Source organism: Ursus arctos, unplaced genomic scaffold, assembly GCF_023065955.2.
Source record: "Ursus arctos isolate Adak ecotype North America unplaced genomic scaffold, UrsArc2.0 scaffold_18, whole genome shotgun sequence".
NCBI lineage: Eukaryota > Metazoa > Chordata > Mammalia > Carnivora > Ursidae > Ursus > Ursus arctos.
The window spans coordinates 48,767,855-48,899,530 of NW_026622852.1; the positions used below are offsets into that span (position 1 = coordinate 48,767,855).

At 40.0% G+C, this 131,676-nt stretch overlaps 9 protein-coding genes across 9 annotated transcripts; 5 read left to right on the forward strand and 4 right to left on the reverse strand.

Annotated features, from left to right (window-relative positions):
* Positions 1 to 4,029: 4,029 nt before the first annotated feature.
* LOC113266376 (olfactory receptor 1J1-like) lies at positions 4,030 to 4,971 on the reverse strand. The gene has a single exon (XM_026513913.2). It carries the CDS (start codon positions 4,969 to 4,971, stop codon positions 4,030 to 4,032), a length of 942 nt encoding a protein of 313 aa, XP_026369698.2.
* Positions 4,972 to 20,110: 15,139 nt separating this feature from the next.
* Positions 20,111 to 33,811, forward strand: LOC113266375 (olfactory receptor 1J4-like). The gene is made up of 2 exons (XM_026513912.4): positions 20,111 to 20,604; positions 32,866 to 33,811. The coding sequence occupies exons 1-2, from the start codon at positions 20,111 to 20,113 to the stop codon at positions 33,809 to 33,811; spliced, it is 1,440 nt and encodes a 479-aa protein (XP_026369697.3).
* A 9,458-nt stretch (positions 33,812 to 43,269) lies between these two features.
* LOC123001871 (olfactory receptor 1N1-like) lies at positions 43,270 to 44,216 on the reverse strand. The gene is given in 2 exon segments (XM_044389516.3): positions 43,270 to 43,521; positions 43,524 to 44,216. Coding segments are annotated over 2 exon segments (945 nt in total).
* Positions 44,217 to 58,827: 14,611 nt separating this feature from the next.
* LOC113266268 (olfactory receptor 1L8-like) lies at positions 58,828 to 59,784 on the forward strand. The gene has a single exon (XM_026513732.3). The coding sequence runs from the start codon at positions 58,828 to 58,830 to the stop codon at positions 59,782 to 59,784; it is 957 nt and encodes a 318-aa protein (XP_026369517.2).
* A 4,500-nt stretch (positions 59,785 to 64,284) lies between these two features.
* Positions 64,285 to 65,280, forward strand: LOC113266612 (olfactory receptor 1N2). The gene has a single exon (XM_026514345.3). The coding sequence runs from the start codon at positions 64,327 to 64,329 to the stop codon at positions 65,278 to 65,280; it is 954 nt and encodes a 317-aa protein (XP_026370130.3). The 5' UTR covers positions 64,285 to 64,326.
* Positions 65,281 to 79,999: 14,719 nt separating this feature from the next.
* Positions 80,000 to 80,935, forward strand: LOC113266269 (olfactory receptor 1G1-like). The gene has a single exon (XM_026513733.3). The coding sequence runs from the start codon at positions 80,000 to 80,002 to the stop codon at positions 80,933 to 80,935; it is 936 nt and encodes a 311-aa protein (XP_026369518.2).
* A 5,050-nt stretch (positions 80,936 to 85,985) lies between these two features.
* On the reverse strand, positions 85,986 to 86,933 carry LOC113266613 (olfactory receptor 1N2-like). The gene has a single exon (XM_026514346.4). The coding sequence runs from the start codon at positions 86,931 to 86,933 to the stop codon at positions 85,986 to 85,988; it is 948 nt and encodes a 315-aa protein (XP_026370131.1).
* An 11,651-nt stretch (positions 86,934 to 98,584) lies between these two features.
* LOC113266614 (olfactory receptor 1N2-like) lies at positions 98,585 to 99,580 on the reverse strand. Its single transcript, XM_026514348.4, is given in 1 exon segment — positions 98,585 to 99,580. A coding segment is annotated over 1 exon segment (996 nt).
* A 19,617-nt stretch (positions 99,581 to 119,197) lies between these two features.
* Positions 119,198 to 120,130, forward strand: LOC113266615 (olfactory receptor 1361-like). Its single transcript, XM_026514349.3, has one exon. The coding sequence runs from the start codon at positions 119,198 to 119,200 to the stop codon at positions 120,128 to 120,130; it is 933 nt and encodes a 310-aa protein (XP_026370134.2).
* The last annotated feature ends 11,546 nt before the right edge of the window (positions 120,131 to 131,676 follow it).

Consider the following 131,676-nt stretch of genomic DNA (forward strand, 5'->3'; position numbering starts at 1 on the left):
CTAATAACAGGGAAAACTGGGCAGGGGTGGGGATGAAGCATATAGTAACTTTCTGCTTACTTTTTCTGTAAACCTAAAACTGCTCTAAGAAATAAAACTAGGGATGTACTGTATGGTGACTAACATAATATAATAAAAAATATTATTATAAAAAAAGAAATAAAGCCTGTCAATTTTTTAAAGTTATACTAATTTAAATTTCCATTTCTTAAGTATGAGAGTTCTTATTACTTTACTTTTTCAACAACACTTGGTATTGCCAGATTTCTTAATTTTTGTGACTCTGGTGGATAGCAAATGGTATCTCATTGTGATTTTACTTTCAATTTCTCTGATTATTTATGAGGTAGAGCATCTTAACCTATACTTATTGGACATTTGTGACAGAGATGGCTGGCTATCCACCAAAAATTCATGACCTTCCTCTCAAGTGTGAAGTTGTCAGTGGGAGACTGCTGCCACATCTCCTGTTAATCTAAGTGTTGCTATGTGGCAAATCTCCCCAGTAGAAGAGAATGTCTATTCTTTCCTGGCCAGAATTTTAAAGAAACATCTGCATTTTCTCCTCTGTTGTCTGAAAGAAAATTAACTACTGCCCTGAGAGATAACTGAACCTGGTTCTGAAATTACTGCATAGTGAAATGCCATCAACCTGCTAGAAGACCCACACTGGACCATTAGAGCAGCCATCATTATCCTTATTGGGACAACATTTCTTTTGTGAAATACATGATTATGTATTTTCCCTGCTTTTCTACTGGACTGTTTCTCTCTCTTTTTTAAAAAATTTTATTATGACATGTTAGTCACCATACAATACCTCATTAGTTTTTGATGTAGTGCTCCATGATTCATTGTTCGCATATAACACCCAGTGTTCCATGCAATACGTGCCCTCCTTAATACCCATCACCAGGCTAACCCCTCCCCCACCCCTCCCCTCTAAAACCCTCAGTTTGTTTCCCAGAGTCCATAGTCTCTCGTGGTTCATTTCCCCTTTTGTTTAACCCCCCCTTCTTTACTCCCTTCCTTCTCCTACCGATCTTCCTATTTCTTATGTTCCATAAATGAGTGAAAGCATATGATAATTGTCTTTCTCTGCTTGACTTATTTCACTTAGCGTAATCTCCTCCGGTCCCATCCATGTTGATGCAAATGTTGGGTAATCATTCTTTCTGATGGCTGAGTATCTCTTCTATTTATTGCATTGTCAGACAGACTTCATATAATCAGTAAATTAATCCTTTATCAGTTGTATATGTTGCAAATGTCTTCCATTATTGGAAGCTTGTTAGCTTTTTAAATTATCTATGTCTTTAATGTGATTAAAATAATGCATTATTTTATGATTTGTGACCTTCACTTTAAGAGCTTCCTTGAGAAAGTCACCTTGAAAATGGTAACCACTCTGTTTTATAGACAATGAGGAAGGGATTTGGCATCTGGATAAGTGTAGAGGCTGTGGAACGGTGGATTCAGATTTCTTGTCAGACGGAACATCTTGAATTTATATAAATAGTAGGAATACCCCAGGGGAATCCCCTCTAGAACCATTTACTGCAGATAATTCAGTGTTAAAGGTCCACCATTACTCTTGTTCAATGGATAGATAGAGTTGTTTAGCAAAATAACCTACAACAAGACTGATAATGGTTCTGTAGTGTCAGTGTCAGAGTAAATGTCCTTCAAAGTGAAATATATTAACATCATTCAACACACACACACTCACACACACACACACACACATACACATACAATCCTTATGACTGACAGGTCACATGTAAGGCATTGTTCAAAGTACGGGGGAAGTTTGTGATGTTGGGAAAAAAAAAAAGAAGCCAACTGAGTTTCTAGAGGGAAACCCATACCCCTGACCTAATTAATACTGTGTAATAAGAAGCTGAGCTACATGTCATCAGAATAGAAAAATAGAATATCAACAGTATCTGCTTTGATAACAATTCAACAGGATCCAATTTTTATAGCATTTTGGAGATTTCCATCCCCCATTGGGGCTTTGTACTGGCAGTGGCTAGTAAATCATGTGATTTTCAAGGTGGTTTAAACCAAATATGTCTGGGTTTTTAAAAAGAAAAAAAAAGAACTTCCCTGTCTCAGAGACTCCCAGGCTACTTTACCATGCATCCTCTGTGATATAACTAAAGTATATTTCTTCCTGTGATTGCTTCCCCTCAGAGCCCCTGATTTTGTGGTAGTGCATTCCCTACAGATCTCTTACTCTCTCATTTCCTAGACATGCTCATGGTCTTATTGGGGAGAACTGAACATGGCTTCCCACCAGTTTTCTCTCTCACATAACCCACCTATAGTCCATAAGAACGTTTTAAGAAAAAAAACTGAAATACAGTTGATACATTATGTTACATTAGTTTCAGGTGTACAGCATAGTGATTCCACACAGGAAACATTTTTGCTTTTATTGCCCCACCATGAAAAGAAGTGAAGGAATAATTCTATTCCATAATTCCAATTCCCCCTCTCCCTACTCCTCCCCATTTCATATTTCCTATTGCTCTTGCTCTCATCAAAGTAAGAGATACATGTCAAATTCTCTAAATGGTTCTTTTGAAGCTTCTCCCACTAAGGTTGAAGTGAGGAGGAAAGCACCTCCTTGTCTGTTGAGAGGATCTGGGGTTCGCTGTGCAGCTTTCTCAAAAAAATTCTCCCACAACTACCTCTCATATCTAGCTCTTAGCACTTTTTAGATTCATGTCTAGGTTGAGAGGCTCATGAGTTATGAAACTGAGTATTGGGCATTTCCTATAAACATCTACATTTTGTGTCTTACAACTCACTTTGGCATCTTGTGTCTATCAAATGTGGGTAGCTCAGCTGAAACTTCCAGTTTAATATCCTGAACATGCTTCTCCCTCTTCCTGTGATCACCAGGACACGATAGAACTTCATGTGTCTGATTAATTCTGATTTGTTAAGTCTTAGGTAAAGCAACACCTCCTTGGGAAGTCTTTCATATCCTCTGCCACTAGGCTGAGCTAATTATTCCTCCCCAGGACACAATGTTCCATATAAATAATTACAGTCCTTGCCATGCTGAATCACTCTGGGGTCAGACATCCAAGATTCAAACCTTCCTTTACTAACTCTGATGTTAAGATGTTTTTTGAGCATGAGTTTTACCAAAATATTTCTTTGAGCATGAGTTTTCTCAAAATATCTCTTAGGGTTGTTGTCAGAATTAATGATTTTAATGCATCTTAGGCTCTTAGACTAGTACCTGAGACAACTGAGGTGCCATTTATTTTGTTGCTGAATATCTGTGTGTTTTTGGGAAGAAAGGACATGTGGGTTATATTCCTGAAGGACAAGAAAGCAGTGTGTTAATTATTATGTAGGAAAAGTAAAATTTCCTATGTTTTTCTTGGAAGTTCTAGAAGGGCTCAGAGTCCCTGAATACCTGGATGTCTGAGTGAAGAAGGAGACATATCATCACCAAAATGGAAAATTCCTTAGTTATATGCAACTAATGAATCATTGAATATTACAACAAAAACTTATGATGTACTATATGTTGGCTAACTGAACATAATGAAAAATAATAAATAAAGTATCTTATAGACCATTTCCTTTGATCAATATAATTTTTTAATTTAAATTCAATTTAATTAACATATAGTGTGTTATTAGTTTCAGAGGTAGAATTTAGGGATTAAAAAAAAAGAAATAGATGTATGAAAGACCAAATACATTTTATAATAATCCGAAAATTTGGGGGAAGGCCAGCCCCAATGGCTTCCATTTGATGATACCAGCCAAAGTGATACAGCATCTTCAAAGTATTTTCCGATCCCATTATTCAAGAAAAGAGCAAATTAAGTCCTATAAAGCACATCCCATTTTACTATTCTCTCTAACAGGTGCAAGAATAATGTCAGCAAAGTATTTCCGGGTGACATTGTGGAAGAAAGACAAGTGAGCTATATTTACAATAATTTGTATTTACATGTAATTGAGGAAATAAGATCATATGGACATATTAAAATAAAAGTATCAGTTGAAAGAATATGTTTTCTTACTCAAGAGTTTTCTTAAGGCCTCTCTCATGTCTTTATTTCTCAGGCTATAAATGAAGGGGTTTAACATGGGAGTGACCACTGTGTACATCAATGAAGCAATTATGTTCTTGCTGTTGGTTTTGTTGGATGAGGGAAGAAAATATAGGCCAATAATTGCCCTATAGTAGAGAGTCACCACTGAGAGATGTGATCCACAAGTGGACAAGGCTTTGCAGATGCCCTTGGTAGAAGGAACCGGGAGGATGGTGGTCCCAATACGGCCATAAGAAACCACAATGCATAAGAATGGAAGCATAATGGCTGTTAATCCTGCAGTAAAGATTACCAACTGGTTGAGGGAAGTATCGGAGCAGGACAATTCAAGCAGGGCAGCAAGGTCACAGAAGAAGTGGGGGATGGTGTGGTCAGCACAGAAGGACAGCTGAGCTAGGAGGAGAGTATGCAAAAGAGCGCAAGCACAAGCAGTGACCCAGGACCCAGCCACCAGCATGACACAAATGCTTTGACTCATGATGATGGTATAATGCAGAGGGTGACAGATGGCCACATACCTGTCATAGGCCATTGAAGTGATCAGGAAACTGTCTAAATCAGCAAAGAATATGAAAAAATATGTCTGTGACATGCACCCTGCATAAGGAATGGATTTGTACTTAGTCTGCATGTTCATTAGCATCTGCGGGACAGTGACAGATGAGAAAGAGACATCAGTGAAGGCCAAGTGGCTGAGGAGGAAGTACATGGGGGTGTGGAGGTGAGAGTCCAGCCTGATGAGCAGGATGATGAGGAGGTTTCCCAGCACCGTGGTCAGGTACATGCCCAGGAACAGGGCGAAGAACACGCCCTGCTGCTCTGGCCGGATGGGGAGCCCCAGGAGGAGGAACTCGGACATGCCGCTCTGGTTCTCCAGCCTCATGCTGGCATATCAACTGAAGGGGACCGGTGGGAAAGTTGAAAGGAAAAGGTAGAATGTTTCTGGATAAAAAAGTGATCACAGTGGCATAGTATAACAGAGAGGTTCTTCTGATTTAGGAAGGTCTTCATTCATATTTTCTTACATTTGAGGCATGTTTTGCTGGATAAATGTAGAAAACATGTACATTTAGGATATGTAATCACTTTCTTTCTTAATCTGCTGCTTGTCTCTGCAAATGAAAAAATTAACAGTTAATGTTTATTGAATGTGGTCCTTATGCACTGTTCAAATAGCTCATGTATAGTAACTGATTCAACAGTGTTAAGTGTATGAATGAGAGAGATACTGCTGTTATTTCCACTTTTCAGATGGGCAAGCTGAGGCAGACAGTCTCACAGTCACTGAGGTTAAGAAGAAGACCAGCTGGGATTTGGACTCCAGAGTTTGTTCTCTGGAAGCAAAACAAATTACTTGACATCAGAAATCTCATTGCCCAAGGGGCGCCTGGGTGGTTCGGTCAATTAAGTGTCTGACTCTTGATTTCTGCTCAGGTCATGATCTCAGGGTAGTGGGATTGAGCCTCATGTCAGATTCCATTCTCAGCATGGAGTCTGCTTGAGATTCTCTGTCTCCCTCTCCCTCTGCCCCTCCCCCCCCACTTGGGCTCTCTCTCTAAAATAAGTAAATAAAAAATACACACACACACACACACACACACACACACATATATATGTTTTTTTTTTTTTTTAAAGAAATCTTATTGGAGGGCACGTGTTGTAATGAGCACTGGGTGTTATACGCAAATAATGAATCATGGAACACTAAAAAAAAAAGAAATCTCATTGCCCTTCATAATTTTGTGTGTAGTGATCTGTTTAATTCTTCATCCTCTGCTTCTTAACACATTCCATGGTTATTGCTGATTTGTTCATTGGCTGTAGACCCAGAATCTATCATAGACAATTAATGAATACACAATATAAATTTGTTGCTCGGATGAAAGTTGTCACATTCAGTTAAATTCATCACAGCAGCCTCTTAAGAAACTTATATCAGGCCTGTTCAAGACCTAGGTTTCATCCTAATAATCCTGGGGTCCCATGTTACTTAGTTGCCACATGGCATCACATTCAAAGAAGTATGATCTAAAAGCCAGATGTAATTTTTAAAAGGAATTCTAATCTTTTCAGTGTCTCTAAAGTTGCCTATAAGAGTTTTATTTCCTAACCCAAATCAATATTAATAAAAATACCTTAGGAGAAGGTAGGGAAAACTGAATGGGAAGAAATCAGAGAGGGGGACAAACCATGAGAGACTCTGGACTCCGGGAAACAAACTGAGGGTTACAGAAGGAAGGAGGGGGGTGGGGTGATGGGGTAACTGGGTGATGGGTATTCAGGAGGGCACATGTTGTGATGAACTGGCTGTTATATGCAACTAATGAATCATTGAACACTACATAAAAAACTAATGATGTATTATATTTGGCTAACTGAACATAATAAAAAAAAGAAATAAAATATCTACATGTTTTTTAAAAGAGAAGGCAGGGATTCACTATAACATTCCAAACCTTATTGTAAAGGTATATTGATTACAACAGAAAATATAATTTTACAAAGATAAACGAATAAAATAGTAGAGGAAAATAGACAGCCTAGAAACAGACATGTTCATGACGCGGACTTGGCCTCACCATTGCTTTGTCAACTGGATTTAGAAGCGAACCTTGCACCACCAGTCCTAGTTCCCCCACCCCCAAATGAGTGAAAGGAATTGTGTAATCATGAACCATTTTAATCTAGTAGGTGAAAATTCATGTTGAATGGTAACTTTCAATGGCAATAGTAAAGGATGCCAACTCACTTTCTATAATATCTGGAACCAGATATCAAACAAGAAATTTCTGGGAGCAGAAATAGCTGAAAGGTAGTTTGCTACTTCGTCCTAGAGGCACAAACCTCTAGGCTTTCCACACAGATTCTAGCACTTTGTTGTTTTTTTTTAATTTTTAATTTTAATTTTTTTTTTGATGTAAAGTTTGATGATTCATTAGTTGCATATAACACCCAGTGCACCATGCAATACGTGCCCTCCTTACTACCCATCACCAGCCTAGCACTTTGGACCCAACCTTGACCCCAATGTTTTCATGGATTGTGGAAAATGAATGAAAGAACACTCTCTCTAATTTACTTGAGATTCTTCAAATTGCCCGGGTCAGTTTTTCTTGGGGGAACATGCAGAATGATACCTATGTAGTGTGATTTCCAGAACTACACTGAAACTTCCATATCCCCACCCCAAACACCACACTCAGTAGGCTGCTGGTACTTGAAATTCATTCAGCAAGAGAAAAAAGCCTTTAAGTTCCAACTGAAGTAAATATTCCTGGAAGAAAAATTCCTATGGCCAACCCTCCCACTGAGATGGAATGGCTGGGAGCCATTCATATTTGGCAACCAGTGTTGAATGGCAGAACAAGGGCACTGACCTCCTCAGACACACTGAGGAGGGGAGAGGATTGGGTATTATAGACAGCATGAAGGAAGAGATTGCTGATAGAACAAACTCACCATTTTTGCAAATGGGCTGCTAAAAGGCTAAAAATAGTCATATTGTTAATAGAATCTGATTTAGCATCTAATTTGTGCCAGGTACTTTTCAAATACTGTCTATTTCCTTCCCCAACCTTTCGACATAGACATCCAGATCCTCATTTTAGAGAGAAGACGACTGGAACTCAGTGATAAAACTTACCCAGTGTTAGATAGCACTAGTATCTGGTGAATCTGGGATTTGATCCCAGGTATATCTGTCTTAAAAGACTATTTTGCTCCCACTATATTACCTGCCTTTATTAATGATACCCTCAGGTAAGACATAAGTTGTTGCCTGAGAGCACTCAAGAATTTTAGGAAGTATACTATGTGTTGGTTAATTGAATTTAAATAAAAAATAAAATAAAATAATTTTAGGAAGTAAATCAGGGAGTTTGAAGATTAATGAAAATCTATGGCTTCAAGATGTGCCTAGATGGTAATATTAATAATCATGATAACAATAATATTATAACAATAATTCACTAATCATATATTTATTGTGTGAATAATATAGGCCAGCTGCTGTGACATGTACTTTATATCATCTCAGCCTAACAGGACCACGAAAAAAAGGTGTTTTTTTTTTTTTTTCATTTAAACGGTTGGAAACTAGGGCTTGAAAAGTATGAGTACTTTGCCTAAAATAATTCAGCATGGAAATTACGGACAGATCATTCAATCCCAGATCTATCTGAGTTCAAACCCATGTTCCTAACCACCATGCTATACTACCTCTAGTAGAGCATGGTTTGATGGAAAAGAGACATCTGGATATGTGCTCCTCATTAAGGAGAAGAAGATGGGATCTGTAATTTCCCCCAAGCATTTGGGTGGATGTATGGCCTCAGTCCTTAATCAGATGAGCAAAAGCAAATAGAGACTAGGGGTATTATACGCAACTAATGAATTATGGAACACTACATCAAAAACCAAAGATGTACTATATGTTGGCTAATTGAATTCAATTAAAACTGGGGGGGGGGAAAGAGACTAGGATACAAGCTATAAGATCTACAAAGATAGCTGCTCATAGAGTGAATTTCTCAGAGCTCCAGGACAAAAACAGGTCAGATATTGATCAAGATTTTTGATGGAATACCTAATTTCTATCAATAAGCAAAAAAAGTTAAGGTAACTATGCTATGCATCCATTGAAAGCAATACCACATAGCTAATAAAATGAGTTTATAAAGAGCTTATGATATAATTTTTGAAGGAACGTAACAGGAAATTGTAGGTAGGCATATTTACAACTATTTACAAAAACAATGCAGATTATATGTATATATATATTTTTTAACCTGGGAAGTTTTTCTCATAGTTTGAATGCATGCCATATATTCAGCAAAACTGTAAAAGGGATAACATTTTCCTAAAAGGAAAGTACCAGCCTTTAAGGAATTATAATCATTATGTTCACCCAAGTTAATTGGGATGATACAACAAAATTATACAAATCCTTGGCAAAATTTCTGAGAAATTTTGCAAGATTTCTGAGGCAGATCATTCACACACACACACACACACACACACACACACACACACACACTTATTGCTGAGTGAAGTCTATAAGCACTGCCCTTACCGAACTCAGTAATGACATAAATCAAGGACTGTCAGCTCCAGGATAGGAAATAATTTTCATTTGCTCTCCAAACTATTTAGATCTGGGACACGGAAAAAAGTCACAAGCTCAACCCGCAAATAAGGAGGAGGTACACTCTCTTTTTCACCAGATCCAAGGCAACGACAAAGGTATCCATTTTTATAAACTAGGTTGGGAACTAGGGGACCAAAGCCACAAATTTCTGGTGTTGGACAATTTGGAAATAATTACTGCACTTCCCTTAACCATTCCCAGTGGAGATGTGCCTTTGCCAGATAGGAAATATAGTCAAATCTTTTGGGAATACAAATGAGGACTTGTTTGCAGATTCATTTATTTGTAAAGAACTTTCACATCATTAAGCTCATTTAACCCTTCCAATAATTCTTGAGGTAGATAGCATTTTCCCCATTTTGTTGCATTTGAGAGTGTTCAAAAAAATGGCCAAATGAGGATTGAAACCCAAACCCAAACTTCAAACCTAAAGCCTAATTCCACTGCACCATGATGCGTCTCTCATAATAGCAGGCTCTGTATCATATTGACTTCTTCCTTCTCACATTTAATCTGAACTGGGAAGAGAGTTGCTACTAGTCCCTGGGAAATAAAAACATTTATCAAGGAATAGTTGGGCTTCTGTTTCTCAGAAATGCAGGGTTTTTTTTTTCTTCCTTTAGAAACACCTGAATGTGTGCAGGATTTTTAATTATTTATTTATTTATTTGGTCGGACATGACACATAATGATAGTTGGCACACACTCAGGGCTCAAAATATATTCTTTAACCATGAATGTGAGAAGCCTTCAGAAACCTACTCCATTCAAATTGGCAAAGTTAGAGAAGAGACACAGAATCAAGTAGAGGAGATAGCATTTTAATTCATTATTTTTTTCAATAATTCATTCATGTACTCATTCATTTACTCAAAATGTTGTGTAACTTCTATGTGGCAAGAATTTTATGAGGTATACTGAGTAAAGATTTGAAAACACAGTTGTTGTTGTTGTTGTTGTTGTTGCTGTTGTTGTTATTTCTCTGCGTGTCAAATGCTGTATTGAGGGTGGGTGCTGACTGCCATTGGAGCAACAGAGGAGGGGTATCAGACTCAAATTTAAGGGGTCCAGTAGGTAGGCTTTAGGAAGTTACAAGTCAGTTCCCAATACAATTCAAACAAGTAAAAGGTGGCACGCAGAGCATAGAGACAGAGCATTGGGTAGGGAAAAAAAAAATAAGAGGAATAGGAGAAGATCTGGAGAAAGGAAAGGATGACAAATTTGGGAATCTATTATGAGGAAAATTAGATTGGCTGAAATGTACGCTTCAACCGGGGAAGAGGTTCAGATGAGGCCAGAGAAATTAGCAGGAATGAATCACACAGAACCTTGGAAGACATGATGAACAATCTGCACTTTATCCAAAAGCAAAGGGAAAGCCATAGAAAGATTTGATCAGAGGACTGACAGTGTCATATTAAAAACTATCACAATAGATGAAGGATGGATAATGAGCATGTGTTAGCAGCAGCTGGAAGGGATGCTGGAAGGGCAGGGATGGAGTGATGGGATGCCAGGCCAGAAGCAAGGAGACTTGTTAGGAAGTGGCCACAGCTGGTTATGTGGGAGGTTATAAAATCTGTCTAAGAAAGACAATGGAGCTGTAAAGAATTACATGGATTTAAGTCTCCTTCAGAGTCAGAATCTAAAGGATGTGGTCATTTTGATGTGAATTGATTTTGATAGACTATAGAAAATGAGGAAAATGAAAACGTTTAAAACCTCTCTAAATGTGTGGCTCAGACAGCAGTTTGTGTGGCTGAACTATTTACTGAGATAAGGGACATAGAAATAAAAAGAGACTTGGGAAGGGTTTTTTTTTTTTTTAAAGATTTTATTTATTTATTTATTTGCGAAAGAGAGTGAGAGAGAGTGAGCACAAGCTGGGGGGGGGGCAGAGGGAAAGGGAGAAGCAGACTCCACACCAAGCAGGGAGCTTGTTAAAATGTTTATCCTGCCCAGAGCAATTTACGCTTTCAATGCCATCCCTATTAAAATACCACTGGAATTTTTCAAAGAGCTGGAACAAACAATCCTAAAATTTGTATGGAACCAGAAAAGACCCCGAATCACCAAGGGAATGATGAAAAAGAAAAACAAAGCTGGGGGCATCACGTTGCCTGACATCAAGCTATATTACAAAGCTGTGATCACCAAGACAGCATGGTATTGGCACAAAAACAGACACATAGATCAGTGGAACAGGATAGACAGCCCAGAAATGGGCCCTCAACTCTATGGTCAAATAATCTTTGACAATCAGGAAAAAATATCCAATGGAAAAAAGATAGTCTCTTCAATAAGTGGTGCTGGGAAAATGAGACAGCTACATATAGTAGAATGAAACTGGACCATTCCCTTACACTATACACAAAGATAAACTCAAAACGAATGAAAGACCTGAATGTGAGACAGAAATCCATCAAAATCCTAGAAGAGAACATAGGCAGCAATCTGTTCGACCTTGGACAAAGAACTTTTTACAAAACACATCTCTAAAGGCAAAGGAAACAAAAGCAAAAATGAACTATTGGGGGAATGAACCATGACAGACTATGGACTCTAGGAAACAAACTGAGGGCTTCAGAGGGGAGGGGGGTAGGGGAATGGGACAGGCTGGTGATGGGTTTTAAGGAGGGCACGTATTGCATGGTGCAGTGGGTGTTATACGCAACTAATGAATCATGGAACTTTACATCAAAAACTAGGGATGTCCTGTATGGTGACTAACATAATATAATAAAAAAAATTACTAAAATAAATAAATAAATAAATAAATAAATAAATAAATAAATAAATAAATAAAATGAACTACTGGGACTTCATCAAGTTAAAAAGCTTCTGCACAGCCAAGGAAACAGTCAAAAAGACTAAGAGGCAACCCACAGAATGGGAGAAGATATTTGCAAATGACATTACAGATAAAGGGCTGGTATCCAATATCTATAAAGAATTTCTCAAACTCAACACACAAAAAACAAATAACCCAGTTAAAAAATGGGCAGAAGACATGAACAGACTCTCTCCAAAGAAGACATAAAAATGGCTAACAGACACATGAAAAAATGCTCCACATCATTAGCCATCAGGGAAATACAAATCAAAACCACAATGAGATACCACCTTACACCAGTTAGAATGGCAAAAATTAACAAAACAGGAAACAACAAATGTTGGCAAGGATGTGGAGAAAGGGGAACCCTCTCACACTGTTAGTGGGAATGCAAGCTGGTATAGCCACTCTGGAAAATGGTATGGAGGTTCCTCAAGATGTTAAAAATAGAGCTACTCTACAACTCAGCAATTGCACTACGAGGTATTTACCCCAAAGATACAGATGTAGTGAAAAGAAGGGGCACCTGCACCCCAATGTTCATAGCAGCAATGTCCACAATATCCAAACTGTGGAAGGAGCCGAGATGCCCTTCAACGGATGAATGGATAAAGAAGATGTGGTTTATATATACAATGGAATATTATTCAGCCATCAGAAAGGATTTGTATCAACATGGATGTAACTGGAGAAGATTACGCTAAGTTAAGTAAGTCAAACAAAGAAAGACAATTATCATATGGTTTCACTCATATGTGGAACATAAGGAATAGCATGGAGGACCATATGGGAAGGAAGGGAAATCTGAAGGGGGAGAAATTAGAGAAGAAGACGAACCACGAGAGACTATGGACAACGGGAAACAAACCAAGGGTTTCAGAGGGGAGGGGGGTGGGGTGAGGGGGTAACAGGGTGATGGGTATTAAGGAGGGCACATGTTGCAATGAGCACTGGGTGTTACACATAACTAATGAATCACTGAATACTACATCAAAAGCTAATGATGTACTATACAGTGGCTAACTTAACATAATAAATAATAATAATAATATAAATCAAAAAGAGAGTTGACTCCAAAAGAACAGATTTTATTTATTTATTTATTTATTTATTTATTTATTTGAGAGAGAGAGAGAGTGAGTGAGAGTGAGCACAAGCTGGGGGAGGGGCAGAGGGAGAGGGAGAAGCAGACTCCCCACCAAGCAGGAGCCTGACATGGGACTTGATCCCAGGACCTTAGGATCATGACCTGAGCCAAAGGCAGACGCTTAACTAACTGAGCCACACAGGTGCCCCAAACTTGAGAAGTTTTTAACACACTTAGTGTTAACCCATAAGAAATTCAGGGGGTAGGTGGATATATTTTGGAAAGAGAGAGAAATTCATGGACCATCAATATATAAGAGGATGAGATTGCCTAAAAAGAAATGAGATGAACAAGAAAAGTTGAGAAAAAAGTTCAAGATTAGAGAGGAGAGAGGAGAAGGGAAAGATGGAAAGAAAAGTGAGGGAAGGGAAGAGAACAGGGCTGAATACAGACCATAAGGAACACTGACAGTCAAGGAAATGACAGAGAAAGAGTGTCCCCAAAAGACATCAAACGACAACCAGAGACATAGAAGGAAAAAATGTGGGACACTGAAGCTAAGGGAAGAAAAGTTTGAGTGTTGAAAACCATCTACTGAATTGAAGAATAAGAAGGATGTTGGTGATGTAATATGTCAGTGAGTACAGGGAACAGAATCTAGATTACAGTGAATTGAAGAATAAATGAAAATCCGAAGTCCAGAAGGTGGCTAGCTGGATTGATCCAACAATGAAGCTTTGCTAGATGTGTAGTTTGGAAGGCCACTGAGGTAAAGCCTTGGGCAAACTGGTAAGAGAGTGATAAAACATGAGATCAATCCTGGAGAGGTAACAGAATGAAAAAGAAATTTGGGAGAAAAAGGATAGGATCAGAGACTGGATAGATTTATAATGATTTTGCAGAATGGGTAGAGGGGAAGAGAGCAAAGAACTGAAAATTCAAATTTAATATTTTATGGGTAAAGTAATTCCAAATCTTCCTAATATGGCCATGGGAAGAGATGGCTAAAGTACGATACAGGTCAAGGTCATTGAAAATGAGATCAAAGAATACATAAACCACGTTGTTGAGTGGTTCATTCATGCAAATGCTGAAGGCACCCAGTTGATAGCTAATTTGTAGAGGTGAAGTAAACTGATTCAGGTGCCAAGATCTGGCACAAAACAGGACTCGTTGGAGTTTGGTAGTTGGTGGTGTAGGCTTTGACACATAACAGTTTCTACTCTTTGCCCAATACTTTTTCAAGTACTTTGAAAAAGTTTTCTTTAGAATAAGATTAGAAAGATATCTAATTACAGTATAATATAAAAAGATAAGTAATTATAGCCCAGTTTCTATAAGGAAAGGGTTAAGGCAACTATACATAGTACACACTCATTAGAAGTAATATTATATGGCCATTCCAATGATGTTTATGAAAAGCTTATGCTATAATTTTTGAAAGAACATAATAGAAAATTGTATATAAGCATGCTTATAACTCTACATCAAAATGCAGATTATCATATTTTTATTTTATTTTTTTGAGAAAGAGAAAGAAGCACATGCACGCAGAGGGGCAGAGGGAGAGGGAGAGGGAGGATCTTAAGCGGACTCCATGCCGAGCATGGAGCCATTTGTGGTGCTCAATTTCATGACCCTGAGATAATGACCTGAGCCAAAATCAAGAGTCAGATGCTTGACTGAGCCACCCACGTGCCCCCAGATTATCATATTTTTAAAACCTGGAAGGATGTGCTCTGAAATGTTAACAGAAGCTATATTTTATAGGGAATAGAGGCTTTATGTATTTTAAAACTATTTCTCTGCCATAATATTTATATAATCATACATTCATTTTATAAGCAATGAAAATATTAGAGTCTTGTGAACCGTTGCTGAATTTCATGGTCCAGGAAGAAAGGTATAAGGGTTGACAAACTTTGAGAAGAGGAAGGCAGTTGCCCCTAATAAGCATCATTACTGTGTCTGATTGCTCTTTTCCCCACCCCCATTCATTACACAGAACTCTGAAAATCAAGGCATAAAACCTTCAAAGGACAAGTTCCTGCAGCCTCAGGGAATAGTCCCTCTCCTAAAAATAATCTGCAGCCAACAAGCAAATGCTTATTGCCACTAGCAAATAGTTTATATCCCACTGCTTTATGGGGCCTCCGCCTTTCTAAATACATGTGCAAAGAGAGAAGAAAGCAGGATCTTTGTTGAATTTATCCCTAATTTTTAATTCCTTAGTACTGGGCACATAGAAATCCACTTTAAAAATGCTTACTGAATCATAGTAAAGATAATAATGCTGTTTTCTAACAGTCTATAATAGAAATACTATTACATTATAAAAGATTGTTTTGCTTGGATTCCTCTGGAAGCCAACTCTGAATCAAGAATTAAGGACAAATTGTTTATTGGGGGATCAAAGGAAACAGCAATAGGAGGATGAGAAAGTAAGACAGGGGAACTAGGCTATAAACCAAGGACATCTATCAATAAAATTATCACCTGGGCAAATGAAGCTAATTCCACTGCAAAAACACCAGACTCCAACACATCTCAGATTTTTCCACCCTACAGGAGAATGATCTGGGGTATTTGTGTACCAAGTCCTGTGTGTAGTTAACCGGGGGCTCTAGGGTGTCGTTGTGGAGGATAGAGAGGGTTGATTTTCTGGCACTTCCAGCCTGCTGCACTTGTAGACAGCCCAGGCTCCCGGGGCCAGAGAAAGCCCTCAAAGAAATAAAAATACTGGTAGTTGAAGTTCTAGCCAGAGTGCCCTGCGATGGAACCATAAATGGTTATAAGTGGGGACTTGATGGAGTCTGTGCATTCACCTCCTACACTGTTCAGATCCACTCCTGTCTTCCTACGGATGCTTCAAGATGGTGGCCACAGGTGCGAACTGAGGGAGAGACATCAATACAGCATAGATGATATAAGGATCCAGGCCACCTATTTCTGAAGTTTACTTTTGTTTTCTAATGCCAAATTTGCTGTTGTATCTACCTGACCTTATGACTTTTTGTGCCTGGAAGTACTCAGTTCCAGTCACATGATGGCCCATGGTTAGGCTCTCCATCTCTACTAAAGACTGGTAGCTTGCCAGCAGCTCCTGGCTCCAGAAACACCACATTGCAACTCTTCTAGTGGAGTCTGCCAGAGGCTCCATGTGGTGTCATTATCTAGCATGAATACCTCCAGCACCATGGGTTCTGCCAACACAGATGATCCAATTAGTAGGGTCCCTTGTACCATAGTCTGAATCAGCTGTAGAGCCCTCTATTGCTCTAGATCCCACTTGAAACTGGCAGCCTATCAAGTCATTTGAAAAATCAATTAGAGCAGTATTCCAGGTGTGGTATGCACTGTCTCCAAAATCTGAAGAGTCCTACAAGTGCTGTGAAATGTGCAATAACTTGTCCCTTGCTTTCCAGCTGGAATTTTGTCTTTCATCCACAGAGTATAAGCTCCTCTGTTGCCTTCTACCTACCATGCTACCTACCACAGGTCTTTTTTCTGTCTATAGCATATCAGACTTCAATCTAAGGGGTCTCCATTTTGATTCACTATATTTCAATCTGTCCAAACCCACCTCACATAGCTTTGTCTGTGCCTTGCAGTCTACTCTTGTCAGTACGATGCTTATATAAATTCCTGTACCAGTATCTGAGCTCCTTATATCTTGTATCCAAGTACTGCGGTCTGTTCCATCTACTGACTTGCCTCACCATAAATTTTCCCTCCCCAGTGCACCAACTGTCTGCTGTGTCCCTCCCAGTGAGTCCAATGCCTATCACCAAGTTAGCTTATGGCCCACTTTGAGTTTGCTAAGCTGCTACATGACAATATTCTGGTCAGTTTTTCCTCTGGATTTTGCCTAAAATGCTGTTGGTCTTTAACAATTCTGAGTTAACAGTCTCCTGAGTCCCTCTGTTCTGGGGTACATGAGGTTGTGGCAGTAATACAGGGTCATCAGAGCTAGAAAAAAGGTTGTCCAGCTATAAGCTTTGGTTATGTCTACCACCTCCTAAACCCAGCTATCAGAAAGGCCAAAATAAACCCTCAAAGATTATTAACTCACGGTATAAATACTTCTTTTTTTGTCATATATATATGTGTGTCATATATATATATATGTGTGTGTGTCATATATATATGTGTGTGTGTCATATATATGTGTGTGTCATATATATATATGTCATATATATATGTGTGTGTCATATATACATATCTATCTATCTATCTATCTATCATCTATCTATCTATCTATCTATCTATATCTATATATATATATATTTCATTCCAAAGAATGACTAATGCCACAATAAATGATCATTTTCTTCAAGGTCAGTTTCAAAGAACCTGAAACTTTTAAACTTTGAGTCAATTTTTCTGGACTGTGTATGTGTCAACATTTTTTCCTATGTGCCAGTTTGTTTTCTTTGTGGGTTATTTTTCCCTCCCTCCCTCTTTTCCTTCCTCCTTTCTTTTCTTTCTTCCTTGAAAACTATTTTTATTTGATGTAACCAAACCTAAGTTTGTCAAGAACATACCAAAATCTCCCCCCAAAAAGGTGGTTGTTCCTGTCTCTTCCCACTTTGTGTTTCATAATAATCACCAGAGAGAAGAAAGTCATTTTCTTGGGTTACCTGGTGGGTAGAGCCCAACAAGAACCCTTTGCGTAGGACATAGTTCTACCTAAATTCTCAGGGGCCATCCAGTCATTTGGCTTTCTGTTTTGGATCTGGTTGGATCCAGTAAGTTCTTTCTCTCTCTCTCTCTTTTTTTTTAACCTCTCTGGAGTTTACTTTATGTCAAAAGGTAATTACAGCAGCCTAGAACAGAAGGGAGACTGAAGATGCCTTGAGAGCCTTTCCCTGTGGGCTCATTCTCCAAGTTTCCCAGCACTAACATACCTACCACAGGATAACTTTCCTAGGGGAATCAAGGGGAAAATCAGGCCAGTAATCTAAGTCTGCTGGATGTTTTGAACTGGAAATAACATCTGCTTCCTACACCCTAGGGTTCTCTCCTTGGCTAGTTACACTCCTTAATTCATAGATTCAGGGCTGGTAAATAGAAGTGAGAGTCTGAATGTGTAACTTTTCTTGTTGATGCCCAAGAAATATCTAGGACCTTGGAAGCTGATATTTAGGTCCCCTAAAGAGAATCTCAGGACACATTTACTGACCAAACATTGGATAAATGCAGGCAAGGTCAGTATTGGGGATGGAATGGGTATGTTTTCTCAGCACATATGGTTTATATATGGGGATGGAAGAGGAAGAATGAGAAAGCTGATTCTGACATGGAGGAAAAGAGAGAATAAAAAAAGAAAGAAAATGAGAGAGGGCAGGGAGAAGGAGAAGAGACATAGAGTAACAGAAGAACAGAGAGACAGAGGCAGAGAAAATGAGAAGTGAGAGAGAAGGAAGGAGAAATGGCAAAGATAAAGTGAAGGGACAGACAGGAAGAGAAAATAAAAAGGACAAAAGTGAACCAAGGAATAAAGAGATACAGGGAAGCGGTCTTTGGAGGAATTACCACTTGCTTTAGATCTGATACAGTGTTGCTGCTGAATGTGGGACAGGGCATTTTATTTTTTTAATTTTTAAAAAAGTTCTTTATTTAAATTCAGTGTAATTAACACATATTGTATTATTAGTTTCAGGGGTAGAATTTAGTGATTCATTAGTTCCATATATAACACCCAGTGCTCACTACATCAAGTACCCTCCTTAATGCCCTTCACCCAGTTATCCCATCACCCTCCACCTCCCCTCCAGCAACCCTCAGTTTGTTTCTTAGAGTGGGAGAGGGTGTTTTATAGTCACCTTTGTGACTAGTGGCAAATGCCCCTAATGAGACAGTAACCTCATGTCCCTACATGTTAGGTAGGAATTTGAGAAGCAATTGCTTCATTTTGTTGAATACCACATGGAAGTTGGGAAGGACACGTGAGTTTTGTTGCATACTGGTACCTAGATACCCAGAGGATTTAGATATTCTTGAGATCTTTCCAATATTGGTGCATTAGTTTCCTGTTACTGCTCTGACAAATTACCACAAAGGTAGCTTCAAAAACCCACACATTTATTATCCTATAGTTCTGGAGGTCAGAAGTCTGAAATGTTGGCACTCCTTGGTAAGGGCTCTAAGGGAGAATTTGTTTCCTTGCTTTGCACAGTTTGTTTGTTTTTGTCCAGTTTTTAGAGACCACCTGCATTCTTTGGCTCATGGCCCTTTCCCCATTTCCTACACCAGCAGCATAACATTTTAAAATCTCTCCCTGACTGATTCTTCTGCTTCCCTCTTCTACATTTAAGGATACCTGTAATTACATTGGGCCCTCCCAGATAATCCAGGATAATCTCATTTTAAAGTCAGCTGATTATAGATTTTTAAGAAAAAAAAAATCTCTTCAGCTTCAGTAAGGAGAATGGATAACATAATTCAGAGTTTCCTAAGAACCCTCTATTGAATTGAAATAAACAAAATGTATGTATATTGATGAGTGTTCTTTAGCCAATACAATACTATTCATATCCTTTTATTTGAAAAATCCACCTGCCATCTGAAATTTAACAACTGAGTTCCAATTGTTGAAGTCAAATCTTCTAAAGGTTGCTGTGCTGTGGTTGATGACTTGGAGTACTCAGCACAGAGCATTCTTGGGGCAATAACATGGCTGAGACATCATATTCCATGGTCTGGTCTTCAGTGTCATAGATGCAAGAATTTTGGTTTGTCACTAACCCCAGAAAAGCTGGCTCTCATTAACAGTCCTTCATCAACAATTTTCCTAATTCCTTTATGTGCCAACATATAAAAAAATATGAGAAATAGGTTGTTTCCCACCTTCCAAAATAAAACATACATATTTTTCATATGACTGCTAAAAATGATTATTTCAGAGTCCTTAATATTTTTAACCATTCTTCATTCCCAGCAGAGGAAAGAGTACCATGAGGAAGGAGAACCAGAGCAGCATGTCCGAGTTCTTCCTCCTGGGGCTCCCCATCCGGCCAGAGCAGCAGGGCATGTTCTTCGCCCTGTTCCTGGGCATGTACCTGACCACGGTGCTGGGAAACCTCCTCATCATCCTGCTCATCAGGCTGGACTCTCGCCTCCACACCCCCATGTACTTCTTTCTCAGCCACTTGGCCTTCACTGATGTCTCTTTCTCATCTGTCACTGTCCCAAAAATGTTGGTGGACATGCATGCTAAGTACAAATCCATTCCCTATGCAGGGTGCATTTCACAAATGTATTTTTTTATATTTTTTACTGACCTGGACAGCTTCCTTATTACATCAATGGCATATGACCGCTACGTGGCTATATGTCACCCTCTTCATTATACCACCATCATGAGGGAAGAACTGTGTGCCTTACTAGTGGCTATATCCTGGATCCTGTCCTGTGCCAGCTCCCTTTCCCACACCCTTCTCCTCTCCCAGTTATCCTTCTGTGCTGCTAACACCATCTCCCATTTTTTCTGTGACCTTGGTGCTTTGCTCAAGCTGTCCTGCTCAGACATCTTCCTCAATGAGTTGGTCATGTTCACAGTAGGGGTGGTGGTCATTACCCTGCCATTCATATGTATTCTGGTATCTTATGGCTACATTGGGGCCACCATCTTGAAAGTTCCTTCCACCAAGGGGATATGCAAAGCATTGTCCACATGTGGCTCCCACCTGTCTGTAGTGTCTCTGTATTATGGGGCAATATTTGGGCAGTATCTTTTCCCCAAATTAAGCAATTTCATTGACAAGGACATCATTGTGGCTCTCATGTACACAGTGGTCACACCCATGTTGAACCCTTTTATCTACAGCCTTAGGAACAGGGACATGAAAGAGGCCCTGGGGAAACTCTTCAGTAGGGCAACATTTTTCTCACAGTGATATGACATTTATTTAAATCAGAACCTCACTTTGGTTGACCTCATGTATTTGATTTTCCATTTGAATATTTTTCAAAACTTTAATGTTTCCACCCTAAGACAAATGGTGGCATGTTGGATGTGCTTGGTAAATATTTGTTGTCCAGAATTTCAATCCCATGTTAACAATGCTCTCTTTTATAAATACCTTTTGATCAGCAAATGCTAAGTTAATTTTATTACTTATTTCTGCAACTTGGGGGCATGAATAATAACAATAATCTACAGTTTGGTTATCCCTTATTTGAGATTTTTGGAAACCCTTATATTTTGGGCCCATAATCTCAGGCTTTCATATGCCCCAGAATCTAAAGAATTAGCTGTATCATTTTACTACATTCTCTTATGTATCTTTTTTTTTTTGCAAATCCTCTAATTTTTAATAAAAGCTCCCAATTGGATTTTTATGTAAGCTTTCCAGTTTCAAAATACTATATGGATCAGAGAGGGGAGTTAAGATGGCGGAGGAGTAGGGGACCCCTTTTTCAGCCGGTCCCCTGAGTCAAGCTGGATAGGTACCAGACCAGCCTAAATAACCACGGAATCAGCCTGAGACACAGGATGATGCATCTGGATCTCTACAAATGAACATCTCCAGCGCTGAGTATTGAGGTACCAAGAGGGGAGCTGTAAACCGTGCACGGATATCGGAAGATAAACGGAAGGGGGAGGGAGCCGCCGTGTTTGGGCGCCGGGAAGCGGCAGCCACCTGCACGGGGGAGCGGGAAGACACACAGAGGGTACCCGCGAGAGAGCGGACTGAGACCGGTGAGCCGTGAACGCGCGCGCCACCAGGCATCTCCCGGAACACCGGAATCCCGGTGTGCTCACGGGATCCAGACTGAGACCGGGAACTCCCGGAGCGCGCGCGGGGCGGCTGGCGGGCCACCTGCACGGGGGAGCGGGCGGACTCGCGGTCGGCACCCGCGAAACAGCAGACTGAGACCCTGAACCGGGTGCGCGCGCCACCAGGCTTCTCACGAAACTCCGGTGTGCTCACCGGGCATAGACTGAGACCGGGAGACCCGGGAGCGCGCGGGGCGGCCGGTGGCTGGCGGCATTAGAAACACAAAGGACAGAGACGGGGCGGCCGGTGGCTGGCGGCATTAGAAACACAAAGGACAGAGACGCGCCGGCCCTGGAAGTGAGGGCAGGGTCGCCGAGTTGGTGCGCACATCCCGGGACGCCGCAGGGTTGAGCAGCACCAACAGTAACAGAGTTAAAGTGGCCAGAACATCAGTGGAGAACGGGCCGCAATCCCTCTGTTCTGCGACAATGCAGCCGCTGCTGCTCTGACCCTCAGAAGAGGCATAGCCGGCCGCCAGGGAAAGCCGCCAGAGAACAAAAGCCTGGAAATACCGGCTCAGAGAGTGCCCATCCCCATCCTCCCTCGCAGGGGCACGGAGACTCTACCCAAACAGGGTTGCCTGAGTATCGGCGCGGCAGGCCCCTCCCCCAGAACACAGAAGGCAGGCTGAAAAATCAAGAAGCCCACAACCCAGGCGCCTGGGTGGCGCAGTCATTGAGCGCCTGCCTTCAGCTTAGGGCGTGATCCCAGCGTTCCGGAAAGGAGTCCCTCATCGGGCTCCTCCGCTGGGAGCCTGCTTCTTCCTCTCTCACTCCCCTGCTTCTGTTTCGTTCTTGCTGTCTGTCTCCCTCTCTCAGATAAGTAAATAAATAAAATCTTTAAAGAAGAAGCCCACATCTCTAAGATCCCTATAAAACAAGGGGCACGGCCTGGGACCCAGTCAATAATTTTGGGCTCTGGAAACCCCGCAACCTCTCTTCATCAGAATGACAAGAAGGAGAAGCCCCCCCCAGCAAAGAAAGGACAGTGAGTCAGGGGCCTCTGCCACAGAAGTAACGGATATGGATGTAACCAAATTATCAGAAATGGAATTCAGAGTAACAATGGTCAAGATAATGAGTAGACTTGAAAAAAGTATTCAGGAAAATATTACTGAGAATATACAATCCCTAAGGGAGGAAATGAGAGCGAATTTGACAGAAATTAAAAATTCTATGAGCCAAATGCAGGCAAAACTAGAGGCTCTGACGGCCAGGGTCACGGAAGCGGAGGAAAGGGTTAGTGAATTGGAGGATGGGTTAATAGAGGAAAAATTAAAAATAGAAGATGGTCTTAAAAAAATCCACGCCCACGAATGTTGGCTACGGGAGATTACTGACTCAACGAAACGATCCAATGTTAGAATCATCGGCATCCCCGAGGGGGTGGAGAAAAACAGAGGTCTAGAAGAGATATTTGAACAAATTGTAGCTGAAAACTTCCCTAATCTAGCAAGGGAAACAAAAATTCATGTCCAAGAGGCAGAGAGGACCCCTCCCAAGCTCAACCATGACAGACCTACACCACGTCACGTCATAGTGCAACTCGCAAATATGAGATCCAAGGATACAGTATTGAAAGCGGCCAGGGCAAAGAAATTTCTCACGTACCAAGGCAAAGGCATCAGAATTACATCAGACCTGTCTACACAGACCTGGAATGAGAGAAAGGGTTGGGGGAGCATTTTTAAAGCTCTTTCAGAGAAAAACATGCAGCCAAGGATCCTTTATCCAGCAAGGCTGTCATTCAGAATTGATGGAGAAATAAAGACATTTCAGAATCGACAGTCACTAGCCAATTTCGTAACCACGAAACCAGCCCTACAGGAGGTATTACGGGGGGTTCTATAAAAGTAAAAAGGCCCCAAGAGTGATACAAAACAGAAAGTCACAGCCAATACAAACAAAGACTTTACTGACAACATGGCAGAATTAAAAGCATATCTCTCAGTACTCAGCCTGAACATTAATGGTTTAAATTCTGGTTTCAAACGCCACAGGGTTGCAGATTGGATAAAAAGAAATGACCCATCCATTTGCTGTCTACAAGAGACTCATTTCGAACCCAAAGATGCATTCAGACTGAGAGTAAGGGGATGGAGTACCATCTTTCACGCAAATGGACCTCAAAAGAAAGCTGGGGTAGCAATTCTCATATCAGATAAATTGGATTTTAAACTACAGACTATAGTTAGAGATGCAGAAGGGCACTATATTATTCTTAAAGGAAGTATTCAACAAGTGGATATGACAATTATAAATATATATGCCCCCAACAGGGGAGCAGCAAGATACACAAGGCAACTCTTAACCAGAATAAAGAGACATATAGATAAAAATACATTAATAGTAGGGGACCTCAACACTCCACTCTCAGAAATAGACAGAACACCCTGGCAAAAACTAAGCAAAGAATCAAAGGCTTTGAATGCCATACTCGACGAGTTGGACCTCTTAGATATATATAGAACACTACACCCCAGAACCAAAGAATACTCATTCTATTCTAATGCCCATGGAACATTTTCAAGAATAGACCATGTTCTGGGACACAAAACAGGTCTCAGCCGATACCAAAAGATTGAAATTATCCCCTGCATATTCTCAGACCACAACGCTCTGAAATTGGAACTCAACCACAAGGAAAAATTTGGAAGAAACTCAAACACTTGGAGACTAAGAACCATCCTGCTCAGGAATGACTCGATAAACCAGGAAATCAAAAAACAAATTAAACAATTTATGGAGACCAATGAGAATGAAAATACAACAGTCCAAAACCTATGGGATACTGCAAAGGCAGTCCTAAGGGGGAAATACATAGCCATCCAAGCCTCACTCAAAAGAATAGAAAAATCTAAAATGCAGTTTTTATATTCTCACCTCAAGAAGCTGGAACAGCAACAGAGGGACAGGCCTAATCCACGCACAAGGAAGCAGTTGACCAAAATTAAAGCTGAAATCAATCAAGCAGAAACCAGAAGTACAGTAGAGCAGATCAACAGGACTAGAAGCTGGTTCTTGGAGAGAATCAATAAAATTGACAGACCACTGGCAAGACTTATCCAAAAGAAAAGAGAAAGGACCCAGATTATTAAAATTATGAATGAAAAAGGAGAGGTCACGACGAACACCATTGAAATTGGAAGGATTATTAGAAATTTTTATCAACAGCTATATGCCAATAAACTAAGCAATCTGGAAGAGATGGAATCCTTCCTGGAAACCTATAAACTACCAAGATTGAAACCGGAAGAAATTGATTTCTTAAACAGGCCAATTAATTATGAAGAAATTGAGTCAGTGATAAACAACCTTCCAAATAACAAAACTCCAGGCCCGGACGGTTTTCCTGGGGAATTCTACCAAACATTCAAAGAAGAAATAATACCTATTCTCCTAAAGCTTTTTCAAAAAATAGAAACAGAAGGAAAGCTACCAAACTCATTCTATGAGGCCAATATTACATTGATCCCCAAACCAGGCAAAGACCCCCTCAAAAAGGAGAATTACAGACCGATTTCCCTAATGAATATGGACGCCAAAATCCTCAACAAGATACTTGCTAATAGAATCCAACAGTTCATTAAAAGGATTATCCACCACGATCAAGTGGGATTCATACCTGGGATGCAAGCGTGGTTCAATATTCGCAAATCAATCAGCGTGATACATCATATCAACAAGAAAAGACTCAAGAACCATATGATCCTCTCAATCGATGCCGAAAAAGCATTTGACAAAATACAGCATCCTTTCCTGATTAAAACCCTTCAGAGTGTAGGAATAGAAGGTACATTTCTCAATCTCATAAAAGCCATCTATGAAAAGCCTACTGCAAATATTATTCTCAATGGGGAAAAGCTGGAAGCCTTTCCCTTAAGATCAGGAACACGACAAGGATGCCCACTCTCGCCACTATTATTCAACATAGTACTAGAAGTCCTTGCAACAGCAATCAGACAACAAAAAGGGATCAAAGGTATTCAAATCGGCAAAGAAGAAGTCAAAATGTCTCTCTTCGCAGACGACATGATACTCTATATGGAAAACCCAAAAGAAGCCACTCCCAAACTATTAGAAGTTATAGAGCAATTCAGTAACGTGGCGGGATACAAAATCAATGCTCAGAAATCAGTTGCATTTCTGTACACGAATAACGAGAACGAAGAAAGAGAAATCAGGGAATCCATCCCATTTACAATAGCACCAAAAACCATACGTTACCTTGGAATTAACTTAACCAGAGATGTAAAGGACCTTTATTCTAGAAACTATAAATCACTCTTAAAAGACATTGAGGAAGACATAAAAAGATGGAAAGATATTCCATGCTCATGGATCGGAAGAATTAACATAGTTAAAATGTCCATGCTACCCAGAGCAATCTACACTTTCAATGCTATCCCGATCAAAATACCGAGAACGTTTTTCAAAGAACTGGAACAAATAGTCCTTAAATTTGTATGGAACCAGAAAAGACCCCGAATCTCCAAGGAACTGTTGAAAAGGAAAAACAAAGCTGGGGGCATCACAATGCCGGATTTCGAGCTGTACTACAAAGCTGTGATCACAAAGACAGCATGGTACTGGCACAAAAACAGACACATAGACCAATGGAACAGAATAGAGAGCCCAGAAATGGACCCTCAGCTCTTTGGGCAACTAATATTTGATAAAGCAGGAAAAAACATCCGGTGGGAAAAAGACAGTCTCTTCAATAAATGGTGCTGGGAAAATTGGACAGCTACGTGCAAAAGAATGAAACTTGACCACTATCTCACACCATACACAAAAATAAACTCCAAATGGATGAAAGACCTCGATGTGAGACAGGAATCCATCAAAATTCTAGAGGAGAACATAGGCAGCAACCTCTACGACATCAGCCTAAGCAACCTTTTTCATGACACATCCCCAAAGGCAAAAGAAACAAAAGATAAAATGAATTTATGGGACTTCATCAAGATTAAAAGTTTCTGCACATCCAAGGAAACAGTCAGAAAAACTAAGAGGCAGCCCACGGAATGGGAGAATATATTTGCAAATGACACTACAGATAAAGGACTGGTATCCAAGATCTACAAAGAACTTCTCAAACTCAATACACGAGAAACAAATAAACAAATCAAAAAATGGGCAGAAGATATGAACAGACACTTTTCCAATGAAGACATACAAATGGCTAACAGACACATGAAAAAATGTTCAAAATCATTAGCCATCAAGGAAATTCAAATCAAAACCACACTGAGATACCACCTTACGCCAGTTAGAATGGCAAAAATAGACAAGGCAAGAAACAACAATTGTTGGAGAGGATGTGGAGAAAGGGGATCCCTCCTACATTGTTGGTGGGAATGCAAGTTGGTACAGCCACTCTGGAAAACCGTGTGGAGGTCCCTTAAAAAGTTAAAAATTGAGCTACCCTATGATCCAGCCATTGCACTACTGGGTGTTTACCCCAAAGATACAGACGTAGTGAAGAGAAGGGCCATATGCACCCCAATGTTCATAGCAGCAATGTCCACAATAGCTAAATCGTGGAAGGAGCCGAGATGCCCTTCAACAGATGACTGGATTAAGAAGTTGTGGTCCATATATACAATGGAATATTACTCAGCAATCAGAAAGAATGAGTTCTCAACATTTGCTACAACATGGACGGCACTGGAGGAGATAATGCTTAGTGAAATAAGTCAAGCAGAGAAAGACAACTATCATATGATTTCTCTCATCTATGGAACATAAAAACTAGAATGATCAGTAGGGGAAGAAAGGGATAAAGAAAGGGGGGGTAATCAGAAGGGGGAATGAAACATGAGAGACTATGGACTATGAGAAACAAACTGAGGGCTACAGAGGGGAGGGGGGTGGGGGAATGGGATAGACCGGTGATGGGTAGTAAGGAGGGCACATATTGCATGGTGCACTGGGTGTTATACACAACTAATGAATCATCGAGCCTTACATCGAAAACCGGGGATGTACTGTATGGTGACTAACATAATATAATAAAAAATCATTATTAATAAAAAAAAAAAAAAAAAAAAAAACAAAATACTATATGGATCAAACAAAATGTGTACAGTCAGAGTAAGGTCTGCAAAGGTCACCAGGATTTAAACCCCATTGTAATGGGGTAACTCAGTGATGGGCATTAAGGAGGGCACATGACGCGATGAGCACTGGGTGCTATATGCAAACAAAGACCACTGAACATCACATCAAAAACCAATGATGTACTATACCCTAGGTAATTGATTTTATTTTATTATTTTTTTATAATAACATTTTTTATTATATTATGTTAGTCACCATACAGTACATCCCTGGTTTTTGATGTAAAGTTCCATGATTCATTAGTTGCGTATAACACCCAGTGCACCATGCAATACGTGCCCTCCTTACTACCCATCACCCACCTTTTAAATAAATAAATAAATACTAAAAAAATAAAAAATAAATAAATCAACCCCACTGTAACATGTCTTGATTTGTATGACCTGCCCAGGAAGACAGAAACTACCAAGGCCAGATGGCAGGAGGATAAGGCAGTGGGGGAAGCTGAGTGTCCTCACTGTACACGTAAGGGAATTAAGGCCCAGGAGAGGGGTGCCTGTCCAGGTAGCAATGGTCTCTGGGTGTCCCCTGCAGAGCACGGGTTCTTCCCACTGTTTCCTGTTTCCCTCAGAACCACACTAATGGTGATAATTGTTCTGTCTCCAAGACCCCAGGGACTTTCTGCTGAATACCTATATGCTTGCCAGAAAAGAAATGTGCAAGGTAAGGGTCAAAGAAACTTAAAAGCCTTATTTTGGTAAATCTTATGTATCTTAAACAGATTTTCTTTCCATCTTTATAGATCTTTTGCCATCAGGGAAATACAAATCAAAACCACAATGAGATACCACCTTTACCAGTTAGATCTTTTTAAATCAAGGTATCCATACTGTTTGTCACTTGAATAAGAGGAAGTGTATTACTCTCTGCCCATGATATAAAATGTTACAACAGCTCTAAACATGGAGGGCCCTGTAGGAAATCAAGACTCACCAACCCTCCTTTGCCAAAACTGTGTAGATGTTGCTGGTTAGCCCCCCTATAGAATCATAAATGAAAGCATGCTTCATGCTGGCCTCCTTTGTAAATTAACCAAATTATAGTTCATCTTCTGAAAGCATCATTGTTTTCCTACAAATGCCACTCCAGGTTTAACACTATCCATGGACATCTCACCTTCCCAAGTGAAGAATAAAAGCAAAGTTTCTCAAACTTTATTGTGCATTTCTGTCATAGGGATAAAAGCCACAGCAAAGGGAATATAGTCAATGTTATTATAAGAATGTTGTATGGTGACAGGTGGTAGCTACACTTGTAGTGAGCATGGCATAATGTGTAGGAAATTTGAACCACTGTTGTATACTTGGAACTAACGTAACATCATTTGTCAACTTAAATAACTCAAATTAAACAAAAAATTCCTGGAGAGGTGATTTAAACACAGGCTCCTGGAATCTACCACCACGAGTTCCAATTCAGTAGTTCTGGGGTGGGACCCCCAAATTTGCATTTCTAACAAGTTTCCACATAACATTGATGCTGCAGATCTGTGAACTACAATTTGAAGAGCACTGGTGTAAAGACTTAAATCATGGAAGTTGTGGGATCCCACGACACCCTAAGCTATGACCTAACTAGGGGAAACAGAAATCTGGCAGGCAAGGGCCAGTAAAGAGATCTTTCCACATCTCTTTTTGGGCTCACACTCTGATATTCTTCCTATGGACAGTGTTTTCTCAAAGTCTGCCCTTAGAACTATATGCCTCTGAGAAGTACCTGGCCCCAGATCACATGGATGAGCATCTCTGGAGGTGAAGCTAGGATCTGCATCTTTAACAAACTCCCAGGCGATTCTGCTGAGCATCAAAGTTTAGAGACATTGCCCTAGGGCATCTGTACTGGAGGGAGGGAGAAGAGAACTGAGCAATTAATACATACTTAATGAGCGTCTCTACCCAAGAGCTTGGTGTCCTGTCCCCTTGGGCTCTCTCCCTGGTGGTTTGAGTGGACTCTTCACATCTCCATTTCTGAAGCTGGTGAATTAAGAAGAGTAGCTCCAGGCTCATGACTTTTCCCTGTGTCAGTGAAAGGGTTAGGACCACAGAAGTTGTAGGCTGAATCTCTGGTCTCTGGATATCCTGCCAAGAAGCTGAGAAACCAAATCCATACTCCAGAAGCTAGGTGACTTGAGCATAAAGTTCAGAACAGAACTGGGTATCCTTCATCAGGAGCAGGTGTGTGTGTGTGTGTGTGTGTGTGTAATGTGTGTGTTCATCACTTCTCTTTGCTCTCCCTGAAGTCACTTCTTATTACTAGTTCCTAAACAGAAGGATACCAACTCACCACTGGCCACTGACTCTCAGACCTTTAACCCTGGGCCTTGGGGAGATGAGGAAGAGAGCCAGCTGGCTGCATAAAATTAGTGGGCATATCACCAGATCCAGGCTGGGGGCCCCATCTCATCATTCAAGTCCTAGATGTCAGAATCCTAGGTCTCAGTTGCTTAGTGTTAGTGTGGCTTAGTTCTTAGCTGCTCTTAGTGCATGCAGTGTCAACCAGCCCTTTCCAATGCTTCTCTCCAAAGTCCCTGACCACTCCCTCCCCTTTGAACAGCATTGCGCTTCCACCTAAAAGTATATTCGAAAGACAACTTTTACTTAGAGAGCTCTGGTTCCTTTTTTTTTTTTTTTTTTGCTTTATACAGCACCTATATTATAGCTTTCTTAGAATCTGATGATTTCCTGCCTGAAATTCCTAGTATAGTCTCATACCCTCATAGAAAGCATCAAACCTTGGGCCCAGGAAAGATCTTTCTTTCTTTCTTTATCTTGAAGGTATTTTTTTAAAATTACATTAGCTAACATTAGTTTCAGATGTAGTGTTCAGTAATCTATCAGTTGCCTATAACACCCGGTACTCATCACATCACATGCCCTCCTTAAGGACCATCACCCAATTACCCCATCCCCCCACATCCCCTCCAGCAACCCTCAATTTGTTTCCTATAGTTAAGAATCTCTCATGGTTTTTCTCCCTCTCTGATGACTTCCTATTCTGTTTTCCCTTCCTTCCCCTACAGTCCTTTGTCCTGTTTCTTATAGTCCACATATGAGTGAAATCATATGATAACTGTCTTTCTCTGATGATTGATTTACTTTGTTTGGCAAAATAGCCTCCAGTTCTGTCCACATTGATGTAAATGGTAAGTATTCATCCTTTCTGATGGCTGAGTAATATTCCATTCCACACACACACACACACACACACACACACACGCGCGCCACATCTTCTTTATCCATTCATCTGTCGATGGACATCTTGGATCTTTCCACGGTTTGGATATTGTGGACATTGCTGCTATAAACATTGGGGTGCAGGTGCCCCTTCCCATCATTACATTTATACCTTTGGGGTAAATACCTAGTAGTGCAATTGCTGTGTCATAGAGTAGCTCTATTTTTAACTTCTTGAGGAACTTCCATATCATTTGCCAGAGTGGCTATACCAGCTTGCATTCCCACCAATACTGTAAGAGGGTTCCCCTTTCTCTGCATCCATGCCAATATTTGTTGTTTCCTGTTTTGTTAATTTTAGCCATTCTGACTGGTGTGAGGTGATATCTCATTGTGGTTTTGATTTGTATTTCCCTGATGGCTAGTGATGTGGAGCATTTTTTCATATGTTGGCCTTTTGTATGTCTTCTTTAGACAAATGTCTGTTCATGTCTTCTGCCCATTTCTTGACCAGATTGTTTTTTGAGTGTTGACTTTCATAAGGTCTTTATGTATCTTGCATACTAGCCCCAATTATATTTTCTTGGGTTCCACTGAAGATAAGGCCCTGAGTTTTTTCACAGGAGTTCTTTGCATTTTGTATTTAATAGGAGCAATATAACCTCATGTAGGATGCCTCCTAGGAGTGAAGTGTTTGACATACATTGCCTTATTTCTTTTTGATTCAGAGACTAGTATCCCAGTTTTAGAGAGGAAAATCTGAGGCTCCAAGAGGTGCAATACCTTGCCCAAAGACATAGATCTGACAAATAATGGAAAGGTGATTTTAATACATTCTGTCTGATCTCAAAGCCCGTGCTTTGCCCTCTACAGCACACAGTCTCACTGTCAAATATTAGTTATCAGTAAGCCGTGGTTGAAGTATTATTGACCAGAAGGCTGGATGTGGTGGAGTGATAGTCCATATGTGATCTTTACAAGAGGTTTATGCAGAAAAAAAGAGGTATGATCAAGTTTTATCCAAGGGATTTTTATTAAAATTCCAAATCCCATAGACTAGATAAGTTTACTAGTTTAGGAAGGAGTAATCCTATTTATAAAGCATGAGGGAAACCAGACAGAATGGAGAGAAAGTGGGAGAAGTCCAGAACAGTGGGCTGTCGGAGGTGTCATTCTCTACCAGGCAGGATGTGGTTGGACTCCGCCTGTATTCCCAACTTCATCAATGCTCTCATCATTGCTGTATATGACCTTTGCCTACATCAGGTAATAATCCTATAATGAAGTGGCTTTATGGCACCTGAACCCTGCTCAAAATCTGCCTGTTGAGGGGAGTGAGCCGTCAAGAGGGAGAAATGAAACAGAGGGCAGGAAACTAACACTGATTTGTGCCAACTATCTGCAGTGGTGCTTCACTAATGTTATCTTATTAATAATCACAATTTTCTCATGACTGAGGCTTATAGTCATATCTCCAATTTGGAGATAAGAAAATTGAGACTCAAACTGAGTCACTTACCCAGAACACACAAACATGAAGTGGTATTGCCAGAATGTGAATCTATTTCTAATTGCATTGCTTTTCTAATACACCACACAGCACTCAGACATGAGGCTCTCTCCTTAACAAGAGGAGCATGAGGCTGGAGAACCAGAGCAGCGTGTCCGAATTCCTCCTCCTGGGGCTCCCCATCCGGCCAGAGCAGCACAGTGTGTTCTTCTCCCTGTTCCTGGGCATGTACCTGACCACAGTGCTGGGGAACCTACTCATCATCCTGCTCATCAGGCTGGACTCTCGCCTCCACACTCCCATGTACTTCTTCCTTAGCCACTTGGCCCTCACGGACGTCTCCTTTTCATCCGTCACAGTCCCCAAGATGCTGATAAACATGCACTTTCAAGATCAATCCATCCCCTATGCAGGGTGTGTAACACAGACGTATTTTTTCATATTTTTTACTGATCTGGACAATTTCCTTCTCACCTCAATGGCATATGATCGATATGTGGCTATCTGTCACCCTCTCCGCTACACCACCATCATGAGAGAGGGGGTGTGTATCTTGCTAGTAGCTGTATCCTGGATACTCTCCTGTGCCAGTGCCCTGTCTCACACCCTCCTCTTGGCCCAGCTGTCCTTTTGTGTTGACAACGCTGTCCCCCATTTCTTCTGTGACCTTGGTGTCCTTCTCAAGCTCTCCTGCTCAGACACATCACTTAATGAGCTGGTCATTTTCACAGCAGGAGTGGTAGTCATTACCCTCCCACTAACATGCATCTTGATTTCTTATGGCCACATTGGAGCCACCATTCTGAAGGTTCCATCTGCCAGGGGGATCTTCAAAGCCTTGTCCACATGTGGCTCCCACCTCTCTGTGGTATCTTTGTATTATGGGGCAATCATTGGGCTTTATTTTTTCCCTTTATCCAGCAGTTCCAGTGACAAGAACATAATTACCTCTGTGATGTACACAGTGGTCACTCCATTGCTTAACCCTTTCATTTACAGCCTAAGGAACAGAGACATGAAGGGGGCCCTGGAGAAACTCTTCAACAGGGCAATGGTCTTATGTCAGTGACATCTGCTCATCTTTATAACAGACATGTGTATTCATGTGTCTCCAGATGCTAGACCCCTAATCTTGAGCCTAGCATGGAGTAAGTGCTCAGTAAATATTTGATAACTTCAATTACATTCTGTTACAGTTATTGTCTCTTTTCCTACCAATTCTTTAGTATGAATTGTGAATTCTGAGTTCATAGTACTGATTATTGCTCTTGTTTATTAGATTGTAATATCACATAGCTAATAGAATGTATGTCTCTCCTATTTCCTGGGCATTTATTAGTTCTTTTCTTAAATAGCTTTATTGAGGTATAATTGACATATAAATGTTATATGTATTTAAAGTGTACAATTTAAATTTTGGGGGGGGTGGTTTCCTTTTTTAAATTTAAAACCAATTAATTAACATATAGTGTATTATTAGTTTCAGAGGTAGAGTCCACTGATTCATCAGTTGCATATAATACCCACTGCTCATTCCATCAAGTGCCCCCCTTAATGCCCATCACCCAGTTACCCCATCCCCACAGCTCCCTCCCCTCCAGCAACCCTCAGTTTGTTTCCTATGCTTAAGAGTCTCTTAGGGTCTATCTCCCTCTCGGACTTCGTCTTGTTTTATTTTTCCCGGGTTTGTTTCTTTTGCTAACCAGAATCATGCTATATGTATTGTTTTTTGTTTTTTGTTTTTGTTTTTATTTTTTATAATAATATTTTTTATATTGTTAGTCACCATACAGTACATCCCTAGTTTTTGATGTAAAGTTCCATGATACATTAGTTGCATATAACACCCAGTGCACCATGCAATACGTGCCATTTTTTGATGTGCTTGTTGGAGATGTTCTCAGCCTAGCACACTCCTTTTATCCATTATATATTTCACATGAATAGTGTCACTGTTTGTGTTGCTTCATTCTGCTGTTATAATTATGCCTACTTTTGTGCACAAACTTGAGCACAGGGGCTGGAATTTGAGGGGAAGAGTGCCAGTTTGAGCCCTTGTCAAACTGAGGTGAAGGCACGTTGATTTGGCATTGAGCAGGTGGCTGGCTCAGGCAGGAGGGCAGCTGGACTCTGGATTTGGGACCCACAGGCCGATGGCATTGTGTGTGACAGGGACGTGCTAGTTTTGCTTTTAACTTCTGTTTTTCTGGGAAATTCTCTCTCTCCTTCTATTCTAAATGAAAGCCTTGCTGGATAGAGTATTCTTGGCTATAGATTTTTTTCCTTTTAGCAGCTGGAATTTATCATGCCGCTCCCTTCTGGCCTGCAGAGTTTCTGCTGAAAAACCCACTGATAGCCATATGGGGTTTCCCTTGTATGTCACTGCTTTCCTTTCTCTGGCTGCTTTTAAAATTCTCTCTTTATCACTACTTTTGGCCATCTTATTTACTTTGTGTCTTGGTGCAAACCTCTTCAGGTTGGTTTTGTTAGGGGCTCTCTGTGCCTCCTGGATCTGGATTTCTCTTTCCTTCCCCAGTTTCAGGAAGTTTTCAGCTATTATTTCTTCAGACAAATCTTCTGCCCCCTTTTCTCACTCTTCTCCTTCTGGGATCCCTATCATGCAACTGTATGCTTGACAGTGTCGCTGAGTTCCCTGGGTCTATTCTCATTTTGTGTATTTCCGCCCCCCCTCATCTGCTCAGGTTGATTACTTTCCATTATTCTGTCCTCTGGGTGGCTGATCCATTCTTCTACTTCCTCTTGTTCACTATTTATTCCAGGTGGTCTATTTTTATTTCCATTTAGTGAGTCCAATAACTCTAATTGGTTCTTTTTTACATCTCCTATCTCTTGGTGGAGGGTCTCAAAGAGGTCCACTCTTTTCTCAAGTCTAGCAAGGATCTTTATGAGCATTACTTTATGTTCTCGATCAGACATATTATTTATCTCCATTTTGTTTAGGTCTCTTGCTCTGATTTTGTTCCGCTCTTTCATTTGGGACACATTTCTCTGTCTCTTCATTTTGTCTATTGTTGTGTCTATTTCTATGTGTATAGTGTACAACTTGATGTTTTGCTAGGTACATGTTGTGAAATGATCACCACAATCAAGCTAATATATCTATCTATCACCTCTACACAGTTATCATTTTATTTTATTCTTGTGTGTGTGGTGAAGAGATTTAATTTAAGACCCATTCTCCTAGCAAACATGAAGAATACAACACAGTATTGTTATCTATAGTCATCTTGCTGTACATGAGGTCTCAAAAACTTGTTCATCTTGCATAACTGAAACTTTGTACAATATGCCAGGTGAAATAAGTCAGACTCAGAAAGACAAATCCTGCATGATCTCACTTTTATGTGGAACATAAAATAGTCTAATTCATAGAGGCAGATAATATGATGGTGGAGGCCAGGAACTGGGGGGGGGGATTGGGTGATATTGGGAAATTATGAGTTTTTAAGAACCTTGGAAGATACTAACAGGGCTCCCTTGGCATAGAAAATTTGCAGAATTGGGAATGTGAAAGGTATCTCTTTTCCTTTCCTCACCTCTTATCCTGTGTTCTTCTCCTATTTGTTGGTGGTGGTGCTGCTGATGGTGGATCAGGAAAAGAAAGAGTATGCTGCCCTTTACAGCTCCAGGATACTATCCACTGTTATGAGTTCAGCGGCTCCACTTAGGAACTTGAGGCTTCTGGATTTTAGGAACATTGGTTACTCTTAACAAACTACGGTGAACTTCGGTCAGCAGTTCACTATCAGACCAGTTATCTATGAAGCTTTCTGACTGCATGTGTGATTTTCTGTTTTTTTATTATTTTTTATTTTATTTATTTTTTAATAACATTTTTTATTATGTTAGTCACCATACAGTACATCCCTAGTTTTTGATGTAAAGTTCCATGATTCATTACTTGCGTATAACACCCAGTGCACCATGCAATATGCATGTGTGATTTTCAATCAAGAGATAGCCTCAATCCGGATGGGAAATGAGATAGACAAAGAAGGCATCCATAGCCTAGAGTCTTCTGTTGCCCCCACTGAATTTTGTGACTTTCTCATTCAATCTCTTATCTATCTCCCTGAAAATCATTTCTACTCAGCTTAGTGACCCAGGTTTGTATTATGAGCCCAAGTAATCAATGTTCTTCAGCATTCAGTGAAGGACCACATAGTTCTCTTTCCTCAGGCTGTACTTAGTTAAGGATAAACAGGATCACAAATACTTGTGAGATTCAGGGGCACCTGGGTGGCTCAGTTGGTGAAGCGTCTGCCTTCAGCTCAGGTAGTGATCCCAGGGTCCTGGGATCAAGTCCCGCATTGGGCTCCCTGGTCGGCAGGAACCCTGCTTCTCCCTCTCCCACTCCCCCTGCTTGTGTTCCCTCTCTCACTGTCTCTCTCTCTGTCAAATAAATAAATAAAATCTTAAAAAACAAAAAAAACCCACAAATACTTGTGAGATTCAGCACCACGCAGTTAAAACAGAAGAGTATTTGGGAAAGACAGATCTCAATTGTATCTACCAAAGTGTGTGGCCTCAGGCAATTTACTTATTTCCTCTGAACCTCAATTTCTTCTTCTGTGTAAACAGAAGAATTATAAAATATCTAATGTTTTTTTATTTGAAATAAATAAAATACTAAATTTGGCTTAGCCTTAAAACCAACCAAAAATAATGAATATTAGTTTTCTCTCCTTGTGCATCAGAGATGAATTTTGGGGCAGAAGTTGCACAGATACTCCTGAATTATGGTGATTGTCGGAGCACAGCATATAGATTATATCCCTAGTTCAAAGGCAATCAGCTGTCCTAGGATGCAGCAGCACATCTTCTCTGGCTTGAGCTAGAACCAAATGACTAAGGAGTAATGGATGAGTGAATTTGTGGGTGGGTAGGTGAAGAAAGACAGATCAACAGACTATCTTACTCTCTACTTGTTCAATAATAACTTCAAGAGTGGCCCTTGACCTGGGAGCTGATGAAGCCTCTGTTTAACATCCTAGCTTTCCTTGTGGAAGGCCAGGGAACGCCCCCACCTTCACCCTGCCTGATTAAACTACAGTCATGGAGTCACTTTGTCTGCAGACTCAGCCTCAACCAGAGCCAAAACAAAACCTGAATAGGGCTGGAACTATTCTTGCTGGTCTAGAGAAAGCTTGACTTGGTTGGCCCAGACACACACTTGATTACTTGCCTCAGTTTTTCTGTTTGCACTGCAGTTCTTTGTTTGGATCCCTGACCATCTGCCTAGCCCTATCAGACCCATCCTGGGGGGTAGGTAATGCTGTCATTCATATTTTTAGCCATGGGCTGGTGACATTGCTCTAAATGGACTTTTCTCAAGAAACGTCAAGTCCACTTGCCTACTGGGAAGTGTTCTAGCAATACCTATCCTGCTAGATTGGTTTTCCTTGGTTGTAGACAGCCCAAAGCAAACTGGTATGTGCCACATTGATTTGGATATGTATATAGAACTTCTGGGAATCACTTTTGAAGTATGTGCTTTATTTGGTGCATTTCCCCTCAGCCATATCTGAGCTGTCTCATGATCTTCCCCAATAAAGTATCCCATTGGGTTTAGAACAAAGTTTGCTACATTTTTGAAAAATGTGAATGTGTGATGTAATCACAAGTTTACAAATACTTTCAGAAATTAGTAATTATTGACATTTCAACTGACCAATTTTTATACCTTCTCAAAAGTTAAAGTTACCATTAGTTCTTTTTTTCATTTTTTCCTTTCTTAATTGAAATCTAACTAATTAACATATAGTATATTCTTAGTTTCAGAGGTAGAGTATAGTGATTCATCAGTTGCATATAACACCCAGTGCTCATTATACCAAGTGCCCTCCTTAATGCCCATCACCCAATTACCCCATCCCTCCACCCACCTCCCCTCCAGCAACCCTGTTTGTTCCCTATAGTTAAGAGTCTCATGGTTTGCCCGCTCTCTGTTTTCACCTTATTTTATTTTTCCTTCCCTTCCCCAAGTTCATCAAACACACACACACACCACACATTATATTATAATATATATATTATATCAATACATATGATATATATTGATATATGATATGGATAGCATATATATCGATATCATATGTATGTCAAAATAAGATTTTTATCCTTAAAATTTACACGTCAGAGTTGAAGTTGTATATATATCTTATTTATATATATACATTATACATATATAATAAATATACATAATACATATACGATTTATATATATTTTGTTATAGATGGAAAGTGTATGAGAGGATCTACTAAAGAAAGAACTAGAATTGGGGTGCCTGAGTGGCTCAGTTGGTTAAGTGTCTGCCTTCAGCAGGGAGCCTGCTTCTCCCTCTCCCACTTCCCCTGCTTGTGCTCTCTTTCTCTGTCAAATAAATAAATTTTTAAAAGAATTAGAATCACTTAGCTTTTAAAGGAAAAAATCACAAGTGTTGCATTGATTATTGCCCTTGAATCCAAGAAAGTTTCTTTCAGAAAGAAGTTATAAATGAAATCAGGAGGGGACTCAAGTATATACAAATTTTAATTTATTTGTCATTAAGGATAATTAGAGTAAATACTAGAAAAATAGTGAGACTTTCCTTATCATATAGGTTCTGTCATTCATTAGCTATTTAGAAAGTTACCTTATCTATGTCAGTGTGTCTAGACCTGGTCATATAGAGGTGGATAAAGACACACCTCCATATGAAAGAAGGGAACATTTTAGTAGTGTAGAGATAGGTGAACTAAAAATATACAGGAGTATTAAAAAGTGCTTTAATATAATACTACTAATAATAATTGTGCTTATTGTATATGATTTCTGTTTTAGGCATGGTCTTAAAAGTTTTATCTCTTTTAATGCTCATAATAATCTTATGAAGCATGTGCATTATTATCTGCATTTTTCAGTTGAGGGAAATGGGCTTAGAGACAATGACCTAAATATAATAAATGGTAGTAACACAGGGAGGATATAGTTAACGCTGACTGGATATCACCGAAAGCTTTATAGGGGAGGCAGTTCTGTAGCTGGTTGTTGAAGGGTTATGATACATAATGAGAGAAATGGCAGTCTTTTTTTTTTTTTTTAGTGTGGGGAGGAGGGGCAAAGGGAGAGGGAGAATCTTAAGCAGGCTCCATGCCCAGCATGGAGCCCGACCCCACAACCCCAAGATCATGACCTGAGCTAAAATCAAGAGTCAGATGCTTAACCAACTGAGCCACCTAGGTGTCCCAAGAAATGGCAGTCTTGGCAGAGGGAACAGAGTGAATGAGGGCATTGAATAGCATAGTAAGTTCAGGGAAATGTAAAAACGTGGGTGTCGCTAAAGCATATGTGTGTATGAGTTGAGGGCGACTCAAGAAATGAATCTAGACAGGCAGACAAGGACTATATGCTGAAGGGGTTAGGATGCCCTGTTGGGGGCTCTAAACATTGCCTTGCAAGTGACTGGATGCCATTGGCTGGGGGTGGGATGCACTAGGGATTAAATCTGGAGTATGTTTGTATCTTAGAAAGATTAGTCATGGGGCGCCTGGGTGGCTCAGTCGTTAAGCGTCTGCCTTTGGCTCAGGGCGTGATCCCGGCATTCTGGGATAGAGCCCCACATCAGGCTCCTCTGCTGGGAGCCTGCTTCTTCCTCTCCCACTGCCCTGCTTGTGTTCCCTCTCTCACTGGCTGTCTCTCTCTCTGTCAAATAAATAAAATCTTAAAAAAAAAAAAGAAAGATTATTCAGGTAACCAACGTGCCAGATGGGTTAGCAATGAATTGGAAAGCCTAGAGACAGAGAGCTCGATTAGAAGGTCATTGTACATCCAGGTCACAGATGATGTGTGTCTGAATGAAGACAATGGCATGGGGAGAGACAAAAGAATATCATCAAAAGTACACCAGACTGGTCTTTGTAATTAATGGGAAGTAGGTGGTAGAATAGATTGTTCTGGATTTCTGGTCTTGTGAACTGGTATTTAAGAACATAATGGAAGGCTAGACCTTTGAATAATTTTGATCAGGTTTTAAAGTCTTTTATTATTTATTTATTTATTTATTTTAATGTTTTTTTTAATTACATTATGTTAGTCACCATACAGTACATCCCTGGTTTCTGATGCAAGGTTCGATGATTCATTAGAAGTGAGGAAACAAGTTTCTAACCACCTGCTTTTTAAAAAAAGTCTTCAAGCAAGAAGAAGGCAAATGCCATAAATGGGCAAATTAGAAAGCTCTTCATCACTACCCCCAATTCTATCCCAATTAAAAGCACATCCTACTCACATTACACTACCTAAACGCAAAGATTTATAAATAATTTGTACCCTATTGTGAATTATTTTATTGTCAACATCATATTAACTCTATTTAAATGGGTGACCTTAAAGGAATAGAAGTTTGAACATAGGGATTGGGGTGGGTGTACTAGGATGTATCAAGAGAAGAATAAATTTGGAACTCTGAATACAGTGGTAACTACTCTGGCTGGGTAGAATCTAAGAATGTTAGACTACTGAACAGTGATAGGTAACAGAATCTCCTGGTGGATCTTTGTACACTCTGTGCTGACCTAATTGCTGACTGCCACAAATGGTATTGGGGAAACCAAAATGGACATGCAGTCTCATCTCCTAGTTTGTTTGGGGCCTGTGGGAAAGCCCAAAACAGGGTCCAAACATATCTGCACTGTCAGTGGATTAAGATCCCTGAGGGTCAGAATAGAGAAAGAAACTAGAAGTCCATCTAGAAAAAGCACCATCTAGAGAAACCAGAAGGTGGGGCTAATTGGGCCAGTTTGTGTAGCAGGTTCAGGATACTGAGGGGACATATATGGCAGGATAGTGTGGGGCTGTATCCAGTAATCTCACACCTCAGCCTCCCTCATGTCCACAAGCTGTGTCATCAGGAGCTTAGAACTCTGCCAAGGAACCCTCTCCTGAAAGAACTGATCATGAGAAGTTAGAGGACATTTTCTTGCCAGTTCAAAGGACAGAAGAAAGCTAGGCCTTCAGTGGCCCATAGTCTATAGAACAATAAATGTCAATAGAAAGAAGAGAGTTGCAGACTAAGGAAACCAGAAGAGAAGGACTTCAGGGTGGCCACCAGCTTCAGCCCTGATTATGTGAGAATGCCCACCTGGCTCCACCAAGGATTCCTACAGAGAATATCTGAAAAGGAAATCTAGAGAGGAAAACAGAAGTCCCAGTTCAGGTCCTCAAACAAATGGAATCCTCAAGTACTAAGATATGGCATGCTGCTTGACAGGATTCACATCTGTGCTCACCAATCGTGGAAGGCTGAGACAGTTTGATTGTGTGAAAGATGCTCAAAAATTATTTGCTGAAAGAAAGAAAGGAATCATGAAACACTTTTAAGATAGGTTGAGTCTGAGAAACAAACTGCAATGGGGAGGGGTATTTAGGCAGCTGGTAGATACTTGGTTATACCAGGGAGATGTAAAGAATTTAAATGATATGGCCTTTATTTGTTAAGAATCATATCTTAAGGGGCGCCTGGGTGGCTCAGTCGTTAAGCATCTGCCTTTGGCTCAGGGCGTGATCCCAGAGTCCTGGGATCGAGCCCCGCATCGGGCTCCTCCGCTGGGAGCCTGCTTCTTCCTCTCCCACTCCCCCTGCTTGTGTTCCTCTCTCACTGTATCTCTCTCTGTCAAGTAAATAAATAAAATCTTTAAAAAATCATATCTTAAATATTTCTAAGATTCTTGGAGGCAGAAGAAAACTTATATGCCTATAAAAATAATTTTCTCCATCTCTGCAACTAATTTATGTGACAGGTGCCTCTTTTAGATCTAAAGGCAAACCTGAGCCAAATAAAGAAAGATGGTTACTGTGTTCACGCTTATTAGTCATAAAAACGATGCTGGCATCGGACATTTCTGACCAGTAAGGGAAAGAGGCAGCACAAGGAACTCACCCTTCCTGGTAAAATGTCTCACAGGAAGTGGGGTAACCAGCACAGAAATCTCAGGTTTGAACTTCAGTCTTCTGATGGGGAAACACTTTATCTATCCTGCCTCTCCCAGAATGTAACCACCATCCTTACTTATTTTGTCTTAACCTCCCCTTAGTGTTACAAACAAGACAGCCCCCACCATTATTTATGATTGGCAAATTAATAATCTAGAATGAAAGTGTTATGAAAGCAGGGACTGTGTCTCGTCCCATGCTGTACCCCTCACACTTCTAACAGCTCCCAGCACGTAGCAGGTGTCTGGTAGAGATGAAGAGTGAAATCAGTAATATTAAGCTTTCATATATTGAAAATCTACTATTATTAGTCACTATATGAAATGCACTTCATAGTTTATCTCAGTTCATCAAATCTTCCAGTCACCTTATTAAATAAAGATTACTATCTCCATTTTAGAGATGAGAAGACTAAGACTCAGAGAGGTTAGGTAACGGAACTGCAATCTGATGGCTAGTATGGGGCAGACCCAAAACTGAAGCCAAGTTTGTCTGACTCCAAACCTACGGCTTTTCATTAAAAGTTGCGATCATTATATATAAGAGGATAAAATTCTCCTGTGACTGAGGAGCCTCTTAAGGGCCCCCTTCATGTCCTTGTTCCTTAGGCTATAGATAAATGGGTTCAACATGGGGGTCACCACAGTGTACACTGCGGCTGTGGCAATGTCCTTCTCTTCAGAGGCAACAGAGGCAGGGTGCAGGTAAGCACTGAAGAGCGTCCCATAGAACACACAGACGACACAGAGATGGGAACTACAGGTGGAAAAGGCCTTGCTCCCCCCCCACCACCAGGAGTTCGGACCCTCAGGATGGCTAATACAACGTGGATGTAAGAGATGACAACGCAGATAAAAGGGACGATGAATACTGTGCCCCCTAAGGCAAAAACCATCAACTCGTTGATATGGGTGTCAGAACATGACAGCTTCAGGACAGGAGTTATGTCATAGAAAAAGCGAGCTATTTCCCCAGCAACACAAAAGGACAGCCGAGCCATGAGGAGGGTGTGAGTCAGGGCAACAATGTGGGTGAGGACCCAGCATAATGCAAGCAGCAGGGTACAGACTTGGGGGCTCATGACCATGGAGTATTGGAGAGGGTGGCAAATGGCCACATAACGGTCATATGCCAATACGGCCAAGAAGAAGCTGTCCAGATCACCAAACATCAGAAAGAAATACATTTGTGTGAGGCAACCAGCATAGGAGATGGTGTGATGCTGAGTCTGAACATTTGCCAGCATCTTGGTAACTGTGGAAGATGTTAAGCCTATGTCAACAAAAGATAGGTTGGCCAGAAAGAAGTACATGGGAGTGTGGAGGTGTGGGTCTGAGCTGATGGCCAGGATGATGAGCACATTCCCAGTCAAGGTGACAAGATACATACACAGGAAAATTCCAAACAGTAACTGCTCTTGCTCTGGTGACTCAGATATTCCTCGGAGGAAAAATTCAGAGATACTGGATTGGTTTTCCATGACTCTGCAGCATCTAAAAGCTAGGGAGGACAGTTAGATGCTAGATTTCTTCTAGAACTCTACATGTAAGTGTAGATTGCTTTGGGTAGCATGGGCATTTTAACTATGTTAATTCTCCCGATCCATGAGCATGGAATATTTTTCCATCTTTTTGTGTCTTCTTCAATGTCTTTCAAGAGTGATTTGTAGTTTCTAGAATAAAGATCCCTTACGTCTCTGGTTAAGTTAATTCCAAGATAACGTATGATTTTTGGTGCTATTGTAAATGGGATGGATTCCCTAATTTCTCTTTCTTCAGTCTCATTGTTCGTGTATAGAAATGCAACTGATTTCTGAGCATTGATTTTGTATCCCGCCACATTACTGAATTGCTCTATAACTTCTAGTAGTTTAGGAGTGGATTCTTTTGGGTTTTCCACATAGAGTATCATGTCATCTGCAAACAATTGTTGGAGAGAATGTGGAGAAAGGGGATCCCTCCTACATTGTTGGTGGGAATGCAAGTTGGTACAGCCACTCTGGAAAACAGTGTGGAGGTCTCTTAAAAAGTTAAAAATTGAGCTACCCTATGATTCAGCCATTGCACTACTGGGTATTTACCCTAAAGATACAGACATAGTGAAGAGAAGGGCCATATGCACCCCAATGTTCATAGCAGCATTGTCCGCAATAGCTAAATCGTGGAAGGAGCCGAGATGCCCTTCAACAGATGACTGGATTAAGAAGATGTGGTCCATATATACAATGGAATATTACTCAGCTATCAAAAAGAACGATTTCTCAACATTTGCTGCAACATGGACGGCACTGGAGGAGATAATGCTAAGTGAAATAAGTCAAGCAGAGAAAGACAATTATTATATGGTTTCTCTCATCTATAGAACATAAGAACTAGGAAGATCGGTAGGAGAAGAAAGGGATAAAGAAAGGGCAGAATGAAGCATGAGAGACTATGGACTCTGGGAAACAAACTGAGGGCTTCAGAGGGGAGGGGGTGGGGGAATGGGACAGGCTGGTGATGAGTAGTAAGGAGGGCATGTACTGCGTGGTGCACTGGGTGTTATACGCAGCTAATGAATCATCGAACTTTACATCGAGAACCAGGGATGTACTGTATGGTGACTAACATAAAATAAAAAAAATATTATAAGAGAAAAAAAAAGAACTCTACATGTAAGGACTCCCAAATCTTTGAACTTCCAAATCTCACTTTAACTTCATTATCTTCCCTAATCTGACTTCACCTCTAATTTGACCCTATTTCCTTCCTCTTCCTTAGGAATCTCATAGATTCTTCCTTTCTTTTCTCTTTTCCTCTGGTCAATCTTTTATACAGAAGGTACTCTTCCAAGGAGGCTCTAGGCATGTTCAGCTCTGGCATTACCAAGCCTTGGACCAAGTCTACCACCCCTATCAGTTTTATCATTGCATTGCACAGTACATGAGTAGACTGAGGTGAGCTGAATTTTACATTCTCTTGGTGGCCACAAAATTCATACAAAAAATTTTTAAACCCTCACAATACCTCATTTTAGAGTGAAGGGCATATAAAGAACTCATGTTCCTTTATTTCCTATCATTTCTTTCAAAATAGGAAATATGGAGTTCTGTATTTTCCCTCCTGTGTTTTGAGTTGTCATCAGCATCAGCATCATCCCATAGCTAACAGTTACCAGCCACTTATTACATTTATCAGCCCCTGTTCTAAGCACTTCATACAGATCATCTCCTTTAACCCTTAAACAACACCAGAAAGCAGAGATTATTATTCTTACAATTGTATAGAGAAGAAAACGGAATAACTTGCAGAGGGACCCACAAATATTTGAGACAGAATTCCAACTCATAGCATTGGATACCAGAGACTTCATCAATCAAAACAGACAGTGATTTTCTATCATCAAACACTAATCTCTCAAAATTTTATAGTTTCATAACTTTAGCCTCACTTGCCTTTCCTATCTTTGGTACTTGTCTTTTATAGAAGAACAATGAAGTTTAGGAACTAGAATGACCTACAGCATCATCTGGTCCAGAGGTTGCCAAACATTAGTCTGTGAGATGCTTGCTAAAAGTACAGAATCTTCAGACCTACTGAGTTAAATTCTCTATGATATAATCTGAGTGCCTGTATTTAAAAAACTAGAATGAAAACTAAATCCTTCTCAGGTATTTTGATGCTCAACAGGGATTAAGAAAACTTCCTTTAGTTCAACTAATTGTTCAAGTTTTAGAAAAATTAAGTGATTGAAAAAGTTAACACTGCTCCTTAGAGGGAAAACCAGAGTATCCAGGCTCTCAGACTACTGCTCTTTCTGTTCAGCTGGCTGCCTTCCCCATTTTCCATGACTTTTTGTCATCAATATCTTTGTCATCAATATCTTATGGATCTAAGTAGTTCCTATTCCCAATCTCTATTCAGAGTCCACACCTAAAGAAAAACTAACCTCCAGATCAATAAAGGATATATTGAAGCATTGTTTATATTTTGAAGTAATACTTCAAACTTTAGCAAGAGCAATAACTTAGAACCATCACATATTTATCTACCCCTGAACCCTACACTAATTGAGGAACACATCTCAGAGCTATGTAACTTACTCCGAGAGATGAGAAAGCCACAAGCTATTTTCTCCTCTACTCTCTCTCTCTCTCTCTCTCTCTCTCTCGATGGGGAATGTGATGCCTCATAAAGGTTAGGCTCTCTGATTGGGTACATTCTAATTCCCATGTCCTGGAGGCAGGAGACTCTCTTAAGATCCACCTGACTGTGTATCTTGTCAAGAGGAGGGTGATGCAGACCAGCAGACAGCCCCATACCTTCCTGACATTCAGATCCTGCCTTTAGTGGGTTAGTTCTTTCATTTCCATTGGGGATCTCAAAGACACTGTGATTTATTTTAGGGAAGAGCTGCACCTGTTTCATTATCTCTGTTGGTATACAATGCCTTGATCAGACTATTCCTATAGAGGTCCCTCAGTCTATACTACCAATAGGTTAATATCAGAAATCCTCTAAAAAGGGTCCAAAGCTCTACCCAAGGGCCTGTGCTAATATCTCTTGTTCTATCCTTTGGTTCTTCCTTTCCCTAAAAGGGTTTCTCATCCTTCATCCTGTCTAAAGCCTCAGAAAACTCTGTAGATTCTAGAGACAGCAATGCGATGCTTTCTGAACCTTTGGGCAACCCCTGTCATCCCAGAGTGCTAAGATTCCTTTACTTACCTCCACTCCTTCTTCATCTACTGTGTCTGTCAACAAGTAAGAGCTGGCCTGATCATGATGGAGAAAATATTCCAAAGGCAGGAACTGCTAGCCTGCAACTGTTTGTCTCAAGTTTCTCTTCTTACTGCTACCCTGGTTACTGAGAAGAAGGCACTGCAGATGTCCTTAATTTGGGAGGAGGACAGGAAGAGTTCAGATTCTTCTTGACAAACTTTGTGTTGGGATTAACTGAAATCAGAGTTAATGGTCAAGAATAATAAATACAGAAGCAAAGATGAGCTTGCTAAACTGAGGTTAAAAATCAGTTTAGGGAGTGAAAGGGGAAATGAGAGCAAGAGTGAGAGCAAGAGTGAGAGAGTGAGAGAGAAGGATTCCAGATCAGGAGCCTAAGAGATCAACAAAGGACTGCAAAGCCAAGCCAAGGAAAGATCTGAAGGGAATGCCAGAGATATCTTAGTTACATTCATCAGCTGGAACAAAGAAGACCAGAAAGAAGAGGATCCCTGTCCTGAATATTTAAGATGCTCTGGGACACTTGGTACTCTGATTCCATTCAATCCAGGTCTTCAGGAATTTTGAAGCATTTCATATTTGTATTTTGAAACCTGAACAAAGAAGTCCTTGCAACAGCAATCAGACAACAAAAAGGGATAAAAGGTATCCAAATAGGCGAAGAAGAAGTCAAACTGTCTCTCTTCACAGATGACATGATACTCTGTATGGAAAACCTAAAAGAATCCACCTCCAAACTACTAGAAGTTATAGAGCAATTCAGTAATGTGGCGGGATACAAAATCAATGCTCAGAAATCAATTGCATTTCTATACACGAACAAGGAGAATGAAGAAAGAGAAATTAGGGAATCCATCCCATTTACAATAGCACCAAAAACCATACGTTATCTTGGAATTAACTTAACCAGAGATGTAAAGGATCTATGTTCTAGAAACTACAAATCACTCTTGAAAGACATTGAAGAAGACACAAAAAGATGGAAAAATATTCCATGCTCATGGATCGGAAGAATTAGAATAGTTAAAATGTCCATGCTACCCAGAACAATCTACACTTGCAATGCTATCCCGATCAAAATACCAATGACATTTTTCAAAGAACTGGAACAAACAGCCCTTAAATTTGTGTGGAACCAGAAAGGGCCCCGAATCGCCAAGGAACTGTTGAAAAGGAAAAACAAAGCTAGGGGCATCATAATGCCAGATTTTAAGTTGTACTACAAAGCTGTGATCACAAAGACAGCATGGTACTGGCACAAAAACAGACACATAGACCAATGGAACAGAATAGAGAACCCAGAAATGGACCCTCAGCTCTTTGGGCAACTAATCTTTGATAAAGCAGGAAAAAACATCCAGTGGAAAAAAGACAGTCTCTTCAATAAATGGTGCTGGGAAAATTGGACAGCTACATGCAAAAGAATGAAACTTGACCACTCTCTCACGCCATACACAAAGATAAACTCCAAATGGATGAAAGACCTCAATGTGAGACAGGAATCCATCAAAATCCTGAAGGACAACATAGGCAACAACCTCTACGACATCGGCCACAGCAACCTTTTTCATGACACATCTCCAAAGGCAAGAGAAACAAAAGATAAAATAAACTTGTGGGACTTCATCAAGATAAAAAGCTTCTGCACAGCCAAGGAAACAGTCAAAAAAACTAAGAGGCAGCCCACGGAATGGGAGAATATATTTGCAAATGATGCTACAGATAAAAGACTGGTATCCAAGATCTACAAAGAACTTCTCAAACTCAATATGCGAGAAACAAATAAACAAATCATAAAATGGGCAGAAGATATGAACAGACACTTTTCCAATGAAGACATACAAATGGCTAACAGACACATGAAAAAATGTTCAAAATCATTAGCCATCAGGGAAATTCAAATCAAAACCACACTGAGATACCACCTTATGCCAGTTACAATGGCAAAAACTGACAAGGCAAGAAACAACAATTGTTGGAGAGGATGTGGAGAAAGGGGATCCCTCCTACATTGTTGGTGGGAATGCAAGTTGGTACAGCCACTCTGGAAAACAGTGTGGAGGTCCCTTAAAAAGTTAAAAATTGAGCTACCCTACGATCCAGCAATTGCACTACTGGGTATTTACCCCAAAGATACAGACATAGTGAAGAGAAGGGCCACATGCACCCCAATGTTCAAGGCATCACTGTCCACAATAGCTAAATCGTGGAAGGAGCCGAGATGCCCTTCAACAGATGACTGGATTAAGAAGATGTGGTCCATATATACAATGGAATATTACTCAGCCATCAGAAAGAACGATTACCCAACATTTGCATCCACATGGATGGGACTGGAGGAGATAATGCTAAGTGAAATAAGTCAAGCAGAGAAAGACAATTATCATATGATTTCTCTCATCTATGGAACATAAGAACTAGGAAGATCGGTAGGAGAAGAAAGGGATAAAGAAAGGGCGGAATGAAGCATGAGAGACTATGGACTCTGGGAAACAAACTGAGGGCTTCAGAGGGGAGGGGGTGGGGGAATGGGATAGGCTGGTGATGGGTAGTAAGGAGGACATGTATTGCATGGTGCACTGGGTGTTATATGTAACTAATGAATCATGGAACATTACATCAAAAACCAAGGATGTACTGTATGGTGACAAACATAATATAATAAAAATATTATTATAATAAAAAGAAAAAAAAGAAATGGCTTATGCAAAGGGGAAGAATTAAGATGGTGGAGGAGTAGAAGACCCTAAGTTCATCCAGTCCCTGGAATTCAGCTAGGTAGTTATCAAATCATTCTGAACACCTCCAAAATCAATCAGAGATCTGAGAAAAATAAGTGCTGCAATTCTACAAATAGAAAAGTGACCACTTTTTGGAAGGTAGAAGGTGTGGAGACTTGAATCTGGGATGCTACATATATACTACATATATATGTATATGTATATGTTATACATATATATTATATCTATAGAATACATATATACTTACCTTTCTTTCCTGTTTTGGGATCTAGTTTCTTTTAATAGTCAGACCAAAATATACCCAGCATCCAGTTTTCTGTTTTGTTTTGTTTCTTCTTTGATGTTTTCTTATTTGTGTTGTTTTTATTTTCTTCTGTGTGTGTGTGTGTGTGGTTTTTGTGTGTGTGTGTGTCATTGTTGTTATTGTCTTTTCTCTCTCATTGTTCTATTCTTTTCTGGATATAATGACAAGACGGAGAAATTCACCCTAAAAGAAAGAACACTGTTGGTGGGAATGCAAACTGGTATAGCCACTCTGGAAAACAGTATGGACATTCCTCAAAATTTTATTTTATTTTTTTATTTATTTTTTTTTTAAATTTATTTATTTGACAGAGATAGAGATAGCCAGCGAGAGAGGGAACACAAGCAGGGGGAGTGGGAGAGGAAGAAACAGGCTCCTAGCGGAGGAGCCTGATGTGGGGCTCGATCCCATAACGCCGGGATCACGCCCTGAGCCGAGGGCAGACGCTTAACCGCTGTGCCACCCAGGCACCCCCATTCCTCAAAATTTTAAAATTGCACTACTAGGTATTTATCCAAATGATATAAACATAGTGATTTGAAAGGGCACATGCACCCCAATGTTTAGAGCAGCAATGTCCACAATAGCCAAACGGAGATGTCCATCAACAGATGACTGGATAAAGAACATATTGTATATGTAGACAATGGAATATTACTCAGTCATCAAAAAGAATGAAATCTTGCCATTTGCAATGATGTGGATGGAACTAGAGGGTATTATGCTAAGTGAAATAAGTCAGTCCAAAAAAGACAAATATCAGATTATTTCAATCATGTAGAATTTAAGAAACAAAACAGATGGGGCACCTGGGTGGCTCAGTCAGTTAAGCGTCCACCTTTGGCTCAAGTCATGATCCCATGGTCCTGGGATAGAGCCCCGCATCAGGCTCCTTGCCTAGTGGGGAGCCAGCTTCTCCCTCTCTCTCTGCCTGCCTCTCCCCCGCTTATTCTCTCTCTCTCTCTCACTCTTACTCTCTCTCTCTGTCAAATAAATAAATCTTTTAAAAACAAACAAACAAACAAACAAACAAAACAGATGAACATAAGGGTATGGAAGGAAAAATAAAATAAGATGAAAATTGGGAGGGAGACAAACTGTAAGAGATGCTGAACTCTAGGAAACAAACTGAGTGTTGCTAGAGGGGAGGCAGGTGGGGGGAAGGGATAATTGGGTGAAGCACATTAAGGAGGGCACTTGATGTAATGAGCATTGGGTGTTATATGCAACTGATGAATCACTAAATTCTACCTTGGAAACTAATAAAAAGTAAGACAGATCTGTAGGCTGGAAACTCAGGCAGTCTAAAGGCAGAGTCTCTTCTCCAGGAAACCTCAGTTTTTGCCTATATTCCTAAGGTCTTCAACTGATTATATAAGAGTAATCTCCTTTACTTAACATTATTCCATTTTACTTATGTATTTTTCCTTTATAAAATATTTTACTTTATTTACTTAAATTATATTCCTTTATTAAACTCAACTGATTGTAGATGTCAGTCATATCTACAAAATACCTCCATAGCAACATCTAAATTTGAATTTGGTTAGATAACTGGGTACTGTAGCCCAGCCACCTTGAGACAGAAAATTAATCTTCACAAATGGTGAGGTCAGGGTGCCAGTCAAGGAATCCTCACAGGGAAGAATTATGGAGACGGAGTTTCTGGGGGAAAATAGATCAGCAACCAGTAAGAGGTATTGCTTCATTTCTATGAACAAAGGAAATCAAGGATTTATGAGGAGACTGAGTATACTCAATAAAACATTCTAGTCTCTGCTTGGTTTTTAGACCTGAGCCACTTATCAGTCCCAGAATCCACTGACTGATGGAGAGGCCATATCTCAAGAAGGAAGAGCCATGCAACACTACAGGGAGTATACCCATGATGATTCTCCCTGTCTTTCCCCAGTGGTACCTATAGCCATTTACTTGGGCAACTTTATTTATTTTTTTTAATGTTTTTTTATTATATTATGTTAGTCACCATACACTACATCCCTGGTTTTTGATGTAAAGTACGATGATTCATTAGTTGCGTATAACACCCAGTGCACCATGCAATACGTGCCCTCCTTACTATCCATCACCAGCTTATCCCATTCCCCCACCATCCTCCTCTCTGAAGCCCTCAGTTTGTTTCTCAGAGTCCATAGTCTCTCATACTTCATTCCCCCTTCTGATTACCCCCCCTTTCTTTATCCCTTTCTTCCCCTACCGATCTTCCTAGTTCTTATGTTTCATAGATGAGAGAAATCATATAATTGTCTTTCTCTGCTTGACTTATTTCACTTAGCATTATCTCCTCCAGTGCCGTCCATGTTGCAGCAAATGTTGAGAACTCGTTCTTTCTGATAGCTGAGTAATATTCCATTGTATATATGGACCACAGCTTCTTAATCCAGTCATCTGTTGAAGGGCATCTCGGCTCCTTCCACGATTTAGCTATTGTGGACAATGCTGCTATGAACATTGGGGTGCATATGGCCCTTCTCTTCACTACGTCTGTATCTTTGGGGTAAATACCCAGTACTGCAATGGCTGGGTCATAGGGTAGCTCAATTTTTAACTTTTTAAGAGACCTCCACACTGTTTTCCAGAGTGGCTGTACCAACTTGCATTCCCACCAACAATGTAGGAGGGATCCCCTTTCTCCACATCCTCTCCAACAATTGTTGTTTCTTGCCTTGTCAATTTTTGCCATTCTAAGTGGCGTAAAGTGGTATCTTAGTGTGGTTTTGATTTGAATTTCCCTGATGGCTAATGATTTTGAACATTTTTTTCATGTGTCTATTAGCCATTTATATGTCATCATTGGAAAAGTGTCTGTTCATATCTTCTGCCCACTTTATGATTTGTTTATTTGTTTCTCGCATATTGAGTTTGAGAAGTTCTTTATAGATCTTGGATACCAGTCTTTTATCTGTAGCATCATTTGCAAATATATTCTCCCATTCCGTGGGCTGCCTCTTAGTTTTTTTGACTGTTTCCTTCTTTCCTTTCCCCAAGCTTATCTTGATGAAGTCCCACAAGTTCATTTTATCTTTTGTTTCTCTTGCCTTTGGAGATGTGTCATGAAAAAGGTTGCTGTGGCCGATGTCGTAGAGGTTGTTGCCTATGCTCTCCTCTAGGATTTTGATGGATACCTGTCTCACATCGGGGTCTTTCATCCATTTGGAGTTTATCTTTGTGTATGGTGTGAGAGAGTGGTCAAGTTTCATTCTTTTGCATGTAGCTATCCAACTTTCCCAGCACCATTTATGGAAGAGACTGTCTTGGGCAACTTTAAATGGAGAAATGTCATCATGGTTTGATTGTTAGAGAGGATACATATGGGAACAAGGTATTAAATGGACTACTGGTCCAAATTTCTTACACGGTGGGTCCACTTAATCTGCAGACCCACTGTGTGATTTCACTAGTCTTCTAATATATAATTACAAAGATATACTTGGCAGTTGGCACATCCCCAACACTGGATCCCTGGCCTGTGGGAAGCTCCTGAAACTGCCCATCCCCAAGTCAGGGTAATAAATAAAAAATAATATGTCCCAGGGGGAATGGCAGAGAAAACATGCCAGGGTGAATGTCTATTATTTCTCTCCTTAATTCACCATTTCAGTCCCTATAAAAACCAGACAGACCCGGGAAGGTGACAGTGGACTACTGCAAACTCAACCAAGTAGTAACCTCAATCTCAGATATCCTACCAGATGAGGTATATTTGCTACCAAAGACTAGTATGTGGCCTTAGGTACATGATTTACCGCCACTGATCTGGTGGATGCATTATTTTCCACCCCTAACACATAAAAGTATCAAACAGTTTGCATGGACTTTGAATGGAAATGGTATATGTTTTTCCTCAGGGCTCTCTTAACTCTTCTGAATTCTGTCATTGTAGAGTCCAAAAACATGCAGACAATCTGGATATCCCATAGGACATCACACTACTCCACCGTATCAGTGACACCAGGGTAATTGGACCAGATAACAAAGAAGTTGCTAGCAAGTTGGAGCCTTAGCAAGACAGAGTCTTGAGGGTAGAAGATAAGCACTGTAAAATGCAGGGGACCCATGATATCAGTATCCTTTATAGGAATGCAGTGATCTAGGAGAGGGATTGGAAAGCTATGGCTGCATAATATATTCCCTATAACCAGGTGACAGAGGAGGGAAATGCCTGAGCGTGGTTCACAAGTGGGTCAGCTCTCTGTGTAAGTGCTGGTCAAAATGGATATTGAATGCACTATAGCTCATCAAGGGTAGCCTTGTAAGTTAGTCCTCAGCTTTAAGCTCTCTTTGGGGATGACCTCGGATGAAAGAAACTGCTACATGGGCTCTGAGAAACAAACTGAGGACTTCAGAGGGGAGAGGGGTGGGGGAATGGGATAGGCTGGTGATGGGTAGTGAGGAGGGCACATATCGCATGGTGCACTGGGTGTTCTACGCAACTAATGAATCATCGAACTTTACATCAAAAACCAGGGATGTACTGTATGGTGACTAACATAATATAATAAAAAAATATTATTATAAAAAAAAAGAAAGAAACTGCTACCCCTGAGCATCCTTCCTTCCAGGAGCAACCTACATCCATGATCAATGTGGGGAATAAAGAGCTGTCCTCCTTGACATCCTAGGCCCGGAGCTTCCAGTAGGGTCAGCTGAGACCTTCATGAAGACTGTATCACAACCCACCTTCTCCCTCTGCCCAGCTCTGCCCCCTTCCTCTCACTTCCACAGATGTGGATCCCTAGAGCACACTGTAATAAACCTCCTGCAGGCTAATCTCCATCTGAAAGTCTGCTTCCTGGAGCACCCAAACTGTAACACTCCCTACTCACCAAACACACACACACACACACACACACAGACACACAGACACACACACACACACACACACACACACACACACACACACACACACGTGCATATCCTATCACCTTTGATTACCCTAAGCTTGAGGACAGTAAAGCATGCCCTGGAGATGCTGTAGTAAGTTTAAAAGGCTCTGGAAATAGCCTCAATCTTTAGAAGGTGGCCTCAGGAGTTCATTGTCCCCCTGAGGGCAGCTCCACTCAATTCTGCAGCCATTGTGATTTCTGTATCAAGAGAGAGGTTACAGAGCAAACCCTCTTGAAGAGTTGGAATGAGCACACCAAAGCTCCCTCAGCCCAACAAGGACCTAAAGGAGTCCAGGAGAACAGAGGCAAACCCATGAGAAGCCCACAGGATTTCCCCGACCGGGAGAGTTCCTGCTACAGTGAGTCTGGGCACCTCTGCCTTCTACAGTGGGGAGCAGAGAAAAACTGAACGATGCTGAGAGACAGAGGATGAGAAATAGATCAGGGATGTGAGGCAGAATCAGGAAAATACTATTTCCCTCTGGAATCCAGAGCAATCTCTCTGCTTTTTCTTCCTTCTTCCCAACCCCTCTTGCTCATCGCAGGCTAGAAAGTCAAAAGGTCAGCTTTGACTGATAGGTAAATGTAACCAATTTAAAAGTGGTTCAGGAGAGAGAAAAGAATTTTTATTTTAACTGGAAAATGTGAGAAGATATCTGGATATAGAAAGCGAACACTAGCACACTGGCTGCCCACCGGATCATCCACCTCACCTGGGTACTTATTTCAGCCTCATTTTGTCTCCTTTGGCTCCAAAAATCATATGGACACAATATATCAGAGTTCAGCCTAACATTTAAGTCTGGCTTTGTATTTTATGACCACCCTCTTTGATCTCTGGGCCAGTGTATATCATTATCCCATGGTTTTGAGGAAACAGATTCTCAATAAGTGGATAAGGGGGGTTTAGTAGAAAAGATACACACACACACACACACACACACACACACAGAGTCCCCTCCCCTGACACATCCCAGACTTTTAGAATGATTCCCTTAGATTCTCACTTCCAAAACTTCCTTCCATTTTTGCCAGGTACTCAACCCAGATGATACACAGGGGTATCCAACCTGACTTGATCACTTTAAATCTCCATCTCATGCTCCCCAGGCATCCCCTTCACAAATAACTTATTTTTGCTGATGTATAGTTTACAAGCAGCACTTATATGTTATGTTTCATTAGCTCTTTAGAATACCTAAAATCACTCAGTGCACAGGAGATAGAGGTCAAGTACCCACTTCCACTTTGTGCTTCCAAGTCCAGTGCACTTTCTACCAGACCCTCGACTCAATACACACATAAGGCACCAGGCACCCAAGACCAAATTCCCCCTTTTTGTTGCCAATTAATCATGTATGTTAGAATTTTCAAGTTCTGCAATCTGTTCAACACACAAAAAAATAGATTTCCCATTGTAGTAGCAAAGGTCTGTTTTTAATGTGGGACAGAAAACATTTAAGGAAAAAATTGTGGGACATGTGTGTGTGTTAAAATAGGAAATGATTAAGTTGGAAAAAAATAAACCCTGTGCATGATTGTTTCAGATACATTTATAGTTTTACAAAAATATGAGAAGACACATAGTGGTTAAATCTTGGAATCAGAATAGTCCTAAGTTTGAAACCTATTTCTGCCATTTACTTGATGTGTGAGTTTAGAAAATTATTGTTACTGTTTATAACTGTTTCCTCAACAGAAAAAAAGTGGGGATAATAATAGTTTATTTCTCATAAGTTTACAGGGAGAAATAAACAAATTTCCACCTGTATGAGATAAGAGCTTAATTATTGATTCACTCTCATATTATTCAAAGCATGGACAAATGCACCTTCTAAAAAAAGCTTTGTAAATTCATATTAAGGTCAATTTGACCATTAGAGCATTAACGTCTGTGGGCTAGGGTTATTTTACTATTCAGATTCATTACTTTTGAGAACATGTACAAATACCTAGTTAGGGGGAAAAAATCATTGGCACCAAACAGTGGTGGGGAAGAGAATACAGTGGTATCAAATATTTACTGTCTCCCTGGAATCATTCTAAGTACCTTAAGCACAAAATAATATGAAAACCTCAAAAAATATTATGGGAAAATAAAACACTGAAATTTAAAGATATTTAATTACTTGCCTGATATTAACCATCTGGAAACTAGGCATTTAATTGTTGTATGAACAAATGAATAATTAGTCATTCTTTGAACTGCTATTAAAATCCAATGTGCCCATTCTCAATGTCTGGATGAATAATTTAAAACACTTTGTAGGCGTGAGGATATCTGAATCTATGTTGTTCATGGTAGCAGACTTAGAGGACATTTAGGGAAACATAGTAAGTCAAGTGAGCCACATGCATACGATGGAAAGAGTCAGAAGAAAAGAACCAGAACATTGATAGATATCAAAAAAATATATATAGAGAGAAAAAACAGAATGAGATATATGCCACAGTATTATTGAAGTAATTATTGAAGTAAATGGAAGAAAAACATACCTAAACAAAGCAATAATATATATTTTTCAACAATATATAACTAAATAAATGAATGGATGCTGGCATGGAAGGACATATGCTTGCTTAATGATTGGGTATCCAAGGTGTGGGAACATGATCTGACTTAGGAAACCAGAGGAAAAATAGGTAAAAAGTAAATACAAGGATTTATATGGACTGATACTGACAGATTAACATTCACTAAGGAATGTGAGCTTCTAAATAAGTACCTCTAAAGATAAACCAAGTATGACAGTAAAACTTTGTTGACCTGGGTTCATTATTCCTCTGATTCACTTGTTGAGTATTTCATTAAATCCCCTCTTTTGGCAAGGAGGTTCAAAGATAAAGCTTAGCATGGCATAACTGAAAATTTGTTTTGACGCAGAGAGAGAAAAATGAAACCATTTAATCTAAAATAAATTCCCAACCCTACCTTTGTCAGTCTCTATCCTCTTATGTGGTTTATTTTTCTTTATAGAAGGTAGAACTATCTGATGATAGATAGATAGATAGATAGATAGATAGATAGATAGATAGATAATCCTCCATGCCAGGCTTGTCTCTGCCTTTTGCACAGTGGTGTCCCTACTCCCAGAGAGTATTTTTCACAAAACTATTTTTAAGCTTTAATATTAAGCTGAATTAGTTAAACTCTGTTTCTAAAAGAAAATTCTTCTGGAAGTCCATGCTATCAACACCAGAAGCAAGTGAAGCCAGCAAGCTAAAAAGGGAAGGCACCATCAAGGACCATAAATTTGACAAGTTGTCCACATGGTAGCTAATGGGTGGAAAGTAAAGGAATACTTATTGACTTGTTTGTGATTACAGTTGTGAAACAAGTGTGTGTGTGTGTGTGTGTGTGTGTGTGTGTGTGTGTGTGTGTGTTAAATGATAAGATCTTCTCTGTTTAGTTGGCTCTGTGACCATGGAAAAAATCAACCAAACCAGTAGTGTCTCCGAGTTCATCCTCATGGGATTCTCCTCCCGGCCTGAAGACCAGAAGCCACTCTTTATCCTCTTCCTCACCATGTATCTCGTCACCATGATAGGGAACCTACTCATCATCCTGGCCATCCACTCTGACCCCCAGCTCCAGACCCCCATGTATTTCTTCTTGAGTTTCCTGTCCCTCACTGACATTTGCTTTACAACAACCATTGTCCCCAGGATGCTAATGAACTTCCTGTCAGAGAAGACCATCTCCTATGCTGGGTGTCTGACACAGATGTATTTCATTTATGCTCTGGGCAACACTGACAGTTGCCTTCTGGTGGTCATGGCCTTTGACCGCTATGTGGCCATCTGTGACCCCTTCCGCTATGTCACCGCCATGAACCACTGCTGCTGTATCCTGCTGGTGGCCTTCTCCTGCTCATTTTCTCACCTCCACTCACTCCTACATACACTACTACTGAATCGTCTCACTTTCTGTGACTCCAATATTATCCATCATTTCCTCTGTGACATCAACCCTCTGCTCAAATTGTCCTGCTCTTCCACTTTTGTCAATGAAATCATGATAATGTCAGAAGGTTCTGTTGTTTTGGTGACCCCCTTTCTGTGCATTACTCTCTCTTACATACGAATTTTCATCACAGTTCTCAAGATCCCCTCAGCTGCTGGGAAACGCAAAGCCTTCTCTACCTGTGGCTCTCACCTCACTGTGGTAACACTGTTTTATGGAAGCATCTTCTATGTCTATTTACAGCCCCTGTCCACCTACACTGTTAGAGATCGTGTGGCAACACTTGCCTACACAGTTTTGTCCTCCATGCTAAATCCTTTTATCTACAGTCTGAGAAATAAAGACATGGAAAGGGGCCTGAGGAAGCTGATGGCCAGGAGAAAGTCCAAGCCAGAACCTCTGGGATCATGTTCATGAGGGTCTCTGCTCCTCTGGACCCTGTTTCTGCTGGTCAGCAGGTATAATCATATCTGCCATGGATGTTGGGCTGTATCCATGTCTTTACAGTTGCAGCCATCAACCACTGAGACTATTATGATTCAGTAATTGGCTCCAGGTCAACCAAGTTCCTGGGTTCCAATTTTCACATATCTACCTCTCTCTTCTCTTCTCCAGGAAACCACATCTTTTTTATTACCCCAAGTGCTGTTGAAACCTCTGTTTTCCACAAAAATTTGTGGAACTAATTCATATCTATTCAATGACTTTGATTCCCTCAGTATCCCTCCTACTTTAATGAACTTTTGTACTCAGTTTTGCAAGCCTTTTGAAAGTCATTACAATAATTTAGGAAGAGAAAGAGAGACAGAGATACAGATATTGAGAGTTTCCTAAATTTGAAACTCCCACCAAAGCAAAGACTGTGTCTGGCCTGTCAGTTTATACAGGAATCATGCCTCTTCCTTCTTATCTATCACTGACAGCAGGGTATTCTGGGCTCTGTAGTGAACACAAGCCCAACTCTTAGCCCTGATTAGCTACGTGACTTAAAAGTTCAACACACAACTGAACCTATGAACAGACCAGTGTGGAAGGGCTGGAGTTTTCTCTGGGTCCTTACCCTGGTCATCTGGTGTTTGTCCTTCACAGGCAGTCACTCCCCTTCTGCCCTCTCTTAGCTTCAATTCCCCTTAGAGACCCCTTGATTTCTACCATCCCTACCACTCTGAAGTCTGTCTGCTTCCCAGGGAAAGATTTATTGTAGGTACTTAGAATTATTATCAGTATCTTTTGAAGAGAGACTTAAAGCCCATATATGAATGTTGAAGGCAGCTATAACTAGGAGCGTCCAGAACCACACAGAGGCTCTGGGATGTAGAGTCATCTAGTGCTACAGGCAAGGACTTGATTCTGTTTACTTTTGTTTTCATTCTTTATTCTCTATTACTCTCTCAGGGATTTTAGTCCCTGCTGTATTTTCTATATTAATATTTTCCCACTTACTATTTTTTATCATTTCCAGAGATATTACTCAGCAGGTCTCACATAGAGCCTGTGAACCTGAATTTTAATTAGCACCTCCCCCCAGAGAAAATTAACATGGTCTTATGTGAGAAGCTGAATGTTTGAAAATTTCTGGTCATTCCTTATCTCCATGTTTGTATTTCTAGGACTCGCGCCCTAAAGTAATAGTATATCAAATTATCAAACTCCATGTCACAGACACTTGTTGATTACAGCATTGTAATAGTGAAAAATTAGAAACAAACTAAATGCCCATCAATAGGAGAATAGATAAATGATGGTTCAATTTTTCCATAGAAATAAATAATATGTGATCATTATAAATAATGAGGCATATCTCTGTCACTGCCCTGAGAAGCCATTATGAATAAAGAGCAAGGTGCAAAATAAAATACTTAAGAATAAACCTGGGTGCTATATGCAACTAATGAATCATTGAACACTACATCAAAAACTAAAGATGTACTGTATCGTGGCTAACTGAACATAACCAAAAAAACAAACAAACACCTATTTTTTAAGAAGAATAAATCTATTAATTAATGATGATAAAATACTTAATAATAAATCTGTATTGTAAATGTGTGTATATAATGATTAAGCGATATTATATATTCAGTAAAGAAATCTCCCACTGAAAATGGTTAATTCTAGGAGATGACATGGAATAGGAAAGGAGATGATGTCTGTTTTTTAGCTTCTACATATCCGGAATATTTGAATTTGTTAAAACGGGACATATAAGTCAAGCAGAGAAAGACAATTACCATATGGTTTCACTCATTTGTGGAATATAAGAAATAGGAAGATCAGTAGGAGAAAGAAGGGAAAAATGAAGGGGGGGAACAGAAAGGTGAATGAGCCACGAGAGACTATGGACTCTGGGAAACAAACTGAGGGCTTCAGAGAGGATGGTGGTGGGTGAATGGGATAGGCTGGTGATGGGTAGTAAGGAGGGCACGTATTGCATGGTGCACTGGGTGTTATATGCAAGTAATGAATCATGGAACTTTACATCAAAAACTAGGGATGTACTGTATGGTGACTAACATAATACAAAGTAAAATAAAATAAAATAAAATAAAATAAAATAATTTTTAAAAAGTAAATTTTTTTAAATTAAAATTTTTTTGTATGTCATTAGTTACCATGGTTAAAAATCAGATGAAACGAATACTCACTCTCACTAGTAACCAAAGACATGCAAGTTACAATAATAACAATATTCTTTTCTACATATGAAACTGTTAGTGATTAAAACCAGCAATGATACTAGGACAAAGTGTGGTGGTTAAAAGCATGGACTCTAGGGTCATGCAGATCTAGGATGGAATTCTATCCCCTCCATTTAGTAGTTGTATGATCTTGGTCAAGACATTATCCTCTCTGGACCTCAGTTTCCTCACCTCTAAAATGGGATAAGAATAGTTTCTGTATCCTATGTTTGCTGTGAGTATTACTTGAGACTGTGTAATGGAAGTGTTCAATAATATTAATAATAGGATTAATTCAATAGTATTCATAAAAATACAGGAGATGTAACATTTTTAGCAATTGCTATGTATTAGACATTATGGCTGCTGTGCCCTATATAGGCTGCTTCATTTCACTGACAGTTTAGGACTTAAAGGGGTTGCTTCATATTAGGATTACTCTGTTTAGGAAAAAAAAAACAGCAGGAATAGTCATGTTATAATTTATACTCCTGACTCTCCCTCAATCCAGTTCTACCTAGGGTATGGAACAGGCATTCAACTGTCTAGGGCATAGGCATGAGCTTCCAAGAGGCCTGCCGGTCAGGCTAAAGTGCACTGTATCCCAGAAAGAGGCCTCAGAATCACTCTCCTGAGATCCACATCTGAGCTTAACTCCCGGGAAAGAGATGCCCTCAGTTCCCCCAAGACCTAGCCAGAGTTGGCTGGAGGACAGGCTCCACAATGCCACCGAGGTTGGCTCTAATGAGCACTTTGGGAAATGGTGTTCCAGGAGCCTTTAAAACCCCAAGAAAGACTCTTGTCTTTTCAGGCCTAGGGAAGCTGAAAATGAATCATACACTCCATGTTCCTAGTGAACCCTGGACTCAATAGACCCCAACTTTACTGACTGAGTCTGAAAGGTCCCAGGCACTTCCTCATTGTGAATTATCCATCTAGGAGAGAGAAATGGAAAATCTGAAGATGCCCGACACTGACTCATGCTATCACAGGTGAGAATCTGGAAGGGGCAACACACACTCACACACACATACACACACACACACCCCTCTCCTTTCCCAGTCCAACAGCTAAGCAAGTTTCTTGGGTAGATATGAGCTGAGTCTCTGCCTAGGATCAGAAGCCTCTCTATGAACCAAAGAACAAATACAGAATTAAATATTCACAGGAGGTTCTAAGGTCACAGTTTCTACAAGGCCAGTATGAAACGCCCTCCCATACCAGCTCTCTCCAAATCCTAGGGCAGCAGAAGAACAGAGTGGCTACTTTCAAGCCCAGGGAACCAGAGCCTGGTTCCTTTCATCTTCTTCCCCTGAGGAAATACTGGAGAGATGTGGTACAATTGTAGGGGTTAAGGCACAGGCTTTGGAGTCAGGCACACCTGCATTTGAATCTCATTTACTAGTTATCTGAGGACATCAAATATGTCTGACGCTCAGTTTCACCATTTGCAAAGTTGTTGAGGATACCTACTTCATAGCCTTGTGAAGAATAAAACAATGCCACGAAGGTGTCTGGTGTTTAACCAGTCTCTACGAATTGGGGCTGATCATGACAAGAGGCCAGGAGAACTGAAATATCAGCTCCTAGAGTGAATACAGGTACAGAGGAGCAGAAGGGGAAGAAGACAAAGGAGAGAGAATGATGGAGGGGAAGTGGTGGTCCCCTCCCTGTTTACAGAGGGGAGGGCCTAGTGATGGATGGGGAGGATGGCATATCACAGACACTCACTGCCCCCAGCCTATATATCCTGTGCCACCAATTAAGGAAGGGCACAGGGATAGAAGCCGGGTAGTGTGGTCAATTTCTAAGGATTGGGGAGGTGAGTAGAGAGGAGGATATTGTGTGTGTGTGTGTGTGTGTGTGTGTGTGTGTGTGTGTGCATGCGTTGCGGGAGAGGCAGCAATGGAGATCATCCATTTTCTTTCCATTTGGTAAACAAATGACTTCTCCAATCTTGCCTTCAAGGATATGCTCAATTCTTACCTCCTCCAATAGCTTACACTGACTTCTCCAGTCCAACTGATCTCTTCCCTGGACCCTATTATAACACGAAAAGCACAATTTGCATTTGTATGACTATCATGTTGCCTTTCTATGTACCAGGGGTGTTTTCTTTCATCCCCATTGAGATCCAAGATTCTCACTGGCAAGGTCCATTTATTCCCCTTTTTTTCCCAATATAGTCTGGCTACACAGATACATATCTGTGATTGATCTAATAATTAAATACTAACACATGGAAGGGTTTTATCTGAACAGATAACAAGAACTATGAGGGATGGGGAAAGCAAGCAGAGTGAACCAAACCGCTGTTTCAGACTTCTTCCTTCTAGGACTCTCTGACAAGCCAGAGGAGCAACCTCTCCTATTTGGTGTCTTCCTGGGCATGTACCTGGTCACCATGACAGGGAACCTGCTCATCATCCTGGCCATCAGCTCTGACCCACACCTTCATACTCCCATGTACTTCTTCCTGGCCAACCTATCATTAACTGATGCCTGCTTCACTTCTGCTTCAATCCCCAAAATGCTGGCCAACATTCATACTCAGAGTCAGACCATCTCCTATTCGGGGTGCCTTACACAGCTGTATTTTCTCCTTATGTTTGGTGGCCTTGACAACTGCCTGCTGGCTGTGATGGCATATGACCGCTATGTGGCCATCTGCCAGCCACTTCATTACAGCACAGCTATGAGTCCCCAGTTCTGTGTACTAATGCTGGCCATGTGCTGGGTGCTAACCAACTGCCCTGCATTGATGCACACACTGCTGCTGACCTGTGTGGACTTCTGTGCCCACAAGGCCATCCCTCACTTTTACTGTGATCCCAGTGCTCTACTGAAGCTTGCCTGCTCAGATACCCGCATTAATGAGCTGATGATTATCACCATGGGCCTAATGTTCCTCACTGCTCCCCTCATGCTGATTGTCCTCTCCTATGTCCGCATTTCCTGGGCTGTGTTTGGCATCTCATCTCCTGGAGGGAGGTGGAAAGCCTTCTCTACCTGTGGTTCCCACCTCACAGTGGTGCTGCTCTTCTATGGGTCTCTGATGGGTGTTTATTTACTTCCTCCATCAACTCATTCTGCAGAGAGAGAAAGTAGGGCTGCCATTCTCTACATGGTGATTATCCCCATGCTAAACCCATTCATCTATAGCTTGAGGAACAGAGACATGAAAGAGGCCTTGGGTAAACTATTTGGTAATGGAAAAATGTTCTTCTTACCATGAGAGTGATGCCTGATCCTGGTATTCCGATCGACTGCTGCCCTCATCAATTCAGTGATTCCACCACTCTGATTTTTAAAGGAAGATTATCATATAACTCCATGTTAGGGGTGTAACAAAAAGGGTATTTCCACTCCTTTACTTGGCTCTAGAATGATATGTTTTGTCTCAGTTTCTCTCTGGATCCCAGTGAAGCATCCAAATGGCAGGACACCATTTCCCCCTCCTCACCTCTAAAACCAGATTATTAGCCAGAGTGGACTAAAGGATATGATTCATGCTCTGGAGCCAAGTAACCCTGCCCTTGAGTACTATGGCATGAGGTGAAGGGATGAGAATACAAACATGTACTGAGTATCTACAGGGTTCCTCATTGTTCATCACATCAGTTCTCTGAGGTAGGATTGTGAAAAGTGTGAGTCAGAATGTAAATAATTTCCCCAAACCAGGTAAACTTGATTCTAATGCCCATCTTTTTTCGACCATACCACATTGTGGAGATCATGAAAAATATTGAGTGATTGTGATAGGAGATAAAGAATTTAATAAATATTTTACAGTATTTCCTTAATATTTCATTTCTTTAACTTAAGAACACTCCTTTCTGTTTTTCTAGGTGAAACAGAGAAAATACTTATGTGTGCCTATGTGTGCTTATTTTGTATTAAGGACATGACTCATCCTCTGGGTTCTTTCATAAAATATTCAAAATACAGATACAAAACCATAAATCAAGCACGCTAGAAATTTTAAAGCAATGACTGAGGAAAGGTAGTCTGGTGGAAATGGGTGTTCTGCGAAGGCACAAGTTTAATAGAGGTTATTTTTTTGCAGTGGGATTACAGGTTACTATTTTTTTATATCTAAATGATTTGAAACATCTAGATAAAAATGTTCCAAATATTGATATTTTTAGAGCCAGGAAATGAGATTTGAGGGTTGGCACAAAAAATATTCCAATGATTAGCAAGTCACTCCTGAGAGATAAAGAAGAACTTAAAAACAGTGCTCTCCAAAGTTTCAAGGTCAAGTTCATCCTGGATCAAGTTTTAATTGTTTTCAAAGATTTGTTAATTTATTTTAGAGAGAGTGAATGAGCAAGGGAGGGGCAGAGGGAGAGGGAGAGAGAGAATCTTAAGCAGACATCGCACTGAGCATGGGGCCCAATGCCCCCTGGATCAAGTTTTTAAGGAGGGTGTGTGGGGCACCTGGGTGGCCCAGTCTGTTGAGCATCCAATTCTTGGTTTTGGCTGGGGTGAGGATCTCAGGGTCATGAGATGGAGCCCCACATCAGGCTCCCTGCTCAGTGTGGAGTCTGCTTAATCCTCTCTCCCTCTCCCTCTGCCCTTCCACCCCATTTTCTCTCTCTCTAAAATAAATAAATCTTTTTAAAAAGGAGGATGTGACTTTTTGATGTCTTGCATGATAGATCTTGCTTTGAAAGGAAGAAGATGATAAAGGAAGAAGATTACACCTGTGTGCATTTCCCTTTGGCCATCATCCCTTCTCCCCTCTGTTCTTTCTTCTTGGATAGAAGAGGTGGGAATAATGTGACAGCCAGGCAAATCAGACTAGACCATCCTGGCCTTGAAGTAGGTTACTTGGCCCTGACCACAGCAATCTACAACTGCAATTTCCAGTAAGAAAGCAAAGTTCAAAAGAGCAAGCTTTGTGGTTGTCAGTAATATCCCTCTTTTGCTGAACCAATTTCCTTTGTGTAATATCCCTACCTCTGCTCTCCAGTCATCCAGGTACACCATACTGTTTACCATCTATTCAGTCTGCTCTCTGCCCTGTATTAATAGACTACCCTAGATCAAACTCCCATTCCTGAAGCACTGAGCCAAATATGATTATCTCCTTTAAAAGACATGCACTCAATTTGTAAGGTTCAATCTTCCATAAGACCACTTTTGAAGGTGATCTTTTTAAACTAAATGGATCTCAAATGGATAGGATATTTCTGAAGATATTTCTGAGTCCAGAAATTTTAGGTGCAGGAATATAGCTAAATATGGGGTGGGTATACCTTATCGGTTTCTCCTTTTCCCATGTTCTCAAGTACAGCTGCCCCTTATAGACTCAGAAAATAAAGGGGGATATTGTTTAGGCAGAGCAAATGAATTGGAAAAGAAGCCTGCATATATATTGTAAATAAGGACTCCATAAATTAAATATTCACTGGTGCTTTACTTTTTCCCCAGAAGTTACAAATACTTCATCTATCATTTTAATCAAACTTTAATATGTGTTCCTTAAGGAAAGTATTTCTTTTGTATACAAAAATTTAGAGACTTTAATGTCATATCCATGAATTCCACTATATCCTGTGGGATATAGAGAGCTAATTACAACTAATAAAATTCTAAGAACAGAAATAGTCCTTCATATAGTGCAGGATAATAATGGAAAGACTTTTGGAAATAACACCACCCTAAATTTATATTTTAAAATACTTTTAGATATTATAATTGGGTTTTTAAATGACAATAATTGATGCTGTATAAAAGCAGATAAGGGAGATACTCTCAAGCGCTACTGAGAGTATAGACTGGCATAGATTTCCAGGAAATAAGTTCATAATATATATTATGAGCACAAAAATATTTGTACCTTATGACCTACTCTTTCACTTACAGGAGTTGATCAAGGTAATAGCATTCTTACCAATTCTTAACAATATTGTTAAGAACATATATGATGAACTAATGATGTACTATACAGTGGTTAACTGAACATAATAAAAAAAGAATTTATGTATAATGATGTTACTCCTAAGAGAAACATAAACCACCCAAATTTCAACCACAGCAGCCCGGTTAATTAAATTATGCTATGTCAGTATGATGGAGTACTGTGTGGGCTTTCCAATTATTTGATAACACATTTTTAACACAGAATAATGTAAAGAGAAAATTCATTATTACTGAATTCATTATGAAGTTATTCTTTATTATTCATAATACTTGGCTAAAAAAACCTTGAGAACACCAAAATATTAAAAGTGGCTATCCCAAGATGATGGAATTATGTATACTGTCATTCACTTTCTTCAACATCCACTTTCAATTTGTATTTTCCACAAAAAAATGTTACTTTGATAATCATAAATTGAAATATTTTGTAAAATTTTAAGTCAATAGCCAATACCTATACTTTGGTAACCTGGAGTTTGCTGTGGAGATAAAATTAATGTTTCTTAAAACAAACAAACAAACAAACAAAAAAACAAATAATTTTTCTTTTGTTTAAGAGAGAATTGCTAGAAAATTCCAGGCTTTCAATGAATAGATGCTAGATGAAGTTATTATATACAAATCTTCCTTGACTTACGATGGGGTTATGTCCTGATAAGCCCACTGTAAGTTGAAAATATACTAAGTTGAAAATTCATTTAATACACCTAACCTACTGAACGTTGTAGTTTAGCCCAGCCTACCTTAAACATGCTCAGAACACTTAGTCTACAGTTGGACAAAATCATCTAACACAAAGTCTATCTTATGACAAAGTGGTTTTTTATACTAATTTTTTATTATGTTATGTTAGTCACAATACAGTATATCCTTAGTTTCTGATGTAATGTTCCAGGATTCATTATTTGCATATAACACCCAGTACACCATGCAATATGTGCCCTCCTTAATACCCATCACTGGCCTATCCCAATCCCCCACCCCCCTCCCCTCTGAAGCCCTCAGTTTGTTTCCCAGAGTCCACAGTCTCTCATGGTTCATTCCCCCTTCTGTTTACCCTCCCTTCATTCTTCCCTTCCTTCTCCTACCAATCTTCCTATTTCTTATGTTCCATAAATGAGTGAAACCATATGATAACTGTCTTTCTCTGCTTGACTTATTTCACTTAGCATAATCTCCTCCAGTCCTGTCCATGTTGCTGCAAATGTTGTGTAATCGTTCTTTCTGATGGCTGAGTAATATTTCATTAAACATCTCATGTACTTTATTGAATAGTATACTGAAAACGAAAAAGAAAGGTGGTGTGGGACAGAGTGGTTCCAAGTGTATCGGTTGTTTACTCTACTGATCACGTGGCTGACTGGCAGCTGCTGTGGCTGGCATCACACGAGAGCCTCATGATATGTGCCACATATTGCTAGCCCAGGAAAAGATCAAAATTCAAAGTACTGTTTGTGCTGCATGCATATCACTTTTGCACCAGGTACAGTCAAAAAATCATTAAGTTGAACCACCAACCATCTGTATTCTGCTACAAGGGAAAGAAGCAGAGGGCTTTTTAAAGAAAATGAAGTATTTAAAAAAATAAAAGTAATTATTCCATCTGTATTAGAAATCAGTTGTGATGTTTTCATTTGGCACTGAAAGAGTTTTTTGTCTATGCACACAAGCATGAGGGGCCTGACATCATAATTATTCCAGGGTTAAGTCTACATTTCATTAATCTATTTTATTAATCAAGGTTCTGGGTAGCAAAAAGAAACCACCATTGTTATATTTTAAGGGTATCTTAATTTTTATTTTTTATTTATTTTTTTATAATAATTTTTATTATATTATGTTAGTCACCATACAGTACATCCCTAGATTTTGATGTAAAGTTCCATGATTGATTACTTGCATATAACACCCAGTGCAACATGCAATACGTGCCCTCCTTAATATCCATCATTGAAATTCTGCTATAGAAAAAAAAAATGCTCCATTAATATGATAGTAGAAAAGGCACACACTGACACACACACACACACACACACACACAAACTCAAATGCCCTTAATCTCATTTCAATATTCCAAATTTCACATAAGTGCATCTATTCAATAGAACTAAACTCACACCCAGGACCTGACCTGCAGAGGAGTCTGGGAAAAGTATTACTATCTTCTTTCCAGCTTTTGAAATATAGAAAGGTACAGCAGAACAAGGTCAGAATGGATGGAGAGTGCCAACCGATTATTTCTCAAACATTTATTAATAAAGATACTGAATAAGTTTTCACTTTCCCTAAATTGATATGTCTGATCTACAGTAATTTAAGTTCTCCTTTTGTCAAGGCAGAGGAACAATAGTACTGAGGTATTTAGTATGGTCTGGATCTTTTAGGGCACACGGATTGGTGCTGAAGATCATAAAATGCCAAGAGCACGCAAGGAAAATATGGAAAAGGAATTCCCAGGAAAAGGGTAAATATTTCCATGGCCAAACTAATGATCATGCTCTAAGTCTGCTGATAAAAGTATATAAGATGCTCAACATTATTAGTCACAGGGAAATGTAAATCAAAACCACACTGAGGGGGCGCCTGGGTAGCTCAGTTGCTTAAGCATCCGACTCTTGATTTCAGCTTGGGTCATAATCTCAGGGTCGTGAGATCAAGCCCTGCATTGAGCCCGCTTAAGATTCTCTCCCTCTGCTTCCCCCAACTCTCTCTCACTCTCTCTCTCTCAAAACAAAGCAAAACAAAAAAACCACACTGAGATTTCACTCTACATCCACTAAGATAACTAAAATAAATAAGACACACAGTAGCAAGTGTTGATGAGAATGTGGGGAAACTAGAACACTAACTTTGCTGATGGGAAGGTGAAATGGTGCTGGCACTTAGAAACTAGTTTGAAAACTAATTCAGCTTCTCCAAAACTAAACATAGATTTGCCACATGACCCAGCAATCCCACACTTACATATTTATTCAAAAGAATTGAACACATGTCCATACAAAAACGTGCACATTCACGTTCATAGTAGCACTCTTTAAAATAGCCAAAAAGTAGAAACAACTCAAATGTCATTTATCAACTGAAATTTGAATAAACAAAATGTGGAACATCCATACAGTGGAATATTATTCAACAATAAAAAGGAATGAAGTACCGATTCATGCCACAACATGAACAGATGTTGAAAACATTAAGCAAAATTCAAGTCGATCAAAAAAGACCTCCTATTATATTACTCCATTTATATGAAATGTCCAGAATAGGAAAATCCACAGAGAGAGAAGGTGGATTGGTGGTTCCCAAGGGCTGGGGGCAAAGGGGAGTAAGGACTGACAGCTAGGGGTGCAATAATACACAATTTATAATTGTATAAACATTAAGAAGCACATATGGATAAATTTAACAAAATAAATGTATACCAGTACATTAAAAACTCCAAAACATTCATGAGTGAAATCAAAGCAGACTCAAATACATAAAGAGATGTACCTTGCACATGGATTGAACGACTTATTATCATTATGGTGCTATGTTCCCCTCAATGATCTATAGATACGGTATAATCGAAGTCAAACCATCAGCAGACTACTTTCAGAAGCTAATGCTCAATTTCATATGGAAATGAAAGCCAAACGACTTAAAGCCAACTTAAATAGCCAAAACAACTTAAAAATGAAAAGCCTGGCAGACATATTCTGCTTAATTTCAACACTTTTTATAAATCCATAGCAATGACAATAATAATTGCACAAAAAATAGGAATAGAGATCAATGGAACAGAATGAACAACCCTGAAATAAACCAATGCATATATGATCAATATTTTACAAATGTGCCAACATAATTCAATGTGGAAAGGATATTGTTTCAACAAATGGTGCCAGCATGATTCAATATCAATATATGTATATTTTTTTCAACATATATTAAATGAACATAGACTCTTATGTTGCAACACATACAAAATGTAGCTAGAAATGGGTCAAATGTGTAAGAACTGTCACTAAAACCATTCGAAGAAAACACTGGACAACATCTTGTAAACATGGGGTAGGGGAAAATTTCTTAAATAGGACACAAAAGGCTGGAAAAATTTGTAATATGGACTTCTTCAAAATAAAATATATATGCTCTTCAAAAGAAACTCTTAATAAAATGAAAAGAACAAGCCTCAGACTGGCAGAAAATATTTGCAAAACGTATTTGTTACAAAGACTGGAATCCAGAATACATACAAAGGAGAAGCAACCCAATTATTTTAAAAAGTACGTGCAAAAGAATTGAACAGATATTGTACAAAAGAAAATACATAGCAAATCAGCATGTGTAAAGACACTCCACATTGATAGTCATTAGACAAATGGAAATGCAAGCCGCTAGAATATGCAGCGACGAACCCACTAGAATGGCTAGAGTTCCAATGACTGACAACAGCTGGTGGCGTTAGGATGTTGGAAAGTGGAACTGTCCTACATTGCCTCTAGTAATGCAGACTGCAGAGCCATTCTGGGCAATAGTGTGGCAGCTTCTCACAAAGTTAAACATACACTTGACCCAACACTTCCACTCCTAAGTACTCACGCAAGAGAAACGAAAACGTCACACAAAGATTTGTTTGTGTGGCTATCCAGGTACACACATGGGGCAAAGGTGACTTTGCAGGGAGTGAAAGTGATATGCAGTGAAGAAAGGATGGCCTTTCCAACAAATGGTGCTGGAGGAACTGTGTGTTTCTACAGAAGAAGGACGAATTATAACTCGCAGTATTAAAAAAATTACCTCCAGGGGGATGATAATAGATCTAACTATAAAAGGTAAAAGACAAGCTCTTTGGAAAGAACAGAATATTTTTATGTATTTAGCCAGATTAACATAAAACACTAAAAGTACACATCATCAAGGAACAAATAGATTAACTGAACTATATTATATTGAGGATTTCTTTTTCATCAAAATATATAATTTATACCATTTAGATAGTGGCAAGGCAACACACAGAGTAGAAGATTCTCTCTCTCCCTCTCTTTCTCTCTCCCTATTTATCTATCCATCTATCTTCAACAAATAAATCAAATTCAGAATATATGAACGATCCTTCAAATCAACAAAAGAAAGAAAATGCAATAGAAAAATGAGCACGTGACTTGAATAGCTACTTCACACAAGAAGATACCCAAATAAAAAATGCACATAGTATAAGGTGTTCAAATTCAGTTGATATAAAAGAAACACAAATTGAAAACCACAATAAGATACTATTACACACCCGCTAGCATTGCAAACATTTAAAAGACTAACAATCTGAGTCTTGCAGATGTAGAACTAAAACCTTCTTAGGCTACAAATGGGGTATGTATTGGTATAAACCCTCTGGAGTACCATCGGGCAGCACCTGCAAATGTACTCCCCACGCCACAGCATTGCCATTCCTAAGTATGCACTCCAGAGAACTGCATATATATGTTTCTCAAAAGACACTTAAAATTTTATCCACAGCAGCCCAATTCATAATAGTCCCAAACTGGAAAAAACCTAAGTGCCCATCTATATTATATTGGGTTAAAAATTGTGGTCTAATCACATAATGGAATTCAAAACAAAACCAGAATAAATAAACCAAATATACACCAAATGTTTGATGAATCTCACAAATAAAATGGTGAACAAATCATCCAAAACTGATAAATTGTCTACATTAAAATCAAGAATTTCTGGTCGACACAAGACACCCTGGTTGCACTTTATAAGGAGCATAACACACAGAGAAGGGTTAGAATATTGGCCAAGATAATTGGGCCACGAGAATCTCAAGTTCAGATGAAAAAAACAGATGCCTGGACATTTTACCCAAGCTTTCTTCTGAGTTACAGATTTCAGTGACTAGAGTGGCAATATCAAGCCCAGAGAAGTGCCCCCCAAGGTGATAGACAAGGGGAACACCCTCTGAGAGTGTACAGGTAGAACAGGAATCCCACTTGAAAACAGCGGTGACCCCCCTCTCCTTAGGGATTCAGACACAATTAGTCCTCTGTTCCCTCTAATGAGAAGGCTGGAGCCTCCAAACCTGGTAAATATTCCCAGTGTGGGCCCCGTCAGGCCCTCTCAGTTCCATTTACTGTGACTGCAAAAATCTACCCCTTGGCTGCCTACCACACTTGATTTCATTTCCATTCCATAAGGGGCACAGGCTGAGTCTCTAGATGGGGCTGTGATGTGAATTTGCATCATCCAAGGAGAAAGTGTGTAGGCCACAGAACCCCACTGCTCAGTAACGTGTGAGATAGGTTGAGATCGGCTGGGAAAGTGCTGAATTAGAGTTCAGACCAGAGTTCAAGTCTGAGCTTTACTACTTACCAGCCACTTCGTCTGGGACAAATTCCTTCACCTCAGTTTCCTTATCTGAAAAACAGAGAGCGCATCCGATAAGACAGTGAAAATACGAGGTAAGTAAAGCCATTTTCCATTTTAGCACAGTGTGCCTGGCAGATAACAGACAACACTCATTAACTCGTTGTGCTATTGTGATCACTGAGTCATTTTGTAATTAACCCACAGCTAATAGTGGGCCCCGGGCAGGATCGACACCCAGGTCCTGAGTGCTAAGTCATAATGCCCCCTGTTCTGGGGGAGAAAAGACTCTAGAAAATGAGATTACACTGGAAAATCAGGAGCCAGCTGCTCTGTGTCTTTCTGGAATGCCACGCCTCCTGACTGCTCTCTTTGCATCTGTTCCAATGTTCCCTCCGCAGATGCATCTCGGTTTCTGTTCCTCTGTAACAAAGGTTTACACTAGGCCCTGATGGCCAGGATGCTGCTGCTTTTCCTTATTCTACAGGAACTTCAATTTCTACTGTACTTATGTCTTCAGATCCCAAAACTAACTAGCTAAACTCTGTACCACTAACTCCAAGTTTGGAAAAAACAACCCGACTGACTCAGCTTGATTCAGTAGACTCTGTGGTTCAATCACCCGTGGCCAGAGAGCCCAGCTCACAAGTTTGGCAACTCTTCTTGCTCACTGTTCTCTGGCCACACGGGTCCTCCCGTGCCCACCAGGCCCTTTACCGCCTTAGGACTGTCACAGGTGCTGGGAAGTTTACTATCCTACTGTTCTTTCTTCTGCTCCTGATAGAGCTAATTACTACTTCAGGTCCCCAGTTTATTTAACTTTCTCAAAGAAATTTCCCCTGACCTCTAATCTAAGTTAGGTCCTCCAATTATACTTTCTTGGTAATACTACCATACCTCTCCTTTTCAGTACTAATCAGAGTTTCTGACTATATGTTCACTTGTTAAATTGCTCATTGTCAGTCTCTCCAATTAGCCTGCAAGCCCAGGGACTGTGCCTGTTCTGATTAATCTTAAATACTCAGTGCCTCCCTTCCCCTATGGTTCTTCGTGCTATTCCTTGTGCTCCACATATGAGTGAAACCATATGATTATTGTCTTTCCTTGCTTGACTTATTTCACTTAGCATAATCCCCTCCAGTTCCATCCATGTCGATGCAAATGGTGGGTATTCATCCTTTCTGATGGCTGAGTAATACTCCATTGTATATATAAACCACATCTGCTTTATCCATCTGTCTGTTGAAGGGCATCTCGGCTCCTTCCACAGTTTGGCTATTGTGGACATTGCTGTGAACACTGGGGTGCATGTGCCCCCTCTTCTCACTACATCTGTATCTTTGGGGTGAGAAATCAGAGAGGGAGACAAACCATGAGAGACTCTGGACTCTGGGAACCAAACTGAGGATTATAGAAGGGTGGGGGTGGGGGGAATGGGGTAATCAGGAGATGGGGATTAAGGAGGGCATGTGTGGTGATGAGTATGGGGTGTTATACACAACTAATGAACTGTTGAACACTACATCAAAAACAAATGATGTACTAGATGCTAGCTAATTGGACATGATAATAAAAAAATATATCCAGTGCCCACAGGTATTTCTAGCATAAGGTAGGCAATCACTAGATATCTGAATAGACGAAAAATTACAAACACAGCTCCCTAGACCCACTGTAGAGGCATTCTAAAGGGTGGATCAGCTCCACGTGGTTACATTCCCAACGTATTGGAAAATACCCAAAGTAGTCCCAAAGTTGACAAATATCTATAGTACCCAAGAGACAATAAAAATCTGCCTATCTTAGGATGCAGAATTGCATAATGGACTGACTTCCAGGTTTGGCAGAAGAGGGATCTTATTAGCTGTGTGATCTTAGGCTGATCAGTTAGCCTCTATGAGCTCTGTTTCCTGATCTGAAAAATGTGAGGTAAATACATTTAGCACATGGGTGGTGTGGATTAAATTATACTAATCATTGGTACAGAGTAGATACATCATAAATGGATTTTATTTATAAATTTTTGCAAATGGGCCCTAAAAGCCTTTCCCCCTTCATTCACTCCCCTACTGGGACTAACAGAGTTATCCATGTCTCTGGCACCTCTCCTCCTGGACTTCTTATGTTTCCAGGACATTCCAAGGCTTCTGCCATTTAAGAAATAGTCTAGACACATAGACCAATGGAACAGAACAGAGAACCCAGAAATGGACCCTCAGCTCTTTGGGCAACTAATCTTTGATAAAGCAGGAAAAAACATACGGTGTAAAAAAGACAGTCTCTTCAATAAATGGTGCTGGGAAAATTGGACAGCTACATGCAAAAGAATGAAACTAGACCACTATCTCACACCATACACAAAGATAAACTCCAAATGGATGAAAGACCTCGATGTGAGACAGGAATCCATCAAAATCCTAGAGGAGAACATAGGCAGCAACCTCTACGACATCGGCCACAGCAAGTTTTTTCATGACACATCTCCAAAGGCAAGAGAAACAAAAGATAAAATGAACTTGTGGGACTTCATCAAGATAAAAAGTTTCTGCACAGCCAAGGAAACAGTCAAAAAAACTAAGAGGCAGCCCACGGAATGGGAGAATATATTTGCAAATGATGCTAGAGATAAGACTGGTATCCAAGATCTACAAAGAACTTCTCAAACTCAATACGTGAGAAACAAATTATAAAATGGGCAGAAGATATGAGCAGACACTTTTCCAATGAAGACATGCAAATGGCTAACAGACACATGAGAAAATGTTCAAAATCATTAGCCATCAGGGAAATTCAAATCAAAACCACACTTAGATATCACCTTACGCCAGTTAGAATGGCAAAAATTGACAAGGCAAGAAACAACATTGCTGGAGAGGATGTGGAGAAAGGGGATCCCTCCTACATTGTTGGTGGGAAAGCAAATTGGTACAGCCACTCTGGAAAACAGTGTGGAGGTCCCTTAAAAAATTAAAATTTGAGCTATCCTATGACCCAGCCATTGCATTACTGGGTATTTACCCCAAAGATACAGACGTGGTGAAGAGAAGGGCCATAGGCACCCCAATGTTCATAGCAGCATTGTCCACAATAGCTAAATCTTGGAAGGAACTAAGATGCCCTTCAACAGATGACTGGATTAAGAAGTTGTGGTCCATATATACAATGGAATATTACTCAGCTATCAGAAAGAATGAGTTCTCAACATTTGCTGCAACATGGACAGCACTGGAGGAGATAATTCTAAGTGAAATAAGTCAAGCAGAGAAAGACAATTATCATATGATTTCTCTCATCTATGGAACATAAGAACAAGGAAGATCGGTAGGGGAAGAAAGGGATAAAGAAAGGGGGGGTAATCAGAAGGGGGAGTGAAGCATGGGAGACTATGGACTATGAAAAACAAACTGAGGGCTTCAGAGGGGAGGGGGTGCGGGAATGGGATAAGCTGATGATAGGTAGAACGCTGGGTGTTCTATGCAACTAATGAATCATCGAACTTTTCATCAGAAACCAGGGATGTACTGTATGGTGACTAAGATAATATAATAAAAAACATTAAAATAAAAAAAGGAAATAGTCTAGAGATCATTTCTGTAATCCCTTTAGTTGTACAGCGTTTTTTTGTTTTTTTATAATAATTTATTTTGTTATGTTAGTCACCATATAGTACATCCCTAGTTTTTGATGCAATGTTCCATGATTCATTACTTGCGTATAACACCCAGTGCACCATGCAATACGTGCCCTCCTTGCTACCCATCACCAGTCTATCCCAATCCCCCATCCCCTCCCCTCTGAAGCACTCAGTTTTTTTCCCAGACTCCATAGTCTCTCACAGTTCATTTCCCCTTCTGTTTACACACCCCCTTCATTCTTCCCTTGCTTCTCCTACCAATCTTCCTACTTCTCAAATTCAATACACAGGAAAAAAATAATCAGATCAAAAAATGGGAAGATATGAACAGACAGTTTTCCAATGAAGACATACAAGTGGCTGACAGACACATGAAAAAATGTTCAAAATCATTAGCCATCAGGGAAATTCATATCAAAATCACACTGAGATACCACCTTATGCCAGTCAGAATGGCAAAAATGGACAAGGCAGGAAACAACAAATGTTGGAGAGGATGTGGAGATGGGGGATCCCTCTTACACTGTTGGTGGGAATGCAAGTTGGTACAGCCACTTTGGAAAACAGTGTGGAGGTCCCTTAAAAAGTTAAAAATGGAGGTACCCTATCATCCAGCAATTGCACTACTGGGTATTTACCCCAAAGATACAGACGTAGTGAAGAGAAGGGCCACATGCACCCCAATGTTCATAGCAGCATTGTCCACAATAGCTAAATTGTGGAAGGAGCCAAGATGCCCTTCAACAGATGACTGGATTAAGAAGATGTGGTCCATATATACAATGGAATATTAGCCATCAAAAAGAATGATTTCACAACATTTGCAGCAACATGGATGGGACTGGAGGAGATTATGCTAAGCGAAATAAGTCAAGCAGAGAAATACAATTATCATATAGTTGTACAGTTTTTAAACAGCCCCTGTAGGTAAAGGAAATCACCTTAATTCTTTCCTGTTCACTTCATACAGCTTTACTATCTGTACCTCTAAGGTGCAGGTGCAGCTGGGGAAGTGAAAGGCCATTTACTAGAGCCCAGATCCTCCACTTGTGTTCCTTGTGCAAGGTCCCTAAATTCTCTAAAATGGAGCCCAAGTCCATCCACTTCACTCTATCTCCCCAGCTACCTTGCTGGGTCCTGCATGTGCTTCCTTACTGGCCTCCCTGTTCGTCTTCTGGCCCTACAGCACTTCTCTTCACAGCAGCAGAATGCTCTTTCCATACCTGAGGTCAGATCATGGCCGTCTGCTGCTTAAACACCCCCCATGCCCACGGCTCTCTGATGATCTCTGAGAATCTGCACTCCATGGCCATTCCCTAACCTGCCCACCTCCTCACCCATCTGTCTGCACTCGCTTTTTTTTTTTTTTTTTTTGCTCACCACACTTGACCCTAATTGCCTTCTTCCTACTTCTGCAGATGTATGTGCTCCTCCCCATGTTTGCACTTACTGTTCTTTGCAACTGAAACACTCTTCCATGAAATTCTTTGCTTGGCTGGTCCCTTCTTACCCATTGCTCCATAGTCAGCCCTTTGCTGACCACAATATTTAAAGTCATATGCTAGTCATTGCTTCATTTTGTTTTCACTTTAGCAACCTATTCTTGTTTATTTAAGTGTTTGTTACATGGCTTCTATGACTAGAATCCTATCTACATGAGGCCAGGAACCCTGCTGTATTTGTTCGATTGTTTCTCTGGTACTTGAGAGCAGAGACTGACACATAGTAAGTACTGGCTGAATGTGGAATGAATAAATGAATTAGTTCTGGGCGCCTTATCAGAGGCAGATTGGTAAAGAGGTTATGATCACAGACTCTAAAGTCGGAATTGCCAGATTTAAACTTTACCTCCATCACTTTCTAGGTGACTCAGTTCCTCCATCAATAAAATGGGCATAACAATGACCATCTCACAGTGTGCTTTCAGATTGCAATGAAATAATCCATCTTTATTTTATGTCTTTGATTCCATGTAGACAATTCCAGGACAGGAAACATTTTTGAAGTGTCATCCTCCATTTTTTTCCTTAATTACATCAGTGACATGAAACCAGGAAACCACACAGTAAGTGTCTCTGAATTTCTCCTCCTGGGCCTGTCTGAGCAGCAGGAACAGCAACCCCTCCTCCTTGGAATCTTCCTGAGCATATACCTGGTCACTGTGCTGGGCAATATTGTCATCATCCTGGCCATTGTCTCTGATCCACACCTCCACACCCCCATGTACTTCTTCCTGGCCAACTTCTCCCTCACTGACCTGTGTTTAGCATCTACCACAGTCCCCAGGATGCTGGTGAACATCCAGGCAAATAGGAAAACCATCACCTACACTGGATGCCTATCTCAGATCTACTTCTTCCTATGGTTCATTGGTCTAGATGTTTTCCTCCTGGCAGCGATGGCATATGACCGGCTTGTGGCTATCTGCCATCCCCTTCACTACACCTTGGTCATGACTCCCAGATGCTGTATTCTGCTATTGGTCATATCCCTAATTCTCACTCAATCATACTCTCTGACCCACACCATTCTCCTTGCTCAGTTATCCTTCTGCACTGACAACATCATCCCCCACTTCTTTTGTGAACTTGTCCCCCTGTTGAAGCTCTCCTGTTCCAATACTTATGTCAACCAGTGTGTGCTAATATACTGGGGAGGGGCATTAACCATCCTGATCCCCTTGCTAATTATCGTTTCTTATGTCCGCATTATGGCTGCCATTGTGAGAGTCCCATCAGCAAGTGGGAAGTGGAAGGCCTTCTCCACCTGCAGCTCCCATCTCTCAGCAGTTTGCTTGTTCTATGTGTCTGCTATTGGGGTGTACTTCATTCCCTCCTCTGCTAAGTCAGCCAGCAAAGACAGGATTGCAGCAGTGATGTATGCTGTGGTGACCCCCATGCTGAATCCATTCATCTATAGCCTGAGAAACAAAGACATGAAGAGTGCCTTGGGGAGACTCCTGAGTGGAAGAGTGCTGTGAGCTCCATGAAGCCAAGGACATCTTTCTGGGAATTCAGGGGATATCAACTAACAGAGTTATCTTGGTGCCTATCCAAATCCTCCATCTGCCTCCCTATAGCAAATTAAGTTACCTCAGTGAGCCACAATTTCCCTAATTATAATAGGAGGTAATAAAATATTCTCTATCATGCCAACTGTACTAAAATTTAAAAATTTAAAAATATATTCTCTATTATGCAGTGTTTCTGGAAGAATCAGGAAAAAAACATGTAAATTTTCTCCTTCTGGGTCTTATGCTTAGATCTTCATTTTTGTTTAGCAATATTCAATATATTCCTTTGAGGTAAATAACTGCATTATACAGAAGAGAAAACAATGACTCAAAAAAAAGTTTAAATTACTTATATGAAATTACACAGTTATTAAGTGGTAGAGCCTGAATTTGAACCCAGGTATCTGGTTCCAAAATGCATACCCTTAATGGTTACACTATGCCTAAATGGATATGAAATCCACAAATTTCTCTCAATTACTAGTTTGCTTTCTTGCTTCCCTCACAGTGTTCACATACACAGTTCCAGTCAGCAACTTCTCTCTCAATACTACCAAATGACTTGAGGATGGGGCAAGGCAAATCAGAAGCTAGGATAAGAGGAAACACCTTCAGAGATCCTCATACTTCCCCAAGGGAGCAGGTCCTCTGCTTGAGCATACATCTCTAGTTAGATATTCTGAGAGAGAAAGGTACTTGGACCACACTATTTTGGGCTCCCGCCAAGTTTCTTTTATGAGACCATCATTCTTTAGTACAATGCCAACAACCTATGTTCGGATATATTTTTACATATAACTATATCAATTTCATTATTGCATCTCCCCTGGGGATGCTGCTAAGGATCTACGCTAACAACCTGCAGAGGATTTTTCAATAACCCTCAGGAAAAGTCTTGGAAACTTCAGGACACTCCATCAGTTTCTTCCCTGCATAATTATGACTCTGAAATCTCACTCACTGACAAACTCAGATTTTTTCAATAATTTTTTAAGTGAAAATAAGACTTACACTGGAATCACAAATACCTGGTTTATGTATCAGTTCCACTATTCACTTCTTCAATGACTGCTAGCTAGTTACCAATGCCTCCATTTCCAAATATAAACAAGTGAATAGTAATAGTAACTATAGTAACTATCATCTAAGGCTGTTGTGAGAAATCAAAAAGATAACACATGTAAAGTGCTTAGCACAGTGTTTGACACTTAGGCTGCAATCTTGAAGTTCTGCTTAAAACACAAATCATACGTAATTTTCTCTCATCCTTCTGGATAGATAAGCCAGGAGGACTTCCCTGAGGAGGTAACATTTGTGATGGGTTTTGAAGTATGGGTATGTTATTGCAAAACAGAAAAGAAGTTTCCAAGGCAGGAGGAACAGAATACAGAAAAGCACAAATTTATGTCAAGACAGGAAATGAAAAGCTACTGTTCTACAGGTGTGTCGACATGGGGATGTAACATTCCTGATCTCGGAGTGTCCAATCATTTCCTGATGTAATCAGTTTTACAATGTACACAGACTGGGTACTGCCACCTAAAATGTTCCCTGGCCATTACTCACCGGTCAGTGTACGCATATGATTCGCCTGATCCCTCAAACCCTAGCAAGCAAGAAGGGTGGTGAAATCAACATCTAGCTAGACTTCAGGCAGCAGCAAAAGTCAGGGATTTGCTGCTTCTATTATAACCCGGGTTGGCATCACTAGAAGGCATGGGTAGTAGCAGACAATTGAAATAGCACATACTATTCAAGGAGAAGGTAGCTCAGAGCCATGAGATAGCCTTAATACTGAGACATTTCCCCAATATCTTTTGAAAGCTGGAGGCTAATTTTCTGGTACCAGAGATTCATTCACTAGGAAAAGCCACCCATTTCCAGAAGTTGCCTCACCCAGTGGATGGACTGCTGACTACAGACATGTGAGTGAGCCTACCCAAAACCACTAAAAGAATTAACCAGCTGAGCCAAATCTGAAATGTTAACCCAAAGAAATGTAAACTAAGTAAATGGTGGCTGTTGTGGTGTAAACACTAACTTGGGGCTTGTTTGTTATGCAGCACTTGATAATTGATAAGGATCTGTTCTGAGGTGGATGATGCACAAGACGACAGTCACCTTCTACAAAATGTCTGCCTCCCTCATTTTCTCTGGACCAGTAACTTGGAACAGACTTCAGCACAGCCCCAACATACATTCCTGTCTACAGGAATATTTACCTGATTCTTCCAAAGGGGAGCAGGATTTAGCTAACACATATCACCAATCAATGAAGGAATAATAATGGCTGGACAAAGAAGTTATGAAACATTAGGCTCTCATGGGAGGACTCTCCTATGACTCAGGAAACAGGAGCATCTGGTACAAGTTCTCATACACTGCTGGCATCATTGATGGGCTCAGACATGATGGCACTTACAGTAAATGGAACGCAGATGGCCAAGTACTGAGGAAGAGGTCAGAATGTCAGGGATTCTGTGGCCGTGTTAGAATGGATTTATCATAGGAGACCAGAGTATTTACCAGGCAACTATGTTCAGGAGACAATTCTTTCACTAAAGCAATAAAGAATACACTAGTGAGGAGGACAACAGAATCACTGAGAACTTGACTAGGGGCTGTCTTCCCTGGACAGAACTGATAGAAAATGCTAACATTGAGCTTGGTTCCTTGGTGTCAATAGGGATAAAATTATTCTGGAGTAGCAGAGGCCCAGGTGGCAGCACTTAACCATCAGAAGCAATGTGAATCAAAATACCAGACATCAAAATGCATGGCAAAGTCAGATCTCCCATAGGGATTTGTTGAAGTAGCTAATAAACCACTGTGTTTCTAGGGCTGAAATAGAGGGGAAGCCAAGGACGATATTACTTAAATTATATAACCAAAAAATTTAAAAATGGTAAAAAGCTGATGTTAGCTTTTACAATAAAAAAAAATCATAATCCCTCACCCAGTTTTAAGACTTGAGTCAGGGTGTAAGGGTGCAGCAGCAAGCCATCATACAATGGAAATGCTCCATTTGGGATTAGGCTCAAGCAGGTCCAGAGAACACAAGCAACAGGGATGGTCAGCACAGATCCCCACGCTCTGCACCTTGGTTTCGGTTTGTTTTCACTCAGCTCACAACATTGGTCTGCTGGGGTGGAAAACACTTGAACCTAGTTCATGGATAAAATCATGATACATTGTAATGAACTGAAAATGGATGGATGTATACTGCCCGAATGTACAAGGCCATATACCACCCCACCCGGGAGTGATTCTAAGGAAGAGTAACAAGGAAAAATCCAGTGGGCAGAGCATCCACTTGCTAATCTTTTTTGAACAGGGGTAGAAGCACAAAGATAAGAAAATAAGCAGATTCTCTGGAGGTGATGAATGCCTCACCCTGATAATATTGTTAGTATAAGTGAAAGTCATGCATAAAGGTAAACTAAGTATTACTCAAAGATAAAACTGTACATAGTATGTAGCAGGTCCAGAAGGGCTTTTATAGAAAGGTAGTGAATTATAGCAGAAAAGAATAAAAAATTGAATAAGATACAAAAGGATTCAACCAGGGTTAGGTATTCAGGAACTTCCTGGTGCTGTCATCATGCTCCATCCCTCGCTGATTTTTACCTTGATAGGGTAAATAATGAACTGGGTATTCATAACTTATTTCATCTGCCCTTTTGCTGCCACGAGGGATGCCCCATAACAGTATTGTCAAACCTGGTTGCCTAGAACTACCTGTTTTCTTTTGTTTTGTTGTTATAAAAAATACTAGGACCTTTTCTCTAGAGAGTTCTAAAGCTCTAGGAAATACTAATCTACAGCTAGAATTTAAAAGCATTGACAATGACAGCTGCAAGGAACAGAACTGGCCAAGAGACTTTATGGAAACAGAACTGGGGAAAAAAAGCCAGGACCCGTATTTAGAGAGACCACTACGAAACATTTCCAAGGTTGGGCTGGCATGGCTCCACCAATTAGCATGCCCACTATCGTAAACAGCCTGTCCCTGCGGAATCCTCAGTTTTCTTTCTTCACCAGTTCAAGTGAACTGATACACTGAGGCTCAACAAAATGTCACATCATGGGTAAGACTCTACCTGATCACTGTTAAGCAGGTTACTTTTCTTTCTTCTCTGCTCCAACATTTGTCAGGGCAACTATCACCATCTGACTTGATCAAGGCTAAATTGAACACATGTCGGTCCCTACCATGTATAGGCATGGACAATATCGCACTCATTTTTGCATTTTACAGTGCATAGCACAGTGCCTGGCATATGGCAGGCATCAGTGTATACATACTAGCTTAATGTGAATATGCCTCTTGCCACAAACATTAGCCCCAAAAAGCAAGACGTTAAAGTGTGTATGAGTTTGGACTCCCGAGTCAGACTAGAAATAACTTTAATCCTTTGTTCCCTACTTACTAGCTATAGGCTCCATCTGTAAAAAGTAATAATCATAGTATTTAACCCAAGATCATTAAAATTGAAGAACTAAATGGCATAATCCATTTAGAGAGTTAAGAACATAGAATAAAACAGATATTAAGCTTTATAGAGAAATCACGGTGATTGGACTTGTATTATAGTTAATTGCATATACGTGCAGCTGCATACCATGTTCAATTCTATAAGGTGAATTACATAAAGGCATGGAATCAATGCCTCCTCAGCCAGAGACAGTATCTGGCAAATGGAAATTAATTAGTTCTGGTTGAATCATAGGTTAAAAATATACACACATTAGGATAACAGCAAACAAAAGAAGTTCGAATTGACCTTGCCCCTGTGCAGCTTAGATCACCCTACCCAACACCAGGGAACTATTCACGTTTATAAGGCAGCACAAGTTCTTCATGAACCACAGTGATCCCATACATTGTTAGGTTTGAAGTTTAAGAGAATGATTCTAGATCACTTTTTTTAAACCTAAGCAAATGTGATAGGGGATGGTGTTGCTTCATAAACACGTGGGTTCTCCAGAGTGCAACTTCAAAAATACGGATATAGGATCAAAGTCCCTGAGAAGAAAATGTATGAACTCCCAAAAGCTTCTGCAGTGCATTCTTCATATCATTGTTCCTGAGGCTGTAAATGAAGGGGTTCAGCATAGGAGTCACGACGGTGTAAAATACGGCTGCAACCCTGTCCTTACCCCCGGAGTGTGATGAAGGGGGAAACAGATAGACACCAATTGCTGTGCCATAAAACAGGAAGACAACAGTGAGGTGGGACCCACAGGTGGAGAAGGCCTTCTGCCTGCCAGAGGCAGATGGGACCCTGAGGATGGTGGAGATGATGTGTGCATATGACAGAATGATCAGAGAGAGGGGACCAGTGAGTATCATGGAGCCCACTGTGAACAGGGCTGTCTGGTTGGTGCTGGTGTCTGAGCAGGACAGCTGCAGCAGAGGGACCACATCACAGAAGAAGTGATGGATGCTGTTGCCTGCGCAGAAAGAAAGCCTAGCCATAAGCAGGGTGTGCAGGAGGGCAGCGAGGTTGGTGAGAACCCAGCATGCCGCCAGAAGGAGCACACACACAAGGGGACTCATGAGCGTGGAGTAGTGGAGAGGCCTGCAGATGGCCACATAGCGGTCATAGGCCATCACCCCCAAGAGGAAGTCGTCCAGTGCTCCAAATGTCATGAAGAAGTGCATCTGGGCCAAACACCCTCCATATGGTATAGTCTGCCTTTGTGTCTGGATGTTCACCAGCATCTTAGGGACTGTGGTGGAAGAAAAGCAGGCATCAGCAAAAGAGAGGTTGGCCAGGAAGAAGTACATGGGGGTGTGGAGGTGTGGGTCAAAGCCAATGGCCAGGATGATGAGCAGGTTCCCCATGACAGTGACCAGGTACATGCCCACAAATATGCCAAATAGGAGAGGTTGCTGCTCTGGCCTCTCAGAAAGACCCAAGAGGAGGAATTCAATGACGCTGGACTGGTTGATTCTGTCCATGCCACTGCTCCTTCTGGAGGGAGAGAAAAAACAAGTTAAATAGTATAAAAAAAAAAGAAATTGGTACTTCTAGCCTTCTCTAAAAGAAACACCCCTCACCCAACTCCCATATGACTACATTCCAAGTCCCTGGACCTTCCCTCCACGGTCTGCATTGCTCCCTACTCCTCAATCCACCTAAGGAAGGAGAGCAAGCAGGCAGAGATGTTAAAATGCAAAAGCACGGTGACAGGTAGCTGTTGGAGAGAGAAGTTTCAGGATACATCCATCACTGCTATATGTTCACTAAGATCTACATCCCTGGCTTCCAGGGCCTAGGCCCATCTAATCTGCAAGAAGTAAGAGCTGCCACTTTGAACTCTAAGCACTACACAGTGCAGCATCTAATTGAAAACCCATACATTTTATTACATACACTTCACCAATGAGTTCCTGAAATTCAGTGAAATTAAGTCACTTGCCTAATATCCCAAAGAAGGTAGTGAATACAGCATGGGGGTCCGAAGCCATTTCTCATGCCATTCAACACCCTGAATCAAGGCCACCTCCACTTAACCTCTTCCTCTGTAGGAGGCCGACGTAGGTTACTTTCTCTCTAAGGAAGTAGTTTCCACTGCCAATCCCAGCATGAGCTGAGAGACAGGAGGCAGGGACTCTCACTGGGATCTTTTGTGGGTATCAGAGGGAAAACATAACCCTGCCTTTTTCTTGGAGCACTCACCACAGGTATCTGGCCCAGACAGCATTCACCATCAAAGGAAACCCCCCTGCACCTGTTCTCTGTTTGGTCTCTCAGGACCTTGCTTTAGGCATGCAGGTTCTTCTTAGCCTATAGCAAATGAGAAGGCAGAGGCCCCAGGACCGCTGGCTACACTGGGCCAGCCAGAAAGCAGCAGCCCAGACTGCAGTGGTGGAGCTTGGATGCACTTCCTGCACATGGTCACAGAAGTATTTCTAGGTTCTGTGCCCCGGGGACTGTGATTCTCCAGGCTGATCCCCAGAGACAAAAGTGAAGTAATTGCTCTGACTGCATACTTTGACTCCCTGGGCCAGCACTCACCAAGGAGCATGGGCAGAGGGAATACATGGCACATCAGTGGTTTTGCATTTGATAAGTTTTGTCCCCAGGAATATCTGCGCATCTCTATTCCTAGTGTGGTGGCTGCTCTGGGGAATCTCCTGGGAAGGCTGGTAACTGTGGCAGAAGGGGCTCAGAACAGGAGGTGGGATATGGCAAACGTGGATTCCAAACCAGGCCAAAAGGTATCCTGGCCCTGCTATCCTGGGGTGAGTTGTTTGCGCTCTATGAGACTTCTTCAGGTTTCAAGTTCCTGCTAAGAGGGTGATTAGCTTATTAGACTGCTGACTCCCAGCTACCAAAATAATCCTTGAGAAACTGAGGTGAGCAAAAAATCTAGATAATCACAATAAGAATATTAAAAAGTAAGAGACCCATGGGACTAAGGAAGACGGCTATGGACCTGGAATATGGTGTGGGGGCAGAAGGCTGTGTGGAGACTCGCCATAGCGAAGAGGTCTGTTGCTTCTCTGTGAGAGGATATTGGGAAAAAGTGAATTCAAGTCTGCTCTCACCTCTCTCCACCTCTGCCTGGAGTATTTAGATGACAGAGGTTTGGACTTCTCCACAAAAGTCCTTCTGGATAGTGAATTGAGGAAAGTAGACACTTAGTGACTAGCCCATGTCATTCACTCTCATCTCTTTCTACCAAATACTCAGTGTTGCGGTATTACTATAAGAAGACTGCTTTCTTCTCACTTCCGTTTGATCCTTGTTGTTTGAAAGTAAAGACGTGACAGAAAAAGCGGGTAAATGGAATGCTAAAAGGCAGGAGGAAATAACTGTGGTTGATGATAAATGCTGCCTTCCCACTTAGCGCTCATCCTGCTGTCTCCTTAAGCTCTCAGGACAGACGGCTTTTAGGCCATAAGAACTAGGAAGATCGGTAGGGGAAGAAAGGGATAAAGAAAGGGGGGGTAATCAGAAGGGGGAATGAAGCATGAGAATATGGACTCTGAGGAACAAACAGGGCTTCAGAGGGGAGGGGGGTGGGGGAATGGGATAGGCTGGTGATGGGTAGTGGAGGGCACGTACTGCGTGGTGCACTGGGTGTTATACGCAACTAATGAATCATCGAGCCTTACATCGGAAACCGGGGATGTACTGTATGGTGACTAACATAATATAATAAAAAATCATTAAAAAAAAATAAATAAATAAAGAACTCTGGAAATATGAAAAAAAAAACAGGGATGTACTGTATGGTGACTAACATAATATAATAAAAAATATTATTATAAAAAAGTCTACTGAATAAAAAAACAAGTCTATACACTATGCTATGTTCATCACAAATATAGCTACCAACTGTCCCATTACATTGCTAATATAATACAATTAGCTATATTCTTTGTTCTCCTTTTTCTTCCTGTGACTATCATTCCATAACTGGGGGACTGTAGCTCCTTCTCCCCTTCACCCATTTGTCCCACTCTTCATCACCTTGATAATGTTTCATGACAGATGGTAGTTACACCTACTGTGAGCATATAATAACTTTTAATCAGAGAGGGAGAGAAACAATGAGAGACTTTTAACTCTGGGATACAGAGGGTTGCTGCAGGGGGAGTTGGTGGGGGAATGGGGTAACTAGATGAGGGATATTAAGGAGGGCTGGTGAGGTGATGAGCACTGGGTGTTATGTACTACTGATAATTTATTGAACACTACATCAGAAATTAATGATGTACTATATGTTGGCTAACTGAACTTAAAACAAAGGATATTGGTAACTTCTAATAAAATTTCCACATTTCAGGTTTTGAGAAAAAAAAAGAATTCCATTATGTGATTATACCACAATTTTTAACCCAATATAATATAGATGGGCACTTAGTTTTTTTCCAGTTTGGGACTATTATGAATTGGGCTGCTGTGGATATTCTTGTGTCTTTTGAGAAACATATATATGCAGTTCTCTGGAGTGCATACCTAGGAATGGCAATGCTGTGGCATGGGGAGTACATTTGCAGGTGCTGCCCGATGGTACTCCAGAGGGTTTATACCAATACATACCCCATTTGTAGCTTAAGAAGGTTTTAGTTCTACATCTGCAAGACTGATTGTTAGTCTTTTAAATGCTCGCAATGCTAGTGGGTGTGTAATAGTATCTTATTGTGGTATGCAATTTGTGTTTCTTTTATATCAACTGAATTTGAACACCTTATACTACGTGCATTTTTTATTTGGGTATCTTCTTGTGTGAAGTAGCTATTCAAGTCATGTGCTCATTTTTCTATTGCATTTTCTTTCTTTTGTTGATTTGAAGGATCGCTCATATATTCTGAATTTATTTGTTGAAGATAGATGGATAGATAAATAGGGAGGGAGAGAGAGAATCTTTTACTCTGTGTGTTGCCTTGTCACTATCTAAATGGTATAAATTATATATTTTGATGAAAAACAAATCGTCAATGTAATATCGTTCAATTAATCTATTTGTTCCTTGATGATGTGTATTGTGTTTTATGTTAATCTGGCTAAATATATAAAAAATATTCTGTTCTTTCCAAAGAGCTTTTGTCTTTTACATTTTATAGTTAGATCTATTATCATCCCTTTGGAGGTAATTTTTTTAATACTGCGAGTCATAATTCGTCCTTCATCTGTAGAGACACACAGTTCCTCCAGCACCATTTGTTGGAAAGGCCATCCTTCCTTCACTGCATATCACTTTCACTCCCTGCAAAGTCAGTTTGTCCCCGTGTGTGTACCTGGATAGCCACACAAACAAATCTTTTTGTGATGTTTTCGTTTCTCTTGGGTGAGTACTTAGGAGTGGAAGTGTTGGGTCAAGTGTATGTTTAACTTTGTGAGAAGCTGCCACACTATTGCCCAGAATGGCTCTGCAGTCTGCATTACTAGAGGCAATGTATGACAGTTCCTCTTTTTTTTTTTTATTATATTATGTAAGTCACCATACAGTACACCCCTGGTTTTTGATGTAAAGTTCCATGATTCATTAGTTGCGTATAACACCCAGTGCACCATGTAATACGTGCCCTCCTTACTACCCATCACCAGCCTATCCCATTCCCCCACCCCCTCCCCTCTGAAGCCCTCAGTTTGTTTCCCAGAGTCCATAGTCTCTCATGCTTCATTCCCTCTTCTGATTAGATCAGTAGGAGAAGAAAGGGATAAAGAAAGGGCGGGGGTAATCAGAAGGGGGAGGACAGTTCCTCTTTACAGCTCCTAATGCCACCAGCTGTTGTCAGTCATTGGAACTCTAGCCATTCTAGTGGGGTCGTCGCTGCATATTCTAGCGGCTTGCATTTCCATTTGTCTAATGACTATCAATGTGGAGTGTCTTTACACATGCTGATTTGCTATGTATTTTCTTTTGTACAATATCTGTTCAATTCTTTTGCACGTACTTTTAAAAATAATTGGGTTGCTTCTCCTTTGTATGTATTCTGGATTCCAGTCTTTGTAAGAAATATGTTTTGCAAATATTTTCTGCCAGTCTGAGGCTTGTTCTTTTCATTTTATTAAGAGTTTCTTTTGAAGAGCATATATATTTTATTTTGAAGAAGTCCATATTATAAATTTTTCCAGCCTTCTGTGTCCTATTTAAGAAATTTTTCCCTACCCCATGTTTACAAGATGTTGTCCAGTGTTTTCTTCGAATGGTTTTAGTGACAGTTCTTACACATTTGACCCATTTCTAGCTACATTTTGTATGTGTTGCAACATAAGAGTCTATGTTCATTTAATATATGTTGAAAAAAATATACATATATTGATATTGAATCATGCTGGCACCATTTGTTGAAACAATATCCTTTCCACATTGAATTATGTTGGCACATTTGTAAAATATTGATCATATATGCATTGGTTTATTTCAGGGTTGTTCATTCTGTTCCATTGATCTCTATTCCTATTTTTTGTGCAATTATTATTGTCATTGCTATGGATTTATAAAAAGTGTTGAAATTAAGCAGAGTATGTCTGCCAGGCTTTTCATTTTTAAGTTGTTTTGGCTATTTAAGTTGGCTTTAAGTCGTTTGGCTTTCATTTCCATATGAAATTGAGCATTAGCTTCTGAAAGTAGTCTGCTGATGGTTTGACTTCGATTATACCGTATCTATAGATCATTGAGGGGAACTTGGCACCATAATGATAGTAAGTCATTCAATCCATGTGCAAGGTACATCTCTTTATGTATTTGAGTCTGCTTTGATTTCACTCATGAATGTTTTGGAGTTTTTAATGTACTGGTATACATTTATTTTGTTAAATTTATCCATATGTGCTTCTTAATGTTTATACAATTATAAATTGTGTATTATTGCACCCCTAGCTGTCAGTCCTTACTCCCCTTTGCCCCCAGCCCTTGGGAACCACCAATCCACCTTCTCTCTCTGTGGATTTTCCTATTCTGGACATTTCATATAAATGGAGTAATATAATAGGAGGTCTTTTTTGATCGACTTGAATTTTGCTTAATGTTTTCAACATCTGTTCATGTTGTGGCATGAATCGGTACTTCGTTCCTTTTTATTGTTGAATAATATTCCACTGTATGGATATTCCACATTTCGTTTATTCATTTATCAGTTGATAAATGACATTTGAGTTGTTTCTACTTTTTGGCTATTTTAAAGAATGCTACTATGAACGTGAATGTGCACATTTTTGTATGGACATGTGTTCAATTTTTTTGAATAAATATGTAAGTGTGGGATTGCTGGGTCATGTGGCAAAGCTATGTTTAATTTTGGAGAAGCTGAATTAGTTTCCAAACTAGTTTCTAAGTGCCAGCACCATTTCACCTTCCCATCAGCAAAGTTAGTGTTCTAGTTTCCCCACATTCTCATCAACACTTGCTACTGTGTGTCTTATTTATTTTAGTTATCTTAGTGGATGTAGAGTGAAATCTCAGTGTGGTTTTTTTGTTTTGCTTTGTTTTGAGAGAGTGAGTGAGTGAGAGAGAGTTGGGGGGGGGCAGAGGGAGAGAATCTTAAGCGGGCTCAATGCAGGGCTTGATCTCATGACCCTGAGATCATGACCCGAGTTGAAATCAAGAGTCAGATGCTTAACCAACTGAGCTACCCAGGCGCCCCCTCAGTGTGGTTTTGATTTACATTTCCCTAGTGACTAATAATGTTGAGCATCTTATATACTTTTATCAGCAGACTTAGAGCATGATCATTAGTTTGGCCATGGAAATATTTACCCTTTTCCTGGGAATTCCTTTTCCATATTTTCCTTGCATGCTCTTGGCATTTTATGATCTTCAGCACCAATCCATGTGCCCTGAAAGATCCAGACCATACTAAATACCTCAGTACTATTGTTCCTCTGCCTTGACAAAAGGAGAACTTAAATTACTGTAGATCAGACATATCAATTTAGGGAAAGTGAAAACTTATTCAGTATCTTTATTAATAAATGTTTGAGAAATAATCGGTTGGCACTCTCCATCCATTCTGACCTTGTTCTGCTGTACCTTTCTATATTTCAAAAGCTGGAAAGAAGAAAGGAATACTTTTCCCAGGCTCCTTTGCAGGTCAGGTCCTGGGTGTGAGTTTAGTTCTATTGAATAGATGCACTTAATGTGAAATTTGAAATACTGAAATGAGATTAAGGGCATTTGTGTTTGTGTGCGTGTGTGTGTGCCTTTTCTACTGTCAGATGTATTAATGGAGCATTTTTTTTTCTATAGCAGAATTTCAATGTCCAATCAGTAGGTACATAGATGCTGAGAGGCAGTTGCATTGAGAATAGTAGCTGGATCCCACTTTTCTGGGTCCAGTCATCAGGTCAGTGGGAATCAAGAAGTAGTTTTGATGTTGATTCCTATTATTTGGGCTGCAGCTTCACTGATATGCTCTTGAATTCAATAGGTCCAATGGCAACCTTCTGATTCCCCACCTTCCTGATTATATAAAAGATAGAAATACTTCACATTGGTCACATTATTATTCTTTTTTTTTTAATATTTTATTTATTTATTCGACAGAGATAGCCAGAGAGAGAGAGGGAACACAAGCAGGGGGAGTGGGAGAGAAAGAAGCAGGCTCATAGCAGAAGAGCCTGATGTGGGGCTCGATCCCATAACGCCAGGATCACGCCCTGAGCTGAAGGCAGACGCTTAACCGCTGTGCCACCCAGGCGCCCCACATTATTATTATTCTTAAGGTTATTCCTGGAGACATCCAAGAGACATTCTATAACACTGTGAACGACTTTGTAAAAACTCAGTTTCCTGAATTAACTTGATTTCTTCTTAAAATACCAATGGTGGTTTCTTTTTGCTACCCAGAACCTTGATTAATAAAATAGATTAATGAAATGTAGACTTAACCCTGGAATAATTATGATGTCAGGCCTTGTGTGCATAGATAAAAAACTCTTTCAGTGCCAAATGAAAACATCACAACTGATTTCTAATACAGATGGAATAATTACTTTTATTTTTTTAAATACTTCATTTTCTTTAAAAAGCCCTCTGCTTCTTTCCCTTGTAGCAGAATACAGATGGTTGGTGGTTCAACTTAATGATTTTTTGACTGTACCTGGTGCAAAAGTGATATGCATGCAGCACAAACAGTACTTTGAATTTTGATCTTTTCCTGGGCTAGCAATATGTGGCACATATCATGAGGCTCTCGTGTGATGCCAGCCACAGCAGCTGCCAGTCAGCCACGTGATCAGTAAACAACCGATACACTTGGAACCACTCTGTCCCACACCACCATTCTTTTTCGTTTTCAGTATACTATTCAATAAAGTACATGAGATGTTTAACACTTTGTCATAAAATAGACTTTGTGTTAGATGATTTTGTCCAACTGTAGACTAATGTAAGTGTTCTGAGCATGTTTACGGTAGGCTGGGCTAAACAACAATCTTCAGTAGGTTAGGTGTATTAAATGAATTTTCAACTTAGGACATTTTCAACTTACAGTGGGCTTATCAGGACATAACCCCATCGTAAGTCAAGGAAGATCTGTATATAATAACCTCATCTGGCATCTATTTGTTGAAAGCCTGGAATTTTCTAGCAATTCTCCCTTAAACAAAAGAAAGATTATTTATTTGCTTGTTTGTTTGAAGAAAGATTAATTTTATCTCCACAGCAAACTCCAGGTTACCAAAGTACAGGTATTGGCTAAAATAAATTGACTTAAAATTTTACAAAATATTTCAATTTATGATTATCAAAGTAACATTTTTTTGTGGAAAATACAAATTGAAACTGGATGTTGAAGAAAGTGAATGACAGTATACATAATTCCATCATCTTGGGATAGCCACTTTTAATATTTTGGTGTTCTCAAGTTTTTTTAGCCAAGTATTATGAATAATAAAGAATAAATTCATAATGAATTCAGTAATAATGAATTTTCTCTTTACATTATTCTGTGTTAAAAATGTGTTATCAAATAATTGGAAAGCCCACACAGTACTCCATCATACTGACATAGCATAATTTAATTAACCGGGCTGCTGTGGTTGAAATTTGGGTGGTTTATGTTTCTCTTAGGAGTAACATCATTATATATAAATTCTTTTTTTATTATGTTCAGTTAACCACTGTATAGTACATCATTAGTTCATTATATATAAATTCTTAACAATATTGTTTTACTATTACTTTGACCAAACTGTTGTAAGTGAAAGAGTAGGTCATAAGGTACAAATATTTTTGTGCTCATAATATATATTATGAACCAATTTCCTGGAAATCTATGCCAATTTATACTCTCAGTAGCACTTGAGAGTATCTCCCTTATCTGCTTTTATACAGCATCAATTGTTGTCATTTAAAAACCCAATTATATGGTTTCACTCATTTATGGAACATAAGAAGTAGAAAGATCGGTAGGAGAAGAAAGGGAAGGAGAAGGGGGGGCAAACAGAAGGGGAAATGAACCATGATAGACTATGGACTCTGGGAAACAAACTGAGGGCTTCGGGGGTGGGGGGAATGGGATAGGGTGGTGATGGGTATTCAGGAGGGCACGTATTGCATATTACACTGGGTGCTATACGCAGGTAACGACTCATGGAACTTTACATCAAAAACTAGGGATGTACTGTATGGTGACTAACATAATATAATAAAAAATATTTTTTAAAAAATAAAAATAAAAACCCAATTATAATATCTAAAAGTATTTTAAAATATAAATTTAGGGTGGTGTTATTTCCAAAAGTCTTTCCATTATTATTCTGCACTATATGAAGGACTATTTCTGTTCTTAGAATTTTATTAGTTGTAATTAGCTATTTATATCCCACAGGATATAGTGGAATTCTTGGATATGACATTAAAGTCTCTAAATTTTTATATACAAACGAAATACTTTTCCTAAGGAACACATATTAAACTTTGATTAAAATGATAGATGAAGCATTTGTAACTTCTGGGGAAAAAGTAAAGCACCAGTGAATAATTTATGGAGTTCTTATTTACAGTATATATGCAGGCTTCTTTTCCAATTCATTTGCTCTGCCTAAATAATATCCCCCTTTATTTTCTGAGTCTTATAAGGGGCAGCTGTACTTGAGAACATGGGAAAAGGAGAAACTGATAAGGTATACCCACCCCATATTTAGCTATATTCCTGCACCTAAAATTTCTGGACTCAGAAATATCTTCAGAAATATCCTATCCATTTGAGATCCATTTAGTTTAAAAAGATCACCTTCAAAAGTGGTCTTATGGAAGATTGAACCTTACAAATTGAGTGCATGTCTTTTAAAGGAGATAATCATATTTGGCTCAGTGCTTCAGGAATGGGAGTTTGATCTAGGGTAGTCTATTAATACAGGGCAGAGAGCAGACTGAATAGATGGTAAACAGTATGGTGTACCTGGATGACTGGAGAGCAGAGGTAGGGATATTACACAAAGGAAATTGGTTCAGCAAAAGAGGGATATTACTGACAACCACAAAGCTTGCTCTTTTAAACTTTGCTTTCTTACTGGAAATTGCAGTTGTAGATTGCTGTGGTCAGGGCCAAGTAACCTACTTCAAGGCCAGGATGGTCTAGTCTGGTTTGCCTGGCTGTCACATTATTCCCACCTCTTCTATCCAAGAAGAAAGAACAGAGGGGAGAAGGGATGATGGCTAAAGGGAAATGCACACAGGTGTAATCTTCTTCCTTTATCATCTTCTTCCTTTCAAAGCAAGATCTATCATGCAAGACATCAAAAAGTCACATCCTCCTTTTTAAAAAGATTTATTTATTTTAGAGAGAGAGAAAAAGGGGTGGAAGGGCAGAGGGAGAGGGAGAGAGTATTAAGCAGACTCCACACTGAGCAGGGAGCCTGATGTGGGGCTCCGTCTCATGACCCTGAGATCCTCACCCCACCCAAAACCAAGAATTGGATGCTCAACAGACTGGGCCACCTCCTTAAAAAACGTGATCCAGGGGGCACTGGGCACCATGCTCAGTGGGAAGTCTGCTTAAGATTCTCTCTCTCCCTCTCTCTGCCCCTCCCCTGCTTGCTCACTCTCTCTAAAATAAATTAATAAATCTTTGAAAAAAAAATAAAAAGTTGTTCCAGGACGAACTTGACCTTGAACTCTGGAGAGCTCTGTTTTTAAGTTCTTCTTTATCTCTTAGGAGTGACTTGCTAATCATCAGAGTATTTTTTGTGCCAACCTTCAGATCTCATTTCCTGGCTCTAAAAATAACAGTATTTCGAACATTTTTATCTAGATGTTTCAAAACATTTAGATATAAAATAAATAGTAACCTGTAATCCCACTGCAAAAAAAAAAAAAAAAACCACTATTAAGCTTGGGCGTTAGCAGAACACCCATTTCCAACAGGCTACCTTTCCTCAAATTATAGTTATAAAATTTCCAGCATGCTTGATTTATGGTTTTGTATCTGTATTTTGAATATTTTATGAAAGAACCCAGAGAATGAGTCATGTCCTTAATACAAAATTGGCACACAGTAGGCACACGTAAGTATTTACTCTGTTTCACCTAGAAAAACAAAAAGGAGTGTTCTTAAGTTAAAGAAATGAAATATTAAGGAAATACTGTAAAATATTTCTTAATTTAATTTTTTATCTCCTATCATGATCACTCATATATTTCATGATCTCCACAATGTGGTGTTGTCGAAAAAGGATGGGCATTAGAATCAAGTTTACCTGGTTTGGGGAAATTATTTACATTCTGACTCACACTTTTCACAATCCTACCTCAGAGAACTGATGTGAAGAACAATGAGGAACCCTGTAGATACTCAGTACATGTTTGTATTCTCATCCCTTCACCTCATGCCATAGCACCCAAGGGCAGGGTTACTTGGCTCCGGAGCATGAATCATATCCTTCAGTCCACTCTGGCTAATAATCTGGTTTTAGAGGTGAGGAAGGGGAAATGGTGTCCTGCCATTTGGATGCTTCACTGGGATCCCAGACAGAGACTGAGACAGAACATATCATTCTAGAGCCAAGTAAAGGAGTGGAAATACCCTTTTTGTTACACCCCTAACACGGAGTTATATGATAATCTTCCTTTAAAAATCAGTCAGTGTGGTGGAATCACTGAATTGATGAGGGCAGCAGTCGATCGGGATACCAGGATCAGGCATCACTCTCATGGTAAGAAGAACATTTTTCCATTACCAAATAGTTTACCCAAGGCCTCTTTCATGTCTCTGTTCCTCAAGCTATAGATGAATGGGTTTAGCATGGGGATAATCACCATGTAGAGAATGGCAGCCCTACTTTCTCTCTCTGCAGAATGAGTTGATGGAGGAAGTAAATAAACACCCATCAGAGACCCATAGAAGAGCAGGACCACTGTGAGGTGGGAACCACAGGTAGAGAAGGCTTTCCACCTCCCTCCAGGAGATGAGATGCCAAACACAGCCCAGGAAATGCGAACATAGGAAAGGACAATCAGCATGAGGGGACCAATGAAGAACATTAGGCCCATGGTGATAATCATCAGCTCATTAATGCGGGTATCTGAGCAGGCAAACTTCAGTAGAGCACTGGGATCACAGTAAAAGTGAGGGATGGCCTTGTGGGCACAGAAGGCCACACGGGTCAGCAGCAGTATGTGCATCAATGCAGGGCAGTTGGTTAGCACCCAGCACATGGCCAGCATTAGTACACAGAACTGGGGACTCATAGCTGTGCTGTAATGAAGTGGCTGGCAGATGGCCACATAGCGGTCATATGCCATCACAGCCAGCAGGCAGATGTCAAGGCCACCAAACATAAGGAGAAAATACAGCTGTGTAAGGCACCCTGAATAGGAGATGGTCTGACTCTGGGTATGAATGTTGGCCAGCATTTTGGGGATTGAAGCAGAAGTGAAGCAGGCATCAGTTAATGATAGGTTGGCCAGGAAGAAGTACATGGGAGTTTGAAGGTGTGGGTCAGAGCTGATGGCCAGGATGATGAGAAGGTTCCCTGTCATGGTGACCAGGTACATGCCCAGGAAGATGCCAAATAGGAGAGGTTGCTCCTCTGGCTTGTCAGAGAGTCCTAGAAGGAAGAAGTCTGAAACAGCGGTTTGGTTCACTCTGCTTGCTTTCCCCATCCCTCGTAGTTCTTGTTATCTGTTCAGATAAAACCCTTCCATGTGTTAGTATTTAATTACTAGATCAATCACAGATATGTATCTGTGTAGCCAGACTATATTGGGAAAAAAGGGGGGAATAAATGGACCTTGCCAGTGAGAATCTTGGATCTCAATGGGGATGAAAGAAAACACCCATGGAACATAGAAAGGCAAGATGATAGTCATACAAATGCAAATTGTACTTTTTGTGTTATAATAGGGTCCAGGGAAGAGATCAGTTGGACTGGAGAAGTCAGTGTAAGCTATTGGAGGAGGTAAGAATTGAGCATATCCTTGAAGGCAAGATTGGAGAAGTCATTTGTTTACCAAATGGAAAGAAAATGGATGATCTCCATTGCTGCCTCTCCCGCAACGCATGCACACACACACACACACACACACACACACACACACACACAATATCCTCCTCTCTACTCACCTCCCCAATCCTTAGAAATTGACCACACTACCCGGCTTCTATCCCTGTGCCCTTCCTTAATTGGTGGCACAGGATATATAGGCTGGGGGCAGTGAGTGTCTGTGATATGCCATCTTCCCCATCCATCACTAGGCCCTCCCCTCCATAAACAGGGAGGGGACCACCCCTTCCCCTCCACCATTCTCTCTCCTTTGTCTTCTTCCCCTTCTGCTCCTCTGTACCTGTATTCACTCTAGGAGCTGATATTTCAGTTCTCCTGGCCTCTTGTCATGATCAGCCCCAATTCGTAGAGACTGGTTAAACACCAGACACCTTCGTGGCATTGTTTTATTCTTCACAAGGCTATGAAGTAGGTATCCTCAACAACTTTGCAAATGGTGAAACTGAGCGTCAGACATATTTGATGTCCTCAGATAACTAGTAAATGAGATTCAAATGCAGGTGTGCCTGACTCCAAAGCCTGTGCCTTAACCCCTACAATTGTACCACATCTCTCCAGTATTTCCTCAGGGGAAGGAAGATGAAAGGAACCAGGCTCTGGTTCCCTGGGCTTGAAAGTAGCCACTCTGTTCTTCTGCTGCCCTAGGATTTGGAGAGAGCTGGTATGGGAGGGCGTTTCATACTGGCCTTGTAGAAACTGTGACCTTAGAACCTCCTGTGAATATTTAACCCTCTATTTGTTCTTTGGTTCATAAAGAGGCTTCTGGTCCTAGGCCAAGACTCAGCTCATATCTACCCAAGAAACTTGCTTACTGTTGGGCTGGGAAAGGAGAGGGTGTGTGTGTGTGTGTGTGTGTGTGTGTGTGTGTGTGTGTGAGTGTGTGCTGCCCCTTCCAGATTCTCACCTGTGAGAGCATGAGTCAGTGTCAGGCATCTTCAAATTTTCCATTTCTCTCTCCTAGATGGATAATTCACAATGAGGAAGTGCCTGGGACCTTTCAGACTCAGTCAGTAAAGTTGGGGTCTATTGAGTCCAGGGTTCACGAGGAACATGGAGTGTATGATTCATTTTCAGCTTCCCTAGGCCTGAAAAGACAAGAGTCTTTCTTGAGAGTTTAAAGGCTCCTGGAACACCATTTCCCAAAGTGCTCATTAGAGCCAACCTCGGTGGCATTGTGGAGCCTGTCCTCCAGCCAACTCTGGCTAGGTCTTGGGGGAACTGAGGGCATCTCTTTCCCGGGAGTTAAGCTCAGATGTGGATCTCAGGAGAGTGATTCTGAGGCCTCTTTCTGGGATACAGTGCACTTTAGCCTGACCGGGAGGCCTCTTTGAAACTCATGCCTATGCCCTAGACAGTTGAATGCCTGTTCCATACCCTAGGTGGAACTGGATTGAGGGAGAGTCAGGAGTATAAATTATAACATGATTATTTCTGCTGGTAATTTTCCTAAACAGCGTAATCTTAATATGAAGCAACCCCTTTAAGTCCTAAACTGTCAGTGAAATGAAGCAGCCTATATAGAGCACAGCAGCCATAATGTCTAATACATAGCAATTGCTAAAAATGTTACATCTCCTGTATGAATACTATCGAATCAATCCTATTATTAATATTACTGACCACTTCCATTACACATTCTCAAGTAATACAGCAAACATAGGATACAGAAACTATTCTGATCCCCATTTTACAGGTGAGAAAACTGAGGTCCAGGGAGGATAATGACTTGACCAAGGTCACATAACCACTGAATTGAGGGAATAGAATTCTGTCCTAGATCTGCATGACCCTAGAGTCCATGCTCTTAACCACCACACTTTGTCCTAGTATCATTGCTGGTTTTAATCACTAACAACTTCATATGTATAAAATAATATTGTTATTATTCTAACTTGCATGTCTTTGGTTAATAGTGAGAGTGAATATTCGTTTCATCTGATTTTTTAAATGTTTTTTTATTATATTATGTTAGTCACCATACACTACATCCCTGGTTTCTGATGCAAAGTTTGATGATTCATGAGTTGCGTATAACACGCAGTGCACTATGCAATACGTGCCCTCCTTACTACCCATCACCAGTCTATCCCATTTCCTCACCCCCCCCGAAGCCCTCAGTTTGTTTCCCAGAGTCCATAGTCTCTCATGCTTCATTCCCCCTTCTGATTAGCCCCCCTTTCTTTATCCCTTTCTTCCCCTACCAATCTTCCTAGTTCTTATGTTCCATAGATGAGAGAAATCATATGATAATTGTCTTTCTCTGCTTGACTTATTTCACTTAGCATTATCTCCTCCAGTGCCATCCATGTTGCAGCAAATGTTGAGAACTCGTTCTTTCTGATAGCTGAGTAATATTCCATTGTATATATGGACCACAGCTTCTTAATCCAGTCATCTGTTGAAGGGCATCTCGGTTCTTTCCAAGATTTAGCTATTGTGGACATTGCTGCTATGAACATTGGGTGCATATGGCCCTTCTCTTCACTACGTCTGTATCTTTGGGGTAAATACCCAGTAGTGCAATGGCTGGGTCATAGGGTAGCTCAATTTTTAATTTTTTAAGGGACCTCCACACTGTTTTCCAGAGTGGCCGCACCAACCTGCAGTCCCACCAACAATGTAGGAGGGATCCCCTTTCTCCACATCCTCTCCAGCAATTGCTGTTTCTTGCCTTGTTAATTTTTGCCATTCTAACTGGCGTAAGGTGGTATCTTTGTGTGGTTTTGATTTGAATTTCCCTGATGGCTAATGATTTTGAACATTTTTCCATGTGTCTGTTAGCCATTTGTATGTCATCATTGGAAAAGTGTCTGTTCATATCTTCAGCCCATTTTATGATTTGTTTATTTGTTTCTCGCGTATTGAGTTTGAGAAGTTCTTTGTAGACCTTGGATACCAGTCTTTTATCTGTAGCATCATTTGCAAATATATTCTCCCATTCCGTGGGCTGCCTCATAGTTTTTTTGATTGTTTCCTTGGCTGTGCAGAAGCTTTTAATCTTGATGTAGTCCCACATGTTCATTTTATCTTTTGTTTCTCTTGCCTTTGGAGATGTGTCATTAAAAAGGTTGCTTTGGCCGATGTCATAGAGGTTGCTGCCTATGTTCTCCTCTAGGATTCTGATGGATTCCTGTCTCACATCGAGGTCTTTCATGGTGTGAGAGAGTGGTCAAGATTCATTCTTTTGCATGTAGCTGTCCAATTTTCCCAGCACCATTTATTGAAAAGACTGTCTTTTTTCCACTGGATGTTTTTTCCTGCTTTATCAAAGATTAGTTGCCCAAAGAGCCGAGGGTCCATTTCTGATTTTTAACCATGGTAACTAATGACATACAAAAAAAATTTAAATTTAAATTTAAAAAAATTTTTAAAAATTTTAAAAAACTAATGATATATGTTGGCTAACTGAGCATAATAAGAATATATGTATGTACTATAAAAAATAAATAACACTATGTTCAGTTAAAAAAAAATAAGACCCATCAATATGCTGCTTACAAGAGCCTCATTTTAGACCCAAAAATACCTCGAGATTGAAAGTGAGGGGATGGAGAACCATTTCTCATGCTAACGGACATCAGACAAACTTGATTTAAAACCAAAAACTGTAACAAGAAATGAAGAAGGGGGGAGGAGAAAATATGGCGGTGGAGTAGGGGACCCCTTTTTCAGCTGGTCCCCTGAGTCGAGCTGGATATCTACCAGACCATCCTGAACACCCACGAAATCAGCCTGAGATGCAGGAAGATACATTTGGATCTCTACAAACAAACACCTTCAGCGCTGAGTACTGAGGTACGAAGCGGGGAACTGTGAATCCACGCACAGATAGCGGAAGATAATCGGAAGGGGGAGGGAGCCTCTGCGCTCGGGCACCGGGAAGCAGTAGGCACCGGCACTAGGGAGGCGGCCAGACTCCTGGACTGGCACCCGGGAGAAAGCAGACTGAGACCGTGAGCCTCGGAACGTGCGTGCGACCAGACTGAAAACTGGAGCTCTGGAGCACTCACTGGAACTGGACTGATACTGGGAGCTCGGGAGTGCGCGCACGCATGGTCAGACTGAAAACCAGCGCTCTAGAGTGCGTGCAAACCACACTGAAACAGAGCGCTCGGGAGCACACGCGGGGGCGGCTGGCGGTGTTAGAAACACAAAGGACAGAGACGTGCCGGCCCTGGAAGTGAGAGCGCGGACACCGGCTGTGGGGTGCACAACCTGGGACAAGGCAGGGATTTTAGCAGCACCAACAAAAACAGGGTTAAAGTGGCCAGGAGAGCTCAGTGGAGAGCAGACTGCGATATCTCTGTTCTGAGACAGAGGCTAGGAGGCCACTGCTGCTCTGATTCTCAGAAGAGCCACAGAAAACCGCCAGGGAAAGCTGCCAGAGAACAAAAGCCTGGAAAAACCAGCTCACACTGTGACAATCCCCGTTACCCCTCGCAGGGGACAGGGAGACTCTACCCAAACAGGGTTGCCTGAGTATCAGCGCAGCAGTCCCCTCCCCCATAAGGCAGGCTGAAAAATCAAGAAGCCCACATCCCTAAGGTCCCTACAAAACAAGTGCACACTGCCTGGGTCCTGGTCAGTAATTTGGGCTCTGGGCAACCCCGCAATCTCTCCTCATCAGAATGACAAGAAGGAGAAATCCCCTCCCCCAGCAAAGAAAAGATAATGAGTCTCTGGCCTCTGCCACAGAACTGATGGGTATGGATATAACCAAATTATCAGAAATGGATTTCAGAGTAACAATGGTCAAGATGATGTGTAGACTTGAAAAAAATATTAACAAACATATTAACGAGAATATAGAATCTCTAAGGGTGGAAATGAGAGCGAATCTAGCAGAAATTAAAAATGCTATGATGCCCTTCAACAGATGACTGGATTAAGAAAGTGTGGTCCATATATACAATGGAATATTACTCAGCCATCAAAAAGAACGATTTCTCAACATTTGCTGCAACATGGACAGCACTGGAGGAGATAATGCTAAGTGAAATAAGTCAAGCAGAGAAAAACAATTATCATATGGTTTCACTCATTTATGGAACATAAGAAGTAGGAAGATCGGTAGGAGAATAAAGGGAAGAAGAAAGGGGGGGTAAACAGAAGGGGGAATGAACCATGAGAGACTATGGACTCTGGGAAACAAACTGAGGGCTTCGGGCAGGGGGGAATGGGATAGGTGGTGATGGGTATTAAGGAGGGCACGTATTGCATGGTGCATTGGGTGTTATACGCAAGTAATGAATCATGGAATTTTACATCAAAAAAATAAAAAAAATAAAAATGCTATGAATCAAATGCAGTCAAAACTAGATGCTCTGATGGCCAGGGTAAATGAGGCAGAAGGACGAATTAGTGAATTGGAGGATGGGATGGTAGAAGAGAAAGCTAAAACAGAAACTTGGCTCAAAAAAATCCAATCTCAAGAATGTAGGTTACAGGAGATTACTGACTCAATGAAACATTACAATGTCAGAATCATCGGCGTCCCCGAGGGGATGGAGAAAAACAGAGGTCTACAAGAGATATTTGAACAAATTGTAGCTGAAAACATCCTAATCTGGCAAAGGAAACAAGCATTCGTGTCCAAGAGGCAGAGAGGACCCCTCCGAAGCTCAACCACGACAAACCTATGCCACGTCACGTCATAGTGCAATTCGCAAATATTGGATCCAAGGATACAATACTGAAAGTGGAAAGGGCGAAAAAATTTCTCATGTACATCCATGAGTCTACAAGAGACTCATCCTGAACCTAAAGATACATCCAGACTGAAAGTGAAGGGATGGAAAACCATTTTTCATGACAATGGACCTAAAAAGAAAGCTGGGGTAGCAATTCTCATATCAGACAGATTAGATTTTAAACTAAAGACTGTAGTTAGAGACACAGAAGGACACTATATTATTCTTAAAGGAGGTATCCAACAAGTGGATATGACAATTATAAATATCTATGCCCCCAATAGGGGAGCAGCTAGATACACAAGCCAACTCTTAACCAGAATAAAGAGACATATAGATAATAATACGTGAATAGTAGGGGACCTCAACACTCCGCTCTCGGCAATAGATAGATCACCTAAGCAGAAAATCAAAAAAGAAACAAGAGCTTTGAATGACATACTGGAACAGATGGACCTCATAGATATATATAGAACACTACACCCCAGAACAACAGAATACTCATTCTTTTCGAATGCACATGGAACTTTATCCAGAATAGACCATATACTGGGTAACAAAACAGGTCTTAACCGATACCAAAAGACTGAAATTATTCCCTGCATAGTCTCAGACCACAATGCATTGAAATTGGAACTCAATCACAAGGAAAAATTTGGAAGAAACTCAAACACTTGGAAACTAAGAACCATCCTGCTCAAGAATGATTCGATAAACCAGGAAATTACAAATCAATTTAAACAAGTTATGGAGACTAACGGGAATGAAAACACATCGGTCCAAAACCTATGGGACACTGCAAAGGCGGTCCTAAGGGGAAATACATAGCCATCTAAGCCTCACTTAAAAGAATAGAAAAATCTAAAATGCAGTTTTTATATTCTCACCTCAAGAAGCTAGAGCTGGAATAGAAGAACAGGCCTAACCCACACACGAGAAAGCAGTTGATCAAGATTAGAGCAGAGATCAATGAATTAGAAACCAGAAGCACAGTAGAGCAGATCAACAGAACTAGAAGCTGGTTCTTTGAAAGAATAAATAAGATCGATAAGCCACTGGCCAGACTTTTTCAAAAGAATAGAGAAAGGACCCAGATTAATAAAATTATGAATGAAACGGGAGAGATCACAACCAACACCAATGAAATAGGAAGGATCATTAGAAACTTTTATCAACAGCTTTATGCCAATAAATTAAACAACCTGGAAGAAATGGATGCCTTCCTGGAAACCTATAACCTACCAAGACTGAAACAGGAAGAAACTGATTTTTTAAACAGACCGATTAATTATGAAGAGATTGAAGCAATGATCAAAAACCTTCCGAAAAACAAGAGTCCATGGCCTGACAGATTCCCTGGGGAATTCTACCAAACATTCAAAGAAGAAATAATACCTTTTCTCCTGAAGCTGTTTCAAACAATAGAAACAGAAGGAAAACTACCAAACTCATTCTATGAGGCCAATATTACCTTGATCCCCAAACCAGGCAAAGACCCCATCAAAAAGGAGAATTACAGACCGATATCCCTGATGAATATGGACTCCAAAATTCTCAACAAGATCCTAGCTAATAGGATCCAACAGTACATTAAAAGGATTCATCCATCAAGATCAAGTGGGATTCATCCCTGGGACGCAAAGGTGGTTCAACATTCACAAATCGATCAGTGTGATAGATCATATCAACAAGAAAAGAGTCAAGAACCATATGAACCTCTCAATAGATGCAGAAAAAGCATTTGACAAAATACAACATCTTTTCCTGATTAAAACCCTTCAGAGTGTAGGGAGAGAGGGTACATTCCTCAATCTCATAAAAACCATCTATGAAAAGCCTACAGCGAATATCATTCTCATTGGGGAAAAGCTGAAAACCTTTGCTTTAAGATCAGGAACAAGACAAGGATGCCCACTCTCACATTATTCAACGTAGTACTAGAAGTCCTTGCAACAGCAATCAGACAACAAAAAGGGATAAAAGGTATCCAAATCGGCAAAGAAGAAGTCAAACTGTCTCTCTTCACAGGTGACATGATACTCTATATGGAAAACCCAAAAGAATCCACTCCCAAACTACTGGAAGTTATAGAGCCATTCAGTAATGTGGCGGGATACAAAATCGATGCTCAGAAATCAGCTGCGTTTCTATACACGAACAATGAGACTGAAGAAAGAGAAATTAGGGAATCCATCCCATTTACAATAGCACCAAAAATCATACGTTATATCAGAATTAACCAGAGGTGCCAAGGATCTATATTCTAGAAACTACACATCACTCTTGAAAGACATTGAAGAAGGCACAAAAAGATGGAAAAATATTCCATGCTCATGGATTGGAAGAATAAACATAGTTAAAATGTCTATGCTACCCAGAGCAATCTACACTTTTAATGCCATCCCGATCAAAATACCAATGACATTTTTCATCGAACTGGAACAAACGGCCCTTAAATTTGTGTGGAACCAGAAAAGGTCCCGAATTGCCAAGGAATTGTTGAAAAGGAAAAACAAAGCTGGGGGGCATCACGTTTCCGGATTTCAAGCTATACTACAAAGCTGTGATCACAAAGACAGCATGGTACTGGCACAAAACAGACACACAGACCAATGGAACAGAATAGAGAATCCAGAAATGGACTCTCAGCTCTTTGGGCAACTAATCTTTGATAAAGCAGAAAAAAACATCCAGTGGAAAAAAGACAGTCCGTTCAGTAAATGGTGCTGGGAATATTGGACAGCTATATGCAAAAGAATGAAACTTGACCACTATCTCACACCATACACAAAGATAAACTCCAAATGGATGAAAGACCTCGATGTGAGACAGGAATCCATCAAAATCCTAGAGAGAACATAGGCAGCAACCTCTTTGACATCGGCCACAGCAAGTTTTTTCATGACACATCTCCAAAGGCAATAGAAACAAAAGAAAAAATGAACTTGTGGTACTTCATCAAGATAAAAAGCTTCTGCACAGCAAAGGAAACAGTCAAAAAAACTAATCTATGATTCAACCAGAACTAATTTATCTTCCATTTCCCAGATACTGTGTCTAGCTGAGGAGGCATTGATTCCATGTCTTTATGGAATTCACCTTATAGAATTGAACATGGTATGCTGCTGCACATATATGCAATTAAGTATAATACAAGTCCAACCATCATGATTTCTCTATAAAGCTTAATATCTATTTTATTCTACATTCTTAACTTTTTAAATGTATTATGCCATTTAGTTCTCCAATTATAACAATCTTGGGTTAAATACTATGATTAACACATTTTATAGATGGAGAGTATAGCTAGTAAATAGGAAAAAAATGATTGAAATTATTTCTAGTCTGACTCTGGAGTCCAAACTCTTGCACGTTTTAGTGTCTTGCTTCTCAGTGCTAATGTCTGTGGCAAGAAGCATATTCACATTAAGGTAGTATATATATGTGGATGCCTACCATATACCAGGCACTGTGCTTTGCTCTACTGGTAAAATGTAAAAGTAAGATATTGTTGATGCCTATACATGGTAGAGACAGACACGTGTTCAATTTAGTGTTAATGAAGTCAGATGGTGATTGCTTCCATGATGCTGGAGCACAGAAGGAAGAAAAATAACCTGTTTCATGGTGGTCAAGTAGAGTCTTACCCATGATGTGACATTTGTTGAGCCTTAGTGTGTCAGTTCACTTGAACTGGTGAAGAAGGAAAAGTGAGCATTCCACAGGGACAGGCTGTTTACAATAGCGGGCATGCCGGATGTTGGAGCCATGCCAGCCCAACGTTGGAAATGTTTCGTAGTGGTCTCTCTAAATACAGGTTCTGGCTCTTCTTTCCCAGTTGTTTCCATAAAGTCTCTTGGTAAATTCTGTTCCTTGCAGCTATCTGTCATTGTGAAAGCTTTTGAATTCTAGTGCAGATTAGTATTTCCTGGAGCTTTAGAACTCTCTAGAGAAGAGATCCTAGTATTGTTTTATAAAAACAAAACATTCTTTTTTTAAAATTTTTTAAAAATTTTTTATTGTGTTATGTTAGTCACCAAAAGAAAACATTCTAACTGGGCACTACTGGGTATTTACCTCAACGATACAGATGTAGTGAAAAGAAGGGGCACCTGCCCCCTAATGTTTATACCGGCAGTGTCCACAATAGCCAAGCTGTGGAAGGAGCCGAGATGTCCTTCAACAGATGAATGGATAAAGATGTAGTTCAAATATACAATGGACTATTACTCAGTCATCGAAAGGATGAATACCTACTATTTATATCAACATGGATGGAACTGGAGGGTATTTTCTAAGTGAAATAAGTCAGTCAGAGAAAGGCAATTATCATGTGGTTTCACTCATATGTGGAATATAAGAAACAGCACAGAGAATCATTGGGGAAGGGAGGGAAAACTGAATGGGAAGAAATCGGAGAGGAAGCCAAACCATGAGACACTCTGGACTCCAGGAAACAAACTGAGAGTTGTGGAAACGGAGGTGGGTCGGGGGATGGGGTAACTGGGTGATGGGCACTAGGGAGGGAACCTGATGTGATGAGCACTGGGTGTTATATGCAACTGATGAATTATTGAATGCTATACCAAAAACTAATGTTGGTTAACTGAATTTAAATTTAAAAAAAACAGGTAGTTCTAGTGCAACCAGGTTTAACAATACTGTTATGGGACATCCCTCGTGGCAGCAAAAGGGCAGATGAAATAAGGTATGAAAATACCCAGTTCATTATTTACCCTACGAATGTAAAATTCAGTGAGGTATCGAGCATGATGACAGAACCAAGAAGTTCCTGAATACTTAAGCCTGGTTGAATCCTTTTATATCTTATTCAACTTTTTATTCTTTGTCGGCTGTAATTCACTACCTTTCCATGAAAGCCCTTCTGGACCTGCTACATACTACGTACAGTTTTATCTTTGAATAATGCTTAGTTTGCCTTTACGCATGACTTTCACTTATACTAACAATATTATCAGGGTGAGGCATTCATCACCTCCAGAGAATCTGCTTATATTCTTATCTTTGTGCTTCTACCCCTGTTCAAAAAAGATTAGCAAGTGGATGCTCTGCCCACTGGATTTTTCCTTGTTACTCTTCCTTAGAATCACTCCCGGGTGGGGTGGTATATGGCCTTGTACATTCGGGCAGTATACATCCATCCATTTTCAGTTCATTACAATGTATCATGATTTTATCCATGAACCAGGTTCAAGTGTTTTCCACCCCAACAGACCAATGGTATGAGCTGAGTGAAAACAAACCGAAACCAAGGTGCAGAGCGTGGGGATCTGTGCTGACCATCCCTGTTGCTTGTGCTCTCTGGACCTGCTTGAGCCTAATTCGAAACAGAGCATTTCCACTGTTTGTATTATATGTATGTATGCTGGAGAATGGGATTTGGGGGTCATAGTGTCTGTATATTTTTGGCATTGATAGATAACGCCAGAAAGTTAGCTAAAGTGCTTGTTCCCATTACACCCATTCCTCTAATTTATGAAAAACAGTGGTCCGCTTCTTCAACAACACTTATACTGTCCATCTTCTCCACTGTACACATTCTTACAGGTTTGTAGAAATCGTATGTTGTAGTTTTAATTTCTATTTATCTGATAACTCATGTAGTTTATCTCTTTTGCCTATGCTTATTGATCATTTGGGTATTTTCTCTTCTAACAGACCTGTTCCCAATCTTGGCTGCTGTTTTATTGGGTATTCTCCTTTTTAACATTAATTTGTAAAAATTCTTTATGTATTCTAGATACGAGTCCTTTGCTAAACATACATATTGAGGATTTTCTTTTTCATTATGTGGCTTGCTTTTTCAATATATTAATGGTCTATTTTGAGTTAATTTTGTGTAATTAACACACAACAAAAGGTTCAACTTCATTCTTTTGCATGTAGATGTTCGGTGTTCCCAGAGCCATTTATTTAAAAGATATTTCTTTCCCCTACTGATCTGTCTTGGCATCTTATAAAAATCCAGCTGGATATAAATTTTAGGGATTACTTCTGGATTTTCAGCTCTGTTCCACTGGTCTACATCTATCTTCATGCCTGTGTCATACTATCTTGATTACTGTAGTTTTGTAGTAAGATTTGAAATCAGGACATATGGATCCTGACACTTTGTTCTATTTCTTTGAAATTATTTTTGGGCATTAAAGAGGGCATGTGAATGATGAGCACTGGGTGTTATACTGAACTAATGAATCATTGAACATTATATCAAAAGCCAATGATGTACTTAATTGAAATTAAATTAAAAAAAGAAATTGTTTTTGTTAGTTGGGATACCTTGAATTTCCATATGTAGTTTAAAATGAGCTTGCCAATATCTGCAAAGAAGACAGTTGTGATTTTGGTAGTAATTATGTGGAATATATAGATCAATTTGGAAAGTACTGTCATCTTGACAATATGAAGTGTTTCAAGCCATGAGCATGAATGTATTTCCATTCATTTACATCTTTAATTTCTTCAAACAATATTTTGTTGTATTCAGACCATGAATTTTCCACTATTTTGATGAATTTATTCTTAAATATGCTATTCTTTTTTATGCTATTGTAAGAATTGCTTCCCTAATTTCATTTTCTTTTTTTTCTTGTTCTTTTTTTTATAATAATTTTTTATTATATTATGTTAGTCACCATACAGTACATCCCTAGTTTTTAATGGAAAGTTCCATGATTCATTACTTGCATATAACACCCAGTGCACCATGCAATATGTGCCCTCCTCACTACCCATCACCGGCCTATCCCATTCCCCCACCTCCCCTCCCCTCTGAAGCCCTCAGATTGTTTCCCAGAGTCCATAGTCTCTCATGCTTCATTCCCCCTTCTGTTTACCCCCCCCTTTCTTCTTCTCTTTCTTCCCCTACCGATCTTCCTACTTCTTATGTTCCATAAATGAGTGAAACCATACGATAATTGTCTTTCTCTGCTTGACTTATTTTGCTTAGCATTATCTCCTCCAATCCCATCCATGTTGCAGCAAATGTTGAGAAATCGTTCTTTTTGATGGCTGAGTAATATTCCATTGTATATATGGACCACATTTCATTTTCAAATTGTTTCTTGATAGTGTGAAGAAATACCATCAATTTTTGTATATTGATCTTGTACTTCGCAATCTTTGAACCTATTTATTCATTCTAATAGTTTGTTTTTTGATTCCTTAGTATCTTTTACAGTTAACCCTTGAACACTGCAGATGTTAGAGGCACTGATATCAGTTAGTTGGAAATGATATTACTCTTGAACTTAAGGGGAAGCCTAGATAGAGGTGATGGTTGCACAACACTGTGAATATACTTAATGCCACTGAATTTAAAATGGTTAAATTGGTAAATTTTACGTTTATTTTAGCACAATAAAAATAATCAAGCAATGCAATTTATCCCTGAAGCAAAATAAAAGAAGGATTAATGAAAAGAATCATATGAATCCTAGAAGAACAAAAAATAAAATTGGAAGAGAAATATTTAGAAAAATAATGGAGACAAATTATTCAGAGTTAAATATTAATGACAGGATTTCAGGGGTCTATAGAGTCATATAGGAGTCATAAAGAGGAAAGAAAATGAAAAGTTCGCACAGCCATATGTTTAATAAATTTTAAGAATTTCAAAGTCAAAGAAAAATTCTGAGAGAAAGGGTAGTTTGCCTACAGTAATCATACTCATATCAGACTTCTTAATAACTACATTGGATGTAAAAAAGCAATGAAATTTTTTTAATACATAAAAGGAATACAGCTTTAAAATCAATAACTTATATCCAGCAAAGTTGCCACTCAAATGTAGGAACATATTACAAATATTCTTATGTATCTATTTAAAGATAATTTATATATCTATATAAAACCTCAGAAGGTTTGCCTCACTGAGATTTGTAAAGGAAACACTCAAATTAAAAAATAAGCATTTTTTAAAAAGATGTATTTATTTATTTTAGAGAGAGAGAAAAAGAGAAAGAGCATGTATAAGCAGGGTTGGGTAGGCGGGAAGAATTCTCAAGCAGACTCCCTGCTGAGTGGGGAGCCTGATGCAGGGCTGGATCCCAGGACCCTGTGATCATGACCTGATCCAAAATCCAGTCAGCCACTTAACCAACTGAGCCACCCAGGCACCTTAAAGGATAAACATTTTTAGGAGATGCTGCAAGATGTACGGAAATTAAGGATGGATAAACATCTTGATAACATTTGGGGTTTTTTTAAGGCTTAAACTAAAGGAAAAATGAGAAAGTATGTCCATTATAAATCAGAATTAAAATTCCTACAAATCATTATCAAAAGACAATCAACAGACGAATGGATAAAGAAGATGTAGTCCATATATACAATGGAATATTACTCAGCCATCAGAAAGAACGATTACCCAACATTTGCAGCAACATGGACGGGACTGGAGGAGATTATGCTAAGTGAAATAAGTCAAGCAGAGAAAGACAACTGTCATATGGTTTCACTCATTTATGGAACATAAGAAATAGGAAGATTGGTAGGAGAAGGAAGGGAAGAATGAAGGGGAGTTAAACAGAAGGGGGAATGAACCACAAGAGACTATGGACTCTGGGAAACAAACTGAGGGCTTCAGAGGGGAGGGGGTGGGGAATTGGGATAGGCCAGTGATGGGTATTAAGGAGGGCATGCATTGCATGGTGCACTGGGTGTTATATGCAAACAATGAATCACGGAACACTACATCAAAAACTAAGGATGTACTGTATGGTGACTAACAAAACATAATAAAATTTTTTTTAAAAAGACAATCATAATGCTAAGTGAAATAAGTCAAGCAGAGAAAGACAATTATCATATGGTTTCTCTCATCTATGGAACACAAGAAGTAGGAAGATCGGTAGGAGAAGAAAGGGATAAAGAAAAGGGGGTAATCAGAGGGGGGAGTGAAGCATGAGAGACTATGGACTCTGAGAAACAAACTGAGGGCTTTGGAAGGGAGGGGGGTAGGGGAATGGGATAGGCTGGTGATGGGTAGTAAGCACGTATTTCATGGTGCACTGGGTGTTATACGCAACTAATGAATCATCAAACTTTACATCAATAACGAGGGATGTACTGTATGGTGACTGACATAATAAAAAATATTAAAAAAAAGACAATCAACCCAATAAAAATGGGCAGACTCTTCATAAAAAGAAGGTAGAAAAATGGCCAATAAGCACTAGAAAATGTGCTTAGCATCATTAAGGATTGGGGAAATGTGAAATAAAAGCACAATGAGCTACCACTTCATACACTTAGGATGGCAAAAATGTGAACTCTAAGATTTCTACTGTGGAGAATATTTTGTTTTCTGACTTACTTACCTTAGAAAATCAAAGTCCATAGAGGATAAGTGAACTTCCCAAAGTCACAGAGCAGTTCATTTGGAGTTTGAGGACTGGGCAACAGACCAAGGTTTTTCCCACAGTGAATACTTCAGAGACTGGTGTTCCCAGATGTCTCTGCAACTTCCAGCAGGGAGTTCTGGGGATTGCTCCAGGAACTGCAGGTAGATAGCTTCTTTTTCCCTGAGTTTCTAGTCAGTTTGGCTGACTCGGGATCTAGGATGGCCTGCTCTCATTTCTCCATCCTTGGAGTAGATGAGGGTTCCATGTCCCAGGAGTCCCTTATGCTTTAAATATAGGGGAAGATGCTGCCTTTTCATCTGGTCATCAAATATGCTTTCTCCACTCTTGACAAGTGAAAACCTAGAGCAGAAGAATCAAATCTCTACCTTAATGTGAAAAAATGAGGAGCTCTTCTGGGCCCAACTCAGGACTGAAGGTAAGTCATTGGTCATGCTTCCTCCTTCCCCATCAGTCAAGAGAAGCAGAATGCTCCTTTGGAAATTGTTTGAGGAATCCTGTTTTTGGAATCAGTTGTGGTGCTGAACTTGGACAGATTACAGCAGCTCTTTGAGATTCTGTTTACTCATTCATAAAATAAGAGTGGTATAAGATGGCTTAATATCCATTAGTCCCTAAAGGGTGGAGTGGCAGGGTAGCTTTGATCCAGAGGACTATTTCACTGGATTATGAATTTAACCCTCTAGTCCCTGAAACTACATTCCTGAAACCTCCATATGTTCCTGAAAGGGACTTGACATGTGGATGGAGCAGGTCAGGTCATATTGACTGTTTTCAATCACTCATTTGTGGAACATAAGAAATAGCAGGGAGATCGGTAGGAGAAGGAAGGGAAGAATGAAGAGGGGGTTAAACAGAAGGGGGAATGAACCATGAGAGACTATGGACTCTGGGAAACAAACTGAGGGCTTCAGAGGGGAGGGGGGTGGGGGATTGGGATAGGCCGGTGATGGGTTTTAAGGAGGGCACGTATTGCATGGTGCATTGGGTGTTATATGCAAATAATGAATCATGGAGCACTACATCAGAAACTAAGGATATACTGTATGGTGACTAACATAACCTAATAAAAATTATTTTTTAAAAACAAGGAAAAGCAAGAGATTTGGGGGAACATTTCTTAACACACGGAAGGGGCACAAAGGAGCGGATTCAGACCTATGAGAAAATATGTTCCTATTAAATCTGAATTCTAAGCATCAATTTTCTCTGCATTTTAAAATTAAAACCCAACAATATTTAGTTCAAATGTAAAATATAAACAAATCATGCATTCAGTGCTTGTGAAGATATGCAATCGGTTAGACTTACTAATTCAATATTCACAATACTTTTTAAATTTTTCACAAACGATTTTGAATAACTTCAATGTATTAGAATGTATGCTAGGCAACCTAAGATCTTCACACACCTGTTCCATTAATTGTAATTTACTTAATAGTGTAAAAGGCAATGCTGGTAGCTAACTGATAACATCATACAGTTTCATCACAGCTTAAAAAGCCATTTTACTGTCCATCCATCCACTATCTTATTCAATAGTACATACGAAGTACATACATAAGAAGAAACAAAATGAAGAAAAATGAGTCCCTGGCACTGAGGGACACACCATCTAATGGGACAAGCAACTAAGTATAAGGCAATATGTCAAGCGTTCCAGCAAGACCCAAATACAGGGCTGTGGGAGCACAGAGGGTAAAGCAATGGATTCCAAAAGGAGAATGTAAGTATTGTCCAATGTTGACACCCGAACTCTTGCCAGGTGGAAAGGAGGAGGAGGCATCCAGGAAGGTGAAAGGGCTAAATGCAAAAGTCACGCAGGCAGGATGCGTGAGTTGTCTCAGGACCGTGAGCAGTTTCATAGGTGAGACTGGGGGAGCAGAGCATGACAGGGAAGTGTCACTGGACAGAAGGATGGAGACAGACTCAAGAAGGGCTAATTATATCATGGTAAGAAAGAGCCTGGACATTTTTCTGATGGTGAGAAGGAGACTCGCAACAGCCTATGACATCAATTCAGTTATCTTTCTTCACAGAAGGGGAAACTAAAGTTTGAGAGGTTAAATGAATTATTCGAAGCCATATTACAATGTTTGATAGAGAATGTGAGTCAAAATTTTCTGAGTATAAACTAAACTTTTCCCTTTACGCTATGCAACCTAAATACTCTCCTTGGAGACAAATAAATGAGTCTCATGTAGCACTTTTAAGTATATAGATATAGCGGGGATTCAATTTTGAGAAGTATAGGAAATGCCCTTACGTGGTATGACACCCTCCCACAGCTTGGACCACTAGCCATAGTGTTAGGCCATCTATCCTAATAAAGTTGAAACCAAAAGACCTTTTTCTCAAAAGTCAATTGTTTTAGAATATCAGAAGAATTCTGAGAATATTAATTTGTTTTTATAAATTTTTCATTTGGAATCAATGGAATTGTCTATGATGGGCTGTATGTTTCCAGTAAATAATTAGATTCCTGAAGGTTAATTACCTTTGAGCAAGAAAAGCAAAAACTGGAATACATGTTCCTTTATTTCTGATTCTGACTATAAAGGTGATATGGTTAAATGAATACAATGAATTATATCACTGTACTTCCTGCTATTTGCTAAGCTCCTGAGTCTGGACTTGGTGGCAGCTGAGAGAGAGATACCAGAAAGAAAAGAGTCCATGCCTCTCAGAATAATAATCATGGTCTGAAGCCATTAGGTTTGCCAAGTATAGAAACTGGATTTTATCTAAGCGTTGGTTAAATTGAAATGGACTGACTCACATCAATAACACTCACAAGAGACAGATGTATAAGCCAAAAATATCAATACCTTCATTTACCATGAGAACTGTAACTGCCAAATTGGATATTTACATTCTCTAAGGCAAAAAATGTGTGAATTAATTTGACTGTGATCATCATTTTACAATGAATATGTATATTAAAACATCACACTGCATACCTTGCATATATACAGTTTTTATCTGTTAATTTTATCTTGATAAAGTTGGAATGAATGAAAAAAATGAATGTACTTATTTTTAAAGGTTTTTTAAAATTTATTCATTTGAGAGAGAGAAAGAGGGAACATGGGGGGAGGGGCAGAGGGAGAGGCAGAGAGAATCTTTTTTTTTTAATTTTAGTTCCTAGAGTTTTATTTTATTTTTTTATAGTAATATTTTTTTATTATATTATGTTAGTCACCATACAGTACATCCCTGGTTTCTGATGTAAAGTTCGATGATTCATTAGTTGTGTATAACACCCAGTGCACCATGCAATATGTGCCCTCCTTACTACCCATCACCAGTCTATCCCATTCCCCCACCCCCTCCCCTCTGAAGCCCTCAGTTTGTTTCTCAGAGTCCATAGTCTCTCATGCTTCATTCCACCCTTTCTTTATCCCTTTCTTCTCCTACCGATCTTCCTAGTTCTTATGTTCCATAGATGAGAGAAACCGTATGATAATTGTCTTTCTCTGCCTGACTTATTTCACTTAGCATTATCTCCTCCAGTGAGGCAGAAAGAATCTTAAGCAGGCTCCACGCCCAGTGGGAGCCGGACATGGGGCTGGATCCCATGACCCTGAGATCATGACCTGAGCAAAAATCAAGAGTTGGAGGCTTAACTAACTGAGCCACCCAGGCGCCCCAAAGAACTGGGAACTTTAAAAAAACGGACCTGGATGGAGTAAATTTAATTTTATCAAAAATGGAATTATAAATATATATGTTGTTCTCAAATTTTACCGTAAAAAATCTTAAACTGATTACATAATTATTTATAATTATTATATATAATTATATATTATTAATTATTTTCATTTCACTTTAATTTTTAAATGTAATTAAAACATTATTTACTTAATTATATTATTCTTCAGTGAAAAAAACAGATGGGATCTGTGGGATCAGAGCACACTTGTACTGCCCTGTGTCATGGGGACAGCTGGAATAGTTTGAAGGAGACTTGGATAGCTGGTCAGGTGCTGACGTCAATCTATAACTTTACAGAGATGGATCCAAATGGTCTTTTTTAACACACCCAATTATAAATTTGAGCTTTGCCAAAACAGAACTGTCTAAACCACATGATGTTTCTAATATGAATATGAAATACTTTCAACACAGCATTATTATCCTTTTTTCTACTTATAATAAAAATTTGTTTCATACAGAATTCCAGACATGGACAGAAGAAACCAGACCAGCATCTATGAATTTCTTCTCGTGGGCCTCTCTGAGCGGCCAGAGCAGCAGCCTCTCCAGTTCGGGCTCTTTCTGGCCATGTACCTGGTCACCACTGTGGGGAACCTGCTCATCATCCTGGCCATTACCTCTGACCTACACCTCCACACCCCCATGTACCTCTTCCTAGCTAACCTGTCCTTTTCTGACATTGGTTTTGTCTCCACAATAATTCCCAAGATGCTAGATAATATTGGCTCAGGAAGTAAACTGATTTCTTATGATGGGTGTCTGACACAGCTTTATTTCTTTGGCCTATTTGCAGATCTGGACAACTTTCTCCTGGCTGTGATGGCACTTGACCGCTATGTGGCCATCAGCCACCCCCTCCATTATGCCATGACCATGAACTTCCGACGGTGTATCCTGTTGGTGACTGGGTCATGGGTGGTCACTACCTTCCATGCCCTAGTGCATACCCTCCTGGTGATGAGGCTTTCTTTCTGTGGCCCCAATATCATCCCCCATTTCTTCTGTGATCTGGTCCCACTCCTGAATCTGGCTTGCTCCAGTACTTATGTCAATGACCTAGTGCTCATCCTTGTGGCAGGAACATTGCTGATTGGACCCTTCATCTGCATCCTTACATCTTACTTCTATATTGCTTTGGCTATCCTAAGAATCAATTCCACAAAGGGTAAGCAAAGGGCCTTCTCCAACTGCACCTCCCACCTCTCTGTGGTCTCTCTATTTTATAGCACAGCTATTGGGGTCTATTTATGTCCTCCATCATCCCCCTCAGGTGGAAAGGACAGAGTCTTCTCAATAATGTACACGGTGGTGACCCCCATGTTGAACCCCTTCATCTACAGCCTAAGAAACAGGGATATGAAGGGGGCTCTGGGAAAACTACTCAGAAGAAAAACGCTCTAACATTCTTTCCCAGGACCTTACAGTCTTGACTCCAGGACTCAGAGCTGGGAGTTGAAATTGGCCTCCTGAGAGCCTAACCACTGTAGTTTCCCTGAACTTGAGACTTCTTTTTTCTTATGTTTATATTTCAAAGTACAGATAGACATCTGAGGACAGGGAGGGATCGGTGATAACAGCAACCTCAGATCATCTCTGTGAAATGCCCACACTCCGAGTAGTTTACTACCCACTCTCAAAATGGCTCTTGTTATTTTTACTGGTCTCAAAGCAAAGCCGGTGGGGGGGGGGGGGGGCTTGTATACATATAAAATGAAAATGAAAGTCCAAACTTTTGTTCAGCTCAAGTTATAACAGAACTATAGAAGATGTCCTTGGCCCAAGAATATAGGACTCATAATGTCTGGTAGCAAGAAATACAAAGGAAGTAGCCTGATACTTTATATTTAAACAGGCAGTGTTCTATCGAAATGTCAGAATGGGGTGTTAGTTTAAGCCCTGGGTTCCAGGGTTGGCTTTGCCAGAAATGAACTGTGTGACAGCTGGATAATCACTTGATTGTCTCTGAACCTTGGTTTCCTGAAACTTTTATAAAATAAGGTGACTGGGTGGGAAAGAATAGGGAAGTGTGTAACTCCATTGCCCAGAGTGATCCAAGGATAGATTGTCTGGGCTCCACTCAAGTCTCATCTCCTACAACTTCTCAAGGAATTAGGGCAATTATTCAGCTTTAGACCACAGCCTTGAGATGACACCCAAAGTTTCCATCAATTACCTAGGTTTTCCAGGGAAAACAGTTTTACAGGAAAGAAGTGACATAGCATGCTGTTTGACTCAGCTGAATCTCATTTACATGGTCAAGATAATGCAAACACTGAATACTGATCTTACTAAAATTCTCACATAAACATAAGGAGTGGGGCAAGAGGGCAAAAGGTCTGAGGTGGCAAGCTCTCTGAAAGAGAGCTCAGTCCTCACCTCCCATAATGGAATGTCAATCCTAAAACAATAATGAAGCAGCAGCAAAATAATCATGTCATTGGGAATTATGGAAATCACTGAAAGAGCTGCAAGGAAGTTTCAAGAAAAGAGAAAATGAAAAGGAAGTCACAGTGTGAGTGTGGTAATTATTATATTTCATAATGATACTTTAATTTTAACTCTTTAATCTATGTGCAAGAATAACACGGTAACACTAAGGAGGGCACATGATGTGATGAGCACTGGGTGTTATATGCAGTTGATGAATTATTGAACACTACATCTGAAACTAATGATGTACTATATGTTGGCTAATTGAATTTAAGTTAAGAAAATAACACTGTAGGAGAAGAAAGGGATAAAGAAAGGGGGGTAATCAGAAGAGGAATGAAGCATGAGAGACTATGGACTCTGAGAAACAAACTGAGGGCTTCAGAGGGGAGGGGGGTGGGGGAATGGGATAGACTGGTGATGGGTGGTGGGGAGGACATGTATTGCATGGTGCACTGGGTGTTGTGCGCAACTAATGAATCATCGAGCTTTACATCAAAAACCAGGGATGTACTGTATGGTGACTAACATAATATAATAAAAAATATTTAAAAAATTAAAAAAATAAAAATAAAAAAATTAAAGGGTGAAAAAAATAACACTGTAAGAATAACAGCCAAATAAATTAAAAAGAAATTTTAAGAGCCAAAAAATTAAAATAAAGTAATTGAATTATATGTTAGTCTAAGACCCTACATGCATATACCCCAGTTCCAATAATATTCAGTGTTATAGTGACAAGAACTAAAGACTTGAAGTCAGAAGTTACAAATCAGGACCAAAAACCCTCCACTCTCACACTATATAATTTGGGGAAGATTCTTCCTCTTTGAGGTCTGGCTTCTTTATCTATAAAATTGGAAAAACAACTACATCATAGGAGTAATGAATAATAAGTAATACATAAGCTTACCTGGGTCACAGTAAGTGCTCCATAATGTTTATGGAATCTAAATCTTCAGTTCTGTTATTTATCTTAACCAATATTAAGACTTCCCTCTCTCTGTTGGGACAACCCTCAATCACTCCCTCTCTGGAAGCCCTGTTTCCAGTCTTCTTACCATTTATGAAGGATCTTCTAGGTGATTTCTTTCTCTGGTAAATATTTTGGAGGTCTCTAAATATGGAGGTAGAAACTGTGTTAAGAAGAATTCTTCCAGTGATTATTTAATTCCTCCATATTTGCTTTACATGGGTCACCAGAGGTTGATTTAATGTAGGTGGAAGAGTGTGCTAGTGTTGGGAGGAATATTTCTTTACCCAGCTTGACCTGTACCTCCAAGTGGAGGAGATTCAATTCCTGTAACAACTGCCCTAGTTTGCTCCCTTACTCTGCCCCAGAACAGAAATTTGGGCACACTCAGCCCAGGCCATCCCTGTTTCTTATTGAGAACCAGCCTGTTCACAGGGAGCATGTGCTCTGATATGTACCTCCAAGGGCAAAGTGGCCACTCATACACACCTGAGAACCCTCCCTAATCCAGCAGTAGTTGCCTCTGGGGTTGGTCAGAAAAACACTTAGGTTCTCACCTCAAGTCATATGTCTGACCTAGACATCACCAGGAGTAAAGTGGTGATTTGGCCCCATCTTTTGTTTGTTCTTGTCTTATTCAGTAGTTATTTAGAACCCAACTGGGAAAGTGGGTGTTGTTTATTGAGCTCCCTCAAACACCCCCAACAATCTGAAAATCATAGCCCCAGCACATATCTAGAGTCTGGGAGACTCTGGAGTAAGTTATTTAGTATCTCTGAGTCTCCTTGTTTGTAACAATGAGGTAACAATATAAGTTTTTATAATTTTGAAAAGAAGTAAATAACTGAGCAACTATAATTGAAGTGCTTATCATGAGCCCTGACATGTAGAAGGGACTCTTGTTATACAGCTGCTCTTGTTTTCATAGTTGCTCTTCTCATTGTTATAGGTCTTGTGAGCCTGACCCCTCCCTGCTGAGTAATCAGGCAACCAATTTAATGGTTGTAGTTCTTCACATTTACTAAAAATAAGACATACAGAATTTGGTAAGCATACTTTAGGCCATTTTATTGCCAATAAGTATCTACCATGAAATGAGAGATTTGAAATGTCCTGGCCCAGTGCTTAATAAGAGAGGTGGGCCTTTACAAGGTGTTTTTAAGCCATAATATTGGAATCTATCTTGGTTTGGTTTCACTGAGAAACAGGTCCTGAGACAAGAGTTTGAATATAAGCAGTTCCTTTGGGAGGTGACCCTTGGAAACACCAGGAGGGAGTGGGGAACCAAGACAGAAAAGGGAAGGGAGGCAATAAAGGGACACTACCATGTGAGTTACCCCTGTGCATAACTGACCCTTACTATGGCTGGGGAACTCCAGAACCAGTGAAGAACACATATCTCTAAGATATCCCACCGAAGGATCTAAGTTACCCCACCCAACTTCCACCAGCTGAGACTGAAGGCTGCTCCTTGGGAGCAATAATTCCTCAACACTTTTCTGCTACATCTGTCTATCTGGAACTCATGGGACTCCCTGGGACACCTCCAGCTGCCAGAAATAGCTCTCAGACACAGATGGATATGCTGCTATCTGAAAGTATGTGGGGAAAAGTCACATACTTCCTGTCAGTGTCATGACTGTGATAAGACTTGAGGGTACGTGGACAAGGCAACAACAGTGTCTATTACTGTTTACCCCTTGCACCGCTCAGACCCTCTCGCACCCTACATTAAGTTCACTACACCCTGTCACTGCTTCTTTAGAGTGGTGGCTGAGTGTCATTTTTCTTTTTAAAAAAAGACAATAGGAGGGTTAGTAGGACAAGCTATAGTCTCCACTGCTACAGTTTGCCTCAAGATTGTAATTAACATGTCATCTCCTCCACCAGATCTCCCTTCTACTTGTTCAGTGCTTCTACTGGTCTGGGTTGGTTGTCCAATGGTGTCTTTCAGGTCCAATTTCAGGTTCTCTGACTCTGTTTGCCATGCCCTTGTTAGCTGTGCTTGGTGCAGGTCTCTCTTGTTGCAGAACATTATTACAATTTAAAGGTCTTTGTACAATTACTTGACGGAGGAAATCTGTGGATTGAAGTAGATCTAAATTCCAGTAATGCTGGGGGGACCCAATTAAAAGAGTTGTTTCTCTTATCTTCACAGTATAAATAACATCTTCCGTAAGCATTTCAAGCAGAGGTTGTGTGGAGAAGACACCCCTGGAACCCTCAGCTGAGTGTCACAAGCATAGGAGCTTTATTACCAATTATGTCATACTGTTTATAGAATTTATCTAACAACAATTCACTCTTAGTGATGCCCTGCTTTCTTCTATAATATTTACTTTATCACTATGAAACTCTGTACCTGTGCTATATCACAGCTTTGGGTCCTTAGTGAACAATCAAAATCAGGGTTCTCTGCCCACACTACCCATTATAGTCTAACTCATTCCAACCATTCATGGAAGCATCTGCTGTTGTCCCAGTGAATCCCACGAGTTCCAGACATATACCTCCTGCGCCTCATTAAATAGCAGCAATCCTATCTTTTTGTAATAATTTGGATCAAGCACTGCTATAGTCTCAATGTTTGTGCCTCCCCCAAAATTCCTTCTGCCTAAAATGCTTTCTCCTCCTCTTCTTCTCCCTAACACTCACTTATTCCTTAGACTGCAGCTGAAGCATCATTTCCTCAGGAAGGTTAGGTTAGATCTTCATGATTTACATTTCCCAAGCTCCCTGTGTTTCTCTTTCAATGCACTTATCTCCATGATACTTTAACAAGTAATTGCCTAAGAAACTACTTTACTTATTCTTCCATTCATTCTATAAATATGTACTAAGTACCTATTAGGTGCCTGACACTCGATACTGGGGCTACCATACACCTTGCCCCTCACTTCATGAAGCTTGTAGTCTAGTGTATAACATCTCTTATGCTTTATTGTAAGTTCTATGAAAGGAGGAGCTCTGTCTTATCCACTACCATATCCCATAGGATTTAGTTAAATAAAAGAATGAAGAAATCAATATAGAAATTAATGAATAAGTGAGTGAGTTCTATTTCGAATGTCTATTTAAATTTTTTTGAAATTTTAAAAAATTTATTTTAATTTCTAATTTTCGTTTTTACAGTTTGATGATGTCTCACAAGGCAAACCCTAAGGATCTACCACCTGTTCAGGAAATAGACCATTGCCAGCTTTCCAGAAACAGCCTTTGTGCCTCTGTCAAATTGCAGCTCCTCTCTCCTCCATGAATGTACCACTATTCCTATGTTTTATGTTAACTACTTCTTTGATTTCCCTTTTAATTTTACCACATACACATCTGTGCCCAAACAGTATAATTTAATTTTTCCCATTTAAAATTATTTACTGTTTATTTTTTCCAGCTTTATTGAGATACAATGGACCTGTAACACTGTGTAAGTTTAAGGTGTAGAACTTGATGACTTGGTATACATATATATTGTGAAATGATTACAACAGTAAGATTGGTTTACATATCCATTATCTCATAGTTACCGTGTGTGTGTGTGTGTGTGTGTGTGTGTGTGTGAGAGAGAGAGACAGAGAGAGAGAGAGAGAGAACATTTAAGATCTATGCTCTTAGCAACTCTAAAATATACAACAGTATACTCAGTATTGTTAGATACAGTCACCATGCTGTATATTACACCCCTAGAACTTACACATCTTAATAACTGGAAGGGTGTACTTTTGACCAACCTCTCCCCATTCACCCACTTCCCACCCCTGTCCCTGGAAACCATCTACTCTTGGTTTCTATGAGTTTGGCTTTTTTAGATTCCATATATAAGTAAGATCATATAGTATTTGTCTTCTCTATCTGACTTTGTTCACTCAGCACAATAGCCTCAAGCTTTATCTCATGTTGTCACAAATGGAAGGATTTCCTTCTTTTGTATAGCTAAGTAATATTCCACTGGGTGTATATATACCACATTTTTTTACCCATTTGTCTGTCGACAGCATTTAGGTTGTTTTCATATCTTGGTTATGGTGATTAATGCTGCAATGAATGTGGGGGTAGCTCATACGGTCACTGGGAGGATTAAATGACATAAAAGCATCTGAGCACTTAAACAGAATGTCTGACTCATAGTAAACACACAACATGTGTAACCTATTATGCTTGCCAACTACACGCATTCAATGACATCTGTGTCTACGTGAGTTTCAGATGTTTGCGAGCAGACTGACATGAGAGCTGATAAGAATGTTCCATTTCTCTTTCTAGGGAAATGAATGATTCGTGTTCTCAGAATGAAGAGAGCATAAGTAAAAGGGAAAATGTCCGTCCAAGCTGCATACTGAGAACAGAGTTATGAGTTAGATCAAGAAGGAAACACAACAGAATTATTTCTTAAGCACATTATAACCCCTGCAAAGTAATAATAAAAACACAACAACCACAGAGAAAAAAATGGGGATGGATTTATTTGGAAAATTCAAAGAAGGGAAACACTAAAATGGTCAAAAATACAAAAAATTTCCCCTAGCAACTAGGAAAAATAAAGTAAAACTATAATAAAGTATTGTGGGTTTTTTTTTCTGTCATCAGACTGAGAAACAGAAAAGTTTGCAAACAGTGCTGTTAGGCTGTGTGGAAAAGAACACTCTCATATGCTTTTGGAGGCTGTATAAATTGACTCCAATTTTTGGAGGATAATCTGATGGTGCCAACTGAAATTAAAAATGCACGTATACTTTCATATAGCATTTCCATTTCTAGAAAAATATGTGTACACAAAGATATCTGTAAAAGAATATCCATGTAGCATTGCTTTTGTGATAGCCCTCCAAAAAGGAGATACATGGCATGAGAAAGGAATGTCTTTAACTTGTGAAACATCCGATAATCTATTAAACACTTTTAAAATAACAAGTTAGGTCTGATGGTGACATAGGAGATCTGTGATATATTTTTTTATAATATTTTTTATTATATTATGTTAGTCACCATACAGTACACCCCTAGTTTTTGATGTAAAGTTCCAAGATTCATTACTTGCATACAACACCCAGTGATCTGTGATATATTGATGAGAAGCAAAGAAAGATCCAGAACAAATGACCCTATTTTTTGTAAAAACAAAATTGTACATATACATATATGCATAGAAAAGTGTCTGGGTGAGTACATGTCAAAACATTAACAGTGATTACTCCTGGAGAGGAATGGGGAAGATGGGAAACAGACTCTCACTTTTCACTTGATGCATGTTTCACTACTAAATATTTTTATTTTTTATTTTTTTATAATAATATTTTTTATTATATTATGTTAGTCACCATACAGTACATCCCTGGCTTTCGATGGGGGTGGGGGAATGGGATAGGCTGCAGATGGGTAGTAAGGAGGGCACGTATTGCATGGTGCACTGGGTGTGATACGCAACTAATGAATCACTACTAAATATTTTTAAATAAGGGTGTATCACTTAAATGAAATGTAAAAATAAGAGGCTACATCTTCAAGGACTTCTCAGAGTCAAATTTTGGAGCACATGTCAGAGAACCCCATTTCCAGCCTGATCTCCCAGGTCCTGACCACTCCCAGGATCACCTGCCAAGCCACAGGCAGTCGCTAATGCTAATATTGGAAGCACTGCTTTCTGGGCCCCACTCTCCAGGGACAGCCTCCAATTTGGACAATGACACGCTTGGGGCTCTGTGCTAGTGAGAACCATAGAATCTTGCAGAAGCATGTGATAAAATCTCCCAGTGCCCTTCCCCGGCATGCCTTCCTGACTCTGACTAGCAGAAGCACCCCCATTAGTCTGGCTGCCCTTCCCCTTCAACTCCTTCCTGATGCCTTCCTTTCTGCTATGCTGGGCAACTTCCTCTGTCTTCTTGAGTGGATAGCTCTATGCTACCATCAAAAGAAGACATGATGACATGTGCTGCCTGAGGAAGCAAGAAAGTGCCCAGCCAGCCCATTCCAGTCCCTTCGGAGGTTCACAATAAGGTGAGTCTCCGCACTCAGGACTGCACACCCACACAGCAGTTTCTGAGCCACTCGGGTAATTCCCCCACAAGAACTGCTCTCTGCAATTTCCAGAGGGATAGCCATCTTTCTCAAATTGGATCCTTTGCAGAGTATTGTGCATTTTGTGAAGTCTGTCTTTGACTCCCTAAGTTTTCTTCTCTTTTTTATTTTCTTTCCCTTCATAGTGCCTCTTCCTTATGCCACCCTCAGACATGCTATGTCTTCAAGGACTTTCCCCTCCCCCTTATTAAAACCTAGCCACAAAAAATTCCAAAAAACAAAGAACAAACAAACTGAATGATTCAAACAGTCAAGCATGTTACCTTTCAGGGAAATTTTCCTGAGTCAAAGAGAAAATATCTGATGGAATTACAGAAAGCTTCAATCACTTGGGGAGGTATTACAGGTAATTCGCATTGGATGATTCTAAAATGAACCCCTGGACATAGTTATCAACTTTGTCTTTCTTAAAAGCTGATCCAGACTTTTCTTTCCACTTCTACGAATTAGTGATCAAACTGAGAAACCCAGAGAATAAACCAAGTCGTGTTATCCAAGTGCCTCTTCTGTTTAATAAAGGTCATTTTGGAAAGCGAGGCAAATCTGTAATCAGAGAAGTCTGTGGATCTGACTACCAGGAGTTGTGGGGACCTATTCTGTGATAGGGAAGCCAAGTCCTACAGGAATTTAAAACAAACAACTTTGCACTGTTTCATAGACTTGTTAGAGAGGCTTTAAGTACACGGTCTCTCTCTTTTTTACAAAGTTTCTTGTATTGAAAGCAGGGATTCTTCTTCACATTTCCCAGATGAAGAAACTGAGGCTCCCAAGAATGAAGTGATTTTCCTAAGGCCCCCAAGAAAAGTTTCATGGCAATCTGAGACCAAAGCCCAAAACTCACCATTCTTGGATTAAGATTATTCTCACATACCACACTACTTTTTCTCTGTCCACATTCTTATATAATGATTCTTCTCTAGTACTTCCCCATTCTTGACTTCTCACCCTTTGCCTCACACCACATTATTCTCCTTTGCCCACAAGGAGCTGATATGCTGCACTATCTGTCAGGTAGGATAATCTCCACCAGCTGTGAGGGAGATGAGGAAGACTCTAAGGTTCTAGACAGCCCGCCCTCCAACCACTTCTGGGGCTTTCTCCAGTCTTAAAAGCAGCTTTATCACAGGAGCTTGATGGGCATTGCCCCAGGTAGCAGCCATAAGCTGCAAACTGTCTGGGAGAGGCCATTCCCTTCTTACAACTTCCCTAAGAACTAAGGGGAGATATCTCATATTTCCTAAATAAACTCAGAGCCCTATGCTTTGATTTGGAGGTTCCAATTATAATGACAGACTAGTAAGGGGAAGGAAGCACAGGACAAGAATAAAACATAGGTGCTAAATTGGTGAGCTAGGACAGAAAGAGCATCACTTCTGAGTTAGCTCTACGATCCAACCCTATGCTCTGTGGCCCTGAGGAAGTTAATCCATCCCTCTGATTCTCAATTTAATGATCTGAAAATGGGAATGATAATATCTACTCTCTAATTCTATCATGAGAATTAAACTAGAAAAAAAAACATAATAGGCACTTATCACTGGCCAAAGGAACAAGATAGCACAGTGGAAAAGGAAGAAACAAAGAGGAAGGTAGGAACTGGAATAGTTAGGGAATGCTTAAGGGATGGCATAGGCCAGTGGTTAAGAGCACGGACATTGAGGAGCATCTGGGTGGCTCAGTGGGTTGAGTGTCTGACTCTTGGTTTTGGCTCAGGGTCATGGTCTCATGGGTGGTGAGATTGAGCCCCGTGTCATGCTCTGCACTCAACTGGGAGTCTGCTTAAAGATTCTCTCCCTCTGCCCCTACCCCCACTCTCTCTCACTCTCATGCTCCCTCTCTCTCTCTCTCAAATAAATAAATAAATAAATAAATAAATAAATAAATCTTTTTTTAAAAAGAGCATAGACACTGTGGTTAGATGAAACTGAATGCAAATTCCAGTTCTACTACTTACTAACTCTGTGGCTTTGAGCATGTCACAGAACCCCTTTGAGCTTCAATTTCTTCATCTATAAAATAAAGATAATAATACCTATGTCACATAATTTCTGTGGTCACCAAATGAAAAACACATGTGTAAAGCTCTTAGCACAATTCCTGGTTTATAGAAAGTGCTCAATAAAAGAGTGGCTACAACTTTTAGATCTCATTATCATACCATATGGAAATCAATAGTTCAATAGAATATTATAAATTTCCACATTTTTATAATTGAAATGTCTCATGTTCATTCTCTTGAGTTGTATCATGGTGACATCCTTTAGTTTGAAATATAAAAGCAGACAGTCCAGCAGTGACTGATAAATCCATTCCCATGGGGCAAGAGCTAAGTAAACTAAATGGGCAGTGTGATGTAGCCAGACATGCAGAGAACTCAAGGTATTCAGTTGTAAGGTGAAGCCCAGCCAGACCACTTAACATTGAGTTATGCTAAGCAAATCACTTCACGTCTCTAAGCTTTGGTTCTTCATCTGGGAGATGAGAATAGTGAGTGATTGTTGCTGCTGGAAGTGTCTCAGGATTGCTCTGATGATTATATGAGATAATGCATGTGCCAGTGCCTTACAGAGAGGCTGTTCTTAATTGTTCACACTTTTCCCCCCAGCGATCTAATTGTAAAGTTTAAGAAATCTTGGTTTAGCCATGGACACAGCTTGTTTCCCATCTCCAATGAAGCCAACTCCCATATCCCCCAAAGGCTATGATTTATGACCAGCCCAGATCATTATGATAACCCTGTGAAGAAAGACCAGACTCACAGAACTTTGCTTAGTTCTTGGGAACCACATTTTCAAGACTGACAATGCGGAACAGATTCACTGTAGAGAGACCTAGATAGCAGAAAAACTTCCTCCCAGAAAAACCTGGAGAACAGAACAGGACTGAAAAATTGATAGGTATAATTTCCAGCATTTACTGAGGCACTCTCATTTCATTCTCATTCCAACTTCGTGAGTGATGTGATATTTAATATCTCCCCATTTTAGAGATGAGGAAACCAAGACTTTTTTGAGAGCAAAAGACTGGAAACCCCTTATCTAAAAAAGGACTTATTAAAGTCATCTGTTTCATTCGTATCCTGACTGTCCATTCATTAGACTCCTTTGAGGTTTTTCTATCCTGAGCCAGTATATCTAGTAAGATATTTGGGATGGATGAAAGTATGTCTTTCATTTACTAAGCAGGAGACAGAATAATGCACAAAGTTCAAGACATCTTGAAGACAAAATGATTACAGAAAAGAGAAATGCAGAAGCTGAGAATCTGGAAACTGTTTCTCCTAAGATGTGTCTGTATACTCTTTGAGAAGTCTTTGGGTACCACCAGGGGTATGCACTCCCCAAAATAGAAATTATTGGACCAAATAACCTCTGAAATCCCTTTTAGTAGGCAGATTCCCTGACTATATAGCCCATCAATAGGTCTTATTACCATGAATATAGGTGCCTTGGTTTTAATTTGAGGAGTCATG

Bases quoted from the DNA above. Each gene is read 5' to 3' on its own strand.
- LOC113266615 (XM_026514349.3), top strand. From the start codon at position 119,198: ATGGACAGAAGAAACCAGACCAGCATCTATGAATTTCTTCTCGTGGGC.
- LOC113266612 (XM_026514345.3), top strand. From the start codon at position 64,327: ATGGGGAAAGCAAGCAGAGTGAACCAAACCGCTGTTTCAGACTTCTTC.
- LOC113266268 (XM_026513732.3), top strand. From the start codon at position 58,828: ATGGAAAAAATCAACCAAACCAGTAGTGTCTCCGAGTTCATCCTCATG.
- LOC113266376 (XM_026513913.2), bottom strand. From the start codon at position 4,971: ATGAGGCTGGAGAACCAGAGCGGCATGTCCGAGTTCCTCCTCCTGGGG.
- LOC113266269 (XM_026513733.3), top strand. From the start codon at position 80,000: ATGAAACCAGGAAACCACACAGTAAGTGTCTCTGAATTTCTCCTCCTG.
- LOC113266613 (XM_026514346.4), bottom strand. From the start codon at position 86,933: ATGGACAGAATCAACCAGTCCAGCGTCATTGAATTCCTCCTCTTGGGT.
- LOC113266375 (XM_026513912.4), top strand. From the start codon at position 20,111: ATGAGGAAGGAGAACCAGAGCAGCATGTCCGAGTTCTTCCTCCTGGGG. The intron at 20,605-32,865 runs GTTATCCTTCTG...CCTTAACAAGAG, and splicing joins CACACCCTTCTCCTCTCCCA to GAGCATGAGGCTGGAGAACC.